The 144,179-nt window shown below is 45.7% G+C and overlaps 1 protein-coding gene and 1 long non-coding RNA gene across 2 annotated transcripts; one reads left to right on the top strand and one right to left on the bottom strand.

Annotated features, from left to right (window-relative positions):
* Positions 1–23,296: 23,296 nt before the first annotated feature.
* Positions 23,297–98,771, bottom strand: LOC147738103 (uncharacterized). Its single transcript, XR_015307460.1, has 3 exons — positions 98,647–98,771; positions 62,462–62,559; positions 23,297–24,966 (listed from the first exon to the last, which is right to left on the bottom strand). It is a non-coding gene; the product is annotated as an uncharacterized LOC147738103 (long non-coding RNA).
* A 32,211-nt stretch (positions 98,772–130,982) lies between these two features.
* On the top strand, positions 130,983–132,968 carry LOC147738102 (uncharacterized). Its single transcript, XM_086952138.1, has one exon. The coding sequence runs from the start codon at positions 130,998–131,000 to the stop codon at positions 132,966–132,968; it is 1,971 nt and encodes a 656-aa protein (XP_086808264.1). The 5' UTR covers positions 130,983–130,997.
* Positions 132,969–144,179: the final 11,211 nt, after the last annotated feature.

Here is a 144,179-nt window from a genome sequence, read left to right as displayed (position 1 = left end):
CTCGGCAAAAGCTGAAGCCGGCGAAGTTGGTGAACTCAGGGCAGACGGTGAACTCAGGCCAAGCGAAGATCTCCTGTCACTATTAATTTTGGCAACTACCTGAAAGATATAGTTGTCCATAGTGTTTTTTGCAGGGGATGACTTTTTGCCGGGCATATTTCACTAACAGACAATGCTTTTCAAAAGCACGGGGTAAACAGGTGCTCCAAGAGGCAACAATTCAATAGATAACCCCCAGCTATAACACAGGCTCACCTCCTTAAATCAGGTTTTCTAGCAGAGTAACGGGCCCAACCCAACCTTGTCCAGCCTCGGACGGCCTCAGACGGCCCGCCCTTTGTCCGGGCTTCGTCCGGGCGTCCCGCTCGCGTCCCGCGACGCGGAGGGAGCAGCGTTTTTCTAGCGCCTCAGGGCACGATGACCCCGCTGGAGTGGATCCGGGTCGCTGGGCAGGCTGGGAGTTGTAGTCTCCCTCCGCTCGGCGGCCGCTAAGGTAACAACAGCGGCGGCGGGAGGGAGACCGGGCACAGCAAAGCAGGAAGAGAGGTCAAGTCAGGAACGACCAGCAGCGAAGAAGTCTCCTCTCGAAGGACAGAACCAAAAACACAAATCAAAAATTAAAATCTTTTTACAGAGGTATATCATGGGACCGGGATTAAGTGGCCCTGTTGTCTATCTTTAGCATCCTTCTAAGGGAAAACTAAGATCTCCCGCATTTCAATCTTCAGCACAAAGGACAACCAGGACAACTCTGCACCGTGGCCTCTTGGGCCAGCTAATATTGAGCTGACTGTTGTGGCTTGGTCCTGACACCCGCATCACCTTCACTCCCCCTGGATTCCGAGTAACACGACCTGCAAATGACCGATTGTCATTAGTGCTTTTTCCCATTGTCCGTAGTGATAATGTTTTACAGACGTGAATTGCAGTGATTTATATTTTTTCTTCTAAAAACCATATCTGCGGTTATATGCATCCAGGATTCAATGACCACCGAATCATAGCAATGGTTTATAATTTTTGATGGATAACTGTGTTTTCAAACAGGCGTATTACAGTGGGTTAGTTGAAGCACATTAGCCATGTTTCAAATTGTAAAATTAAACCTTTTGGATGAAGCATTTTTTCTCTTCTTTATGTCACCCTGCACATGAGCACCTCTATGATCACTTTTTCTATGTACCTTTTTGGAGCAACTGTGATGTGATTTTCTTAAACAAATGTATGCATTCATTAGGGATTTTTTTGAAATGAAAAATATAAATTGAATTGAGTTGAATACTCCTTGTATGGTCTTTTTTTACTTCATTTGCGCCATGACTACATTACGTTATACAATATTGTACACTATCTTGTACATAATTTGCCAGTGGACCATAGTGTTGCGTGTGCCATACGTTACCCAGGTCCTGTGGCTTACCTTGGGTTACTCCATTAGTTTATAATGGCTTAGGCTGTCTAAAGCCTACCCTGGGATGACATATTTATTAAAAAGAAGGTTTGCGCCTTGCAAAAGGTTAATTTTGCCAAGTCAACATGACAGTTTAAAACTGCACACACAAGCTCAACAATGGGAGGTCTGAGACACATTTATGGATCAATTCTGTTTATTGTTTATAGCAAAAGTAAATCAGTTAAGTACACCGACTGTCTGACTACATCCCTGGGGCCAGAAGAGTCATCAAGGCACAATCAGAATCATAACTCAGAAAACATCCGACAGAACTTCCATCCCCAATGCTGCTTCCAGAGGTAACCGTAGTGGCCTACACCTTCGATATGATGGATCGTTATAAGGACCGGAGTAGATGTGTGTTGTTGTATAGTCCTCAAAAGCGGTGCTGTTCCCTCCGACGTCTGCACCGAGGGGAACAGGGCAGCGCAGCATTTTGGTGCCAACAGTGCAGGGCTGGAGCCATATTTCGATTCTATGGTTAAGGATAGCTTTTCCATACCCAAAATATACCATAGTTTACGCAACCAGGCTGTGTAGTTGGGGACCCTGTCAGAACCGAAAGGTATGACCGGGTGAGCTGCCCCTAAGGCCAGGGCCATCTTTCTCCCGCTCAACGAGCACAGAGGGTCTGTGACAGGGTTGGGAAGCGCCTGAATGGATTCCACCGGGATCGTTTTATTGAAGAAAACCATTTCTCAAAGGGCATAAGGGGGCACTCTGCATAGGGTTAGATAGACAGTTGCATCAGTGTTGTATTTGTAAGCACTGGATGCGGTCTGCCTCCACCAGGCCAAAATCTGTCTGTGATCCATGAAATGGGATTATCCCCTGGGTGTCTAACAAACAACCTATGTGCTGACGGCCTCCCTTCCACAATCACCAAAACCTCTCCTAGTGCATCCCTGGCATTGAGTCAGGGTTAGCTAACATAGGAGTCATAGGAGAGTGAAAGGAGGTCAGTACAGCCCGGATCACCACAGCGTCTCAAACCCTGAAGGTGGAGCCGGTCACTGGGGATGACTAGAGACCCCACGCTCTGTCTGTGGAACCCGTCACGGCCTTTAGAAATATATTTTTAAAAGATGATTGCACGATCTACTGAAACCTTGTGTAAATTTCAGGATTATTCTGGAAGTTGATATAAATATTTTTCAGTGATCCGCCCACTGGGTAAACTTTCTTCAAAGCACAGTGGATCACACAGAGATTCACACACTACGGTAGCATGTGTTTTTTGGAACAGTATTTAATTCAAGCCACTTTTAGTGATCCACACACAATCCTAATCGTTTCATTCCACATTTCTGTGTCTTCATCTGATTACAGTTGAGCGGACGGAAAGGAACATAATTCACACACAATAGCTCTAGTGACTCGGAGTGGACACCTCATTAAGAATTGTAAAGTACTTACAAATGTGCTTATTGTCACCTGTAATAACCTACGGTACGAACCTATACATTACTTCCTGTGGCTCTTTACTTGTTTATCATTATTCACAGTGCAAAACATCACACCACTTCCATTCTATATCAACATGCCAGGCGAACTCCCAACATTATGGAGTAAATGGAAAACTGTGTTTGATAATTATTGCACCGTGTGTTGTCCACATGTTAATATTGACAGGAAAATAGCATTATTGGCACACTGCCTTGGAGCGGAGGGGCAGGAGGTTCTAGGAAAACTATCAGATCTGAGCATGAGGCAGGAGTTTAACATTCTTATGAAATGTGTAAAAAACTGGAAAACATTGTTTACCAAGAATTAGCACCACCCTGGAAAGATATTATTTTGGTGAAAGAAGTCAGAAAGAGGGTTTGAGTATAGAAGAATTTGTTTCTGATCTAAGACGACTAGCAGTGAGGTATATGTTTTGGTGTTTCCTCTGATGAACGCACCTGTGACCAGTTTTTGTTCAATTGTATTATAGCTAGTCTACATGAAGAATTACGGCTCAAGGATGACCCCCCCTTTAATGAAGTGTTAATGGTTTCAAAGCAAGTAGAATACATGTTGTCCAGTATAAAAGCAAAAACTGGGAACAAAAGAAGTTCCCTTGAAAATAAGAGGGCGCTAAATGTTGTAAAAGAGAAGAAGGAAATAATTAAAACGAATGACCAGAGCTTCAAAGGGCAGTGCTTCAGGTGTGGTATAAGAGGCCATTTGGCTAACTGGAGAGAATGGCCAGAATGGAAGGCTGTGTCTAAGGGTTGTGGCAAGAAGGGGTATTTTGTTGCATGTCGAAGGTACATAATGAGAAAAGGTATAAAAGCCCCAAAGTATCTGAAATATGTGATTAAATAGTCTAGCAAATGAATGAGTCAGGTGAAGGTAGTCCCAAGGATATTGTAGATGCAATGTTTGATTCTTGCTCCAGACTAACCATTATTTCTGACCAGTATTCAGATACAAGTCCAAAGATAGAGCCCAGTTGAATAACATGGACATACAACCTGGTGGGCTTGGGGGCCAACGCATCATGAAAGGCTACTTTTTGGGGAATATTAGGGACTGTGGAAAGAAAACCCTAAGCAAAGTGTACTTGTCTAAGAAAGATGACAACATTTTACGATGGCCAGTCCAGAAAATCTTAGGTGTAGTTCTTGACCCTAATGCCTCACTACAAATCCAAGTTCAAGCGATCAAGGAAAACTGTTTTGTACACTTGTCCAGAAGTATTTAGCAGAAAATTAGGATGCCTCAAATCATACATCCACAAAATTAAGTTAAAACCTAATGCAATCCCTGTTGTATCCGGGGTCTGTAGACTACCAGTGAACATAAAAAGATATGGTGAGAACTTGAATTGGAGAAATTATGTGAACAGAATGTCATTGAGCCAGCATGAAAGCTGACAGCAAGGTGTGATTGTGCGTATATTTAAGAGCACTGAACAAGGAAGTAGTGTTTGAAAGATTTCTCCGACCCACAATTTATGAAATGTTCACAGCTTTAGTGGGAGCAAATGGGTTTTCAACCCTCAATTTGGTACCATTATCAAATAAGGTTGCACCCTAAGTCACAAGACCTCACTGCCTTAATCACACCCACAGGTTCACAGGCTTAGAGGTTCAAACTTATGCCTTGTGAGCTGGTATACAGTATCAGTGTTCCAGAGAGCCATGTCATCAATGCTCAAACATATTACAGGAGTATCTATTACGAGGAAGATGTATTGGGGCAACCAAAACAGAACACGATGAGAGGGCTATGAAAATTTGAAAGTTTGGGACTCACAGTAAAAGCAGACAAGTGCAAAGTTGCATGTGAATAGGTTAATTATGTGGGGTACAAGATCTCCAGGAAAGGCACTGAACCAAAGGATGATCTGGATGAACTCTAGCATAAACCTAGCCGTTCGAATCAACAAAGATGAACTACACTCATTCCTTGGCATGGCAGAGTTTTACAATAAATTCCTAAGAAATTTCACAAACAGAATATTCCAAATGTGGTAGCTAATTAAATCAACTCACCTTGCCCAACAATTACCAAATCCATCCTGTCTCTCTCATGTTTACAGCGTTTCTTTAGTATGGATTTCAATGGCGTTTTCTCAGGGTTTCCTAAAACTGTTTTTCCAGTGTTTACAAAACATGTTTTTGTAGTGATTGCTATAAAGTACATATTTGATTTAAAGGAGAAATAATGCAGGGTATGTAGAGTCTTTCCATTTTGCAGTGTATTCAATGGATCTATGTAAGACTCTTAAGAGTAGAGAGTCTGTGCATTGCACAGTTACTCACAGGCACAGCTCATTACCCCTCACACTCACTCAGGGCCTGATTACGATCTTGGCAGATGGGTTACTCCGTCACAAACGTAAAGGATCCCGTCCGTCAAATTACAATTCCATTATATCCCATGGAATTGTAATTTGACGGAGGGATATCTGTCACGGTTGTGACAGAGTAACCTTGTCTGCCAAGATAGTAATAAGGCCCTCAGTCTGGTTTATAGGACTGGTTATGGATTAAGACAGAAAGAGTGCTACATGCAAATGTTTTGATAAACAACTTCATGGACACAGTTAGGGGGATACTCATCTACTCCTTACTATTGTGACACTTCAGGAGCGGAACAACGTTGGCAAATAACTGCACGGTACCACCCACAGGCAGGCAGGGGTACTGCTGAAGATTTTCCAGATCTTCTCTGTTGCTGGGGAAAAATCAAAAGGTAAGAAACCTGCATCTAAAATTGTCCGAATTTTAACCTTTGAGGGTTCACTAATAAATACTCAGAAATTACAACCTTCAGGAATTGCTCCCACGATGGCTAAATCAGGCCATGGATCCACAGCTTTTGAGGGTTCACCCATGTATTCTCAAAACTAACACCGTGCTATTCAAGAAGGTGGATGTAGTTCATCGGTTTCTTATGTAGTTCATTCAATAATTCACCTAAATACCTTTTTGTTCCGAAATACAACTTGATTCATGAAGGTCCAATAATGAGTGCAGGTGACGAGAAAAGTTTTTTGTTCAACGCACATCTTGATCTCATATTTCAAGATGCTCTCATATATTATAATAAAAGAAAAGAAGGCAAGGTGAAATAGAAGAATGGCAGAGGATCACATGATTTTGTCAAGTGGGGTAGCTTGTAATGAACCCAGGTTGTCTCGTTTGACATTGTGCTTATCAGCCTCTAAATGGGTAACTATTTCTCTCCCATTTTACATCGAACATTTCTTTGTCTTTAATTCTTAGTGAACGAGGTGTGACCCTCGGTGGCAGGCAGAAGACATACAAAAGCTTGGCTTGTTTTGTGCTCAAGGATAAAAAAAACCTTATGCTGAGCCAGAGCCACGCATACATTCAAGCTTTCTGTGGCTTGTCCACCTCTATCACATTTAGGCAATGAAATGGACAAAAACATGGAAAGCACATGGTTTGACCATGATCAAGCTATGTGGTGAAGTAGGAGTCCTAACTCCACAGCACAAGTCTCCTTGTATCTCAGTCAATAATATTCTCACTACATCATCTTTCAGTGAGTGGACTCTGAGACGGGATGTCCCTTCCCTACGTGTAAAATGAATTGGACTGTTGGGTTACTGTCCTGTTTTTCCATCACATAATTACTTATAGTGTTTAGTTTGATTTAGGTTATTCCAAATACTGTTAAAAAAAGAAGAGACAGATCTTGAGAAAACAATTTGTCACAAGGGGAGGCTGAGAATTATGAAAAACAAGTCTCCTGGTTTAATATATTCCATCTTGTTTGTTTCAGACCTTATCACATCTGGTAGAATGAACAGACTTCTCTTCAGGAGAAACCTGGTATGAGAAGGTCTTAAATAGGATTATCAACGTTCCATTATTTTTAATGCATTTTCTTAGTACATAGATTACTTTCCCTACATCACAGTATTATAAGCAGTGTGCTGTGCTTCAACTACAATGACTTTAGGGGCCAGATGTATGTGCCTAGAATCTTGCGATTCTAAAATAGAGATTTTTACCGAATCACTATTTTGGAATCGCATATTATTTCGTGATTCCGTATTATTACCTAATAGCGATTCGATAAATAACAAATCGCTATTAGATAATATGACTTCATTCATTCCTATGGGCCTACATGCCCATAGGAATGAATGGCATTGCATTTTCTAATTTGCAATTACCAAATTGTTAACTGCAAATTAGCGAATTAAAATACAAGGGTGCCCGGGGGGCCTAAGGCCCCCCTGAAGCATCCCCAAAATGTAAATAGTGCACATCTAAAGGGGACACATCCCTTACGGGCATAGGTGCACAACATTGCACTTTGAAAAATGCATTTATTTAGCATTTTTCAACATTTGCACATGGTTTAGCTTTTCCTAAATGTACAGTTTGCATTTAGGAAAGGCTTCTTATATGTGCAATAGGGATTCGCAAATTGAGATTCCCGATTTGCATTCACAATTTGGGTAGTCACAAACAATTATGATTACCTAACTTGCGAATGCCTAAGCCTTTCATTCATAGGAAAAGGGCGATTTCCGTTTGCAAACGGGCCGATTCTGCGAATTGGCCTGGTTGCGGGTACAAAAAGGCTTGATACATCTGGCCCCTATACCCTTAGCCACATGCCATTCACAGTTCAGCTGAACAGATGCTCGTTTAAATTGGTAGCTCAATATGCAAAGAGACACCTGAAAGTGTCCATGTGATAACAAATGATTATGTATTGAGCGTACCTTAAACCTCATACAGAGTCAAATAAAAAGTAGCATAATCACAAGAGTGTGAATTTTGGGACCACAAATAATGCTTTTCGAGGATTTCCAACTCACAAAAAGGGGTCAGTAATTTGTTGCACAGTGCAATTTGGAGGGTGACCAAAGGAGCACCGCCTGCGTAACTGCGATCTGTGGAGACACATCAAAGTTATTTGACCTCAATGGCGATTGCAAACAATTTATCATATCCCGATATAAGAGTTGAGGTGGTATCTGTTCAGCAAATCTCTTGATGTGGGCAGTTTCCTCTTTGGGAACCATGCTGAATGGCCTTAGAGAAAGGAGAGGATAGACAGTTGGTTCGGTTGGGGGGGCGTGGCTTGGACGCCGATGGCGATGGTCGCCTGAGAGCTCGGCTCCGGGACTGAGCCCGCATTGATCCTGCAGATCGGGGCCCGCGGGGCACCCCGACCCCCACAAACCGAAGATCGGGTCAGAGGGGACCTGCTGGGACACCCGGAGACACTCGAAAACCGGTTGTTCCGACGAAAAAGCGAAGTTGCGAGGAACGCGGAGCGGAGCCCAAGAAGGCGCCCGGACCTTCTCGATGGCTTTGCCGAGACCCCAGACCCGTGGACGCCTAGCAGAGCTCTATGCATCCTCCGCATCCTATCCCCCCGAGAAACGATTGTCCGGTTGATGGTTTGGGAGGATCTGGGCACTGTGGCCATCCCTAGACGGCTTGTTGGTCGAATTTTTCAACGAGAGCAGCTCATGGATGACCGGAGGCCCTGAGTGGAACGACGATGCCACGAGAAACGTCCAGCTGCCCCCCACTGCGTGCCTGAACTCGCCGGAGCCCCAAGCACTTCATGGGTAGCACGGCGACCTGGCGCCATAGAGTTTCCGGCAGCACTGGTGATTCTCATTCGAGGTCTTCCTCGACCCGACGGGCCTACCCGGACTGGCGCCGATCGCCCCCGCCTCCCCCTCGTTGGCCTCCGGTAACACGGCGGTGGCACGGCCCGAAGAGTCGGAGGAGTGGTAGGCCTTGGCGAAGACGATCGACGGCCCTCTGCACAACGGCCACGTACCAGGAGTGCCGTAGTCGACGCCCACACTTGGTAGTGACTCTGCCGAACTTTCCTCCACGAGATTCAGCCGCCATGGGGAAACCAAGGGGGCCCAAAGGGACCACCCCGGCCGCCTCGGACATGGAGGCGCCGGATAAGGACAATCGAGTTGACCCGGAGAGCTCTGGTGGTCCCCACCTACAACAACAATTCGACCGGGTCCTGGAGGCGATCGCAAACACGCGATCAGCTCTACAGCAAGACATTGCCCAGGTTGCGACGAGCTTGGGCCTCCTCAGGGCGGACCACGGCAAGCACTCGGACAGAGTTAAAGAGGTGGAGAGCTCAGTGAAGGTTCTGGAGCCAGCACAGAAGACTCTGGCCGCGACAATGAAGGATGCCCTGTCCCGGATCGATGCCTTGGAAAAACGGGCGGATGACGCTGAAGGGCGTAACAGATGGAACAATATTCGGGTGGTGGGCCTGCCGGAAAAGATCGAAGATGGCGACATGGTGGCCTACTTGGAAGCTTGGCTCCGGGACACAGTAGCTCCAGAGGGTCTGTCCTCCTTCTACACCCTGGAACGGGCACATAGGGTGCCGGCGAGGCCGCCGCAACAGGGTCGCGCCCCACGTCCGGTGGTGGCGCGTTTATTGCATTTTCGGGACAGGGACCTGCTCCTCAACGCCGCCAGGCATAATGGCCCTTATCAGGTGGAGAATAGCCAGGTGAACATTTTCCCGGACTATACGTATGAGACCCAACGAAAACGGACCGCTTTCCTGGCGGTCAAGCGCGAGCTCCGGAGCGAGGGTATCCAGTACTCACTCCTCTTCCCTGCAAGGCTGCGTATTATCATTGACGACAAGACCCAGTTCTTTGATACCCCGGAGGAAGTCTGTAATTGGCTCGAACTATATAGGGCTGGCAAAGATGGTTCCGGCTCGTCATCCCAGTTGGCTATGGAACCTGGACAACAACGTCGTTCCAAGAGACTCCGAAGCCGCGGCGGCAAACCAGGCAAGCCTTCGACTGTGGAGACAATGGCGGAGCGGCGAGGAGTACTGGTGATGGTATCTAATCTGTCTGGTTCACAAAGCGGCCCCATTGTTGAAGAATCGGAACCCAGTGGTGAGGGGGCGCAAACGGACACAGAGGAGTCAGAGACCGATAGTGTTCACTTGCCAGTGGTTACTCCAGACTCAGCTGAGGGCATGCTGGACGGGCAGGGATGACTGGGTGAGCTACTTCCATTTGGGTGGGGGTTTGCAGTGGGGGTTGTAGGGGAGGCGATTGATGCCATGATTTGCTGGGGGGGTTGGGGGGCCCCGATCGGGCTGACGCTTTTTTTGACTTAGGGCTCGAATTAGTCTCGGTAGTCCGAGACTCGAAGGCCCATTACTGGCGCCCGCCCCGCTCCTAGCCCTTAAGGCTTCCCTGCGGTGGCGACCGCAGGATTAGTCGGGGATCGGGGGGTTGTTGGGGACACGGTTTGGATGGGAACTAGATGGAGCTATTTGGGTCCTGTTCTGGGGTGGGTGGGAGGGGGTTTGTTTCAGACGGATGTTGGGTCTTTGTTGGGGAAGATGGCCGCCATCAGTGTTGACTTGACTGTTGCTTGTTTTTTGTTTGAGCTTTGGTGGGAAAGCCCGGGACAGACAATGTGGGACAATGGCTGAAATCGCTAATGTGAAATGCATCACTTGGAATGTACGAGGGCTTCACACTATGTCTAGACGTCACAAGGTTCACGCTTATCTAGTGCGTAGAGGGGTGCAGATAGCGCTGCTGCAGGAGACTCATCTCACCAAGGCGGAAGGGGCGGCGCTGCAGCGTAGATGGAGAGGGCAGGTCTTCTACACTTCATACTCAGCTTACGCGAGGGGGGCGCTAATATGGATCAGGGCTGGGGTTCCCTTTCAGGTTACAAAATCGGTGGTGGATCCGGAGGGTCGCTATGTGGCTATCTCAGGCACACTGGGGGGTAGGGACCTGAATATTTGTTGTATTTATGAACCTAATGTGGACCAGCTTGCCTTCCTCTCCGGGTTATCGGGCTCATTGGCCCACTTTCTCACGGGAACCCTCTTGTTAGGTGGTGATTTTAATTCAGTAGTAGACGAGGAGGCCGACCGCTCCCACCCCCCTCCCGGACTCTCCAGTCCGCCGAGTGGCTAAAGGGAGGAAGGAATGGCAGACGCACTGGGGGCTCACGGACATCTGGAGAGCACAGCACCCCGACTCTAGAGACTATTCCTATTTTTCTGGCCTACATGAATTGCACGTGCGACTGGATGGGTTTCTGGGATCGGCGGAGTTGGTGTCCGCAGCGGTCCGCTCTGAATATTTGACTAGGACCATCTCGGACCACAACCCCCTCCTAGCGGACTTCCGTTGGTTTCCCGGGGTCCCTAGTGTGCCCACCTGGAAATTGCGCCCGGAGATCTTAGAGGACATAGTCTTTAGGGCGGACCTGGAGGACAAAATCTCTGATTATTTTGCGACCAATGGGGGCACCGCTGGATCGAGAGCGTCAGAATGGGACGCGTTTAAGGTAGTGGTCAGGGGCTATTGTATTTCTAAGAAGGTGGGCATGAGACGTGTCATCCTTGATGACCTGACCACGGCTGATCGGAAGCTCCGTGAGATGGAACTTCGCCGCCCCGGTCATCCTGAACTCCAGGAGCGTACGGCGGCGGCGAGGGAGGCGGTGGCGGCGGAAGTCGAAAGACTGCGCTGCTTCGATTATAAGGCCTACACCACTAGGTCGCTCACGGAGGGGGATAAGTCGGGCGCGCTGCTAGCATGGTTGGCCAATCCCACGCACCGGACCTCTCTGACGACGTCCATGCGCACGGCGGAGGGTTTGAGGTGCACACCCAGCCAGAGATATTAGGCTGCTACCAGCGCTACTATGAACGGCTATATCGCAGTAACCCGACCAGAGACCCCGCCCTGATTGATGAGTATTTGCAACCCTTAGAGATGCCAGCGCTGGAGCCCGATGTGGCGAAGGCCCTGGGCTCCGACATCGAACTAGGAGAAATCCGTAGTGCCATTAAAGGGATGGCGAGGAATAAGACCCCAGGCCTGGATGGACTTCCGGTCGAATTCTACTCCACCTACGTTGACCTATTGGCGCCCCGACTGTTGATAGTATACAGAGAGGCGAAGCGTTTGGGTCGTCTCCCCGGCTCGATGTGTGAGGCCTTAGTAGTTCCCCTCCTCAAACCTGGTAGAGAGTCAACTGACCCGGCGTCTTACCGACCGTTATCAATGTTGGCGGTCGATTATAAAATCCTAAGCAGCATATTGGCATCGAGGCTGCTAGGGCACATGCACTCTTTAGTGCACGAGGACCAGGTAGGATTCATTCCCAAGCGCAACACGACCATGAAAATTCGCAGGTTGTTTCGCTTGTTGGGGGAACCGCACACGGAGGCCCCGTGCCCGGTGGTCCTTTCGGTTGATCTGGAAAAGGCCTTCGATAGTTTGGAATGGGATTACCTGCGCAGAGTGTTGCTGCGCTTTGGTCTAGGGGAGGGCTTTGTCAGGTGGACCACGGTGCTTTATGCCTCGGCGTCGGCCAGGGTGAGAGCAGGCCCGCTGATTTCCCAACAATATCCAGTAGAACGAGGCACGAGACAGGGTTGCTCTCTGTCCCCATTACTCTTCGCGCTAGCGGTGGAGCCATTGGCGCTGTTGATCCGGTCCGGGGTCTCTTTCGGCGGTTTGCGGACCTTATCTGGCCTGCATTATATCTCGCTGTATGCTGATGACCTGCTGCTCTTCCTCGAGGACTCGAATGCCGCTTTGAATGGGGCTGCTGCGGCACTGACGTCTTTCGGGGAGGTCTCGGGCCTTCGGGTGAATTGGGCCAAGACTTGTCTGTTCCCGGTTCGCAGGGGAACGCCCAGACCTGAAATCAGCAGAGAAATTAGGTGGGAACCCAGCTGCCTCAAGTACCTGGGGGTATACATATACCACAACCCCACCGACCTCCTGGATGGCAACATAGCCCGCTGTACTCGCGCGTTGCGTGGTAGTATGGAATTTTGGGCTACCCTGCCGCTTTCGGTGGCAGGGCGGATTGCTCTATTGAAAATGGTGGCACTTCCCCGGTTGCTCTACTACTTTCGAGCGCTTCCGATTTGGATCCCGCCGGCCACCTTTCGGCTATTGCGATCCATGGTGGTGGGGTTCCTCTGGGGTTCGGGCCGCCGGAGAGTGGCTCTCAAGACCCTGATGAGACCAACGTCAGAGGGAGGCCTTGCGGTGCCGGATTTTGAGAAATATTACCTGGCGGCGCAATTGCAGACCTTCACCCAGGAGGTCGCGAGGGAGTTTCGTGGCCCGGAGATTGGGAGGGGTATGGGGATGCCTAGGCATGTTATCTCCTTCATCGCACTGCGCCAGCGTTTGGCCCTGCAGGACCTGATGCTCGAAGAAAAGACCATTAGATTATGCTGGAATCGCGCCCACGCCCGGGGACAGCTAAGGCTTCCATATGCACCAGAAATACCGCTGGGGATGCTGACGGCCCTGCCTCATGGGGGAGACTGGTCACGCCTAGGATAGTGGGAAGACGCGGGATTGCAATTGGTGGGGGACCTTTATGAGGACGGGGTGTTACTGCCCTTCCAAGAGATTCTGGACCGTTTCGATGTTCCCCGAGGCGACTTCCTCTTGCACACGGCTCTGGTCCGAGCGATTCAGACGCACTGGAAAAGTGGGCTAGAGGAACCGCCTACGTCTTCGGTGTGCCAGTACGTTATGATGTCCGCGGGGACGGTCAAGGCAGTCACGTGCCTGTATAACAGATTGATTAACGAGGGCTTGCCCCCCCTCACCACTCTGCGGAATCGTTGGGAGGCCGACATAGGGAAAGAGATACCGGAGACGACCTGGTCACAACTCATGCGCCGAGCCTGGAAGGGAGTACGCCATGCCCGATTCCAACTAGTCCATTTTTACATACTCCACAGAGCCTATTTGACCCCGGCGAAGATTCAGCAGTACTTCGCCACGGATTCAGCAGATTGCCCCAGATGCCGAGCGTCTGAGGCGGACCTCCTTCATATGTTGTGGTCCTGCCCGGCGCTGTCCTCATATTGGCTTTTGATAGAGGATACTCTAAATAGGGTAACGGGGAGAACTTTGTCGGTCGACGCGGCGGTGGGGCTCTTACACTGGTTCCCGCATACCCCTAAAAATAAAATTTCGAGTAAATTTATTGATTTGGGGCTTGTCCTCGCTAAACGGGAGATAACCAGGAATTAGAAGGCAAGAGTTGGTCCGACGGGAGCTAAATGGCACAGCGAACTTCTGAAGTGGGCTGCGGGGAGAGCACTCTGCGATACCAACTGGCGAGGCGGCAGCACAACGAGAGAGTGCTACAATCAGCACTGGAATGGGAGACGTTAGTGCAGGCCCTTAGAGATTATTGCGCTTCCAGCGATCCCGAGGGTGAAGATGCAGCACAACCCGAGTCCCGATAAACGTCCACGATACGGATATGAATACAGTCATCTGGGGTTTTTCCCATAGGCTTTTCCTACACATACTACTACACACTGATGGCGGGGTTGGGTGGGGGGAGGGAGTTGAATCATTGGGCTGTTGGGGGGGAGTTTTTTCTGTTAGGTTGATCTAGAAAAGCAGATGAAGCCCGTGGGATTATCCGGATCAGCTTCGACGTTCTACCAGATCCCCACCTGTGTTCTCTATAAGAAGACGCCGCCCGACCCTTGGGTTGTGGGCTGAATGGCTGTGTACCCATGACGTTTTCTCACGGGGGATCGGATGTATCTACTCTTTTATTCCAGCAAATGTATCGCTGATCCGACATGTAATTTTGGCTAATTCCTGCAATAAAAATATATTTAAAAAAAAAAAAATAGACAGTTGGTTCGGTTGGCCAATGCAAAGTTCTGTGATGTCTTCCAAAATGTAAAACTTTTTTTGTCTTTTTAATGAATATGGGATGCCTTTAAAATAAAAAATATATTAATTTGGCAAAGTGAATGCAGAGATGGCGTAGTACTGTCCCTAGTATGACACCTTCTCTGTATTTTCAGCAAATCTTAGATAGTCACAAAAAGCAACCTACCTACTCACCATTTAGCACGTGGTTTTGCAACCGCCAGAAATATGAGCTCTTTGTATATAGGTCTCACTGAAAAGTGCTAACCTGTATGCAATCCAGTCAGTGCGCAACTTGTTCATTCTGGTTTGCAAATGATTATTAATACATTAGACCCCTATCGGCTATATGTTTATTTGTTTTATAACTGCCCAGTAGGCATAATGGCACTAAAATAGAACATAAACCAATTTGTAAGGCTGCTACTCAATTTCGAAATTAAATACGAGGAAAGAGCCAGGTCATTAACCTCATTAGATAAGATTAATTGTGAGTGGGTCTGGGAGCATATTCCAGGTTTGGGCAGCTATGACTGAGAAGGCACTATTACCAATTGGCTAGCGTGCACATTTAGAGATTACATGTTTCAGGCAAAAAGCTGACCTCAAAGTATGGGTAGGGTAAGACAACTTGAAAAGAGGCCTGAGATTGGAATGTTAGTGGACCACTTTATATGCCAAGTACAATGGTTTAAACACAATGTTCTCCTTAAATGGCAGCCAGCACAATATGGAAAAAACTGGGGACATGGCAAAACTACATTGAATACCAGTTGCTAGCCTTGCAGCTGGCGTTTGGACGCGCTGCAGTTTGTTGATAAATCGTCCTGATAATCCTAGGTAAATGATATTACTATAATCCAGATGAGAAGATATGAAGGCATTTAAGGCTGTAATCTTTTCGAATGGTGTAATTAGATAGCATGCTTGCTGAAGGGCGTGTAGTTAAGATACATTGTAGATAGACAATCTGCCCTGACATGCTATTAATCTTGTACTGAAGGATCTTGTCTTCTAACATAGTCACTGATGACTGCATACTGTTTTAACCGCCTGAAAAAGTATGTGCTCATCTTTTCATAATTTTGAGATGTACACTTTAAAATGACCTTCCATTGTAGTGTGGCCTTGGCCTCGTTTGCTCACGTTGCTATGTTAGCATGGCTTATTAGAAGTTAAATGCTATTTTTACCCTTTGTTGCTTTTTGCACACAACACTGTATATAGCTCTTTTTGTAAGTTAGGCTGCACGAATGGCTTCATATGAGATCCCTAGACTTACATTGTGACCCTAGTCTGCACAGTGAGTCCCGAAGCCTTCAAGGTTATCATAACATGGAAGCTGCTGTTCGAACTGCTCAGCTCACTTTATTAGACACAACGCATGGCAGATGCGAGCCAACTGAAATTCTGGCGCCTTTATTATTGCGCTGCAGCCATGATTACACACACTTGGAAGATTTCTGTTTCCAGTGATGCAGAGAGCTTTTGCTGATCCTGATGTGATACGCTCTTGCTGAGCTGAGAGGTAAAGTTTAAATACATTAGCATACAAGTCCTTTATCAACCACGTACAAAGAAAGGAAACCTGAAAACCTTTTGAAGCAAATTAGGACAAGCCAAGTTTAAAACATTAGCATGCAAGTCCTTTAATGGTCATGGAAAACACTCAATAAGGTCAGGTGACTATTATTCGGGGGAAGATGAATTTCAAATACAAAGTCTGTTGTACGGTAACTCAACGTGATTAGAAAAATTAGGAAAGATTAGGAAACACCAAAAAAAAGGATACAGTGTAAACAGGAATGCCGTATGTGCGTCAGAACTCAAGATGTAACAGGGATGAAACATGAATGCAAGGGCTCAAAATCACAATCAACTCCCCCCGACTTAAAACAATGTTATTATTTGGAATGGCTTTTGGAATACTGTAATAAACTGTACTCACAAATACACCCAAAATAAAATATTTGGAAAACACAATAAAATACAGAACTCCAATGCAAATTGGCAAGTTTCTGCTGGGCTCCTACTGTGAAAGGAGGCCCATATTTATACTTTGAAGTATTGTTTAAGATAGATAGGACAGACATGATAGGGAAAAGAGTGAAACACATACAAAAAGACAAAGAAAATAACTTATATTTTGTTGAGAAGAACCCTCACTCACCCTAGTGGTGACATGCTTCATCATGGGGTTCCCACTGGAGCCGAATGTCCCTCCAGTGTGCTTCAACGCCTGATTTACAGCGGAGCAGGTTTGTTGTTGGAAATACTTTTGTTTCATCTCTTCATTACTGTCCCCCAAGGAATGTCATCGTTAAGGCCCGTTTGGTGGCACGATATAAGTGGTCAAGAATATTACCGCTATAAGTATCCAATACACTGTTTTTAACAATATTAGCTGACCGTTAAATAAAGTTGTTTTTGGTACAACTGATATTTTTTAACCTCACTATCACTTGCACAGAACACATACCTAAAATAACTTTTTTTCACAACAAACCTGCCAGCCAGGCGAGGACACCTCATCTGACTGCTGCTGGGACCCCTATTGGCTCAGTGTTGAGCGCTTGGCTAATACAAGAAGGAGGTTGCATTCACAAGCATTTTTGTAGATAGTGCAGGCTTAAAAAAAAAACTGGTAATTTAGAGATTTCTTAAGTAAGTCACCAAATCCTAGAGGGTCTGAATGACTGTGCTTCCTAATATAATCATGCCCTGTGGGCTACATTGGCCCAAACTCTGCCGGTGTCCCTAATAAAAACCATTCGAGATGGACGTGTTGCTGCAAAGTTTGTAATTCGTTGTCGTTGGACATGGTTGACTGCTTGGGTAAGGCGATAGGCACGAGTGTGGCACTTCAGTGCATCAACTGGATGAGGTATATAGGATTCTCTGAAGACATCTAAGCATCTTTAATGGACCTGCCGTTCATGGCTGTCGTCTTTTAAACAAGAAAGAGGACTAAGCACTAGACAGATTTAAAGAAAGCAGAGCCACAGCACATTTCTTGGACCTGTTTTCCTCCGCCAAGCAATTTCATCAAAAATGTTGTCACCTCAGTGGATACAGTAGGGTTTTTCAACTCTGCCAATGCCAGACCCCACTGCAAATCCAACAGGCATCCTAGTTCTTTCATGGACATGGCGCACAAAGACAATGTCCACGACATCAGGGAAAAAACTCCACTGAGTCACCTGCTGCTACAGTGGCGCAGCCGCAAAACCTCTTTATTGTGTCCTTCCTGACACAGAGTCACCCTGTTGTATTCAGAATCTAACATTATGTCCAGCAACTGAGATTGTGCCAGTGACAGACTCCTCTCCTTACTCCACCCAGATTTGACAGTGGTGGCGGATGTATCACGTCTGGGTTGGGAAGGCCATGCAGGAGAGGTGCAGATTAGAAGACCCTTGTCACAGGCAGAAGCCACACTCCACATCAATCTGTTGGGAGTTACAAACATTTCGCTTGGTGCTCATGGCATTCCGGCATACCATCAAAGGAGGGCTGGTGCAGCTTCTCCCGGACAACATAGTCAATTACGAGAATCTCATCAGGACGTATCAGACTCGAACTTGTTTAACAGCAAGCGGAAGATTCAATGGCTTCAGGTGTTTGGTCAAGCGAACGGGGCGCTGGAACAGCTTCATTGAATTTGACTTCCTCCTGGTAATGCTGGCCTGTGATACAGAATATCCCGTACTGAGGAGCAATGAATACAGTGTGAGCAGTATACGGGAGAGTTGGCAATCTACTGTACTGATGAGACCATGATAATTAATTGATTAACTGGAATGGTTGAAACATCAACTATACAGGGACTGTTTCACATGAACTATGACTTCTAAGAATCAGCTTTGCTTAACTTGTATTGTACAAAAGTAATGTTCAGCCCTGTTTCTGTGTATATGTGGATCAGATTGGTCTATCATATCATTTTCACCTTGAGCATCACACCTGCATCACTCACAAATGTATTTATTCTCCTGGGTAGTGCTTATATGTGGCTCCAATCGTCACTTCAGGAGCAGAAGGATGTCGACACTGAGCTGCACAAAGTCATCTACGAAGGTGCCGAAATACTGCTTTCAACTTTCAGGATTCAGTCTGGCTCCTTGCGAATATTCATCAGGTGAGGAATCTGCAGGTAAAGGAGTATCCACCAGAAAGAGCGTTATCAAACGTAATTTGTTTGAATAGCCATTGTCTACAAAAGTACCCTCAGAGTCTCGACGTGCACCCCAGACACCGCCGGCACAGCCGAACACCTACACTTTCAGATCCACACAGACCCCAACACCACCCTCAGAGGAACACTCATCTACAAACCCCGGGCCACAGTTCATCGACGCCATCTCCCACATAGTCAGCACGCACGCCCTCGCGTCCGCAGACTACATCCTCCTCGGTGACCTGAACTTCCACCTCAAGAACGCCGACGACATCAACTCCTCCGCTCTGCTTGACAACCTCGCCAACCTCGGACTCAAACAGCTCGTCATGACCCCTACCCAAACCCCTGGTCACACCCTCGACCCTATCCTCTCAGCCGGCAACCACATCACCTACAGCCACACCACCGAACTCCACTAGACCGACCACCGCTGCATCCACTTCACCTTCAAGAAACCCACACCACCACCCGCCAAGGATCCCCTACCGCAACTGGAACAAAGTCACAGAAGGCCAGCTCATCACCACACTTGCTCGGGACCCACCGACAAACACCACGGACACAGATACAGCCGCCAGCAACCTCAGGAAATGGATCGATGACTGCGCCGAAACTCTCGCCCGATCAAAAAACCCTCCAACAGACACACCAATAAAAAGGCCAGCTGGTTCACCAGCCACCTCCAGGAAACTAAGCGGACTTGCCAAAGACTCAAGAAAAGACACTGGAAAACCACACAGCCCTTTAGAACGCCAGCTGCAAGCACCACCCACTCATCCGAGCCACCAAAAAGACTGCCTTCAAGGAACGAATCGACAACAACGCACACAACAGCAAAGTGCTCTTCAACATCGTGAAGAAGCTCTCCAACCCCAGCTCCAACTCCAACGACATCCCACCATCGCAAGACTTCTGCGACTCCCTAGCCACCTTCTTTCACCGCAAGATAGCAGACATCCACGACAGCTTCAATACCCAGACGTCCCCAACATCCGCCAACACTGCAGAACAAACACCCCCCAGCCTCACCAACCACCTGCTCTCCTGGACCCTCTTCAAAGACAAGGATACCGTCAAGACCATGAACACCATCCACTCCGGCTCCCCTGCCAACCCCTGCCCTCACCACATCTTCAACAAAGCAGGCCGCATCATAGCCCCCAAATTCGGAACATCATCAACAGCTCCTTCGAGACCGCCATCTTCCCCGAAAGCTGGAAGCATGCCGAGATCAACGCCCTACTCAAGAAACCCACAGCGGACCCAAAGGACCTCAAGAACTTCCGGCACATCTCCCTCCTCCCTTTCCCGGCAAAAGTCATCGAAAAGATCGTAAACAAGCAACTGACCCACTTCCTTGAGGAGAAAAACATCCTGGACCAGTCCCAATCTGACTTCCGCAGCAACCACAGCACCAAAACTGCCCTCATCGCTGCCACAGACGACATCAGGACCATATTGGACAACGGAGAAACCGCGGCCCTCATCCTCCTGCACCTCTCGGCTGCCTTCGACACCATCTGCCACCACACCCTATGCGAAACCATACTATGCGACAAAACCCTGGACTGGATGACCTCCTTCCTCACCAACAGAACCCAGAGGGTCCGCCTACCGCCCTTCCGCTCTGAAGCCACCAAGATCATCTGAGCGTACCCCAAGGATCATCCCTCAGCCCCACCCTCTTCAATGTCTACATTGCTCCACTCGCCAACATAATCCGCTCGCACAACCTCAACATTGTCTCTTACGCTGATGACACTCAACTGATCCTCTCTCTCACCAATAACCCTGCCACTGCCAAAACCAACTTCCACGAAGGAATGAAGGCATTCGCCACCTGGATGCAGACCAACCACCGGAAACTTAACTCGGACATGACATAAGTCCACATTGCTGGATCCATCCCCTCTGCCTGGGACGACTCTTGGTGGCCAGCCGCACCCACATCCACCAGCCGCGCAAGCAACCTCTGAGTCATCCTTGACTCATCGATCTCAATGTCCCTGCAAATGAACGCCATCTTCTCCTCCTGCTTCAACACTTTTCACTTGCTCCGCAAGATCTACAGATGGATCCCCACCAAAACCAGGAGGACGGTCACCCAGGCCCTGGTCAGCAGCAAACTTGACTACGGCAACACCCTCTACGCGGAAATCATGGCAAAACTCCAGAAGAGACTCCAACACATACAGAACCCCTCCGCACGCCTCATCCTCGACATACCCCGCCACAACCTCATCACTGCCCACCTGAGAGACCTGCACTTGCTCCCCGTCAACTAGAGGATCACATTCAAGCTCTTCACTAACGCTCACAAAGCACTCCATAACACCGGACCAGCATACCTCACCAAGCGTCTCACCTTCTACAGACACCGAATCGCCAGTTGAACTCCTCCGACCTCCCCCTGGCCGCCGTCCCATGCATTTCACAGGTCCTCCACCGGTAGCAGATCCTTCTCCTACTTTGTGGCCAAGACGTGGAATACCCTCACTATACAGCTGCGACAGACCCAGGACCCGCTGACCTTTAAGAGACTCCTCAAGACCTGGATGTTCGAGCAGTAGCTGCACCCCCACCCACTCAGCGCCTTGAGACCCTCACGGGTGATTAGCGCGCTCTACAAATATTTGATTGATTGATTGAGTGCTGTTGTATCTTATGATGAAAATTCTATATTCAATAATGTTAACAAGTGTACAAAACACTGCACCCAAAATATATATTTTAGTCATATGTTAACAAACAAAGGTGAGCAGAAACCATTGGGGTTAAAAACATTTAATACATTTGTTGATTTTTTTTCAAGCACTAACCTTTCTGAGTTGAGTAGAGACCTTGAGAGAATTGTAACTTTCCGATACTTAAATTACGTATTTTTGTGGCGCTTAGTTGATTTTTTCAAACCCTGATATTTCTCCGGTGGTTGCAAGTGGGCAGCCTAAGTTATCCTGCAAGATTTTTTTGATTAATCCTATTGCAACTACAATTTTCGCTCTTTATGTAAAGTGAGGTTGCGTTAAAAGCTGTTCTGCAACTCAGGATCCGGGTTCCTATTCACCTGGTTTGGATGCATTTTTAGTGAGACTGACTTTCTGACTGAAACTGTTCTGGCATTCAGAGTATGTATAAGGCTTTAGTCCAGAGTAAATTTGCTCACGTGGAATGAGACTGTATTTGAAACTAAACCTTATCTAACATTCAGAACATCCATCAGGCTTTTTCCCTGTGTGAGTTTGTTCATGTCAAGTGAGAAGTAATTTGTAACCACAAGTTTACTTGTATTTCTAGGACTCATAAGGATTATCCCCAGTGTGGATTCGCTCATGTTACATAAGAATGGATTTCAGATAGAAGCTTTTCTTGCATTCGGAGCAATGAAAATGTTTTCCCCACTGTGAAGTCTCTGATAAAGAATGAGATACCTTTTCTGAGTGAATCTTTTCTGGCAGTCCCCGTAATGGAGGCTCTCATGGTTAGAGAGGTAGTTCTGTAATTCACTTTTCCCTGTGTCTGTTTGCTCATGTAGAGTGAGATTGTGTTTAAAATTGAAGCTTTTCTGGCATTCAGAGCACTGAGGATCATTTCGGATCGTGTGCGTTTGCTTATGGTGCTTGTAACAATCTCAACTCTCAATCTTGTCTGTCTTGAGAAAAGCAGTGATAAGGTTTTTCCCCAGTGTGTATTCTCATATGTTCAGTAAGAGACTTATGGCTAAAACGTTTTTGGCATTAAGAGCACTGATAAGGTTTCTCCCCAGTGTGGGTTCTTGTATGTTTAGTGAGACAGCTTTGGTCATTGAAATATTTCTGGCATTCAGACCACTCGTATGGTTTTTCCCCAGGGTCAGATCTTGTATGCTGAGTGAGACTGCTTTTGTCACTGAAGCATTTATGGCAGTCAGAGCACTGATGAGGTTTTTTCCCCAGTTTGGGGTCCTGTAGGCTGAGTGAGACTTCTTTAGACACGGAAACATATCTGGCATTCAGAGCACTTATGGCTTTTTAGCCAGTGTGGGTTCTTGTATGTTGAGTGAAACTTTTTTTTCCACTGAAGCATTTCTGGCATTCAGAGCATTGATAAGGTTTTTTCCGAGCGTGGGTTCTATTGTGCTGACCGAGACTGCTTTGGGTACTGAAATATTTTTGGCATTCAGAGCACTGATAAGGTTTTTCCCCAGTGTGGGTTCTTGTATGCTGAATAAGAGTGCCTTTTTCACTGAAACATTTCTGGCATTCAGAGCACTGGTAAGGTTTTTCCCCGGTGTGGATTCTTGTATGTTTAGTGAGCCTGCTTTTGCCACTGAAACATTTCTGGCATTCAGAGCACTGAAAAGGTTTTTCCCCAGTGTGGGTCCTTGTATGCTGAGTGAGACCACTTTGGTCACGGAAATATTTCTGGCATTCAGAGCACTGATAAGGTTTTTCCCCAGTGTGGGATACTGCATGTCGAGAAAGACTGTTTAGTACGAAACCTTTGCTGGCATTCAGAGCACTGATAAGGTTTTTCCCCAGTATGGATTCTCAGATGTGCAGTTAGAAGAAAATTACGTTTGAAATTCTTTTGGCATTCAGAGCACTGATAAGGTTTTTCCCTGGAGTGGATTATTGCATGCCGGAAAAGACTCTGTTTGATATAAAACCTTAGCTGGCATTCAGAGCACTGATAAGGTTTTTCCCCAGTGTGGATTCTCAAATGCTCAGTGAGATAAGATTTACGGCTGAAACTTTTTGGGCATTCGGAGCACTGAGAGAGTTTTTCCCTAGTGTGCATTCTCACATGTTCAGTGAGGTGAGATTTTCAGCTAAATATTTGTTGCCACTTATATCTTTTTTCCCTAGTTTGGGTTATTGTTTGATGAGCGAAGCTGGTATAAACACTGATTTAGTTCTGGCAGACAATGTTTTTATAATATTTATTTCTAGAGTTAATGCTTCAAGTTTGGTTTTCTCTTGCTTATATGCCATGGTAAGAGTGAACCAGATTCTAGAGTCCGGGCTTTTTTAAATAATGTTCAGCATTAATCTTTAAAAGAAATTGTAGGTAATCGTCTTAACACTTGAATTGAGCAAAATATATCTGGAAGCAGTACTATAACACCAGCCAAAATGTATATTGGGCTTTAGGTTATGGCCTGTCCGGCAGCAACTTATTTTGTAACTGAAGTTTTTCTCACATTAATTTGTTAGGTTCTTAGCAAAGCAGTGATACAGTATTAATCAGATATTTACTGATTCAATGTTAAGTACCTTTTTGCACTGACATAATGGTGGTAACTAAGGACGTTAGAACATGCACAGTAGTATTGTGGATCATAAGTCACAGAACATCAGTTCCTATTAACCTTCCTATGTTTGGTGCCAAGTTTCTAGTTCAGATGATGGGGATCTATTTACATTAGATATAGCACCACGGTGTTCACTTAATTCGTTTTTATATTTAACAGTTTTACACATCACTCCTGCACGACAGATAATGTTGAGGCAATTTACATAGAATTACAGTACAGTACAGAATAAAAATGAAACATACAGTTGAGATGGTCTTGAATAAAATAAAGTGTTGAATTTTTAAGGGTTTTGTTAAAGTGAGGAGAGTTGGTTGAGGTGTTAAATTTAGATGGAGAAAGTCTCAAAATTGTGCCACTAGTTAAAACTGGTTGTTGAGCAAGAGTGATTTTGAATCTCTGTGCTTTTGGCTGTTGGACGTGTAAGCTTCAGAGTCTTCTTTCAGAGTCTTTTCTTTGATGGTCTGCAGAAGAAACCTTTTGTTATAACTTTCTTTTAACCAGAGTGTGCTTCGTCTCAGGAATTGGATGAGTCTTTAGATGAACATTATACTGTCATGCAGAGACAATTTGTCTTTCTGGTAATATTTCAGATGAGGATGCTGAAGTGACTGGTCTTTCCACATTATTTCTAATGCTGTGTGCTCAGATATGGTTCTGCTCTGGGTTAATGAAACACAAAGTTTGAAAATTCATTTACAGGAACAGTACTTTTTTCAGCTAAAGGTTCCTCACCATACCTAGAGTTTGGAAACGGTTTCAAACTCAGAACGCTGGATGTCCTTAATTTTTTCAAAACAATCCTTATGGTATTGACCTTCAGTTGCCTGGTGCTAAATCTTGCTTTCTTTGTTCATAATTTCAATCACCTGTAGTATTAAAATAAAATAGTTAATACGTGTAGATTTGCAAAAATATAATTCACAAGCCAAATCAATGTAGAATTTTGAAAAATGTGAGCTTGTTTTCTGACACAGCAAGGAGTAGAATGGTAACCTGAGAGGCATTTTAGAAATTTCACAAAATATTTTTGATAATCAACTTTATTGGCATTTCGGAAGCAACAAAGAAAGGTCATTGGTGGCAGCTCAGCAATTATTAGACACAGGTAGAAACATTCAGCAGCGTAAATAAACGGGTGAGCAATTTCCCAGTTCGGCAGCACAAACTTGTCGATAGAGCAAAACACAGCAGAGATATCAGTGCTCATGGTGGCAGCAGGTTAAACCATTTCCCCCAAATTCTGGTAAAATGTTCAGGCGCACCCCGGGCTTCGCAGAGGGTCTCCTACTGGACCCCGCACCAGTCTAGCCCCCCTCCTCCAGCCCTTAACCGTTGGTGCAGAGTCTCAGAGCTAATGACGAGCAATATTGCGCTTGGCCACGGCCAACGCCGTCCCCAGCAGGCGCTTGTCCGATCTATTGCCATCAAGGCCATCCAATACCCCTAGGATCAGCCGGAGTGGGTCATGGGGGACCTCCCAACCCAAGGCCCGTGTTAACTCCCTCTCCACTCCCCGCCAGAACCTCTCCAGTCCTGGGCATGTCCAGACCATGGGGAAAAAATCAGCCGGGGAAAATCTGCATTTAGGGCAATCAGGGGTGGGTCTCAGGTGGGCTCGATGGAACCTCTCTGGGGTGAGGTATGACGCGTGCAGGTATTATGTCTGTACAAGCCTTAACTTGGAGGACGTGGTCAGGGTGCGTGGGGCCATCAAGGCGTCTCTCCAATCGGCCTCCTCCAGGGGTCCCACCCATTCCTCCCATCGGGCACGCAAGCGATCAAGGGACGCAGGACTGTTGTTAATTAGGGCACAATAGATTCGGGACTCTCCCTCCCTCCCCAGGTCTCCCATAATCACCTGGGCTTCTAATGGGTTAAATTCTGGGAGGGTAGTTGGTGTAGGGAGGTGCGCGTGGAGTGCATGTCGCAGCTGGAGGTAGCGGTAATGTTGGGTATGTGAGAGGGCGTGACAATGCTGTAATTCGGCAAAGGCTCGGACGTGGTCTCCCACCCATGCCTCTCTGAGCACCGACACTCCAATGAAGTCCCAGAGCCGGAACCCGTCCAGGGACGATACCTCACGGAGCCAGTTCCCATGCCAGAGTGGCATCTGGCGGGTAAGCGTACGGTCCCATCCCGTGTGTCGGAGAGAGGCTCGCCAAGAAAATTTCACAATTTTAATTAGTTCACAAAGGTTACATGTACCTTGTGAAGTTTTAAAGTCATATGCGCTGGCACAAAACAGATATATAGAAATACTATTAATTCATTTGTAATGTAGATTTCTGGGACGGGAATGTCCCCTCCATGGACAACAGGCGTTTTCCCCTGCCCTGAGTTACCGACTACTTGTGTATCTGGTATCCGGGATTTTGATTGATAGCCCCAGCTTCACGCTGATCTACTGTGTGTTCCGAGGCCTATGCCTAGACCTATCCCTCAACTATGGCCCTGATTACGAATCAAGTGCAATGAAATTAAGGCTTACTTTCATGTGTTCATTTCATTCCACCTGATTATCAGTTGTGAGGTTTTTCTGCACCTGGATTTACCGGGTGCAGAAAAACAGGTTACGATTTTTTTGCAGACTGCAAATTAGACGGAAAAGCTGGACAAGACTTTGGCTGCAGCAGAAGCAGCCAAGAATTCGTTTTTTTTTTACTTACTGGGGGGCACAATGCTTCGCCCTTTTAGAACTGCCCAAGTGTCGAAAACCCTGCCTGAGGTTATGCCTGTGGTCCAACTGGCCACAGTGTGGACTCAATTGCTGATATGGGGAGGGTCTACAGGGCCAGCTCTTACCAACAGGCCAGGTGTGACCGCAATACCTTGGGACTGCTGATCTTCAGGCAACTGCAACGAAAAGGGTGATTGGGTGCCCTACTGAATGCAGCCATGCACGCAGGACGAAAGAGCTTGACAAAAACCTGCTGGTGGGCCACTGTTCTCTCGAGTGTGCAGGCGTGTCCTTTGAGTGCTGAGCAGCTGAAAAGGGACCTTGACAGGACTGACTCCTCCTGTGACGGGATAAACATTTAGGACTTAGAGCACATGTGCATTGGGGTGAATGAACCACACCTGTACTGTATTCATGCTACTCCTAAAAGCCACTAGAGAAGAGGGGATCAGAACAGGGAGAAGGAACCTGATAATAAGAGGAGAGGGATAGACATGAGTAAGAAGAGCACCTGCCAACTTAACAGGCCAGAGACATTGACTTGTTTCTGATTAATCTAGTATTGGGTGCAACTGAGTGAGTAAAGTACATTTTCTTAGCAAGATAAGCAGTGTGCTGGACATTCATTCTATTGAGGCTGTTGGTTTGTTGTTGAGCTCTGATTTCAAGCAGTCGACATTACCAAGCTGAGAATTCTGAGACTGCTCGTCCTCACTAACTTGAGAGTCAAGTACAAAAAGGGTTTACTTGGTCCAGTTTGCCGAGTCATTCTACGACAGGTCTTGTGACATCAAAGGAAAATGATCTCAACCCAGTAGCTCCTGCCTACACCGTGGTTCCTGAACTGGATTGAACACAAACCCTAGCAAGGTACTTTTATTACAGCCTTTCCTCAGGCTAAGGCGTTTGGTCCTTGTTTGTTTCTAGATAAAAGGATGTTTTTTTTAACCTCAATTTTTTGTTCTGTATGACATGATTTAACATAACCAGTAACTTGTTCAGCTGAATTTGGAGAAATAAACAAATGCGGCACATAAAGCAATTTTTTTTTAAAATAGTCAGCGTTAAGGTGGGGGACACAGCAGCGTCTTATCATATACAATAAATCACATACAGGCAGCATTCTAATTACCTTTTTCTCTTTTCTCCATACTTCTACTTATGAATTATTAAGACTCTTATGTCCAAAGGGCCGCCAGTCTTGTATAAAGATTTCCGCTGGCTCTGTGGCGATCCGTACCTTCAGCGGATCCACAGCCCTTTGGCCTCCTCTGAAGGCACAAGAAGATTGGTTGGTGGCTGCCATGTTTAAGGTGGCAATCAACCAACTTTTGTGTTTTTCAAAAACAAGCTCCCAAAGCAGGAGATTGTTTTTATAAACAAATAACTAATCACCCTCACACCCTTGGCATTTTCTCCAAGATTCATTTTTTTCCAGGGAGTGGGGTTAATTTTTTCTGTTCAGAACTAACAGGTTTTCCCTGGTGGTCCCAAATGAGAGAAAAATACATCAGATTGCTTGATTTAAAGAGGATCAGCAGTCCGATGTATTTACACTGACAGCACCCAAGTCAGGCTGGACACAAAACAATCCAGCTGACTTGCATTAGGTCAGGCAGAACATCAGTTTATCGGACAGGGTACTCCACTACGTTTGCGAAGGAGTACCCAGTTCACCAAACTCTAAATCAAGACCTATCTTTTCTGTGTTATGCATATATATGTAGGTCTGCTACATTTTGTCCATCATTCTTTGTATGATCTACCTTTTACAGAGGCTTGTGTGTTGAGTACAGGTTTAGTCTATGGGTGTTTGTGTAGGAGTATTGAAACCCTGCATTTTAATCTACACTTGTTGTTCATTCAGTGTGTTCAGGCCCTTGTAATTATAAAAAGTGTGTTACGCACAACCAGATGTCTCTTTGTCATGACTTCTGAGAAATGTTGCATAGTTAACAGCAGCATCATTGCAAAGTATTAAGAGCCTGATTTAGAGTCCGGTGGTTGGGTTACTCTGTCACAAACGCGACGGATATCCTGGTCGTCGTATTACAAGTGCCATTGACTATAATATATCGCAGCCATTTTACTATCGTTCGTCTATTTATTTCTCTTATTTAGTTATCTTAATTTACTTTTTGCTCTTTTCTTATTTTTCTTTGTCTGTTTCTCTCTATTTCTTTCTTCTTACCTTTCTTTGATTCCTTAACTTAAGAGTGCTCAGCCTCGTCAAGCATTTCATTAATTCATTTGTGTTTCATCTTTTCTGTCATTGGGATGACTGCAGAGATATCTTTAATTTTAGATTGCTAAAATTTTTATATCAGAAACAAAGGCGAGGATTCTGTTCATCTTTCTCCACCTTAATTCATACAGCAGCCTTTAACAAACAACTACCTCCTTAAAAAACCATTAAGGAATGAGAAAACATTGTAACCAATCATTAAACACTCCATGTAATATAGTCCATCATCTCAGTTTAGTGTGTTTCATTGTCTCCTCACTTGAATTCATTGTTAAATGCTTAACTGGTGATTTTGCTGGTGTCTACATAGTGATTTTGAGGTTTTTGCTGTTGCGCGCTCAAACGATGCCTTTATTTTTATAGGCAGGCGCTGGAGCGCGTCTCACTGCTCCTCACGCGTCTTTCAAACTTTTAACAGGGCTGTATGTGTGTGGTGCTGTGCACAGGCCACTAAAGGGCGCTCTTGGAGACCAAGGCTCGTTTCAGCGCTCCTTTCAAACTTTGACGGGGCTGCATGAGTAAGATGCTGCACAGTGGCCACTAGAGGGCGCACATAGGGGACCGAGGCGCATCTCAGTGCCCCTCACATGTCTTATAAACTTTGAAGGGGATGTATGTGTGTGGTGCTGTGCACCGACCATGAGAGGACGCTCGTAGGGGACGGAGGCGCTTCTCACGGTCCTTGCTCGGCTTTCAAACTTTGACGGGCCACTTGTGTGCGGTGCTGCACACGGGCCACTAGAGGGCGCTCATAGGTGACCAAGGTGCGTCTCAGCGCTCCTCTCGCGGCTTTCATACTTTGGGCTGCATGTGTGCGGTGCTGTACACCGGCCACAAGAGGGTGCTCGTAAGGGACCGAGGCATGTCTCACTGTTCCTCACGCGTCTTTCAAAATTTGACGGAGCTGAATGTGAGCGGTGCTATGCAATGGCCACTAGAGTGCACTCATTAGGGAGTGAGGCGCTTCTCAGTCTCTGCAAGCATCGCATGATGTTTCTGTGCCCCTTATTCAGCCTGGAAGCCTCTACGCCCTATCTGGGGTCGGTAATACACAGTGTAGTGACCGACACGCCCATGCGGTCAGGTATGTAAAATTAACCCCATAAGTAGAATTACTATGCAGGTGTGCCTGCAGACGTTGGCAGAGCCTGATCACTGTGGTTTGGGGCTTGCTTCTTTAGTGGGGTAGAGATCCCTATTTGCAGTCAGTGTGTTTCCACTCTGGGCACAGAGCCCTTCTCAACCTGCTTTGGGTGTTCTGGCTAACAGACCAGTTAAGGCCTTCCACTCACCTGTCAAGCCTTCCAGCACGGCTGAGACCAGCACAGGCTGTCTACCCTTTGAATACAGTTAGGGTGTAATCCCATTGTCTTGAAAACCTGGCTTTCTTTACTTGCTAGGCTGCCAAGCTCCAAAGAGTTTAGATATTTCACACAGCAGAAGCTGATTATATGGAGGAGGAATCTGTTTACTTCGTGCCTTTGGGCGATGAATTCTGTGAGGTAGTAGACACTTTGATACAGCACGCTGTATCCTTGACAGCCCTAGTAAGAAAGATTGTAAAGCTGGCCGAGAGACACCACACCAAGCATCCTGCAGACGAGGGGGGTCCATAAAGACACTTTTGAGCACCTCAGAAAGGTCATCCTACCGGCCCGGCCACAGATGCCAGCGCCTGACCCCTTTGTTCTGCCTCCCTCCATCTCCCAGCTCTTTAGGGGACAACGATTACCAGGGGATTCCTGCGGTCGAAGTGTCCCCGTCCGTTCCTGGAGGGCACCAACAAGAGATACAGATCCCCTTTCTAGATTTACGATCTCTACCTCATGGTCCTTATCCTCCATCTCTCCCATTATGTGGGTTCTTACCCAATTTCACAGATCAACAATCTGGTAACAATGAAACTCCTCTTGCCCAACAATCATCAAATCCATCCGGTCTTTCTTGTGTTTAGGCTGTCCAGTGTTTATTTATGGTGGATTCCAGTGGTGTTTTACAAACCTTTTGAATGCAGGCTTATCAGTGTTTCTTAGCTGCCTGTCCCCCATATTAGACAAAACCTATTTTTCTCCAGTGTTTACAAAACATGTTTTTGTAGTGATTGTTATAAAACACATATGCAATTTAATGGAGAAGTAATCCATGGTATGTAGTGTCTTTCAATTACAGTGTATTCAATGGATCTCCCACTCACTCAGGGCCTGAATAGGATTTAGACAGACAGGGTTACTCTGTGGATATCCAGTCTGCCAAATTACAGTCCCATTATATTCTATAGAATTGTAATTTGGCGAAAGGGACATCCTTCACGTTTGTGAGAGAGTAACCCTGCCTGCCACAATCTTTATCAGGCCCTCAGTCTGGTTTACCGGTCTACTAATGAATTAAGAATTTAAGAGTAATATATTCAAATGTTTTAATAAACAAATTCCTGGACACAGTTAGGGCCACTCACCTGCTCCTACTATTATGACACCTCGGGAGTAGAACACCATTGGTGCAGAGCTGCACAGTGCCACCTACAGGCACGCAGAGGTACTGCTGAAGATTTTCAAGATGGAGTCTGATGTTGAGGAATATTCTAAAGGTGAGAAATCTGCAGTTGGGTGAATCTATCAGAATTTCAGCTTTTGAGGGTTCAGCAATAGATTATCAGAATTTACAACCTTCAGGAAATGCTCCTAAAACAGCTAAATGAGGCCTGGATCCTCAGCATTTGAGGGTTCACCCATGCACTCTCAAAATGAACAACGTTCTATTCATGAAGGTGGATGTAGTCCATCAGTTCCTTGTGTAATTCATTCCTTAATTCACCAAACGTAGCACAAGCAGGCACAGCAGGCTTACTTCAGGGTCCAGTACAGGGATAGCAACTGAGATGCAGCACAACAGAGCACTGCCAAACCTACGTTTCTTCGAAACAGTAGGGGATTACTTTAGAGGGCAGTATGGTATGCCCTCAAAACCTCCATTGGTCACAGTTCACACAATGCACATGCGTTGTTCCCCTTACTTCCAACCTTATGTATAACTGCCCGACTCTCCCTGCTGATGCCAATGTCACCCCGCAAACCATATTTTTGACCCCTGGGAAAATGTTTGCGAACACCCATACAATAATAAAATGCTGCAGTTGTAAATACATATCATTTTTCATTTTGTACGTTTGAAACATTTTATTGAATAATAAAACCTAATAAATATAAGCTAATTAAGAAAGCATAACTAAACATGAGCTGCCATACATATTATATACAAAAGTGGTACATAAAATTCAACATATTGTAACATAGCATTCTGTAACACAGCATAGTTATGTAGAGCAAAATTCTTAATATCAGGCAACCTGAAAAGTTCAACAATGGAAATGTTCATGAAGAGAAGAAAGGAAAGAAAAGAAAGAAGGTAGGGTACACGGATTTCATTTATGCAATGATTCCTACATATAGAAAAACAAATATTAATAATTTATCTTACGCAATATACTAGAAAAATTAAAATACTAAGAAATATCATAAACAATAAACACTTTATGTTGTAATTAAAATTCAATTAGAATATTCAAGGAGGTTTTTTGACTTCATCAGTGTTATTTGACTTTTGATTACTGTCATGAAACTTTCTGGAGAGAAACTGCCTCATAGGGTTCAACATCATATCTTTTTCTAAACCAGCAATTAAGTTCTAAACTTGAATTCAATCCACTTTGTGATTAGACACTTCCCTTTTCAACAAGCATCACAGGAACACTTATTGTTATTTTCCCAAACAGCGATAAAGTTTCGGATGGCAAAATCAAAAAATATGTTTAAAATGTTACCTCCGAAAGGGAAAACAAGCCATTTCTGAATCATACGGCACAACAATATTTAGGTGTAGATTTTATTAAGGTTTGACCAGACTTGAAACCAGAATTTCTTATCTTTTCGGAGTGTAAATATCCTATTGAAAATATTTCCAACAGACCCAGCACAAGAGTGAATTAGAAGATGAGATAATTGAAATCAAATAATATATGCTGATAAATAATCTATTGATGTAAAATAGAGTGGTCAGGCCATGCTTGTGGATCTAAGGTATTCAGACCGTAACTTCATATTTCGTTCCATAAACTGACTGAGCATAATACTTGAAGGTCCATCTCTCAGATCACTTCATTTACAGTTTTATTTTTGATAATACTAATTGAGATCAATGATGAATAGCTTTTAGAAGGCATGGGCGGAATTGATCCTTGGTGTAAATATAGATTACTGTCTGCAATAGAAACCAGAACTGACAGATAAACTCTAAAAGGATTGAATATGTTAATTATAATGGTTTCGAGAAAACAAAGACATGTATTGTTCCTGCTACTCAGATAATGTATCTAATAAATATGATTACATCCTATATTATGCCTAATCTCCAGAGACAGATTTAGCTACTTTTCTGTATAGAGAGACAACATTTGGAATTATATTTAAGTAACATTAAAGCTTGATGTCAGAAATCCTGTCTTTAAAGAAGTATTGTGTCAGATTTATGTGAGATGGTTTTAATTTGATCTGAAGCAATATTAACATTAAATAGATAGGTGCACAGGTTACGCTCGATTTAGTAATTCACATGGTTTGTAAATGCTAAAACACTTTTTGAAATATAGTAAGCCAATTTAACGATTCAGAATTTTGAAGGGGGGTATAAATTGTGCCACTTCTAAAAACTTTAATACATCCTAATGGTATGTATTAAGTTTTGTAACCCTTTTCAAAACATTATTAGGAGGCGGTAATTCATTTGCAAATGGGAAGGAGTCCCCAAGGGGACCTTTGTGAATGTGAAAGGGAAATGGGTTGCATTTAAAAAAATTAAAGATTCCTTTATCTAAAAGCTATCATAGAAACGGTAGTCTGCTGAACCCAATAGCAACCACTTTTACCAAATGGATTATTACTGATGGAGGTTTGATATATTTTATATTTCTGAGCTTTAGGTCTGAGCGGATGGTTTACTCCATCACACTAGTGACGGATATCCCATCTGCAGAAATATTAATCCCATAGGACAAAAAGGAACTTATATTTCGGCTGACGGGACATCCGTCACTGTTGGGACACAGTTACCTGTACGCGGAGATCTAAATCAGGCACTTAGTCTCCAATAGTTTTGTCTTGTGGTGTAAATATTTGTTTCTGTTATTTTATTTCCCATTTTAATATTTTCATGAAATATAAGTATTTTTTTGTCAAACATATTGAACTATCTTTATCACAATTTTTGGTGAATTCTAAAAAAGTGTTTTCACTCTCTAGCTTGAAGCTTCCTAAGGAAAATACTGACACGCAGTTCCAGATTTCTCCTAGATCATTTAGCTTTCTCACTAAAACAAGCACATTTTTGATATGAGAGAGGTGGTTATTGTAGAGAAACACATTGGGGTTAATTTACAAAAAACTATAATCTTTAAAAAAGTTCTAATTATATCAAACATTTTCATTTCTCTCATATAATGTTCATGTTCATGTGTTCATGTTATGGGTTCTTGTATAGCGCACTATCACTCCGAAGAGTATCTTGGCGCTAGGACTTTCAGAGTCTAACAGTTGAAAAATTAGACTGTACAAAAAGAGGGAAACAAATCAAATTAGGGTTTGGCATACTTTGTCTGGTAATGAATAAATCCATGTTTTTAGTTGTTTTCTGAAACTGACTTCTGTGTTAATAGCACGAAGGGATTGAGGAAGTTTGTTCCATGCTTTAGTACTGATTACATGTAGGGATTTTCCACCTTTCGTTATCAGTCTGAATTTGGGAACAGTCAACAGATTAGATGATGAAGATCTCAGTTCACGGACAGGATGATATTGTTTATAGTATTTTTTTAAGTAGGCATAACCCATTATGTGGGTTCTTACCCAATTTCACAGATCAACAATCTGGTAACAATGAAACTCCTCTTGCCCAACAATCATCAAATCCATCCGGTCTTTCTTGTGTTTAGGCTGTCCAGTGTTTATTTATGGTGGATTCCAGTGGTGTTTTACAAACCTTTTGAATGCAGGCTTATCAGTGTTTCTTAGCTGCCTGTCCCCCATATTAGACAAAACCTATTTTTCTCCAGTGTTTACAAAACATGTTTTTGTAGTGATTGTTATAAAACACATATGCAATTTAATGGAGAAGTAATCCATGGTATGTAGTGTCTTTCAATTACAGTGTATTCAATGGATCTCCCACTCACTCAGGGCCTGAATAGGATTTAGACAGACAGGGTTACTCTGTGGATATCCAGTCTGCCAAATTACAGTCCCATTATATTCTATAGAATTGTAATTTGGCGAAAGGGACATCCTTCACGTTTGTGAGAGAGTAACCCTGCCTGCCACAATCTTTATCATGCCCTCAGTCTGGTTTACCGGTCTACTAATGAATTAAGAATTTAAGAGTAATATATTCAAATGTTTTAATAAACAAATTCCTGGACACAGTTAGGGCCACTCACCTGCTCCTACTATTATGACACCTCGGGAGTAGAACACCATTGGTGCAGAGCTGCACAGTGCCACCTACAGGCACGCAGAGGTACTGCTGAAGATTTTCAAGATGGAGTCTGATGTTGAGGAATATTCTAAAGGTGAGAAATCTGCAGTTGGGTGAATCTATCAGAATTTCAGCTTTTGAGGGTTCAGCAATAGATTATCAGAATTTACAACCTTCAGGAAATGCTCCTAAAACAGCTAAATGAGGCCTGGATCCTCAGCATTTGAGGGTTCACCCATGCACTCTCAAAATGAACAACGTTCTATTCATGAAGGTGGATGTAGTCCATCAGTTCCTTGTGTAATTCATTCCTTAATTCACCAAACGTAGCACAAGCAGGCACAGCAGGCTTACTTCAGGGTCCAGTACAGGGATAGCAACTGAGATGCAGCACAACAGAGCACTGCCAAACCTACGTTTCTTCGAAACAGTAGGGGATTACTTTAGAGGGCAGTATGGTATGCCCTCAAAACCTCCATTGGTCACAGTTCACACAATGCACATGCGTTGTTCCGATTACTTCCAACCTTATGTATAACTGCCCGACTCTCCCTGCTGATGCCAATGTCACCCCGCAAACCATATTTTTGACCCCTGGGAAAATGTTTGCGAACACCCATACAATAATAAAATGCTGCAGTTGTAAATACATATCATTTTTCATTTTGTACGTTTGAAACATTTTATTGAATAATAAAACCTAATAAATATAAGCTAATTAAGAAAGCATAACTAAACATGAGCTGCCATACATATTATATACAAAAGTGGTACATAAAATTCAACATATTGTAACATAGCATTCTGTAACACAGCATAGTTATGTAGAGCAAAATTCTTAATATCAGGCAACCTGAAAAGTTCAACAATGGAAATGTTCATGAAGAGAAGAAAGGAAAGAAAAGAAAGAAGGTAGGGTACACGGATTTCATTTATGCAATGATTCCTACATATAGAAAAACAAATATTAATAATTTATCTTACGCAATATACTAGAAAAATTAAAATACTAAGAAATATCGTAAACAATAAACACTTTATGTTGTAATTAAAATTCAATTCGAATATTCAAGGAGGTTTTTTTTTTTTTTTTTTTTGGAAAACCTTTATTTGTAGAAGAAAAAGTACACCGCTATTCAGCCATACATCCCGGAGGCCAGGCAGCATTGAGGCAGCAGGAAAGGTCGTGTACAATACCATAAGCAGAAGCAATCAGGTTTAATTTTAAATAACATCGAACTCAGAAATAAATAAACCATGAGGTAGGAAGGCCTAAAAGGCCAAGAGAAAGAGGTGTGCAGTAAGCACGAAAGAAAATAGAAGAGAGAGAAGGTAGGCTGAGGACAATACAGATGCAGCGGACTTGTGTAGCGGGAGGAGGTCGAGGGCTGCACACCCAAGGCAGCACACATTAAGAATGACATCAATGAATCACGTGGGAAGTAGCGCAGCAGGATAAGCAATCTGGAACCACAGGTAGGGGGCACTACGGGGAAAGCTGGACCTCGGAATCAAGTTCCACGGGGGGGTCGCAAATGTCACCTCTATGAGAGTTCCAGGCACCCCACACAGACCTCCACATTCTAGGTTTGCCCCTGGCCACATACACCGTCTTCTCACGCAGCATGCACCAGTCCATATTGGTTTCCCATAGGCTGAGCGAGGGAGGAGCAGGCGCACCCCATTTCTGGGCGATGTCTCTTTTGGCCACCATGTTGCCCAAGGTGACCCAACGGGTCTGCGCAACGCTACAATCAGTCGGGCCCCAAATGTTGAGGAGGCATCGCCGGGCCTCAGCCGGCAGGGCCACACCAGTCACTTTTTTCATAACATCATGCACACGTGCCCAATACCGGGCCACACCAGGACATTCCCATATGATGTGTAGGAAGGTCCCAAGCATACCACACCCCCGCCGGCACATGCCATCCGTAGAAAGTCCCATATGTATAAGTCTGGGGCCGGTGACATATACCCTGTGCAATATCTTCAGCTGTACCAGGCGGAGCCGCGCCGATATGGCCACCTCTCTAGGAGAGGAGACCGCCGATTGCCACTCTTCGTCATCCACCTCTATGCCGTCATGCACCCAGAGCTCTCTCAATCGCACCAACAAATCAACTCTCACATTAATAAGTTTTTTATACGTTAGGGAGATAGCGCTGTCCGGCATATGACCGTCCAGCACCCGATCTTCCAGGGGGGATGATTCGGGGATCGCCTCCCCTTCCGATATGTGGGGGGAGAGGGCATGACTAAGCTGGGCGTGTCGGAAGTATTCCGTTGCCGCCAGTTGGAACTCAGATTGCAACACCTCAAACGACTTGACCCTTCCCCTGGCCACCATGTCCCCAACCTTGGATATCCCAATGGTGTCCCACCTGTCGAAGCCCTTAGTATGCCACAGCTTCCCCAGTACGTCCGAATCAAACAGCGGGGTGGCCATGGTAACCCTGTTTTGCCAGCCCAAAGTTTTAGTGACTGCGCGCCATATATGCACCACCGTCTTAGTGGGACCCGTCAGCTTCCGATCCAGAGACCTGGAGTACAACGCTCTATAGTAGTTCCCATCTCCCACGAGCCACCGATCCATAGCGTAGCCCGGGTTGATCGCCGGGCCGTAGAGGCCATGATTAATTGCCGCGAGCTGGGACGCCCAGTAGTAGCGCCTCACATCAGGCAGGGCAATGCCCCCATCGTAACTCGGTATAGTCAGCTTAGCCAGCGAGATTCGTGGCCTACCATCCCACAGCAACGCTCGCTGCAGGGATTCAATATCCGCAAAGTATTTCGCTGGCACGGGATCCTGTGTATTCTGCAGGGCATACAGGAAACGAGGCAACGCCATCATTTTAAACAGGGCAGCTCTACCCATCAGGGAGATCAGCAACTTTCTCCAGCCCTCGACGTCTCGGCGCAGCCGCTCCAGTGGTGGAAGGAGGTTGTGCGAGTATCGGGCTCGGGAGTCCCGCGACACGTAAATGCCCAAATACCGAAAGCCTTGCTGGGCTACCTGTATTGAGCACCCACGGGGAAGGCGCGGCGTGTCTCCAGACAGTACATACAACGAGGACTTAGTCCAGTTGATTACTAGGCCCGAGTGGGCCCCAAAGGTCCCCAAGAGGTCGAAGGCCACTATGAGCGAGTGGCAGGGAGAGGTAAGATACAAAAGGATGTCGTCCGCGTAGAGCGACACCCGGTCTTCGAAACCCGGGGACCACGTTATCCCAGAGATATCGGGGTGCGTTCTGATCCAGGCCGCCAGAGGCTCAAGTGCCAGGGCGAACAGGAGCGGGGAAAGCGGGCAACCTTGTCTAGTGCCCCTGTGCAGTGCAAAGGAGGCCGACAACCGACCATTAACCGCCACATTGGCCAGTGGAGCAGAATACAGTAGTCGGACCCAGCCGATGAAAGCGGGTCCAAACCCCAACTTGGCCAGAACTGCCCACAGGTAGTTCCACTCCAACGAGTCGAAGGCCATAGTGGCGTCGAGAGAGGCGAGGACAGTAGGTTCACGAAGCAGATGTATGCGTGCCATTACTGCGTGAAGCCGTCTCAGATTGAGCGCCGTATTCCGGTGCGGTATGAAGCCGGACTGGTCTGGGTGGACCAGGTCCGAGATCACTCCCACTAACCGGTTAGCCAATAGCTTGGCCAGGATCTTGGGTTCGGCGTTTAAAAGAGAGATGGGTCGGTAGGACCGGCAAAGATCACGCGGCTTCCCCTCCTTGTGTATCACCACAATGGTGGCCAGCCGCTGGTCGGGGGGGAGTTCTTCCGCCTCACGGGCCTCAAGGAACATGTTTAACAAAGGTGCGGCAAGCGCGTCAGCCCTGAGTTTGTAAAGCTCAACCGGGATGCCGTTGGGCCCCGGCGCTTTGCCAGAGCGTAATGATTTAATAGCCAAGGCCATCTCATCTACCGTCAGGTCCCGATCCATGTCATCTCGCTCGAGATCCGAGAGGCAGGGAAGCTCAATGTCCTCCAAAAAGGAAGCCGACGCGGACTCCGGAAGGGGGTCCGCGGAGGCGTAAACCTCTTCGAAGTAGTCTGCGAAGGACCCAACTATAGCCGCCGGGTCTGTTAAGGATAGGCCATCCGCACTCACCAGCTCCGGGACCACCCGAGACGCGAGTTCCCTTCTATCTAGCCACGCCAAGAGCTTGCCAGCCTTGTCTCCTGCGTCATATATCCTGCCTTGTTGCTCCCTGCTCAGGGCTTTCGCCGCATCAGTGGCGGTCGCCCGGAGCTCGGACTGCTTGAGGGAGAGAGCGTGGAGTAGTTCAGGGGATGGGCCCAGCGCCAGTCGGGAGTTTAACTCAGCAAGGTCGGATTCCAGTCTAACTACGTCCTCATCCCGCCGACGGCGGACCTCCGCAATCAGGGAGAAGGCCTCGCCGCGAAGTACGGTTTTGAAGGCCTCCCAAAGGGAGACGGCTGAGTCAACTGAGCCAGCATTCTCGACAAAGTACCGATCCATAGCCTTAGCCAGGAGCGACCTGGTCTTCGGGTCGCGAAAGTACCAAGGGTTAATGGGAGCCACCCGCGTGGACGCGGGGATCTGGAAGTCAAAGGAAACCCAAACTGGGGAATGATCCGAAATGCCCCTAGCCAGAAGACGTGCGGTGGACACAGACTGCCCCTGGGCAGCCGGGGTGAGGACGTAATCTATTCTAGAAAGGCTACCATGTGCGCCGGAGAGAAACGTGTACTGCCTCTGGGAGGGGTGTAACAGACGCCAGCAATCAACCATCCCCATGGAACTCAGAAAATCAGACAGCCAGGACTGGGAAGGACGCAGGTCTCTGGATGGGAAGCGGTCCAGGTTTCCGGAAACGACAGAGTTAAAGTCACCACCCACAAGTAACAGTCCCTCGGGGAGACCTAAAATGGCGCCAGCTAGATCCCTGAAAGTAGTCTCCTGTAGCCCCGGAGGAATATAAACCGAAACCAAAACTAGTGTACGGCCCTCCCATTTGGCCACCACAGCCACATATCTGCCTCTCTCATCCGCAAGCACCGACTCCACCTCCAACGGGAGGGACATGCGCACCATGATGCCCACCCCTCGTGATCCCGAGGAGAACCCCGAGTGTGCCACCATTTTGAACCCACGTCTATTCAAAGCCTTACAAGTGTGCCCCACTAGGTGGGTCTCCTGCAGGAAAACCACATCAGGCGAACAACGTTTAAGCATCTGCAACACAACACCCCTCTTAATGCGGTCCCCCAACCCGTTGACATTCCAGCTCAACAAGTTAAGAGATCTACCCCCCATCGTCAAGGACGTTCCGCCCCCTCCCCCCCACCCGCAATGGCGCCCACAACAGTTACATAGCAGTCCAATGAATCCTCAGCCAGGACAAAGAATAAGACAAGGAAAGAAGTTGAAAAAACACACCCCAACTACCCACCACCCTGCACCCCTGCATTAGACTATAATCCACCCCAACTAGCAGTGTGCCTGTCGCCCCTTAACTAATCTACAAGAAGCCCACAGAGGAGAAAGGAGACATCCTATCACCCCCCGTCATCCCCCATATTATTGACAAAACGAGTCAAACCAATAGCAGCAGTGTCTTAAGTTGAAGTCCCATACGGCTACTCAGCTCACGGAAAGTCAAACAATGAACAATCATTCCTGCGCTTCCTCGCCCCCGGTGGTCTCCTCCGTCTAGTCAGCCGGTTCGTGTCGTTCCTGGGGCAGGGTATCCAGCCAGTGTCCCACCTCATCCGGAAAGTCAAAAAACAAGGTCCGGTGGTCACGTTCGATGCGGAGCTTGGCAGGGTAGAGCATGGAGTACCGCAGGCCCATTTCTCTCAGTCTCCGTTTCACCCCGGCAAAGCTCTGACGTTTTTTCTGCACGGCCTGAGTGAAATCCGGAAAGAAGTTCACATCAGAGTTCTGGAAGCGCAGAGGGCCCGCGGCCCTCGATGCCTGCAGGATAGCGTCTCTGTCCCTAAAGTTAAAGAGCCGTGCGATGATAGGGCGAGGGGAGGCGCCCGACTTCGGCGGTCCCCCCGGTATCCTGTGGGCCCGTTCCACCGAAAAGAACTTACTCAGGCCCCCCGGCGCCAAGTTCTTAAGCACCAGGTCCTCCACGAAAAGTTCTGCCGAGTCCTCCTCGGCCTTCTCCGGTACCCCAGTAATGCGGACGTTCTGGCGCCGCGCACGGCCTTCGAACTCGTCCAGTCGGCGCGCCAGCATTCCGTTAGCCAACTTCAGGTCACGCACCTCCGTCTGGATATCAGACACATCAGTGACCAGGCTAGTCGTCTTGAGATCCAACGATTTCACCCGGTCATTGGTTTTCCCGAGGTCAGTCCTGATGAGGTTCAACTCAATCTTCAGGGAGTCAACCTTGCCGGACAGTTCCTCTCGGAGAGTGTGCATCTCCGTCTGTACTCCCGTGATCGCGCCCATGACGTCCCGAAGCGTTATTTCAGAATCGTCCGGTGATCCATCCCTTTTCGAGTCTTTAGTGCGGCCCGCCTGTACCGGCGAGCCCTTCGACTGGGAAAATCGCTCCGGAATAGTGGATTGGGACTGGGACGGTTTTCTGTTGACCCGCTGGGACTTGCCTTTGTCCAGGTCTCCTCTGCCCGCCATGTTGGCACTCCCAGGCCGGACGATCAACAGGGGCAAAGAAGCCTCGTGGAAGGTGCGCTACGTACACGATGATGTTGCCAGGGTCCGGTACTTAGGCCGAGTAGCAGGGCGTGCAGATACCAGAGTTACTCATCGGGGGGACAAAGCGCAGACAAAGAGGCGCCCGTGTGGAAGCACCGCTGTACCCCTCGGCGGTCGCCAATGACGCGGGCGGAGCCTTCGGGGTCCGTCGAGCTAACTAAGTCCAGGAATGTCCGATTTTCATTCCGAAAGCGGGCGCCGCATCAGGACCCGCTTAGCAGTCGATTCCCACAATCGTGGGACAGGATAGGCAGCAGGATTATTGCAGAGGATCGGGAGGTCTTCGGAGCTCCGAGCTCACGCGGCCATCTTGATCGCCGGCGAAGCTCCTCCTCAAGGAGGTTTTTTGACTTCATCAGTGTTATTTGACTTTTGATTACTGTCATGAAACTTTCTGGAGAGAAACTGCCTCATAGGGTTCAACATCATATCTTTTTCTAAACCAGCAATTAAGTTCTAAACTTGAATTCAATCCACTTTGTGATTAGACACTTCCCTTTTCAACAAGCATCACAGGAACACTTATTGTTATTTTCCCAAACAGCGATAAAGTTTCGGATGGCAAAATCAAAAAATATGTTTAAAATGTTACCTCCGAAAGGGAAAACAAGCCATTTCTGAATCATACGGCACAACAATATTTAGGTGTAGATTTTATTAAGGTTTGACCAGACTTGAAACCAGAATTTCTTATCTTTTCGGAGTGTAAATATTCTATTGAAAATATTTCCAACAGACCCAGCACAAGAGTGAATTAGAAGATGAGATAATTGAAATCAAATAATATATGCTGATAAATAATCTATTGATGTAAAATAGAGTGGTCAGGCCATGCTTGTGGATCTAAGGTATTCAGACCGTAACTTCATATTTCGTTCCATAAACTGACTGAGCATAATACTTGAAGGTCCATCTCTCAGATCAGTTCATTTACAGTTTTATTTTTGATAATACTAATTGAGATCAATGATGAATAGCTTTTAGAAGGCATGGGCGGAATTGATCCTTGGTGTAAATATAGATTACTGTCTGCAATAGAAACCAGAACTGACAGATAAACTCTAAAAGGATTGAATATGTTAATTATAATGGTTTCGAGAAAACAAAGACATGTATTGTTCCTGCTACTCAGATAATGTATCTAATAAATATGATTACATCCTATATTATGCCTAATCTCCAGAGAAAGATTTAGCTACTTTTCTGTATAGAGAGACAACATTTGGAATTATATTTAAGTAACATTAAAGCTTGATGTCAGAAATCCTGTCTTTAAAGAAGTATTGTGTCAGATTTATGTGAGATGGTTTTAATTTGATCTGAAGCAATATTAACATTAAATAGATAGGTGCACAGGTTACGCTCGATTTAGTAATTCACATGGTTTGTAAATGCTAAAACACTTTTTGAAATATAGTAAGCCAATTTAACGATTCAGAATTTTGAAGGGGGGTATAAATTGTGCCACTTCTAAAAACTTTAATACATCCTAATGGTATGCATTAAGTTTTGTAACCCTTTTCAAAACATTATTAGGAGGCGGTAATTCATTTGCAAATGGGAAGGAGTCCCCAAGGGGACCTTTGTGAATGTGAAAGGGAAATGGGTTGCATTTAAAAAAATTAAAGATTCCTTTATCTAAAAGCTATCATAGAAACGGTAGTCTGCTGAACCCAATAGCAACCACTTTTACCAAATGGATTATTACTGATGGAGGTTTGATATATTTTATATTTCTGAGCTTTAGGTCTGAGCGGATGGTTTACTCCATCACACTAGTGACGGATATCCCATCTGCAGAAATATTAATCCCATAGGACAAAAAGGAACTTATATTTCGGCTGACGGGACATCCGTCACTGTTGGGACACAGTTACCTGTACGCGGAGATCTAAATCAGGCACTTAGTCTCCAATAGTTTTGTCTTGTGGTGTAAATATTTGTTTCTGTTATTTTATTTCCCATTTTAATATTTTCATGAAATATAAGTATTTTTTTGTCAAACATATTGAACTATCTTTATCACAATTTTTGGTGAATTCTAAAAAAGTGTTTTCACTCTCTAGCTTGAAGCTTCCTAAGGAAAATACTGACACGCAGTTCCAGATTTCTCCTAGATCATTTAGCTTTCTCACTAAAACAAGCACATTTTTGATATGAGAGAGGTGGTTATTGTAGAGAAACACATTGGGGTTAATTTACAAAAAACTATAATCTTTAAAAAAGTTCTAATTATATCAAACATTTTCATTTCTCTCATATAATGTTCATGTTCATGTGTTCATGTTATGGGTTCTTGTATAGCGCACTATCACTCCGAAGAGTATCTTGGCGCTAGGACTTTCAGAGTCTAACAGTTGAAAAATTACACTGTACAAAAAGAGGGAAACAAATCAGATTAGGGTTTGGCATACTTTGTCTGGTAATGAATAAATCCATGTTTTTAGTTGTTTTCTGAAACTGACTTCTGTGTTAATAGCACGAAGGGATTGAGGAAGTTTGTTCCATGCTTTAGTACTGATTACATGTAGGGATTTTCCACCTTTCGTTATCAGTCTGAATTTGGGAACAGTCAACAGATTAGATGATGAAGATCTCAGTTCACGGACAGGATGATATTGTTTATAGTATTTTTTTAAGTAGGCTGGGCTTTGATGATGGAAGGCTTAAAAGGAAATCGTCAAAACTTTAAACAGAATACGTTTTTGCATTGGAAGCCAATGCAGAGCGTTTAGCGCGGCAGAGGCTGAAGATCTTTTTGTCCAGCCCAGAACAAGTCTGGCTGCGGCGTGTTGTACCATCTGCAGTTTTTGGAGGGCAGCTTTATTTAGCCCAGCATACAGACCATTGCAGTAGTCTAACCGCGATGTAATGAGTGCTACTGCAACAGTCTGTCTGGCATTCAGAGGGAGGAGTTTGACAAATTTTCTCAAACCTCTGATAATATTAAAGCATTTGCCAGCTACTTCTCTAGTTTGTTGGCTAAACGACAAAGTATTGTCAAGTTTAACCCCCAAATGTCTTGCTGCATTTACAGTGTTGGGTGGCGCTTCTGCTTCTTTGGGCCACCAGGATTGAGGGGAAAAACAGTTATTGATGCCAAAAGGTATTATTTCTGTTTGGCAGAATTACATTTAAGATGATTACTAGTCATCCATGCAAATACTGCCGAAAGGCATTCTTTGAGGGTGATTTCTGCATTCGCCACATTTTTATCCAGTGTCAAGATTAACTGGGTATCGTCAGCGTAAGCTATAGAGTCAATACCAAACGAGGAAATGAGATGCATCAGGGGAACCATGTAACGATTGAATAGAGTGGGGCTCAAACTTGAGCCCTGTGGAACCCCTGTGCTCAGCATTTTTTCCTTGGAGCGGAATTGACCCAGCATAATGACCTGCCGTCTGTGTGCCAAAAAGTTTCTGAACCATTCGAGCACGGTTCCTGCTATGCCTGCATTGGCTAGGCGGTGTAAAAGGATAGCATGGGATACCGTGTCGAAGGCTGCAGAGAGATCTAAAAGGATCAGGACCGCCTTCTTGCCCTTATCCAGTGCAGCTCGAATGGTTTCAGTGGTGGACAGTAATGCTTTTTCAGTCGAATGGGGTTTCCTGAAACCCGCTTGGCATGGGTGGAGGACTTCATTCTCCTCTAGAAAAGTCACCAGTTGTTTATTTGCACAGGATTCAGTGAGTTTACATAGGGTTGGGAGGAGTGAGATGGGACGTAGGTTAGAAAGAGTATTAGTGTCTTTTATAGCTTTCTTTTGTAGGGGTCTCATCGCTGCTACTTTCCAGTTAGAGGGAATCTCGCCTGAAGAGAGGGAGGCATTAATAATGAATTTATTCCAGGATAAATTTCATTTACTATTGCTTGCAGCAGGGTGGGAGGGCATGGATCGAAAGGTGACCCAGATTTCATATTTAATATTGCTTTATGAGTGTCTTCCAGACTAATGGGATCAAAGGTAGACCAGCCGGATTTTTGTGAGCTTAGGTTGATCTCATTGTCAAATTTTTGTTGCTGGAAGATTGGGAAATCTTTAGTGATAGTTTCGATTTTCTGGAAGAAATAATCAGCTATCTTATCGCATAAGTCCTGAGACGATGGGATATCTTGCCTTAGTGTCTTCGGATTTCTGAAGCTGTTTACAATATTGAATATTTCTGAATATAAGTAATACATGCAACATTTTATATCCAATAATTTCAGGTAATTTACTGACAAAGGTATCTGGTAAAGATACATACATGTCTTATTCCTTGTGGTATAGTAAATTTGATAGAATTAACAGAGTTCTCTTCTGGAAAAAAACTGGTATGAAAAGGTATTAAATAGGATTTATCAACTTTCAGTTATTTTTACATTTTCTTAGCACACAGTGTTTTCCCTTAAATTGATCCCTACTGTTGCACCCACTGGAGTGGGAATAGTAATTTTACCCCCTACGCTATCCAACGCTTTCCCTACTGTTGCACCCACTGGAGTGGGAATAGTAATTGTAACCCCTACGCTATCCAACGCTTTCCCTACTGTTGCACTCTTTGGAGTGGGAATAGTAATTTTAACTCCTACGCTATCCAACGCTTTCCCTACTGTTGCACCCACTGGAGTGGGAATAGTAATTTTAACCCCTATGCTATCCAACGCTTTCCCTACTTTTGCACCCACTGAAGTGGGAATAGTAATTTTAACCCCTACGCTATCCAACGCTTTCCCTACTGTAGCACCCACTGGAGTGGGAATAGTAATTTTTACCCCTACGCTATCCAACGCTTTCCCTACTGTAGCACCCACTGGAGTGGGAATAGTAATTTTAACCCCTACGCTATCCAACCCTTTCCCTACTGTTGCACCCACTGGAGTGGGAATAGTAATTTTTACCCCTACGCTATCCAGCGCTTTCCCTACTGTTGCACCCACTGGAGTGGGAATAGTAAATTTAACCCCTACGCTATCTAACGCTTTCCCTACTGTTGCACCCACTGGAGTGGGAATTGTAAATTTTACCCCTACGCTATCCAACGCTTTAGCTATTGTAGAATTCACTACAGTTGTTATAATAATTGTTAACTATTTTGTTATGCTACGGTAAAATTATTATATATGTTTATTTAATATAAAAAAATTATATAAATATATATGTATTATTTTTTTAGATTTATTTTTATTTTAAAATAAATAATTATTAATATAACATTATTTTAATAATTTAAAGTAAGTTTAGACTAAACATATTTATTAGTACATTAGTATTAACTTAATTTAAAGACATTTAAAACAAGCATTTACAATGCAACGGTTTCGCCTTTCAAAAAGTTAGAGCTATTGACAATCTCCATGACAATTTTTTTTTTATGTTTGAAAACTGATGAGTAAATATCATTGTTGCCTGTAATTAATTTAAAAACGTGTCTGACACTGAGGTTCTAAAATGCGGTACATTCCCCCAAAAGTAAACGAACAGCAGTTTCGATGAAAACAGCAAGTCTACGAACTGTGATAAAGATGGCGGTTGCCTGTAATTAATTTAAAAACGTGTCCGACACTGATGTTCTAAAATGCGGTACATTCCCCCAAAAGTAAACGAACAGCAGTTTCGATGAAAACAGCAAGTCTTCAATGTAATAAACACTAAACTAATATGTACACAACAGCCAGGCACTACGGGAATAAACATGGCTTACCTCTAAGACGCGTAATGATACCGGGCAAAGGAATACATGCACAACGGGAAACGGAGACGACAGCCAGGCACGACGGGACACAGAAAGCCTAAAAAACATTAAAAGAAGAGTCAAAATAGCTTAACTCTAAAAAAAAAAGTTACTAAAAATAAATTATAAACACGGTTTATAAGACGCGTAATAAACACCAAAACGAAATGCTGTGACGAAAAAAGGGGCGGGTGATGAAAAAAGGGGGCGGGACTTAAAAAAGGCATGGGAACGCCCCCGATTCGCGTCCTGAAGGGGAAAGAGTGACGGACAACAATGTCTTCCAATGGCTAGCCTCCATTTATGGAGCTAGCCAATGGTAGACAAAGGCGGGACATAGCCACATAGTGTAGATCAACAGATTTTGCCTGCGCGAACGCTGCTGCGCAGCGGACGCCAGGCGAAACCTAAAAATGTGTCATTTACAATACCAATAGCTCAAACTTTCTTAATGCGAGACCTATTGCATTGCAAATGCTTGTTTAGATTCTTTTTATGAGGAAATTGATCATATCCACCAACTGTGATGTTTTTTAATCGTTTTTACCTTGCTATGGTCATACAATTGATCGAATAAAATTTTACTTACTTTAACCTTTGTTTTTTTCAATGAATATATGTATATTACATAAATATATATCAGTTGTGTGGTAAAGAACCGCATAGTAATAAAACACGTTGTAAAGGTCAAAGTTGTGTATTACACACAGAAAATGCATTCATGGCAACAACTGATACTCCATGGCACCGGACGCAGCACTGAATGAAATACTGGTGAGAGAGGGAGCTTAAAAAATAGCTGTCTTGCAGGAGTAGATTTTTTGACGTGGGAGCTCCTGACTTAGAAAAAAAACTATGACTAGCTTCCGGAGAGGGGTATATGAAACTGATTGGGGTCACATATTGGCCAATTTATTAGTATAGAAAAGTAACAGGTCCAAGATATCTCAGACCTCTCCGTTTGATTTCAGGAGATGTAATCAAATGTAACTGCAAGCAAGACAAGCGCCTAGGAGGAAAACACTGGCAGAATAAGATGCCACCCAAAGCTAGATGCTGTGTAGGGGAGGGGTGATATATTGGATTGGGAGCGGATTTGTTACTTTGTGTATTTTCATGTTTCTTTTTCTAAGGCTTTTTGTTCTCTTCTCTGTACTATCGCTTTTGTGCTTCAGTAATTTGCAGGTAAACCCTGAAGTACCTCTCGCCTTCCTACGGGTGCAGGCGAGAGTAGGTGCAAACTTAATTTAGTAAAATTTTTAAAAAAAGAGCGACATTTTAACAAAGAAGTGACCCGCTATATATCTGCAGAAAATAGGTTAAGAGGGCCTCTCCATAAACTTGTAACTGACCCCACACATCCAAAATGTCTTTGACAGCCCTGATAAAAGAAGATACCCTCTATACATTAAAACCTACTCTAAGTAGTAAGATACAAGAGACAGAGAGAATAAGAGAAAACAAAGAAACAGCATGTTGTTTTAATTTACAATTTGTTTTGTTCTGATAACAGGTCAGATTTTAAAGGGGCCGCTGCGATAAAATGACCATGCAGGTGTGTACCATTTATCGCTTATGGCTAGAACGTCCGTCATAAGGCCTTGCATGGCACATTTAGTTTTCCCGTTTACTTTAAGTTGTGTTGACACGAGCTAACAAATCCGTTTAAAACCAGCTCGTGTCCATATAAGCTGCCAGGGGTTCCTGAAGCATGAAATGCAATCGAGCAACTGGCGGGACTCAGGAGGCAATCCGCTTTCCAAACATTCGCGGAGATGTGGAAATGATGTTTTGTTTGACAGCTGTTTGCATGCCGGAGAAGTGTGTAGTTGAACTTCCAGTCTTCAAATGACCGCCCTCTGTGGAGTCAAGACCGATTTACATAATTGCTATCTTTAGTGGTTCGGGAAACAGGAGATGGGCTGAAATTGTCTGGGGTGAGTCAACAAAAAGAAAGAAACTTTGTTAACCTTCGTAAAAGTTTATAGTTAGTTAACACATGAGAAATAATTTTCTAAAAAAATCTTTAAAAGAAAGGAAGTGGTGGCAACATGTATGGTTTGCTAGCAAATATATAAAGGGGTACAAACAGAAAAAAATGTCTGTGCACAAACAAACCGGCGTAAGCAAAGACTGAGAGAAAATTCACACGAATTAATTGCAAGTATTTGCAGTGCTACTTCTATTTTTCCATTTCAAGTCCTGAGTATTTGACTAAATTAAGACTGCATCTTTGGCTAGCAGCAAAGAGGCTAGCACTGCTTAAGATGCAACTATTTTGAAATGTAAGTGCGATTCTGTTTAAGTACTTACTTGCTGAAATTGGGGAACTCTGTATTCTGGGAAGCACACAGAACGGAAATGCCAACTATGTGCTTAAATGAGGCAGACATTAAACACGGGACAAGCATCAAAAAATAGAATAATGCGATCAGAAACATCCTAAACGTAGACAGTGCAATAGGACTTACATATCAGTTTTGAGCATACGTTTCTTTCCTATGCTAATTGGCTTTGTGCCTTTGAGCTCCGGAGCACCCGAGTAACACACCAGACCTACAAGACGATTATTTATTTGTTATTTGCAGTTTTAAATAGCGCTAACTCGACCAGACGTTAATGGAGCGCTTTACATGAGCACCAGTTACGTAACACAAGGAAGGACACATTCATTTATTTTGGGGGGCGAAGGGGGGTGGGGATAGGCGCGGGGAGATTAAGTGATTTGCCCAGAATCACAGGCTGCTCAGGCGACGCCGAGACTCGAAACTGTTTCCCCAGCTCCAAAGTCGCTAGAATGTTGTATTTGATGAATTACCTGTATACACGGCTTATCTGTTGATTTCCATTCTAAACAATTGTATGTATTTTTTTAAACGTGTGTTATTGTGTGGCGCTCCGAATGAATAAGTGGCAATATTGCCTGGAGGCTGGAACACGCTTTCATGGACAGTCTCGGGGGGCGGAAGAGCCGAGGGAAATAGAAGTGGAGTGGGTGGGTGTGATGGAGAGAACGGGGCCAGGACGCTGACATTAAAAAGTAAGCATTTATGGTCATCGGAGAGTAGATTTGTACCAACATTTTGGAGCGACCGACTAATGTGATAATATAATTTTTGCACCAGCTGGTTGTTGTAAATGCTATTTTTCACAGAGTGAGCAGTCCAAAAGTTGTTCTTACACATCAGATGTCAGTGCAAAACTGACTCACATCTGTGTAAATGATGCAATCTGGTCCCACATTTCCTGGAACCACGCCTGGGTGTGATCCAGTTCTTAAATTACAATTTATGAGGGCAGTAGACCCGAGTTCTCTTTCTCAGCTTCACCTTTAAACCATCTTGTGTGATCCTGGGCAGATGACTCCATCTTTCTGGGCTTCATTGCTTTCATCAACCTCAGTTATAGTGCTTAGAGTCCGCAATCCAAAGAGCGCTACAGAAAAACTGTTCATTTACGTTTACATCTGTGGGCTGGCAGCTGCTGGGGCGGGGTGGGGTGAACCTCCCCCCCTCCCCCAGAAGAGCAGGGCAGCACAGACAGGTCAGGCCATGTCCTGTGTGTGCCTCGGGCCCCCTGTGGTTAGGCAGACAGCAGGAGACGGATGTAGCCAGAATCGGTATTTATTTTGATAAAAATTACAAGGAAGCCGTGCATGTGAAGTGCTGGTTCAGCTCGGGACAGGGGTGTTTTTTCAACTCCTTAAAGCCACAGTGTTTCTAAAGAAAGCTATCTCCTGTCTCATTGGCCAACTCGACAATTTTATCTTACTGAAAAGGGAGTCCCTTTTCTTTTGCCAACTCACTTTCTGCCTCTAATTGCACCCAATATTTTTTTTTAAAGTGCTTGTGAACAGCACCGGCGCATCAAATGTATTCGAGCTCGAAATAGCGAGCATCGAGCATTGTGAACAAAATAAACAAGTCAGGTCCCGGGCCGCGCTGTGATTGGCTGACGTCACGGGGGTGTCCCGGCCGGCAGCCAATCACAGCGCGGCCCGGGAATGACGTCACGGGGGTGTCCCGGGCCGGCAGCCAATCGCAGCGCGGCCCGGGACAAAGGGGCGGGGCTTAAAAAAAGCACCAGAAACGCCCCCGAATCGCGTTTTCAAGAGAAAGCGCGATTGACAGCCTCTGTCTCCCAATGGCTAGCCTCCATTTATGGAGCTAACCAATGAGAGGCAGAGGCGGGGCCGACGTCCCTACTGAAAACAAAAGTTTTCAAACTGGGAGGGGCTGTGCCCCTCGCCAGGTTCGAAACCTAAAAACGATATTTTTTACAGTCTATATTTTAGTAACTCGATATTTTAGAGTCGATATTTTTGTACTTACCTGTTTAAAGATAGCCAGTCGATATTTTGTCCATCGATATTTGTGAGGTCGATATTATTTCAGTGATCCTAAGTATTTATATCCTAAGCCACTTATCATTCACAGTTCAGCTGTACAGATGCCCGTTTGAACTTCTAGTTCATCATGCGAAGTGTCACCTGAGAAGGCCCGTGTGATTACAGATGATCATGTATTGAGCTTAGCTTAAACCTCGTATAAAGTCAAACAAAAAGTAGCATCAGCTGAAGAGTGTGAATTCCGCAACCACAAATACGTGTTTTTCGAGGTTTTACAACTCACAAAATGGGGTCAGGGATTCACTGCAAAGTGTAATCAGGATGATGAGTGAAAGGAGCCTCGCCTGCTTAACTGCGAGTTGCAAAGACACGAAGGAATTTGACCACAAATGTGGTTGCAAACAATTTATCATATCCAGATACCGAGTTGGGGTGGTATCTGTTTTGGGAGTTGCTAAATTTTTATTACCTGAGGCTGAAAGGGATTTAACTGTGTTGAATAACTCCTTACTTGAGTTTTCAGCTGCTCTGATTTTATCTGTAGTTTTAGTCAACGGAACCAGTTTTTTTATAAGCACATTTTTATTGATTTTAAAACATAAAAACAAGTCAGCCAATGCACGGAAATCACAGATATAAGTTCATTTACACCATCACTTTACCCCCCAATCACGATCCCCATAAAATAACCTGGTTGAAACTCAGGTCCAGTTAATCCAGACCCTCCACAGCCCCCAGCCATTTCCCCCACACTCTACGGTAGTTCTTAACACGCCCCTTAGCTTTATACATGGCTTTTTCTTGGATCGCACACCAGTCCACCCCTCTTCGCCATCTCTCCAGGATAGGAGGATCAGGGCTTATCCAGGCCGCCGCAATGTCCCGCTTGGCCACCATCAGAGCTATGTTGTAGAACCACTTGTCATTCCTGGACCCATCCAGCCCATCAGTGATCTCCAGCAAGGAGTGACATGGATCGTGAGGAACCGCCCAGCTCAATACCTCTGTTAGCTCCACTTCAATGGATCCCCAGAAACTGCTCCAAGCGGGAGCAAGACCAAACCATATGGAGGAAGTCGGCCGGGGCATGCTTGCATCTGGTACACGCCACGTCTGGGCACAAACCTGCTCGCTGTAGTCGCAGGGGAGTGAGATACGCAGCGTGTAACTAATATAACTGAATCAGCTTGAGTTTGGCAGAGACTGTGACTATTCTGGGGGCCATAAGAGCATCGCACCAGTCTACATCATCAAGGGGCCCCACCCAGTCCACCCATTGGCCCCTCAACTTGTCCAGAGATGTGGGAGTGTTATTAACTAGGGTGCAGTAGATTTGGGAGACCACCCCCTACTCAAGTCTCCCAGCAGAGTCAGAGCCTCGGTGGGGCTGTATTCAGGGAGCCTTGTGTCACCCGCAATGGGAACCATAGTTTTATGATCTATTATTATAGTTTTGTATTTAATTTTTTCCTCTAGGCTATGACTCTTCCTCCAAGGTTGTTTTTGGTGCCTACATTTCCTTTTATATTCTCTGAGATCACTGGAGTACCATGGCGCGGACCGATAGTTTTTTCTTTTTTTTTAAAGTTCAAAAGGTTTTATTGACCATTGTACAAATACCACAGCTGTGTGCCTACAACCCGGGGGCCGGCAGCGTATATTAAGAATAACCTTCATGGAACACAGCCCATCAGCTGACATCCCGGGGGACCAGCGGCGGTACAGAACTAGGCGCCCCAAGAGGTCGGAGCACATGGTAGCCAAAAAATGACATATCATTTCCAGGTGAACTTTAGCTTTTTCAGTTAACCAATACAACAAGAACGAAAACAGCGACCCAGGCATGTAAGCTATCAGGCATCAGGACGAACAGCATGTGATCTATCAGACGTCAAATACACTGCACAGCGATCGAGCAACATATCTAGTACAGCAGGCCAGACATAATTAAAGGGAAAAAGGGTCATCCTGCACGGGCCAGCCTCACCGCCACATCTCCCTCCCATAACCAGGGACTTCCTACAGGTGTGAGTCAGCAGCAAGAGTTGTGTTAGGGTCGATATCAGGGGCAACCTCATTTGGGCTACCCCGCTCGGCATCAGCAGCAGCAGCAGTCCCATCTAGTTCATCCGCGTGAACCGCACCCTCCAGCACCGCCGCCCACAAGTTCTTAGGCCTATTATTGGGGGGCAACAGGTCGCTATAGAGCCCAGTTTGAGTACAGCAATAAACCAGCTCTCTCTTCCACGCTCGCACCGTAGGCAGAGGGCCTCTCATCCAGGCCCTGGCAAGGCAGCGCCTGGCCATCAAGAGCGCTAGGTCCACAATACGTCTCTGAGAGGAGCGCAAGGGTTTGGAGTAGCCCAGAAGAACCAGCTAGGGTTCTGGGATCAGTGTCAAGTTCGCCGTCTTGTTAATCTCAACATAGACTGATTGCCAAAAGGAAAAGATCTCTGGACACGACCAAGCAACATGAATGAAATCCGCTAGGGGGGCCCTGCACCTCTCACATTCCGCGGAATCACACAGTCCGTATCTATGAAACCTCTCCGGCGTATAGTATGTTCTGTTCAAACATTTAAAATGCGTGAGCCTGTGACGGCCATTAAGAGAGATCTTGCGGACGCTGGTGCAGCAATAGCTCCAAAGCTCTTCGGTCATTTCGGTGCCCAGGTCATGTTGCCAGGCCAGACGTGGCTTGGTATAATCCGCGTACAGCTCCGTCTGGGCAAGACGATAGAGAGTGAATATCAATCTCTGTGGAGACTTGGCGTAACCACATAATCAAAGGTTGTTACCGTCATTGGCTCTGCCATATCTGGTCCCAAAAGGTCCCGCAAAGTACAGCGTACCCTATGGAACTGGAAGCGCGCCATCAAGGGAAGGTTCTCCATCGCGGAGGACACCTCGTCCCATGTCCGCGCCACTCCGCCCGAAAACAAGTCGCCCATGGTGTGTATACCGATCCGCTTCAGTGCCAGAATCACTCCCTTTTCCCTGCAGGGATTCAGCCAATAGCACCACTCGAGAGCAGCGCTCGGGGAGTAGAGGAGCGAACATGCTTGGGCGTTCGTCATATAGTGCCAGGCGTGGGTGACCGACAATAGAGAATCGACCAGGCCCGTACGCTGGTCCCTAGTCTTCATTAACAGAGCCGGTAGAGGAGTCGGGTCCGCGACTATCCGTTCAATATGGACATAAGGGGCGTCCTGCGGACCGTGGATCCAGGCATAAGCATGGGCAGATTGCGCCGCACAGTAGTAGAGTTCCAAATCTGAGGCATTGAGGCCGCCCGCCGCATACGGCCGAACTAAAATATGCCAAGCAACTCTAGGTTGTTTACCCGCCCAAGCGAGCCGTACCAGAAGCGATTGTAGCCTGTGAAAAAACTGGACAGAAAGGACCATGGGGATCGAGTTGAACAGGTAAAGAAAACGGGGGAGTATCACCATCTTCATTAACACAATGCAACGCAACTTATCTGGTCCCTCCTTGGACGTACATCTGGATGGTGCTAATGATGGTGTCTCTCTTTATGTGGATTGGTTTTGTGACAGTCTTTTTCCTTCTAATAAATGGGCATGACTTACCTGAACGCTCTGCAGCCCATATGGTAGATGCTGTTTTGGCCCCACACACTTCTTCTCATAAAAGGAAACGGAATCAAACATTGGTCAATATTTCAGCATTTCCAGTTAGCAATGGGATTGTTTGGAAAAAAATTCCATTCAAAATATATGGTCCGACTGAGATAATTCAAATTCCATACGTGTTTCGAATTTCTTTAGGTGATGTCATCACACCAGGAATACATTCAGACGACTCGGATGCCAGTGCGTTCTCTGTTTCAGATTTAAAATATTACACAGCTTTTGAGACTTAAGATTTGTATTTAAATTGTGCAAACTGTGCGGATTTATTCTGTTTCCAACATTATCGTCATCATTATTTACACAAAACAAATGCTGTCAGACCTGTGGTGAATTATACAAAATGGGAACAGTGTCCAACAAAGTTTAGAGGGAGTTCACTGACACAGAAAAATAAGTTTGTACATTTTTCGGGATTTAATCTTTCAAACCCGACATCGTTTTATAACAAACTGAATACACAGACACGTTCGAAATTTATGTTAGGGTATGATTACTGGAAATCAATATGTGGTACCAAAGTTTGGCAGGTCCAGGGTACTGAGTCATTACATCGTGCTTCTTTAATTCCATCACAGTTGATATTTTTGAATGACATGGTGCAACAGACTACATGTCTTGGTTTAGTAACTACTAAAAATGTGAATGCTCCCTCACTTCCGCAATTGGCTGCGTAAGGCGCATGGCCACATTACAAAAATTATTCTACGGCCTCCCTATATGACATGGGTCTAAATGGTACTATTAACTCCTCAGACAGTAATCAATTTAGCTAGTGGATGTGGCCAATAAGTAACAATGCGTGTCAATTACGCTTTTCTAATGCTTCCACCAGGTTTACGCTCAGTATACCTGACCCTCGCTTCCCTCAGTCACATATCGGCACTACGTACTCAGTAGGTAAATTATGCCTGCAGTGGTTGGGAAACTCCACATTGTCATCTGTCAAACAATATTTGTCTCTTTTAAATGGGGACACAGATTTGCCCGACTTTCTTTTAGGGCCAAAATCCTCTCGTAAAAAACAATTTATGTATGTTGCATATAATGAATTTAGTAAATTGTCCCAAATGAAAGCTGCTTTCCGCTTACGACAACTTGATCAGGATAGGATTGTGATCAATAATTTTCGAGGCGGAGTACATGGTAGCCGGTTGAACAGTCCTATCGTGTGTACCGTCTGTCTCTAGGCGAGGAAACAACATGAATTAGCCACCATCAGAAGGACAGACCGGGAGATTCGGGGAGAAATTGAGGGAATACGCGCACACAGAGGCGGCGTGTGGGCACCAGCTAAAGAGCTGCACTGGTCATGGAGAGCCGCTGCTAAGATCGCTTACAGGGGGCTCACAAGCGGCTGGGAAAATTACATTTTGTTTTATATGAAGGCCTTCACCCACCAACCTAGTTGGTGGCATGCTTCATCATCGGGAAACACTCAACTCAAAAATAACCACAGAAGAAGTGATTGAGGTGTTGAAAAAACTAAAAAGAGGGAAGGCAGCGGGCCCAGATCCACTACCAAACGAGTTACATATGGTCTTAACCCCTTCCATGCTTATGATGGAACCACACCATCATGAGCCACGGGCGGTGTGTGCTCATGACGGCGTGGTTCTGCCATGCTGCGGCCGCTTCACCCACGTGTCACTGAATCCCCGCCTGTGCGGGTGAATTAGTGAGTGGGCGGAGTCGTGATGGAACCACGCCGTCATGAGCACAACTCGCCCGTGACTCATGACGGCGTGGTTCCGTCACGAGCATGGCAGCGCGCTCTCACCCTCAAACCCTTCAGCACCGCGGCGGAATTAGCGCCACGCGCCAAGGGGTTAAAAGAAATACTGGGCCCCATATTGGTTATTCTGCTAAACAAGATCTTTCTCAAAGGGTTTACTCTTTCAAATTCCTGGAATGATGCCACTATTACTCTAATCCCAAAGCCAGGAAAAGACCCTTTGAAGACCCTTTGAAGTGTGAATCAAACAGACCTATGTCCCTCCTAAACAAGGATTATAAAATGTACCCGCAGATCTTGGCAACAATATTAGGTCATACTACAAGCAATTTGAGCCATGGAGACCAGAAAGGATTCATTAAGGGGAGACAGCTGCATGGCAGTACACACACATTGATTGACACTATTGACATTGCCACTCTAGAGAATATCCCTCTCACAATTCTTACTTTTGACACCGCGAAGGCCTTTGACCGAGTAAACTGGATGTTTCTTTGCAAAGTAATAACACAATTTGGCTTAGGAGAAAAAATTTTAAAAGCAGTAATAAACATATACACATCCCCGGTGGCAAAAATTCTGATAAATGGCAGCCTTACTAAAGAAATAAAAATCAGAAGAGGCACTAACCAAGGTTGTCCACTTTCGCCTTTTTTAATCAACCTATATATTGAGCCCTCGGCTAACGCCATAAGATGTTCACATGGAATAACCCTGTTTAACTTTCAAGGATGGGAAAAGAAAGTGGCATTATATGAAGATGACTTAATGGTGTTTACTTGTGACCTGAAGGTATCCTTACCTAATATTACAAACCTGCAAAATGAATTTAGAGCGGTTTCGGGGTACCAAGTCAACCACCAAAAAATGGAAATCATGGACTGGAATACCCCTCTACCATCTCCCTTAGTAAAGAGTAGAATTAAGTATCTGGGAATAGAGATACTAAAAAACATTGACAAAATTGCGCAAGTAAACTTCGAGATTAAAGTGAAAGAGACAAGTAAGCTGCTAAGAACCTGGAGTGGTTTACCATTGTCTTACATGGGGAGATCCAACGCAATTAAGATGGCTATCCTACCTAAATTCTCTTTTATTTTTAATACTATCCCTCTAGAATTTAAACTGCAGTGGATCAAAAAGATACAAGGTGAACTAAACGGTTTCATATGAGCCTAGAAAAGAGTAAGAATCGCCTGAAAAAACTACGTAGGAGAGAAGATCAAGGAGGTATCGCTAGCCCTGACCTTCTATATTACTACAGGGTTTTCCAGTTCAAGAATATCAGGGTACTACTCCAGGAAAATTCTCTCTATGCCCCGTATTGCAAAGTGATAGTGGAAGGGGACTTCTGTCTATACAAATTTGGCCACCCAAAGTACTTAAAAAAAATCAAGCTGAAAGTTTTAGGTGCAGCCTTTGACTCTGGTACCAGGTTAAGCAAGTAATAAAAATGCCATACTATAGTACCTTTGCACCTATCTGGGAATCCCCAGGTGGCCTAGAATGTCTGAAAGACGTTCTGGCAGTCCCTATAAAGATCGCAGGTATAACAAAGTGGGGAAAGCTGATACAAGCAGGAGCTTTGACAAGCTGGGAGTCTCTACTAACGAGTATCGGTGGGAACTTCAAAGATTCAAGTATTACCAACTGACAAGCTGGGCAAAAGGCATGGAGAAATATCAGGATGAGAATATGGAGCTAGAGGAAGAACTACAAAGTGATCCAGTGCGAAAGGAAGTATCACAAGCATTTACAATGCAATAGGTCTCGCAGCATTAAAGTTTGAGTTATTGGCATTGTGTATGACAATGCGGTGCATAACATTTTAGCAAACTTTGAATTGGTGAGCAGTGAGAGTGTGTGCAAGATTATGCTGTTTTTGAAAGCAGTGTGGTAGAGAGTGCAAGAATTTGGGTGACCTGAGCAATGTGGATGATGCACCTCACGCACGGGGCTGCAGCAGTTATTATTCTCACAGCTCTGATGGTGCACTTCACGCACGGGCTCACAGCTGTTATTATTCACACAGCTCTGATGATGCACCTCACGCACGGGGCTGACGCAGTTATCATTCAAACAGCTCTGATGGTGCACCTTAGGCACCGGCTCACAGCTGTTATTATTCACACAGCTCTGATGATGCACCTCACGCACGAGACTGACGCAGTTATCATTCACACAGCTCTGATGGTGCACCTTAGGCACCGGCTCACAGCTGTTATTATTCACACAGCTCTGATGATGCACCTCACGCACGAGACTGACGCAGTTATCATTCACACAGCTCTGATGATGCACCTTAGGCACGGGCTCACAGCTGTTATTATTCACACAGCTCTGATGATGCACCTCACGCACGGGGCTGACGCAGTTATCATTCACACAGCTCTGATGGTGCACCTTAGACACCGGCTCACAGCTGTTATTATTCACACAGCTCTGATGATGCACCTCACGCACGAGACTGACGCAGTTATTATTTACACAGCTATGATGCACCTTAGGCACGGGCTCACAGCTGTTATTATTCACACAGCTCTGATGATGCACCTCACGCACGGGGCTGACGCAGTTATCATTCACACAGCTCTGATGATGCACCTTAGGCACGGGCTCACAGCTGTTATTATTCACACAGCTCTGATGATGCACCTCACGCACGGGGCTGGTGCAGTTATTATTTACACAGCTCTGATGCACCTTAGGCACAGGCTCACAGCTGTTATTATTCACACAGCTCTGATGATGCACCTCACGCACGGGGCTGACTCAGTTATTATTTACACAGCTCTGATGCACCTTAGGCACGGGCTCACAGCTGTTATTATTCACACAGCTCTGATGATGCACCTTAGGCACGGGCTCACAGCTGTTACGGTGCTTCCTTCTTTTTACTGGGGGCAACCTGGCTGGATAAATGCAGTGAAGTTTCTCAATGTAAAGACTTTGCTGCCTCAGCTGAATGTTTAAGTCTAATCTCGGGACTAAGCTCGGGAGAGGATCCATGCAGTACAGGCCGGACCCCGCTTCACTCTCACGGGCTCTCTTCCACCTGTTGCCCCGCAGCAGGAGTCCTCAGGAAGCATCACACGGGTCGTGAGGAGAGTTCAGCCCACAACGTACAAAGTGTTCAGCAGTCGGAAAAAGATGTCCCCCTATAAGGCTGTTCTGGGGCCAAACAAGTAACAACGAGCAACACCTTCGGGTAAAGTTCGCGCTATACAACTTCGCATTACATAAATAACAATAACAATAAAAAAACGATCGCTATTGTAAAAAAAAGTTAAAACCCATACCAGATATGCGACCCCAGGGCGAGAGAGCGGAATGAGCGGAAGCAGGAATAGACGTGCGCGTGCACTGCCGAAACCTGCTGTGGGGTGGGACTTCCGTTTCTGCTGGAAGCCCGCACCCACTGAGTGCCCGGCCAGAGGAGCAGTGTTGACGCGGGGCTCCCATGCCCGAGGGAGAGCCCCGCGGTGGCGGCTGAAGTCCGGAGTGAGGTGAGTGGGGCTTAGTTGAAGTGGAGGGTGGCGGCTTAGTTGAAGTGGAGGGTGGCGGCGGGGGAGGGGGGTTTCTCTGTGCGCTCGTGTGTGTGTGTGTGCGCTTGTGTGTGTGTGTGCGCGCGCTTTTGTGTGTGTGGGGCGGGGGTGTGTGTGTCTCTGTGCGATCGTGTGTATGCGTGCATGTATGTGCCCTAGTATGTGTGCTTATGTGTATGTCTCTGCGTGTGTGCAAAGAAAATGAAAGCTGGCAACACTGTCGCTCTAACCGCGCACTCCCAGAGCCATCTGGACAGCAGTAAAAACGAGACTTAAACAAAGTGAAAGCACTGTCTCTCTAAGCACGCATTGGAAGGGAACCATAAGCTGCTTAATGGAACGCGCGTTCGCGTGCGCCTGGCCCGCTCAATTCAGACTCTTTCACATGCGCGTGGCCAGTCTTGTCTCCTGGAAAGCAGAGATGCTAACAATAGGTCTCTGGCGAGACCGCGCTTCGCGCGGTTAACGCCACGAGACCTAAAAATGGTATCGACTTATGATCCAAGCAGGAGAAGATCTTACTCTACCACTAGAGTAATGGAAGAAAGCCCTGCCATCACAGGACTTACAACATCTATGCAAGTATCCTTTTCTACATTATGGCGTGTAATAAAATCTGCACCTCTTAGGAAAAAACATCTTTTTACACTACAAAGGGCATACTGGTCACCAGAAAGGCTGACAAAGATAAACAAGTAAGTGGTGAAAAGATGCCCAAAGTGTGGTGAAATAAATGCAAACGTCATCCATATGTTTCGGCAGTGACCTCAACTCCATCTATTATGGTGCAACGTGGGTAATGTTATAAGTGAAGTCTTGGGACAAGACATTGAGGTATGCACAGATATAACTATTTTTGGGACTATGAGTGATAGCGGGCTGTACCTTGTTTAAACAAAAAGCAAAATAAACTATTGTTTGTACTAATTCTTCTCACCAGACGGGAGATATGTATAAAGTAGATACTTGCAACCCACCTCCCCCCCCCCCGGACATTAAAGGACTGGCTGACCTCAGTGTGTAAGATTAAGAAACTGGACTTTAGCAGAGAAGGAAGTAACCGAACGAAATTTCTGGGAGATATGGGACAGGAACTAACTCCAAGACGGAGAGTAGAGGTAGGGTAGGAAGGGATATCCAAGGATTACACATAATGCAGTAAACAAATTCTGGGATTGATACCATGGTGGACTTTACCGGTGAATTTGTAGATCGTAAGACACAAACTTACCTCAAGATGAGAAGCTCTTCCATCTACCAGATGAGGCGAGAAAATTCCCTAGCTGGTAAAGTTCCGAAAAGAGGGATAGCTGTCTTCCTCCATCTCACCTTTTGCACCGAGGACAAAAAAAAAAGAAAAAAATGTGATCAGGATAAGTTATGCAAATTTCTTGATGTGTTTGATTATAGCATTAACACTTTGTCTTCTTGGATTTATACACTGGATAAAATTGTTTCATCTGTGATTGACATCGTTCAAAATGATGTATCTGTGCTATACCATGGTCAAAATCAATTACGGTCGTAATGCAGTTTGGTTGGACATTGCAAATGTTGAAGAATGGAAAAGTTCCATGGGAATATTTGAATGATTCTGCCTTATTTTTACCATTTAATCTGACAGATAAAAAGAAACTTGTGTCTATGAAAAACGCAACATACACTATGCTACACATTGAAAAGTTGGATCAGTTACCTTTCACTATAGCTGAGACCGAATCTTCGGTCTGGTTAATACAAGGGGTTATATCATTACCTTACAGGGGAGGACTGTGATTCTACCGTAGGAAATTCCTTAGTATGTAAACAAGTTAAATTGCATGGCGCTTGCAACGTGTCAGCTCCTAATTTGGCATGTTTTTTAGAAGGGACTCCAGTCCCTACGATAATTCCCACGCTAACTTTACTTTCTAATGGTAGTTATCTTATCCTGAATAACCATAATTGTTGCGGCTTACGGGCAGCCATCCTATATATAGTAACCATTTCCCAATGTGTTACATGTTGCAGCAATGTTCTCTTTCCACCCACACAGGGGAGTTGTTGATACCTCGCTGTGGCCCTCAATTCCAACTTTGAAGACAGACTTCAACAAGTTAAGCAGACTCAAAGCACTATTGTTTCAACAAGAAGTCGCTAGAGACCTTCAAATTGCAGGTGGTTAGAAACTAGAACTTCAAGTGACATTAAGTCACTGCTGAATACAAATCTCCTGCTCCATTTTGGGGAGTTAATACACCAAATATTTAATGCGTCTGACACCGAAGGACTAGCTCATTTTTTCAAACTTGTGGGATCCGGCCTGGTGTCATCATTTCAGACTATATTTGGTGTTATACCTGCTTTTATTCATTCTATTTTTTCCAGTGACTTTGGTGGGTTTCCCCATGTGCTCTTGCTCGTTGGTGGTACATTGCTTCTTTTCTGCCTGCTACTTAACCCCTTCGATGCTCATGAAGGAATGGTTCAGTCATGAGCATCGGTGTCCCTGTGCTCATGACGGAACCATTTCGTCATAAGGCCAGGGGCACAAAATCCCTCTGCTGCAGACAGCAGAGGGATTTATATTATTCCCCTGTGACCTTGGGAGCTGGGGTAGAGCGTCCCCAGCTCCTGAGGCCCCCTCCCTGGTTTCTATGCCATGACGATCAGCATGCATGTCGCGCTGTCGTTATTGCACAGAAACCAAAACTGAAATGAGCCTTTAGGCTCATTTCAGTTTCACTTTCTATGTGCTCAGGGGGCTATCTCAGCCCCCTGTGCATGTAGAAAGACGGGAGATGTATAATTGGAAAGTGGAGAATATCCCCTTTCCAATGGTACCCAGTGGATCCCTGCTTGGGGATCGCCCCAGGAAGGTGATCCCCAAGCAGGGATCCACCCACTAGACACCAGGGAGGGGCCCCTTGGGCAAGGGATTTTGCCCCCCCCCCCCCAATTTTTCGGGTGCCATTTAGTCTATTTACCCCCCTGGGGGGCAAAAAACCCACAAGACGCCAGGGATTTTGTTAGGGCAAATTTGAATTAGGGTGAGGGCTTCCAAAACGGGCATGCCCATGCTCCCACTCCCTCCCCCATGCAAAAAATATAGCCTTCCTGACCCCCAGGGGGGGCAGGTGGTGCAGTAGCCCCCAATCTGCCCCCCCCCCGGGGGCAAAAATCCCAGTAGACGCCAGGGATTTTTTTGGCAAATTTTTATTAGGGTGGGGGCATTGGCAAACTGAGGAGGAAGGCTCTGAAGCGCACGGGTACGACCAGCATACGGGCTGACCCAGGCTCAGCAACCTTAGGCTCACTATACAGGAAACCTTTCTCCCAGTAGATCCAATGTGATCCAGACTGATAACCTGCTGCCTGGTTTGCAGCCTGTTGCCGCAAACCCGCAACAGAAGGGCACTTTTTCTGCTCCTCAAAGAACTCTTCCCTGGAGGGTCCCCCTTCCTGCTGCCAATGGGTCAGCTCAAGCATGTCCCCTAACACCAGCCGGCAACTGACAGCTGTCACACTGGCTCCAGTGTCTCTAAGAGCCTCCACTCTATGGCCATTGATGGTCACCCACTGCCTGAACTTTTTAGTGTTATCAGGCAACTGGGTCCTGGGGACCACCTCACAGTCTCCTACAGAGACTGGGGACATCTCTGTGGCACCCCACCCACCTTGGGCGCCCATCTCCTCACCCAGGGCTATACTAGCCATCTGCCGGGGCGGTGCACCAGTGGGCGCTGTCTTATCTCTCTGTAGGCACTGGGGATCATAGAAACGGTGGCCCTCTTTACCACACTTAAAACATTTCAGGGGTCCCCTATGAACATGTTTACCTGTCAGGCCCCTGACTTCTTCTCAGGGGGAGGCTGAGCACCCATCCCTTGGTTCTCTTGGGTATTACTTTGGGGCCCTTTCTGGAACTTCCTCTGTTTACCCTTGTCCCCCACACTCTTCTGACACCATCTGCCACTGCGCACTACACTAACGCCTCAATGCTGCAGGGATCCGAGACAAGGCTCTGGATTGGACCATCTCCTTCCTCTCCGGGAGAACCCAGAGCGTCCGCCTCCCCCCATTCTGTTCCAAAGCCTCCGAGATCATCTGCGGCGTACCCCAGGGATCCTCCCTCAGCCCGACGCTGTTCAACATTTACGTAGCCTGACCGCAACATAATCTCCTACACCGACGACACTCAACTGAGCTTCTCCCTCACCAAGGACCCCGCCACCGCCAAAGCCAACCTCCAAGAAGGAATGAAGGCCGTCGCCGAGTGGATGAAAAAAAGCCGTCTGAAGCTGAACTCGGACAAGACGGAGGTCCTCTTCCTCGGCTCCAACCCTTCAGCGCGGGACAACTCCTGGTGGCCGACGGCACTGGGGGCTGCCCCGACACCCACCGACCACGCACGCAAACTGGGGATCATCCTCGACTCAAGCTCTCAATGACTAAGCAAGTCAACGACGTCTCCTCCTCCTGCTTCAACACCCTCCGCATGCTCCGCAAGATCTACTGACGGATCCCGACAGATACAAAAAAGACACCCAGGCCCTCGTCAGCAGCAGACTCGACTACGGAAACGTCCTCGACGCGGGAGCCCCGACCAAGCTCATCAAACGACTACAAACAATCCAAAATGCCTCGGCACGACTGATCCTCGACGTACCATGCCACGGCCACATCACCCCCCACCTGAGAAACCTGCACTGGCTCCCCGTCAACAAGAGGATATCCTTCAAGCTCCTTACCCACGCACATAAGGCACTCAACAAGACCGGCCCAGCCTACCTCAACAGACGGCTCTCCTTGTACATCCCCAACCGCCAGCTACGCTCCGCCGACCTCTCACTCGCCAATGTCCCGCGCATCCGAAGAACACCCACCGGTGGGAGATCTATCTCCCACCTCGCTGCCAAGACATGGAACACCCTCCCACTGAGCCTACGACAGACCCAAGACCTGCTGACTTTCAGGAGAATATTCAAGACCTGGCTGTTCGATCAGTAGCAGCCCCCCCCAGCACCTTGAGACCCTCGCGGGTATGTAGTACGCTTTACAAATGATTGATTGATTGATTGATTCTGCTGGGGACCCTGCCCACCTTTGGCGAAGTCTCCCACATAACCCGGGTACTCAACCAGCAGTCCGCTTCCTTAGCAAGCTTCCGAGGGTTAGTCAGCTTGCTATCAATAAGGTGCTGGCGTAGCTCTGGAAAACAATTATTGGACAAGTGCTCCCATGCAATCAAATTATAGAGCGCTTCAAAATCATTCACTTTGCTACCCTTCACGAAACAATCCAATGCTCTGCCAAAGAAGAAACATATTCTACCCAAGTGCTAGACTCAAGTTTCTTACAATTCCTAAACATTTGTCTATAAGCTCTGGGGTCAAACCATACCTGGATATTAAGGCTTCTTTTATGTTCACATAAGAAGTCTGATCTTCAGAAGGCAAATCCAATAAGGTATCCCGCCCATCACTGAGAAACCGCCCCCACAACAACGCTCCCCAATCCTTCTCAGGATGTCATAGCTACCTCATAGGCCTTAACACCTTGGCTGCTAGGGAGATTTTTTTCCTGTGCTGATATTTCATGACTCCCATTGTTTATGACGAGCTCAGCTCGTCATCAGCACAGCTCCACTGTGCCTCATGACGAGCTCAGCTCGTCATGAGCATCGAAGGGGTTAAACCATTGCCCAATTTCTTCATTCTTATGAAACTCCTTAATGACGTCCTTGGGAATAAACACTCGTTTCTACAGGCATGGACGGTGCGCTGCCACCAAAGGGAGACATTTCTAAAGTCTTAACTATCAATTCCAATTACCTCAACATTCTCGCATGCTCCAAATGCATTCTTTGTTCCTCCTCCAAGGCCAATTTCTTACTCTCCAACTCCATCTGCCCGTCTATTTTGAGCTTGACCAGCTCCATCTTATGTACTCTATCTCTCTCCTTGTCCTCCAACTCTCTTGGGGACAGGTCCTTTGAAGAAACACTGCTGCCTGCTCTGGAAGGCACTTTCCTCCCATCCAGGTCCACTGGGCCCTCTAGCTGCCCATCTAAATTCTCTACCTCCTCCCTTGGCTCTTCAGGACGCTCAATGGCATTCCTACATTTTACCCAGGCCTTCAGCGCCTTCTGGTATACCTCTTTCTTGGTGAGGCTTTCATAGAGACTTTAAATTTCCAGCAAGCAGCTTTGAGGTAAGACACGTCTTCAAAATCAATGTCAACAGATGCAATGGATGCTGCTTTGCTCATGGTGAAAAACAGTTGGTAGTTCTCAAAAAGAAGTTCCAAGGAAAATTCTACCAAAAAGTATGGGGTTGTGTTATGGTCTGCACTCACTAGTAGTGTACATCAATCACTGTGTATGAGTCACAAATGCAAGTCCAAATCCTCAGCGCTGACCACCAATGTTAGAAATGGGGATCTCTAGTTGGAAGAGGTAGGTACCTTTGACCAAATAGGGACCCTTGTTTCTAGTCAGGGTAAGCGGCTACACTTCTAAGATTACCTCTGCTCACCCCCTTGGTAGCTTGGCACGAGCAGACAGGTTTATCTCAGAGACAGTGTGTAAAGCATTTGTAAACACATACAGGATATACAGTGAAAACACAACAAATGGACACCACACCAATAAGGAAAAATAAGTAACCTTTAATAGACTTAATAGATTTAAAGACCAAACAACAAAAATCCACAATACTGTAATCAAAAATAGACTTTAAAATGGTAGAAATAGCTTAATTCAATGTAGATGGTAACTGCGACATTTTGCTCTCAAAGTACCTTGGATGCGTCACGCAAAACAAGCAAAAGGATCGCAGGGAAGATGATGCACCATTCCTTACACTCAGGAGGGAGGATGCGTTGGTTCCTTACTTCTGAGCAGGGGAGTTCGCTTCCTTACTATGTGGGGAGTTGATGCGTCGTTTCTTACTGCAGCCCGGTGACGACGCGACGCGACAATCCGGTGCAATAAAATTGCGTCCTTCATGTGATGCGACAACGTTGGATGCGATGCGTGCACGCCCGACGGCGAACTCAGTAACTTCTGACCAGCGACAGGCCCTGCAACACGCTTCTCCAGTGATTCGACGGTGACAAAACGCTTCTCCGGTGATGCGACAACCTTCGTCTGTGATGTGACGGCGAACAGCTGCGGTGGTGGCATGTTTCTTCGGCGACTGCTGTGGGGGCGACACGATTCTCCTTGTTACATCGCGCTTCCAGCTCCAAGCGACATGCAGTCTTCTCAGAGGGCCCAAACAATAGTAGGTACCTCTCGGCAAGTAGAATTCCCAGCAAGTAAATTCAAGGGGAGCTGGTGGTGAAGTCTTTGTGTCCCTGAGACTTCAGAACAGGAGGCAAGCTCAGCTTCAAGCATCGAGCCCTTGGAGATCTTCTTCAAGATAGTAAAAGTACACACAAAGTTCCTTTTCTCCTCTCCTTGGCAATAAAGCAACCACTGCAGGCCAACCCCAACAACACTTCTCCTTCAGCTTCCTTGGTTCTTCTCCTTGGCAAAGGTTTGTCTTGATTCCCAGAAGTGATCCAAAGTTCTGGGGTCTGGGCCCTAATATTTATACTGCACAATCCTGTGTCCTCTGAAGGCAGAGGGTGCCTGTGTCCAACCCAAACCAGTTCTGGGTGCACTCGGCCAGTGCACAACTTCTTCCTTTGTCAGTGCGGGCCAGGGTCATCAGACGCCACACAGGAGGTGGAGCCAGCATTGTGGAAGGCAGGCACAGCCCTATTCAGGCCCAGGTGCTACTCTTCCCACCACTCCAAATGCAGATAGGTCTATTCAGCCTAGTGCTGACTCACCCTGCCTCCTGGAGCCACCCCAGTCCCTGTCACTCACAAACCAGACATGGAATATGTAGGAGAGAAGGGTCTGCTTCCTATGGTTACCCCGACTTTTTGCTGTGCTTCACTGGTTTTTCGACTCTAGGCTGCCTGTGGCCCTGCTAATCAGGACCACAGCCTAGCTGCACTCTCTCTATATTGTTACCATGTACTTTAGGTACATACCAGATTGGGTATTGGGTCACTTTTGTGAGCCCCTGTATAGTGTACCATAGGTACCCAGGGCATAGGTGCATCCAAGTCCTACTAGGGGCTGCAGCATGTATTGTGCCACCCCTGGCCGGCCCTCCAAACTGACACCACAGGTCTGTTCACTCAGCCTGGGTAAGGTGGTGTAATCACCCCTTATTGGGATCTAGTATACCTATACCCACCTTCACATATAGACACATATGCACCTATAAGTCACTCCTATGGCAGGCCTTGACAATTCTGGAGTGAGAAGGAGGAGTCCCAGTAATCAAGAAATGATTTACAATGCAAAAAATATAATAAACCAATCACAAAAGAAGTCTATTCACACTGTTTTAATCACAATGTGAATGCTTATTACAAATATATAACGTATATTGACATGTAAATATAGTTCATGAAGTGCCCCAAAGGTAGTAGAAGAGCAAGGGAGGGGGGAGTGATCCTGTGAGGAGATAGTGGAGGGAGGAAGAAGGAAGTTTGTTGTGACAATTAAATCAGTCAATTGGCGTTATTCGTCCATGTTACACAATATGTGCAGGAATGGGGACCGCAAAGTTCAAATTATTATTTCAAAAGAACAGCATACTCCAAAAAGTTCAATAAATGAAAGGTCAGGGCGTGGAGTTGGTGATAAGGGTGGTTGTCGACGTTTCGACCCTCTATTGCGCAGGTAGATTTGCTATCCTTGCTGTGGGGTCTTCATCAGGACGGGGGAAGGGGGACACACCATAAAGTAGCATAAAATTAGATCGTAGTGCCATGTAATGGCTAAGTCCGAATAGATCGTCGTTAGAATGAAAAAGCACGAGTATGATGAAGACCCCACAGCAAGGATAGCAAATCTACCTGCGCAATAGAGGGTCGAAACGTCGACAACCACCCTTATCACCAACTCCACGCCCTGACCTTTCATTTATTGAACTTTTTGGAGTATGCTGTTCTTTTGAAATAATAATTTGAACTTTGCGGTCCCCATTCCTGCACATATTGTGTAACATGGACGAATAACGCCAATTGACTGATTTAATTGTCACAACAAACTTCCTTCTTCCTCCCTCCACTATCTCCTCACAGGATCACTCCCCCCTCCCTTGCTCTTCTACTACCTTTGGGGCACTTCATGAACTATATTTACATGTCAATATACGTTATATATTTGTAATAAGCATTCACATTGTGATTAAAACAGTGTGAATAGACTTCTTTTGTGATTGGTTTATTATATTTTTTGCATTGTAAATCATTTCTTGATTACTGGGACTCCTCCTTCTCACTACATTGATCACCCAGGTCCCAGTGACACTAGTTGGGTATAACCCCCTACATATATTCCTTGACAATTCTGGAGGCAGAGTGCTTGGTTTTATGTGAGAGGGTGCTCTAGCATGAGCTGAGCCCCTCTGCAGCTTTCGGAACCATCTCCTTATAGCTGTTCTATGATATAGCCATACCATATGCTCTTAAGTGCATTATAATCCTCACGGTTAATGCTAACTTTGGTTTGGCTTTATTAAAACATGTTGTGTAAGGTGCCCCCCCCCCCCACTCCTGGCGGCGGGGGTAGCATTCCACCCTTCTAGAGGGAGAAGACATGTAGTTACTGGTTTACCTGGTTAAAGTTAAACAGAGCCCTGGCATCACAAAATGGATGCTGCTGCCACAGACACAAGTCTGCCCTCCTGCTGCTGGACGAAACTCCGGCAGGGGAGGCCTGGACAATAGGTTTCCTGTCAGGGGAGGTGCTAGCACCTCTCCAGACAGCCTGTAGTGTATCGGGGCAGGTAGGGTTGCATTCAGGGAATGCTTTTCCAGACACTGCCTGGGGCACACAAGGTGCTCGATGCATAGTCCAGTTCAAACCGGTTGCTGGGGCGTACAGCCCCAGCTCTGGCGCGAAACTGGACAAAGGAAAGGGGGTGTAACCACCTCCTCCCCATTTCCACCCATAGGAGGGACCTAGCAGGTAGTCCAGCCCCCTAACTCAGTATAAGTATAGGAGCTGTGTCCCTAGGATTTTAGATTCACCTGGACGACACTTTGATGCTGAAATCCCGGAACTTCGACATTCCATTCTAACTGGAAGACTGAGGACATCTCCCTTGTGGTCAAGGAGTGACCACCCTGTTCAAACAGGCACCACAAGCAACTTTGCCGGTCTGCAGTTTCGAGGCTCCCGACGGATCCTAAAGAGACTGTGACACAGGACACAGACTTCCAGACTTCTCTGACCCCGACTTTCGATCCCAGCAAAGCTGAGACCCGTGATGGACACGAGAGACGTGGGACCGGAACTCCTGGACATCCTGCATTTTGCTCACTGCATCGACTCCTGAGGTAACTCGAGGTTGTGCATTGGGGTACTTGAAGCCCCAGCCCTGAGTGCCATTTGCACCGAAGTTCAAACCCGCACACTCCACGAGTGTCCCGTGGGCCCCGCTTTGCATTTCTGCTCGATGCGTCCTTCCGGTTCCTAGTCCGTTGGCTAGTGAGTCCCTGGAAGACTTCCTTTAACAACCAATGTGCTTTCCTGGTTGCTCCAGGCTTGCTCCTGCTTCCCTACTAAGGAGAAGCGCCCCAGACCTTGCTGGTCTTCAACAGAGCTCATCTCACCTTCCTGCGTGGGTTGCGGTTACCAAGGCTTGTTGGGTCCAATCCAGATACCGACACCGCAGTCAACTAGATCCTTCGTGGGACAGCTCGAATCCAGCACCTGGTCATCGTCGATGCCTCCTGGAACATGTGGCTGAAGAAACAAGCTCACCTTCTTCACTTCGAAAGCACCCGACATCACCTGGTTCCTTCCTGGTACCTTCCTGGTCACTGGCTAGTGACCCAGACTCTGTCCCCTCTGCTTTCAGGTTCTACAGATCTTTCATCCACCCTTGGATCCACCCGGACACTTTTCCTTTGGTCGACTGCAGCACTTCTTTACAGGTCTCCATAGAAAACGACGACGAAACCCGACACGAAAAGGTACCTATGCACCGACTTCCCTGGGTGAGGTAACATGAGTACTCCGGTACTCCCGTGGGTCTTGACTCTCGAAGAGTCCTAGTTTAAAAGGGTTCCATCCAAGTGAATCCGGAAGTGTCCTTAAATTTTATATTTGAAACTTCTTTGTTTCCCATAGAAAGTCAATGGTAACCCGCGGCTGTGTTTAGACACTGCACGCGTCTCCCGTGGGCCTCCTACTTCCTAACCTTTGGTTGTTTTGAGTAGCCCCAGCGATTCCACAGGCCCCAGGCCTGCTTTCTAATCCTCACGTGATTCTTATACCACTATTTTAGTATATGGTTAGTGAGGTCCCTAGGGCATAACTGTATTTGTGCAACTTATCGTATGCTGATTGAGATTCTTGTAATGTACTTTGACCTCTGACCTCATAAAGAGTGCAGAGGGGTTGTGTTTAGAATAAATACATATATATTTGATATATACCTTGTGTGGTGTGCTTTCATTTGGTACTCAAGAGATTATAAATTGTAAAACAACTTGTTTAACTCGCCTACAGAAGTCTTAGGCTGATGACTGCTGGTCCATGCTACCACTAGGATAGCTTTCTATAAGGTTGACTTTACAACCATTATCAATAAGTGTTGATTAGACTGATGCAAGGTGCCCGCTAGAACTAGTGGACATCATATGCCAGGCTAACTTCTCACAGAATACACAAACTAGCAGAGGCAGGCTGGATGGTTAGGCAAGAAAATACCTACTTTCTAAAAGTGGTACTTTCAAACAAAGAATGTTAAAACCACTTTCACTAAAAGATGTATTTTATCATTCTGAGTTCAGGCATACTAAACACGAATTTCTAGTTCCCTGGGTCAGTTAGGATTATAAAATGTTATAACAAAACTACCCATTCTGGCCTATGGGAGCAGATAGCCTTGCAACATGAAAAACGAAATTGGCTGTAATTCACTATCAGGACATGCCACACCTATTAGGGCATGTCCTTCCTTTTACATACAATCCACCCTGCCCATGGGGGTACCCTGGACCTACCTTAGGGGTGACTAATATGAGGAAAGGGAAGGTTTAGAGACTGGCAAGTGGGTTCACTTGCCAAGTCAACATGGCAGCCCCAGTCTGCACACAGGCTCTGCAATGGCAGGCCTGAGTCACATTTTACAAGCTGCTTCTGTGGGTGGCACAACCAGTGCTGCAAGCCCACCAGCAGCATTTGATTTACAGGCCCTGGGCACACATGGTGCACTGTACTAGGGTCTGACAAGTAAATCAAACGAAGCCAATCATGGAGTCACTAATCCATTGCAACAATTTACAAGAGGGAGCACTTGCACTTTGGCACTGAATAGCAGTGGCAAAGTGCCCAAAGCATCTAGACCAGCAAAAACATAGCAAAAATACAGGAGGCAACAGCTAAAAATGGAAGGGAGACCCATGCCAATGGCGCCAGGTCTAACAGAGCACTTGTGTATGAGGTTGAATGAACTGCACCTGTACTATATTCATGCCTCTAGGGAGGAGAGGGATAGCCATGAGGGACAGCAGCACCTGCCAACTTAGAGGCTAGAGATATTGACTTGTTTTTGATTATGTAGTATGTAGTATTGGGTGCAATTGAGAGAGTAAAGTACTTTTTTTGGCAAGATAAGCAGTGTGCTGGTCAATCTTTCTATTGCGACTCTTGGTTTATTGCTCAGCGCTGAGTTCAAGCAGCCGACATTACCAAGCTGAGAATTCTGTAACTGCTCGCCCTCGTTACCTTGAGAGTCAAGTACAAAAAGGATTTACTCAGCCCAGTTTGCACAGTCATTCTGGGATAGGTCTCGGGACATCAAAGGAAAATGACCTCAACCCAGTAGCCCCTGCTTACACCGTGCCACCTGAACTGGACTGAACATAGAGGCTGGAAAGAAAACCCCTTGCTTGGGTTTGTAAAGCTGTGGCAAGAGACACAGCAGTGTCTTGTCATTTACTTATTCCTATGCAGTAAATCACATACAGACAGCTTTCTTATTATCTTTTTCTTTTCTCTACTCTTCTATTTGCCAGAGATCAATACTCTGAACCTGATTTTAGGTCCAACGGGCCGCCTGTCTTGTGTAGAGATTTCCGCTGGCCCTGGGGGAACTCCGTCCATTCAGAGGAGCCACTGTGGTTTCTCTGAAGGCATGGAAAGATTGGTGAGCGGCTGCCATGTTTCAGGTGGCCACTCACCAAGGCTGCTATTTTTTTATTGTGGAAAAGAAACAGGAGTAAAAACCCATCAACCTTGTTGGGATTGGGGTGAACAATTGTGTACAATGGACAATATCCCAACTGGTATTATTTGTAGACAAATATAAAGGATATCTATACAGTATTATCCATGAAGGAACAAGGAGACTCAGTTTGATTTTCATATGTGCTCAAGGCATCATTTTTATCAGCATTTCACGGAATGTAGGGCAAAGATAATTACAGTTAGTATCAGCACTGCAATTTATAAATAACAAGTGACAGCCCAAAGTTGTACAAGGTGCACGAGTGCAAAAAGTGAGTGGCACTACGGCGACACAAGTGACAGAGAGCAGCGTGGACGGCGCAAAGTGTATTGGTGACTTATTATATACAGTGAGTAAAAGCAAAGTGGTTGACAAACAATTCAATTTATGTTTTCCATTTTTTCGAAAACCACTGAGAGAAGGGCGCCTAATATCTTGCTGGGAAGTCTTGAAATGCTGATAAAAATGATGCCTTGAGCACATATGAAAATCAAACTGAGTCTCCTTGTTCCTTCCTTGTCCATTGTACACAGGTATTTTTTTTAAACACGCTCCCAAAGTGGGTGTTTGTTTTTAAAAACAAATAACTACTGACCCTCCCACCCCTGGGAGTGGCGTTCATTTTAGAGTTTTTCTGTTCATGACCGCCACGTTTTCCCTGGTGGTCCTGAATAAGAGAAAAATACAGGCAGCCTGATCTAGAGAGGAAGGGCCGTCTGATGTATTTACAGTGACGGCACTCAAGTCAGGCTGGATGTAAAACAATCCACCTGACTTGCACTAGGTCAGGCAGACCATCCATTTGTTGGACAGGATACTCGACCACGCTTGTGAAGGAGTACCCTGCTCACCAAACTTTAAATCAAGACCTTCATCTTGTCCGTGCTATGCATGTATCTTTAGGTCTGCTTAATTATGCCCATCAGTCTTTGTATTATCTACCTGTTATTGAGGATTGTGTGTTTAGTACAGGTTAAAACTTGGTGTGTGTGTGTAGGTGTATTTATACCCTGCGGTTTAATCTACACTTTGTTTATGCTGTGTTTACTCCCTTATTATTATAAAAAGTGTTACTTGTAACCAGATGTCACCTGTTTGTGACTTCTGAGGAACCCACAGGTTCCTAATAGAGTTACAAAGGCTTAGGGGCCCTACAGGTAAACCTTTCCTAACCCTGTCCCACAACTGCTATGTACTTACTGCAGCAGGACTGGGCGCTCTAGGGCAGAAATTAAGTTGCTTGGCATTTATCTACCCTTAGCGAAGCCACATAATATAGGCAGTAGATTAGGATGATTCTCTTCGATCTGATTCTCTTCGATCAGAAGTAGCTCTAACTATTGAAAAGGTGGAGACCCTGGTATAACACACATGCAGACATGCAGTTAGGCTCTACCAGGACATTTAGTAAACTATTAATTTATGTATATGAAGGATTAGAGTGCATTGCAAGTTAATTCTTATTTCACTATTTCATAGCTGTCAAGGTTTCAGATTGCAATGTGTGACATTTTGGCCATTTTGGACATTTGTAGCCTGGTTGGGCCAGGCTACAAATCAGTCAGCCCCTACCAAAGAACGATCCAGAAATAGATCTAAACCAACTGCCCCCCTGGTATAATGAAAAACTAAGGGCACAAAAGCAAACCAATCGTAATAAGGAAAGACTATGGAGAAAAGATTATGACACAGCCAGTAAAGCAGCCTATAAGGAAGCCCTGGCACTCTACAAAGCCATGATTGCTAAAGCCAAAAAAGACTATTACACTGACCAAATCCAGAAAGCCAAAAATTCTAGCAGATTATTGTTTCAAATCACCAAAGCACTATCAGGCAACTCCCCCGACCTCACTCCTCCCCCATCGCAACTTTTATGTGATTCTCTAGCTTCCTTTTTCTTCACTAAAGTGGATGATATTTACCAGGCTTTTTCCGCTAACTCACTTTTGAGGACAGTCAACCCCCCCACTCTACCCCCAGTTAACATGTTCCCCAGCTTCCAACCAGTCACCTCCGACCAAATAAAAATTACACTGTCCACCATCAAATCAGGATCACCCCTGGACCCCTGCCCACTCTCAGTACTCCTGCCGGTAATGGACTCTATCATACCACTACTCACTCAGGTTTGCAATTCCATTCTCCTATCAGGTAATTACCCAGACCCCCTTAAAAATACTCTACTAAAACCCCTGTTAAAAAAACGTCCCTAGATAAAAGCGAGCTAAAAAACTACCGTCCCATCGCGAGCCTCCCTTTCATGGCGAAGGTGATTGAAAAAACCATGAATACTCAGATTTCCGAATTCATTGAAGAACATCATCTCCTGGACAACACGCAATTTGGATTCAGGAAATACCATGGGACAGAGACAGCCTTGATTAAGGCTGCTGATGACATCAGGGTAATCAGGGACCAAGGGGGCACAGCCATTCTAGTAATGCTGGACTTATCAGCAGCTTTCGACACGGTCGACCACACCATCTTGGTCGACCGTGTCGAGGGATTTGGCATCTGCCACACTGCCAAAGACTTAATTGCGTCCTTCCTTGCCAAAAGAACGCAGGCTGTTATCTTAGGACCCTTCCAATCGGCCCAACTCTCCTCTCCATGTGGAGTACCTCAAGGCTCATCCCTGAGTCCGACACTCTTTAATATCTACGTGTCGGACCTTGCTAAAACCATCAAAGCACACGGGATGAGCCTAACCTCGTACGCCGACGATACACAAAAATACGTCCTTTTCTTCCTGACTTAGCCATCAAAACACTGGTCACCTCTCTTGTCCTTTCTTCTTTGGACTATTGTAATGGTCTCTTCCTCAATGCTCAATCCAGAGTAATCACTAAACTGCAGACTATTCAAAATGCAGCAGCACGTCTGCTCTCTGGCAAAACAAAATATGAATCAATTTCCAACAACATAAAGGACTTCCACTGGCTTACCGTGCGAAAAAGAATCCACTTCAAGTCCCTCTGTATTGTGTTTAAAGCACTTAACAATCAAGGACCTCACTTTTTGAAAGAACAGCTACAACAACACAAACCTAATAGAGTCTTACGATCAGCGACTCTCAATCAACTGGTCATCCCTCGCACTAAAACTGTCACCTGGGGCGACCGGCGTTTTTTGGTGGCCGCCCCTAAGCTCTGGAACACGCTACCCCTAAACATCAGGCAAAGTTCCTCTCTCCTCCAATTCCGTAAACTTTTGAAAACCTGGCTGTTCACCCAATGATCACTTCCTTCTCATGTAGACTGTCACAAATAACTGGTTTATTAGCGCCAAGACGCCCAAGGGTAAATGCTGCGCTCTACAAATATTAAAAATAAATAAATAAATAAGTTCATTGTAATTATGAGTGACATTTGAACATCTATGAGTGACACTTTACCATGAGCAAAATCATGCGATAAAGATGAGGGAAACGTCTAAAAATCAGAAATGACACTCATTTGAGTAATAGGAACCTCTAAAAAGATCTTAAAACTACTACAAAGCACCAGAAATGGAAGGGCACTAACCAGAGACAGACTGCGTGACTGCAGCTCTCCGTAACATAAGGCAAGCAGGCACTGCAGCTGCTCAGAAGATCTAATTGATGTGATCATTCATGACAGCACGCTAGGCTAAAAAACAAAGTTCATAGCATAGCAAGTGCAATTTGGAGATTATACCATAAATCAGGCCTCTCCGAGACCAGCCAAACTGAATGACAAACTAACTTTGGTTTTCATTTCTGTTCGAGGTCTGGCTAAAGAACATGCTGAACATTTAACACAGCAGAAACCATCCAACATGCATACATTTGACACAGCAGACACGATCCCACATGCATACATTTAACCAAGAAGACACCATCCCAATGCATACATTTAACGCAGCAGACGTCATCACAATGCATACAGTTAACACAGCAGACACCATCCCACATGCATACATTTGACACAGCACACACCATCCCACATGCATACATTTAACACAGCAGACACCATCCCAATGCATACATTTGACACAGCAGACACCATCCTACATGCATACATTTAACACAGCAGACACCATCCCACATGCATACATTTAACACAGCAGACACCATCCCACATGCATACATTTGATACAGCAGACACCATCCCACATGCATACATTTAACACAGCAGAAACCATCCCACATGCATACATTTGACACAGCAGACACCATCCCACATGCATACATTTGATACAGTAGACACCATCCCACATGCATACATTTGACACAGCAGACACCATCCCACATGCATACATTTACACAGCAGACACCATCCCACATGCATACATTTCACACAGCAGACACCATCCACATGCATACATTGACACAGCAGACACCATCCCACATGCATACATTTACACAGCAGACACCATCCCACATGCATAAATTTACACAGCAGACACCATCCCACATGCATACATTTGCTACGGTGGCACTTTCAGGGCTGGGACCCACGGGGCCCATTCCACTTTGTTGGTAGGGAGGGTGTTGTTATACCCTTGCCAAATCCTAAATAGTCCCTGGTTATTTGTGCTCATTCTTATGGTGGCCTCTCTTACACTCTGTGGGCGGGGAGGGTGTTGGTATAGTCCCTGGTTATTTGTGCTCATTCTTATGGTGGCCTCTCTTACACTCTGTGGTCGGGGAGGTGCTGTTATAGTCCCTGGTTATTTGTGCTCATTCTTATGGCCGCCTCTCTTACACTCTGTCGGTAGGGAGGGTGCTGTTATAGTCCCTAGTTATTTGTGCTCATTCTTATGGTCGCCTCTCTTACACTCTGTGAGTAGGGAGGGCGTTGTTATAGTCCCTGGTTATTTTTGCTCATTCTTATGGTGGCCTCTCTTACACTCTGTGGGCGGGGAGGGTGTTGTTATAGTCCCAGGTTATTTGTGCACATTTCGACGGTCGCCTCTTACACTCTGTGGGTGGGGAGGTGCTGTTATAGTCCCTGGTTATTTGTGCTCATTCTTATGGCCGCCTCTCTTACACTCTGTGGTCGGGGAGGTGCTGTTATAGTCCCTGGTTATTTGTGCTCATTCTTATGGTCGCCTCTCTTACACTCTGTGGGAGGGGAGGGTGCTGTAATAGTCCCTGGTTATTTGTGCTCATTCTTATGGCCGCCTCTCTTACACTCTGTGGTCGGGGAGGTGCTGTTATAGTCCCTGGTTATTTGTGCTCATTCTTATGGCCGCCTCTCTTACACTCTGTGGGTAGGGAGGTGCTGTTATAGTCCCTGGTTATTTGTGCTCATTCTTATGGTGGCCTCTCTTCCACTCTGTGGTCGGGGAGGTGCTGTTATAGTCCCTGGTTATTTGTGCTCATTCTTATGGCCGCCTCTCTTACACTCTGTGGGTGGGGAGTCGCCTCTCTTACACTCTGTGGTGGGGGAGGTGCTGTTATAGTCCCTGGTTATTTATGCTCATTCTTATGGTGGCCTCTCTTACACTCTGTGGGCGGGGAGGGTGTTGTTATAGTCCCAGGTTATTTGTGCTCATTCTTATGGCCGCCTCTCTTACACTCTGTGGGTAGGGAGGTGCTGTTATAGTCCCTGGTTATTTGTGCTCATTCTTATGGTGGCCTCTCTTCCACTCTGTGGTCGGGGAGGTGCTGTTATAGTCCCTGGTTATTTGTGCTCATTATTATGGCCGCCTCTCTTACACTCTGTGGTCGGGGAGGTGCTGTTATAGTCCCTGGTTATTTGTGCTCATTCTTATGGCCGCCTCTCTTACACTCTGTGGTCGGGGAGGTGCTGTTATAGTCCCTGGTTATTTGTGCTCATTCTTATGGTGGCCTCTCTTACACTCTGTGGTCGGGGAGGTGCTGTTATAGTCCCTGGTTATTTGTGCTCATTCTTATGGTCGCCTCTCTTACACTCTGTGGGTGGGGAGTCGCCTCTCTTACACTCTGTGGTCGGGGAGGTGCTGTTATAGTCCCTGGTTATTTGTGCTCATTCTTATGGTGGCCTCTCTTACACTCTGTGGGCGGGGAGGGTGTTGTTATAGTCCCAGGTTATTTGTGCACATTTCTGTGGCCACCTCTCTTCCACTCTGTGGGTGGGGAGTCGCCTCTCTTGCACTCTGTGGTCGGGGAGGTGCTGTTATAGTCCCTGGTTATTTGTGCTCATTCTTATGGCCGCCTCTCTTCCACTCTGTGGGTGGGGAGTCGCCTCTCTTACACTCTGTGGTCGGGGAGGTGCTGTTATAGTCCCTGGTTATTTGTGCTCATTCTTATGGCCGCCTCTCTTACACTCTGTGGTCGGGGAGGTGCTGTTATAGTCCCTGGTTATTTGTGCTCATTCTTATGGTGGCCTCTCTTACACTCTGTGGGTGGGAGGGTGCTGTTATAGTCCCTGGTTATTTGTGCTCATTCTTATGGCCGCCTCTCTTACACTCTGTGGTCGGGGAGGTGCTGTTATAGTCCCTGGTTATTTGTGCTCATTCTTATGGCCGCCTCTCTTACACTCTGTGGTCGGGGAGGTGCTGTTATAGTCCCTGGTTATTTGTGCTCATTCTTATGGTCGCCTCTTACACTCTGTGGGTGGGAGGGTGCTGTTATAGTCCCTGGTTATTTGTGCTCATTCTTATGGCCGCCTCTCTTACACTCTGTGGTCGGGGAGGTGCTGTTATAGTCCCTGGTTATTTGTGCTCATTCTTATGGTGGCCTCTCTTACACTCTGTGGGTGGGAGGGTGCTGTTATAGTCCCTGGTTATTTGTGCTCATTCTTATGGCCGCCTCTCTTACACTCTGTGGTCGGGGAGGTGCTGTTATAGTCCCTGGTTATTTGTGCTCATTCTTATGGCCGCCTCTCTTACACTCTGGGGTCGGGGAGGTGCTGTTATAGTCCCTGGTTATTTGTGCTCATTCTTATGGTCGCCTCTCTTACACTCTGTGGGTAGGGAGGGTGCTGTTATAGTCCCTGGTTATTTGTGCTCATTCTTATGGCCGCCTCTCTTACACTCTGTGGGTGGGGAGGGTGCTGTTATAGTCCCTGGTTATTTGTGCTCATTCTTATGGTGGCCTCTCTTACACTCTGTGGTCGGGGAGGTGCTGTTATAGTCCCTGGTTATTTGTGCTCATTCTTATGGTGGCCTCTCTTACACTCTGTGGTCGGGGAGGTGCTGTTATAGTCCCTGGTTATTTGTGCTCATTCTTATGGCCGCCTCTCTTACACTCTGTGGGTAGGGAGGGTGCTGTTATAGTCCCTGGTTATTTGTGCTCATTCTTATGGTGGCCTCTCTTACACTCTGTGGGTGGGGAGGGTGCTGTTATAGTCCCTGGTTATTTGTGCTCATTCTTATGGTGGCCTCTCTTACACTCTGTGGTCGGGGAGGTGCTGTTATAGTCCCTGGTTATTTGTGCTCATTCTTATGGCCGCCTCTCTTACACTCTGTGGTCGGGGAGGTGCTGTTATAGTCCCTGGTTATTTGTGCTCATTCTTATGGTGGCCTCTCTTACACTCTGTGGTCGGGGAGGTGCTGTTATAGTCCCTGGTTATTTGTGCTCATTCTTATGGCCGCCTCTCCTACACTCTGTGGTCGGGGAGGTGCTGTTATAGTCCCTGGTTATTTGTGCTCATTCTTATGGCCGCCTCTCTTACACTCTGTGGGTAGGGAGGGTGCTGTTATAGTCCCTGGTTATTTGTGCTCATTCTTATGGGCGCCTCTCTTACACTCTGTGGTCGGGGAGGTGCTGTTATAGTCCCTGGTTATTTGTGCTCATTCTTATGGCCGCCTCTCTTACACTCTGTGGGTGGGGAGGGTGCTGTTATAGTCCCTGGTTATTTGTGCTCATTCTTATGGTGGCCTCTCTTACACTCTGTGGTCGGGGAGGTGCTGTTATAGTCCCTGGTTATTTGTGCTCATTCTTATGGCCGCCTCTCTTACACTCTGTGGGTAGGGAGGGTGCTGTTATAGTCCCTGGTTATTTGTGCTCATTCTTATGGTGGCCTCTCTTACACTCTGTGGGTGGGGAGGGTGCTGTTATAGTCCCTGGTTATTTGTGCTCATTCTTATGGTGGCCTCTCTTACACTCTGTGGTCGGGGAGGTGCTGTTATAGTCCCTGGTTATTTGTGCTCATTCTTATGGTCGCCTCTTACACTCTGTGAGTAGGGAGGGTGTTGTTATACCCTTGCCAAATCCTAACTAGTCCCTGGTTATTTGTGCTCATTCTTATGGTCGCCTCTCTTACACTCTGTGGTCGGGGAGGTGCTGTTATAGTCCCTGGTTATTTGTGCTCATTCTTATGGCCGCCTCTCTTACACTCTGTGGTCGGGGAGGTGCTGTTATAGTCCCTGGTTTTTTGTGCTCATTCTTATGGCCGCCTCTCTTACACTCTGTGGGTAGGGAGGTGCTGTTATAGTCCCTGGTTATTTGTGCTCATTCTTATGGTGGCCTCTCTTACACTCTGTGGTCGGGGAGGTGCTGTTATAGTCCCTGGTTATTTGTGCTCATTCTTATGGCCGCCTCTCTTACACTCTGTGGGTGGGGAGGGTGCTGTTATAGTCCCTGGTTATTTGTGCTCATTCTTATGGTGGCCTCTCTTATACTCTGTGGTCGGGGAGGTGCTGTTATAGTCCCTGGTTATTTGTGCTCATTCTTATGGTCGCCTCTTACACTCTGTGAGTAGGGAGGGCGTTGTTATACCCTTGCCAAATCCTAAATAGTCCCTGGTTATTTGTGCACATTTCTGTGGCCGCCTCTCTTCCACTCTGTGGGTGGGGGGTCGCCTCTCTTGCACTATGTGGTCGGGGAAGTGCTGTTATAGTCCCTGGTTTTTTGTGCTCATTCTTATGGTGGCCTCTCTTACACTCTGTGGTCGGGGAGGTGCTGTTATAGTCCCTGGTTATTTGTGCTCATTCTTATGGCCGCCTCTTACACTCTGTGGGTAGGGAGGGTGCTGTTATAGTCCCTGGTTATTTGTGCTCATTCTTATGGCCGCCTCTCTTACACTCTGTGGTCGGGGAGGTGCTGTTATAGTCCCTGGTTATTTGTGCTCATTCTTATGGCCGCCTCTCTTACACTCTGTGGTCGGGGAGGTGCTGTTATAGTCCCTGGTTATTTGTGCTCATTCTTATGGTGGCCTCTCTTACACTCTGTGGTCGGGGAGGTGCTGTTATAGTCCCTGGTTATTTGTGCTCATTCTTATGGCCGCCTCTCTTACACTCTGTGGGTGGGGAGGGTGCTGTTATAGTCCCTGGTTATTTGTGCTCATTCTTATGGCCGCCTCTCTTACACTCTGTGGGTAGGGAGGGTGCTGTTATAGTCCCTGGTTATTTGTGCTCATTCTTATGGCCGCCTCTCTTACACTCTGTGGTCGGGGAGGTGCTGTTATAGTCCCTGGTTATTTGTGCTCATTCTTATGGCCGCCTCTCTTACACTCTGTGGGTAGGGAGGGTGCTGTTATAGTCCCTGGTTATTTGTGCTCATTCTTATGGCCGCCTCTCTTACACTCTGTGGGTAGGGAGGGTGCTGTTATAGTCCCTGGTTATTTGTGCTCATTATTATGGCCGCCTCTCTTACACTCTGTGGTCGGGGAGGTGCTGTTATAGTCCCTGGTTATTTGTGCTCATTCTTATGGCCGCCTCTCTTACACTCTGTGGTCGGGGAGGTGCTGTTATAGTCCCTGGTTATTTGTGCTCATTCTTATGGTGGCCTCTCTTCCACTCTGTGGTCGGGGAGGTGCTGTTATAGTCCCTGGTTATTTGTGCTCATTCTTATGGTGGCCTCTCTTACACTCTGTGGTCGGGGAGGTGCTGTTATAGTCCCTGGTTATTTGTGCTCATTCTTATGGTGGCCTCTCTTACACTCTGTGGTCGGGGAGGTGCTGTTATAGTCCCTGGTTATTTGTGCTCATTCTTATGGTCGCCTCTTACACTCTGTGAGTAGGGAGGGCGTTGTTATACCCTTGCCAAATCCTAAATAGTCCCTGGTTATTTGTGCTCATTCTTATGGCCGCCTCTCTTCCACTCTGTGGGTGGGGGGTCGCCTCTCTTGCACTCTGTGGTCGGGGAAGTGCTGTTATAGTCCCTGGTTATTTGTGCTCATTCTTATGGCCGCCTCTCTTACACTCTGTGGGTAGGGAGGGTGCTGTTATAGTCCCTGGTTATTTGTGCTCATTCTTATGGCCGCCTCTCTTACACTCTGTGGTCGGGGAGGTGCTGTTATAGTCCCTGGTTATTTGTGCTCATTCTTATGGCCGCCTCTCTTACACTCTGTGGTCGGGGAGGTGCTGTTATAGTCCCTGGTTATTTGTGCTCATTCTTATGGTCGCCTCTCTTACACTCTGTGGTCGGGGAGGGTGCTGTTATAGTCCCTGGTTATTTGTGCTCATTCTTATGGCCGCCTCTCTTACACTCTGTGGTCGGGGAGGTGCTGTTATAGTCCCTGGTTATTTGTGCTCATTCTTATGGTGGCCTCTCTTACACTCTGTGGTCGGGGAGGTGCTGTTATAGTCCCTGGTTATTTGTGCTCATTCTTATGGCCGCCTCTCTTACACTCTGTGGTCGGGGAGGTGCTGTTATAGTCCCTGGTTATTTGTGCTCATTCTTATGGCCGCCTCTCTTACACTCTGTGGGTAGGGAGGGTGCTGTTATAGTCCCTGGTTATTTGTGCTCATTCTTATGGCCGCCTCTCTTACACTCTGTGGTCGGGGAGGTGCTGTTATAGTCCCTGGTTATTTGTGCTCATTCTTATGGCCGCCTCTCTTACACTCTGTGGTCGGGGAGGTGCTGTTATAGTCCCTGGTTATTTGTGCTCATTCTTATGGTGGCCTCTCTTACACTCTGTGGTCGGGGAGGTGCTGTTATAGTCCCTGGTTATTTGTGCTCATTCTTATGGTGGCCTCTCTTACACTCTGTGGTTGGGGAGGTGCTGTTATAGTCCCTGGTTATTTGTGCTCATTCTTATGGCCGCCTCTCTTACACTCTGTGGTCGGGGAGGTGCTGTTATAGTCCCTGGTTATTTGTGCTCATTCTTATGGCCGCCTCTCTTACACTCTGTGGTCGGGGAGGTGCTGTTATAGTCCCTGGTTATTTGTGCTCATTCTTATGGTCGCCTCTTACACTCTGTGGGTAGGGAGGGTGCTGTTATAGTCCCTGGTTATTTGTGCTCATTCTTATGGCCGCCTCTCTTACACTCTGTGGTCGGGGAGGTGCTGTTATAGTCCCTGGTTATTTGTGCTCATTCTTATGGTGGCCTCTCTTACACTCTGTGGTCGGGGAGGTGCTGTTATAGTCCCTGGTTATTTGTGCTCATTCTTATGGCCGCCTCTCTTACACTCTGTGGTCGGGGAGGTGCTGTTATAGTCCCTGGTTATTTGTGCTCATTCTTATGGCCGCCTCTCTTACACTCTGTGGGTAGGGAGGGTGCTGTTATAGTCCCTGGTTATTTGTGCTCATTCTTATGGCCGCCTCTCTTACACTCTGTGGTCGGGGAGGTGCTGTTATAGTCCCTGGTTATTTGTGCTCATTCTTATGGCCGCCTCTCTTACACTCTGTGGTCGGGGAGGTGCTGTTATAGTCCCTGGTTATTTGTGCTCATTCTTATGGTGGCCTCTCTTACACTCTGTGGTCGGGGAGGTGCTGTTATAGTCCCTGGTTATTTGTGCTCATTCTTATGGTGGCCTCTCTTACACTCTGTGGTCGGGGAGGTGCTGTTATAGTCCCTGGTTATTTGTGCTCATTCTTATGGTCGCCTCTTACACTCTGTGAGTAGGGAGGGCGTTGTTATACCCTTGCCAAATCCTAAATAGTCCCTGGTTATTTGTGCACATTTCTGTGGCCGCCTCTCGTACACTCTGTGGGTAGGGGAGGGTGTTGTTATAGTCCCTGGTTATTTGTGCTCATTCTTATGGTGGCCTCTCTTACACTCTGTGGGTGGGGAGGGTGCTGTTATAGTCCCTGGTTATTTGTGCACATTTCTGTGGCCGCCTCTCTTCCACTCTGTGGTTGGGAGGGTGCTGTTATAGTCCCTGGTTATTTGTGCTCATTCTTATGGCCGCCTCTCTTACACTCTGTGGGTGGGGAGGTGCTGTTATAGTCCCTGGTTATTTGTGCTCATTCTAATGGCCGCCTCTCTTACACTCTGTGGGTAGGGAGGGTGCTGTTATAGTCCCTGGTTATTTGTGCACATTTCTACGGTCGCCTCTTACACTCTGTGGGTGGGGAGGGTGCTGTTATAGTCCCTGGTTATTTGTGCTCATTCTTATGGTGGCCTCTCTTACACTCTGTGGGTGGGAGGGTGTTGTTATAGTCCCTGGTTATTTGTGCACATTTCTACGGTCGCCTCTTACACTCTGTGGGTGGGGAGGGTGCTGTTATAGTCCCTGGTTATTTGTGCTCATTCTTATGGTGGCCTCTCTTACACTCTGTGGGTGGGGAGGGTGCTGTTATAGTCCCTGGTTATTTGTGCTCATTCTTATGATGGCCTCTCTTACACTCTGTGGTCGGGGAGGTGCTGTTATAGTCCCTGGTTATTTGTGCTCATTCTTATGGTCGCCTCTTACACTCTGTGAGTAGGGAGGGCGTTGTTATACCCTTGCCAAATCCTAACTAGTCCCTGGTTATTTGTGCTCATTCTTATGGTCGCCTCTCTTACACTCTGTGGTCGGGGAGGTGCTGTTATAGTCCCTGGTTATTTGTGCTCATTCTTATGGCCGCCTCTCTTACACTCTGTGGTCGGGGAGGTGCTGTTATAGTCCCTGGTTATTTGTGCTCATTCTTATGGCCGCCTCTCTTACACTCTGTGTGTAGGGAGGTGCTGTTATAGTCCCTGGTTATTTGTGCTCATTCTTATGGTGGCCTCTCTTACACTCTGTGGTCGGGGAGGTGCTGTTATAGTCCCTGGTTATTTGTGCTCATTCTTATGGCCGCCTCTCTTACACTCTGTGGGTGGGGAGGGTGCTGTTATAGTCCCTGGTTATTTGTGCTCATTCTTATGGTGGCCTCTCTTACACTCTGTGGTCGGGGAGGTGCTGTTATAGTCCCTGGTTATTTGTGCTCATTCTTATGGTCGCCTCTTACACTCTGTGAGTAGGGAGGGCGTTGTTATACCCTTGCCAAATCCTAAATAGTCCCTGGTTATTTGTGCACATTTCTGTGGCCGCCTCTCTTCCACTCTGTGGGTGGGGGGTCGCCTCTCTTGCACTCTGTGGTCGGGGAAGTGCTGTTATAGTCCCTGGTTATTTGTGCTCATTCTTATGGTGGCCTCTCTTACACTCTGTGGTCGGGGAGGTGCTGTTATAGTCCCTGGTTATTTGTGCTCATTCTTATGGCCGCCTCTTACACTCTGTGGGTAGGGAGGGTGCTGTTATAGTCCCTGGTTATTTGTGCTCATTCTTATGGCCGCCTCTCTTACACTCTGTGGTCGGGGAGGTGCTGTTATAGTCCCTGGTTATTTGTGCTCATTCTTATGGCCGCCTCTCTTACACTCTGTGGTCGGGGAGGTGCTGTTATAGTCCCTGGTTATTTGTGCTCATTCTTATGGTGGCCTCTCTTACACTCTGTGGTCGGGGAGGTGCTGTTATAGTCCCTGGTTATTTGTGCTCATTCTTATGGCCGCCTCTCTTACACTCTGTGGGTGGGGAGGTGCTGTTATAGTCCCTGGTTATTTGTGCTCATTCTTATGGTGGCCTCTCTTACACTCTGTGGTCGGGGAGGTGCTGTTATAGTCCCTGGTTATTTGTGCTCATTCTTATGGCCGCCTCTCTTACACTCTGTGGTCGGGGAGGTGCTGTTATAGTCCCTGGTTATTTGTGCTCATTCTTATGGCCGCCTCTCTTACACTCTGTGGTCGGGGAGGTGCTGTTATAGTCCCTGGTTATTTGTGCTCATTCTTATGGCCGCCTCTCTTACACTCTGTGGGTAGGGAGGGTGCTGTTATAGTCCCTGGTTATTTGTGCTCATTCTTATGGCCGCCTCTCTTACACTCTGTGGGTAGGGAGGGTGCTGTTATAGTCCCTGGTTATTTGTGCTCATTATTATGGCCGCCTCTCTTACACTCTGTGGTCGGGGAGGTGCTGTTATAGTCCCTGGTTATTTGTGCTCATTCTTATGGCCGCCTCTCTTACACTCTGTGGTCGGGGAGGTGCTGTTATAGTCCCTGGTTATTTGTGCTCATTCTTATGGTGGCCTCTCTTCCACTCTGTGGTCGGGGAGGTGCTGTTATAGTCCCTGGTTATTTGTGCTCATTCTTATGGTGGCCTCTCTTACACCATGTGGTCGGGGAGGTGCTGTTATAGTCCCTGGTTATTTGTGCTCATTCTTATGGTGGCCTCTCTTACACTCTGTGGTCGGGGAGGTGCTGTTATAGTCCCTGGTTATTTGTGCTCATTCTTATGGTCGCCTCTTACACTCTGTGAGTAGGGAGGGCGTTGTTATACCCTTGCCAAATCCTAAAACGTCCCTGGTTATTTGTGCTCATTCTTATGGCCGCCTCTCTTCCACTCTGTGGGTGGGGGGTCGCCTCTCTTGCACTCTGTTGTCGGGGAAGTGCTGTTATAGTCCCTGGTTATTTGTGCTCATTCTTATGGTGGCCTCTCTTACACTCTGTGGTCGGGGAGGTGCTGTTATAGTCCCTGGTTATTTGTGCTCATTCTTATGGCCGCCTCTCTTACACTCTGTGGGTAGGGAGGGTGCTGTTATAGTCCCTGGTTATTTGTGCTCATTCTTATGGCCGCCTCTCTTACACTCTGTGGTCGGGGAGGTGCTGTTATAGTCCCTGGTTATTTGTGCTCATTCTTATGGCCGCCTCTCTTACACTCTGTGGTCGGGGAGGTGCTGTTATAGTCCCTGGTTATTTGTGCTCATTCTTATGGTCGCCTCTCTTACACTCTGTGGTCGGGGAGGGTGCTGTTATAGTCCCTGGTTATTTGTGCTCATTCTTATGGCCGCCTCTCTTACACTCTGTGGTCGGGGAGGTGCTGTTATAGTCCCTGGTTATTTGTGCTCATTCTTATGGTGGCCTCTCTTACACTCTGTGGTCGGGGAGGTGCTGTTATAGTCCCTGGTTATTTGTGCTCATTCTTATGGCCGCCTCTCTTACACTCTGTGGTCGGGGAGGTGCTGTTATAGTCCCTGGTTATTTGTGCTCATTCTTATGGCCGCCTCTCTTACACTCTGTGGGTAGGGAGGGTGCTGTTATAGTCCCTGGTTATTTGTGCTCATTCTTATGGCCGCCTCTCTTACACTCTGTGGTCGGGGAGGTGCTGTTATAGTCCCTGGTTATTTGTGCTCATTCTTATGGCCGCCTCTCTTACACTCTGTGGTCGGGGAGGTGCTGTTATAGTCCCTGGTTATTTGTGCTCATTCTTATGGTGGCCTCTCTTACACTCTGTGGTCGGGGAGGTGCTGTTATAGTCCCTGGTTATTTGTGCTCATTCTTATGGCCGCCTCTCTTACACTCTGTGGTCGGGGAGGTGCTGTTATAGTCCCTGGTTATTTGTGCTCATTCTTATGGCCGCCTCTCTTACACTCTGTGGTCGGGGAGGTGCTGTTATAGTCCCTGGTTATTTGTGCTCATTCTTATGGTCGCCTCTTACACTCTGTGGGTAGGGAGGGTGCTGTTATAGTCCCTGGTTATTTGTGCTCATTCTTATGGCCGCCTCTCTTACACTCTGTGGTCGGGGAGGTGCTGTTATAGTCCCTGGTTATTTGTGCTCATTCTTATGGTGGCCTCTCTTACACTCTGTGGTCGGGGAGGTGCTGTTATAGTCCCTGGTTATTTGTGCTCATTCTTATGGCCGCCTCTCTTACACTCTGTGGTCGGGGAGGTGCTGTTATAGTCCCTGGTTATTTGTGCTCATTCTTATGGCCGCCTCTCTTACACTCTGTGGGTAGGGAGGGTGCTGTTATAGTCCCTGGTTATTTGTGCTCATTCTTATGGCCGCCTCTCTTACACTCTGTGGTCGGGGAGGTGCTGTTATAGTCCCTGGTTATTTGTGCTCATTCTGATGGCCGCCTCTCTTACACTCTGTGGTCGGGGAGGTGCTGTTATAGTCCCTGGTTATTTGTGCTCATTCTTATGGTGGCCTCTCTTACACTCTGTGGTCGGGGAGGTGCTGTTATAGTCCCTGGTTATTTGTGCTCATTCTTATGGTGGCCTCTCTTACACTCTGTGGTCGGGGAGGTGCTGTTATAGTCCCTGGTTATTTGTGCTCATTCTTATGGTCGCCTCTTACACTCTGTGAGTAGGGAGGGCGTTGTTATACCCTTGCCAAATCCTAAATAGTCCCTGGTTATTTGTGCACATTTCTGTGGCCGCCTCTCGTACACTCTGTGGGTAGGGGAGGGTGTTGTTATAGTCCCTGGTTATTTGTGCTCATTCTTATGGTGGCCTCTCTTACACTCTGTGGGTGGGGAGGGTGCTGTTATAGTCCCTGGTTATTTGTGCACATTTCTGTGGCTGCCTCTCTTCCACTCTGTGGTTGGGAGGGTGCTGTTATAGTCCCTGGTTATTTGTGCTCATTCTTATGGCCGCCTCTCTTACACTCTGTGGGTGGGGAGGTGCTGTTATAGTCCCTGGTTATTTGTGCTCATTCTTACGGCCGCCTCTCTTACACTCTGTGGGTAGGGAGGGTGCTGTTATAGTCCCTGGTTATTTGTGCACATTTCTACGGTCGCCTCTTACACTCTGTGGGTGGGGAGGGTGCTGTTATAGTCCCTGGTTATTTGTGCTCATTCTTATGGTGGCCTCTCTTACACTCTGTGAGTGGGAGGGTGTTGTTATAGTCCCTGGTTATTTGTGCACATTTCTACGGTCGCCTCTTACACTCTGTGGGTGGGGAGGGTGCTGTTATAGTCCCTGGTTATTTGTGCTCATTCTTATGGTGGCCTCTCTTACACTCTGTGGGTGGGGAGGGTGCTGTTATAGTCCCTGGTTATTTGTGCTCATTCTTATGGTCGCCTCTCTTCCACTCTGTGGGTGGGAGGGTGTTGTTATAGTCCCTGGTTATTTGTGCACATTTCTACGGTCGCCTCTTACACTCTGTGGGTGGGGAGGGTGCTGTTATAGTCCCTGGTTATTTTTGCTCATTCTTATGGTGGCCTCTCTTACACTCTGTGGTCGGGGAAGTGCTGTAATAGTCCCTGGTTATTTGTGCTCATTCTTATGGCCGCCTCTCTTACACTCTGTGGTCGGGGAGGTGCTGTTATAGTCCCTGGTTATTTGTGCTCATTCTTATGGCCGCCTCTCTTACACTCCGTGGGTAGGGAGGGTGCTGTTATAGTCCCTGGTTATTTGTGCTCATTCTTATGGCCGCCTCTCTTCCACTCTGTGGTCGGGGAGGTGCTGTTATAGTCCCTGGTTATTTGTGCTCATTCTTATGGTCGCCTCTTACACTCTGTGGGTAGGGAGGGTGCTGTTATAGTCCCTGGTTATTTGTGCTCATTCTTATGGCCGCCTCTCTTGCACTCTGTGGTTGGGAGGGTGCTGTTATAGTCCCTGGTTATTTGTGCTCATTCTTATGGCCGCCTCTCTTACACTCTGTGGTCGGGGAGGTGCTGTTATAGTCCCTGGTTATTTGTGCTCATTCTTATGGTCGCCTCTCTTACACTCTGTGGTCGGGGAGGTGCTGTTATAGTCCCTGGTTATTTGTGCTCATTCTTATGGTGGCCTCTCTTACACTCTGTGGTCGGGGAGGTGCTGTTATAGTCCCTGGTTATTTGTGCTCATTCTTATGGCCGCCTCTCTTACACTCTGTGGTCGGGGAGGTGCTGTTATAGTCCCTGGCTATTTGTGCTCATTCTTATGGTGGCCTCTCTTCCACTCTGTGGTCGGGGAGGTGCTGTTATAGTCCCTGGTTATTTGTGCTCATTCTTATGGTGGCCTCTCTTACACTCTGTGGTCGGGGAGGTGCTGTTATAGTCCCTGGTTATTTGTGCTCATTCTTATGGCCGCCTCTCTTACACTCTGTGGGTAGGGAGGGTGCTGTTATAGTCCCTGGTTATTTGTGCTCATTCTTATGGTGGCCTCTCTTACACTCTGTGGTCGGGGAGGTGCTGTTATAGTCCCTGGTTATTTGTGCTCATTCTTATGGCCGCCTCTCTTACACTCTGTGGTCGGGGAGGTGCTGTTATAGTCCCTGGTTATTTGTGCTCATTCTTATGGTGGCCTCTCTTCCACTCTGTGGTCGGGGAGGTGGTGTTATAGTCCCTGGTTATTTGTGCTCATTCTTATGGCCGCCTCTCTTACACTCTGTGGGTAGGGAGGGTGCTGTTATAGTCCCTGGTTATTTGTGCTCATTCTTATGGTGGCCTCTCTTCCACTCTGTGGTCGGGGAGGTGCTGTTATAGTCCCTGGTTATTTGTGCTCATTTCTACGGCCGCCTCTCTTACACTCTGTGAGTAGGGAGGGTGTTGTTATAGTCCCTGGTTATTTGTGCTCATTCTTATGGTGGCCTCTCTTACACTCTGTGGTCGGGGAGGTGCTGTTATAGTCCCTGGTTATTTGTGCTCATTCTTATGGTGGCCTCTCTTACACTCTGTGGTCGGGGAGGTGCTGTTATAGTCCCTGGTTATTTGTGCTCATTCTTTTGGTGGCCTCTCTTACACTCTGTGGTCGGGGAGGTGCTGTTATAGTCCCTGGTTATTTGTGCTCATTCTTATGGTCGCCTCTTACACTCTGTGGTCGGGGAGGGTGTTGTTATAGTCCCTGGTTATTTGTGCTCATTCTTATGGTCGCCTCTTACACTCTGTGGTCGGGGAGGGTGTTGTTATAGTCCCTGGTTATTTGTGCTCATTCTTATGGTGGCCTCTCTTACACTCTGTGGTCGGGGAGGGTGTTGTTATAGTCCCTGGTTATTTGTGCTCATTGTTACAGTCGCCTCTCTTACACTCTGTGGTTGGGAGGGTGCTGTAATAGTCCCTGGTTATTTGTGCTCATTCTTATGGCCGCCTCTCTTCCACTCTGTGGTCGGGGAGGTGCTGTTATAGTCCCTGGTTATTTGTGCTCATTCTTATGGTCGCCTCTTACACTCTGTGGTCGGGGAGGTGCTGTTATAGTCCCTGGTTATTTGTGCTCATTCTTATGGCCGCCTCTCTTCCACTCTGTGGTCGGGGAGGGTGTTGTTATAGTCCCTGGTTATTTGTGCTCATTCTTATGGTCGCCTCTCTTACACTCTGTGGGTAGGGAGGGTGCTGTAATAGTCCCTGGTTATTTGTGCTCATTCTTATGGCCGCCTCTCTTCCACTCTGTGGTCGGGGAGGGTGTTGTTATAGTCCCTGGTTATTTGTGCTCATTCTTATGGTGGCCTCTCTTACACTCTGTGGGTAGGGAGGGTGCTGTTATAGTCCCTGGTTATTTGTGCTCATTCTTATGGTGGCCTCTCTTACACTCTGTGGTCGGGGAGGTGCTGTTATAGTCCCTGGTTATTTGTGCTCATTCTTATGGTGGCCTCTCTTCCACTCTGTGGTCGGGGAGGTGCTGTTATAGTCCCTGGTTATTTGTGCTCATTTCTACGGCCGCCTCTCTTGCACTCTGTGGGCGGAGAGGGTGACGTAATAATCCCTGGTTATTTGTGCTCATTCTTATGGTGGCCTCTCTTACACTCTGTGGGTGGGGAGGGTGCTGTTATAGTCCCTGGTTATTTGTGCTCTTTCTTATGGTCGCCTCTTACACTCTGTGGTCGGGGAGGGTGTTGTTATAGTCCCTGGTTATTTGTGCTCATTCTTATGGTCGCCTCTTACACTCTGTGGTCGGGGAGGGTGTTGTTATAGTCCCTGGTTATTTGTGCTCATTCTTATGGTGGCCTCTCTTACACTCTGTGGTCGGGGAGGGTGTTGTTATAGTCCCTGGTTATTTGTGCTCATTCTTATGGTCGCCTCTCTTACACTCTGTGGTCGGGGAGGTGCTGTAATAGTCCCTGGTTATTTGTGCTCTTTCTTATGGCCGCCTCTTTTACACTCTGTGGGTAGGGAGGGTGCTGTTATAGTCCCTGGTTATTTGTGCTCATTCTTATGGTCGCCTCTTACACTCTGTGGTCGGGGAGGTGCTGTTATAGTCCCTGGTTATTTGTGCTCATTCTTATGGCCGCCTCTCTTCCACTCTGTGGTCGGGGAGGGTGTTGTTATAGTCCCTGGTTATTTGTGCTCATTCTTATGGTCGCCTCTCTTACACTCTGTGGGTAGGGAGGGTGCTGTTATAGTCCCTGGTTATTTGTGCTCATTCTTATGGCCGCCTCTCTTCCACTCTGTGGTCGGGGAGGGTGTTGTTATAGTCCCTGGTTATTTGTGCTCATTCTTATGGTCGCCTCTCTTACACTCTGTGGGTAGGGAGGGTGCCGTTATAGTCCCTGGTTATTTGTGCTCATTCTTATGGCCGCCTCTCTTACACTCTGTGGGTAGGGAGGGTGCTGTTATAGTCCCTGGTTATTTGTGCTCATTCTTATGGTCGCCTCTTACACTCTGTGGTCGGGGAGGTGCTGTTATAGTCCCTGGTTATTTGTGCTCATTCTTATGGCCGCCTCTCTTACACTCTGTGGGTAGGGAGGTGCTGTTATAGTCCCTGGTTATTTGTGCTCATTCTTATGGTGGCCTCTCTTACACTCTGTGGTCGGGGAGGTGCTGTTATAGTCCCTGGTTATTTGTGCTCATTCTTATGGTCGCCTCTTACACTCTGTGGTCGGGGAAGTGCTGTTATAGTCCCTGGTTATTTGTGCTCATTCTTATGGCCGCCTCTCTTACACTCTGTGGTCGGGGAGGTGCTGTTATAGTCCCTGGTTATTTGTGCTCATTCTTATGGCCGCCTCTCTTACACTCTGTGGGTAGGGAGGGTGCTGTTATAGTCCCTGGTTATTTGTGCTCATTATTATGGCCGCCTCTCTTACACTCTGTGGTCGGGGAGGTGCTGTTATAGTCCCTGGTTATTTGTGCTCATTCTTATGGCCGCCTCTCTTACACTCTGTGGTCGGGGAGGTGCTGTTATAGTCCCTGGTTATTTGTGCTCATTCTTATGGTCGCCTCTTACACTCTGTGGTCGGGGAAGTGCTGTTATAGTCCCTGGTTATTTGTGCTCATTCTTATGGTCGCCTCTTACACTCTGTGGTCGGGGAGGTGCTGTTATAGTCCCTGGTTATTTGTGCTCATTCTTATGGCCGCCTCTCTTACACTCTGTGGTCGGGGAGGTGCTGTTATAGTCCCTGGTTATTTGTGCTCATTCTTATGGTCGCCTCTTCCACTCTGTGGTCGGGGAGGTGCTGTTATAGTCCCTGGTTATTTGTGCTCATTCTTATGGCCTCTCTTACACTCTGTGGGTGGGGAGGGTGCTGTTATAGTCCCTGGTTATTTGTGCTCATTCTTATGGCCGCCTCTCTTCCACTCTGTGGTCGGGGAGGTGCTGTTATAGTCCCTGGTTATTTGTGCTCATTCTTATGGTCGCCTCTCTTACACTCTGTGGGTAGGGAGGGTGCTGTTATAGTCCCTGGTTATTTGTGCTCATTCTTATGGCCGCCTCTCTTACACTCTGTGGGTGGGGAGGGTGTTGTTATAGTCCCTGGTTATTTGTGCTCATTCTTATGGTCGCCTCTCTTACACTCTGTGGTCGGGGAGGTGCTGTTATAGTCCCTGGTTATTTGTGCTCATTCTTATGGTGGCCTCTCTTACACTCTGTGGTCGGGGAGGTGCTGTTATAGTCCCTGGTTATTTGTGCTCATTCTTATGGTGGCCTCTCTTACACTCTGTGGGTGGGGAGGGTGCTGTTATAGTCCCTGGTTATTTGTGCTCATTCTTATGGTCGCCTCTCTTACACTCTGTGGTCGGGGAGGGTGTTGTTATAGTCCCTGGTTATTTGTGCTCATTCTTATGGCCGCCTCTCTTACACTCTGTGGTCGGGGAGGTGCTGTTATAGTCCCTGGTTATTTGTGCTCATTCTTATGGCCGCCTCTCTTACACTCTGTGGGTAGGGAGGGTGCTGTTATAGTCCCTGGTTATTTGTGCTCATTATTATGGCCGCCTCTCTTACACTCTGTGGTCGGGGAGGTGCTGTTATAGTCCCTGGTTATTTGTGCTCATTCTTATGGCCGCCTCTCTTACACTCTGTGGTCGGGGAGGTGCTGTTATAGTCCCTGGTTATTTGTGCTCATTCTTATGGTCGCCTCTTACACTCTGTGGTCGGGGAAGTGCTGTTATAGTCCCTGGTTATTTGTGCTCATTCTTATGGTCGCCTCTTACACTCTGTGGTCGGGGAGGTGCTGTTATAGTCCCTGGTTATTTGTGCTCATTCTTATGGCCTCTCTTACACTCTGTGGGTGGGGAGGGTGCTGTTATAGTCCCTGGTTATTTGTGCTCATTCTTATGGCCGCCTCTCTTCCACTCTGTGGTCGGGGAGGTGCTGTTATAGTCCCTGGTTATTTGTGCTCATTCTTATGGTCACCTCTCTTACACTCTGTGGGTAGGGAGGGTGCTGTTATAGTCCCTGGTTATTTGTGCTCATTCTTATGGCCGCCTCTCTTCCACTCTGTGGTCGGGGAGGGTGTTGTTATAGTCCCTGGTTATTTGTGCTCATTGTTACAGTCGCCTCTCTTACACTCTGTGGTTGGGAGGGTGCTGTAATAGTCCCTGGTTATTTGTGCTCATTTTTATGGCCGCCTCTCTTACACTCTGTGGGTGGGGAGGGTGCTGTTATAGTCCCTGGTTATTTGTGCTCATTCTTATGGTGGCCTCTCTTACACTCTGTGGTTGGGAGGGTGCTGTAATAGTCCCTGGTTATTTGTGCTCATTCTTATGGTGGCCTCTCTTACACTCTGTGGGTGGGGAGGGTGCTGTTATAGTCCCTGGTTATTTGTGCTCATTCTTATGGTCGCCTCTCTTACACTCTGTGGTCGGGGAGGTGCTGTTATAGTCCCTGGTTATTTGTGCTCATTCTTATGGTGGCCTCTCTTGCACTCTGTGTGATACTATTTGAAATAGTGCCATGCATGCTCATAGTGCTGCAGAGGCCAGGGCTTCACAGCACTTCAATCCATGCTCCTGGTCTCCAATGCATCCTCGAGGTCACACCCAGACCCTACAGGGATCCCCTTCAGCTTCCACCGCCCTCAGTGCAGCTCCCCCTGCTGGTGCAGCTGCATTGATGCTCTTCATTCAACGTCTGGACATTGGATGTGACATGCAGCGCGCGGGGTGAGAGGCCTCCCTCACCTTTATTTATGCATTTTTATATAGCGCAGACTTTACCCGAGGGCGTCAGAGCGCTTCACATTAGGAACAGAAATGAAACATAATGAGAAACATTATAAAAGAGCAGATTACAAAAGCATACGTTACGTTACATAAGGTAATAGTGACAATTGTGAGCAAACAAAAACATGAGGTAGTAAAAATTGTGAGCAACCAAAAATACATGAGGTAGTAAAGGTAATAATGACAATCGTGAGTAAACAAAATACTTGAGGTAGTAAAAATTGTGAGCAACCAAAAATACATGAGGTAGTAAAGGTAATAGTGACAATTGTGAGCAAACAAAATACTTGAGGTAGTAAAAATTGTGAACAACAAAAAAATACATGAGGTAGTCAAAAGTGCATAAGAGGAAAAGTGACAAGTGTGCAGTTAAAAGAGAAAACAGAGTATAATTTGAGGTATAATACTGCAATAAGTGCTAGGCACAAGAACAGGCGTTACGTAGGCAAGGTGGCACTTGTGCAAGTATCAAAGGTAAAAACATGTGAGAGGTAGCAACCGTGTGTTATAAGGGCAAAGTGTTGTGTGCACGTTACAAAAGGGCACCAAACACAAGTACATGGAGAATACTGCAAAAAGGCAGACACTCCCACCACAGGAAAACACTGGGAAGGCACTCCCATGGTCATGGAAAGTAGAAAATATCAGTAGTGGGAAGTCTTCCTCCGAATAGCAAGAGGACGTGAATTACTTTTGGAGGTGTCTCTGGAGGAGGAGAACTTTGAGGTCCCTTTTGAAGGCCTGGGAGGAGGCGGTGGTCCGGAGCTCAGGCGGAAACGAGTTCCAGATTCTCACTGCGTTGCCTGAAAAGGATTGGGCCATTGTTCTTTCCTTCTTGAAAGTGGGAGGTTCAAGCAGTAGATTCTCGGCATTCTGCTTGAGCACCGGCCCGTGGGGGCTGCAGGCCCTGGGGGAGAGGGGGGCAGCCTGCCTGAGTCCGGCACCGGGGGCCCGAATGCCTGTGAGGAGTGTGTGGGGCCCGGTGTGTTATTCCCCACGAGCCACCATCGCACGCGCGAAGTAAACATCCATCACACCAGGACCGCGCGCCACAGCTGCGCATGTGCGAAGCGAAGATACTACTTCCGGGCGCCGAGTTAGGTCCTTGCACGGGGAACAGACTGTGGCCAGCCCTGGACAGAGGATACTCAGTGTCACTGCGCCTGCGCAGAGGAGAGACACTTCCCCCCACATAGAGGAGTCGAACCGAGGAGCTTTGCACTGAAATACATCTCAGCGCGTGCTGTGGCGCGAGGCGCCTCGTGCTCCGTGGCCGGAAGCAGTTGTCTCTCATTCATTGTGCCCCCGCGTGGACCTGTGCTGGCGCTGAGCTGTCGCCCTTTACTGTGCTGTGAACGAAAGAAAGAAATCTTTCTTACATTCTATCCGTTCTTGGCGCATGCGCAGTTAATCCAAGGTCTCTTTAATCTGCACTCTGGGAAGCAGTGTCTATCCCCAGCGCATGCGCAGGTGTCTATGATCAGGCCCCCTTTTATTATTTATTTTATTTATGCATTTTTATATAGCGCGGACTTTACCCGAAGGTGTCAGAGCGCTTCACATAAGGAACAGAAATGAAACATAATGAGAAACATTACAAAACAGATTTCAAACGCATACGTTACAGTACATAAGGTAATAGTGACATTTGTGAGCAAACAAAATACATGAGGTAGTAAAAATTGTGAGCAGTCAAAAATACATGAGGTAGTAAAGGTAATAGTGACAATTGTGAGCAAACAAAATACATGAGGTAGTAAAAATTGTGCGCATCCAAAAATACATGAGGTAGTAAAAAGTGCACAGGAAAAAAAGTGACAAGTGTGCAGTTACAAGAGAAGACAAAGTATAATTTGAGGTATAATACTGCAAAAGGTGCTAGACACTCCGGCACAAGAACAAGTGTTATGTAGGCAGAGGTGGCACTTGTGCCAGTATCAAAGGTAAAAACATGTGAAAGGTCGCAAATCGTGTGTTACAAGGGCAAAGTGGTGTGTGCATGTTACAAAAGGGCACAAAACACAGGTACATGGAAAATACTCCAAAGAGGCAGACACTCCAACCCCAGGGATACACTGGGAAGGCACATCCATGGTCGTGGAAATTATCAGTAGTGGGAAGCCTTCCTCCAAATAACAAGAGGACGTGAATTACTTTTGGAGGTGTCTCTGGAGGAGGAGAACTTTGAGGTCCCTTTTGAAGGCCTGGGAGGAGGCGGTGGTCCGGAGCTGAGGCGGAAGGGAGTTCCAGATTCTCACTGCGTTGCCTGAAAACGATTGGGCCATTGTTCTCTCCTTCTTGAAAGTGGGAGGTTCAAGTAGTAGATTCTCCGCATTGCGTGAAGGTCTAGAGCCTCCAGAGAGTTTCAGTTTATTCGCCAGGTAGCGAGGAGAGGAGGAGTGCAAGGCTTTGTGGGTGATACAAGCGGTCTTGTAGATAGCTCTAGCCTCGAAGGGAAGCCAGCGGAGGGTGGATAACATTGGTGTGATGTGATCGCTTCTTTTGGCCCCATAAATGAAGCGAGCTGCAGAATGGAAAACAGACTTAAGTGGGGACAGGTGAGATTTGGGGAGGCCAGTAAGAAGAGAATTGCAGTAGTCAAGTCTGGAGAGGACCAGCGATTGCACCAGGGTGATGAGGTCCTGCTCCGGGAAGAAGCGTCGGATTCCCCAAAGAAGGCGCAGTTGGTAACGAGCAGATTTAGCAAAAGAATTGATGTGGGGAGTTAGGTTGAGTTTTTTGTCTCGACAATGCTGGGTTTATTGTTTAGTAGATTCATCTGATCCATCCATGATTGGACCGGGGGAGGAGAGAGTGAGGAGGAGAAGAGGAGGAATTCAGTTTTGGAGGGATTCAGAATCAGTTGATGAGTTGACATCCAGTTTTGGATGGAGTCCAGAGTAGAGCTTAGGAAGGAGAGATCATGAGTGGAGGGCAACCTTGAGGTAGAGTTGAGTATCGTCTGCATAGAGATGATAGTGAATCCCGGATTTGCTTAGGAGGTTTCCCAGTGGTTCTAAGTAGAGATTGAACAAAGTGGGTGCAAGTATAGAACCTTGAGGAACACCCTGACCTACCGCCACAGGAGGAGAAAGACTGTTCGCTATTTTGATCATTTGGGATCTGTCAGAGAGGAAGGATGCAAACCATTTAAGCACAGTGCCCTCCATGCCCATTCTCTGTTGAAGGATATTGAGGAGGGTTTTGTGATTGACAGTGTCAAAGGCTGCGGAGAGGTCAAGGAGAATTAGAAGACAGGACCCCCCCGAATCGAGTATCCTCAGTGCGTCATCAACCACTTGCAGTAGGGCCGTTTCAGTGCTGCAGTTTTGGATGAAGCCAGACTGGCAATTGTCAAGAAGATCATTGTCCTTGATATGACGAGAGAGTTGTTTTGCTACACATCTTTCTGTGATCTTCGCAAGGAAAGGAAGGTTAGTGATTGGGCGGAAGTTGTTGAGGTCCTTCGCATCAGCAGTGGACTTTTAAGCAGAGGGGTGACCTGCCCAGTTTTGAAGGAGACAGGAAGGGAGCCTTGCCAGAGGGAGAGGTTGATCAGAGTGGTCCAATAGGAAAGGGAATGGGTATAGAAGTCCAAGGCAATGGCACTGGGGATAGGGTCAAGAGAATGGTTGGAGGGCTTTGTTTCGCGTATGCACTTGAGAAGGGCATCTTCAGAGATGGGGTCAAAGCTCTGCCAAATGGCTAAGGATTTGCGCTCCTCTGGAGGTGTAGGATGAGCGACCTGATCCACAAGTGATTTCACTTTTTCATCGAAGAAAATAGCGAAGTCCGCTGCTCTTTTAGTAGAATCCTCCACCTCGGAGGATGGGGGAGAGCAGCTCATGGTTCAGTCCTGGCCTCAGTCTCAGCAGGGAGCACAACAGGCCCCACATTGAACCCCAGGTGAGGTCAAGACCCACAGCAGGGAGCACAACAGGCCCCATATGAAACCCCAGGTGAGGTCAAGACCCACAGCAGGGAGCACAGCAGGCCCCACATTGAACCCCAGGTGAGGTCAAGACCCACAGCAGGGAGCACAGCAGGCCCCACATTGAACCCCAGGTGAGGTCAAGACCCACAGCAGGGAGCACAACAGGCCCCACATTGAACCCCAGGTGAGGTCAAGACCCACAGCAGGGAGCACAACAGGCCCCACAGGAAACCCCAGGTGAGGTCAAGACCCACAGCATAGAGCACAACAGGCCCCACATTGAACCCCAGGTGAGGTCAAGACCCACAGCAGGGAGCACAACAGGCCCCACATTGAACCCCAGGTGAGGTCAAGACCCACAGCAGGGAGCACAACAGGCCCCACATTGAACCCCAGGTGAGGTCAAGACCCACAGCAGGGAGCACAACAGGCCCCACAGGAAACCCCAGGTGAGGTCAAGACCCACAGCAGGGAGCACAGCAGGCCCCACATTGAACCCCAGGTGAGGTCAAGACCCACAGCACGGAGCACAACATGCCCCCACATTGAACCCCAGGTGAGGTCAAGACCCACAGCAGGGAGCACAACAGGCCCCACATTGAACCCCAGGTGAGGTCAAGACCCACAGCAGGCCCCACATTGAACCCCAGGTGAGGTCAAGACCCACAGCAGGGAGCACAACAGGCCCCACATTGAACCCCAGGTGAGGTCAAGACCCACAGCAGGGAGCACAACAGGCCCCACAGGAAACCCCAGGTGAGATCAAGACCCACAGCAGGGAGCACAGCAGGCCCCACATTGAACCCCAGGTGAGGTCAAGACCCACAGCACAGAGCACAACAGGCCCCACATTGAACCCCAGGTGCGGTCAAGACCCACAGCAGGGAGCACAACAGGCCCCACATTGAACCCCAGGTGAGGTCAAGACCCACAGCAGGGAGCACAACAGGCCCCACATTGAACCCCAGGTGAGGTCAAGGCCCCAGCAGGGAGCACAGCAGCCACAGGAAACCCCAGGTGAGGTCAAGACCCACAACAGGGAGCACAACAGGCCCCACATTGAACCCCAGGTGAGGTCAAGACCCACAGCAGGGAGCACAACAGGCCCCACATTGAACCCCAGGTGAGGTCAAGATCCACAGCAGGGAGCACAACAGGCCCCACATTGAACCCCAGGTGAGGTCAAGACCCACAGCACGGAGCACAACAGGCCCCACATTGAACCCCAGGTGAGGTCAAGACCCACAGCAGGGAGCACAACAGGCCCCACATTGAACCCCAGGTGAGGTCAAGACCCACAGCAGGGAGCACAACAGGCCCCACATTGAACCCCAGGTGAGGTCAAGACCCACAGCAGGGAGCACAACAGGCCCCACATTGAACCCCAGGTGAGGTCAAGACCCACAGCAGGGAGCACAGCAGCCACAGGAAACCCCAGGTGAGGTCAAGACCCACAACAGGGAGCACAACAGGCCCCACATTGAACCCCAGGTGAGGTCAAGACCCACAGCAGGGAGCACAACAGGCCCCACATTGAACCCCAGGTGAGGTCAAGACCCACAGCAGGGAGCACAACAGGCCCCACATTGAACCCCAGGTGAGGTCCAGACCCACAGCAGGGAGCACAACAGGCCCCACATTGAACCCCAGGTGAGGTCCAGACCCACAGCAGGGAGCACAACAGGCCCCACATTGAACCCCAGGTGAGGTCAAGACCCACAGCAGGGAGCACAACAGGCCCCACATGGGAGGTCCAGACCCACAGCAGGGAGCACAACAGGCCCCACATTGAACCCCAGGTGAGGTCAAGACCCACAGCAGGGAGCACAACAGGCCCCACATTGAACCCCAGGTGAGGTCAAGAGATACAAAGATTGTCTGGGGCTGGGAGGGTCTCGAGCCTGCTGTCCGGGATTCATCTGTTGTTGTTGTTGCATCGATCGATGATTATTTTGTATCAACAATGCTCATTGGCCCTCATTGCTGGAGTTGGGTCACTCTTTTGAAGGCCTCAGCAAACATTGACATTTTTTTTGCCTGAAAAGCCTGTGATGAGAAGCATAGCTGCCAAGGTTTCAGATTGCTATGTGTGACATTTTCATAATTTCAGGATAAATATGAGTGACATTTCAACAACTATGAGTGACTCTTTCTTGCGAGCAAAAAAATCAAGCAATTAGGACGAGGGAAACGTATAAATATCAGAAATTAGACCTATTTGAGCAATGAGAAAGAAAGGCCTGCGTGGGTAACTCATAATTATAATGACATTATCAAAATGTCACACATAAGCTTGGCTGCTATGAAAGAGGGCGGGCATCACTTCACATGACATAGCATTGAAGACCGTGACCATTTTCCTGTTCTTGACACCGAGTCTTCTTTACTTACATATTTCATAAAAGTGATAGGAAGTATGTGTTTTATTGTATTGTTATTTAATTGCTTCTCTTGTACAATGCTGATCATATAATAAACTTGTGAATTTTGGATGGCACATAAGGCGAATAAGGATAAAAAGGCGGAAAAAATGCCAAAATAAAAGATAAGGAGCATGGTGAAACAAGGAGTATAAAACAAAACACCTTTATCGGGTGGTGATTGTTGTACATGACAGGTCACTTGGAGTGGGGTGAACAACAGTCAGTCAGTCAGTCAAAGAACTTTATTCGGTTAATTAAAACCATAAAAGCACAATATAATTCATGAAACAAAGTTAAAATACAATTAAACAAGTATAAAAGTGATTTCTACTCCTGAATAAAAAAACATATTTAAAAAGACTTTCCAAAAACAAGTTTTTTAAAAAAAATAGATAGATATATGGAGTACCCGTTTCAGTATATGTAGAACATTTCCACCGAATTTTTTACAAATGTCAGGTTTGGTGGTTGATTATTGGGTCAATTCTTGATTTATTTTGTCTAGCGGCTGCTACCAAAAAACAAGCTACACCATATGTGACTTGAACCGAATTCAGCATCTGTAGGTATAATAGAGCTGGCCGTACCTGAACGAAGTTTAAGTCTGTCAGGATAGGGACAAGAAATTTTTTACGGGCCACCGAATAATGTTCACAGAGCATGACTAGGTGCAGAGTGTCCTGTGTGGAAAAACAATCGCAAGTGCAGGGTGGGGAGTTTTCTGGAATGCCCCACTTTGTATACGAGCCGAGAACAAGATGTATCAGGTTGAACCTGAACCTTATAAGTAGGAAACGATGATAAGGTTTGGTTACGTATTTTAGATAAGGTTCCATAGCCATGGACGACGAAAGTTGGAAAAGTGTTCTTACCATTGGCTTACAAAGTTCAACCGTTTCCCTTTCACACTCCAACAAATTTCGAAAATGCTGCTTGACCCACCTTACATCCTCTTTTTTAAGGTTTTGTGGAAGAGAGTACATATCCGGGCGCCCTAGCTTCACGCATGCCGCTCTAACATACGCCAGCCACGGTATTTTATCTGATTTGTCCAGAGACATACAGTCTTTGAGGATGCAATAATTCAATGTGATCTCCTCATTTGTCCAGGTTTTAATCCAGCATAACAGTGGGGACATTTTTAGGTGATCAGTGACGTATCCCAAGCCTATTTCGTTATGGATTGAGTATGTAGGAGATGATTTCGGGAGTGATAACAAGGCTCGTATAAAATTGTTTTCTGCAATTTGGATGCCTGGGGCTGAAACGTATCCCCAAATGTCTGCCCCGTAGGATGCAATTGCCACACATTTGGCTCTATTAATACGAGCCATAGCTTCCATAGGTCTCGAGCCCAATCTTTTAGAGAAATGCAAAAGGGCTGTAGTGGATCTGGTGACTCCGTTCTCCTTTAGTTTCAATTGGGCACCCCAAGTTCCTTTCTCGTCAAAAGTGACGCCCAAATAGCAGAAGAAGGGTACCCTCGAAAGCGGAGAGCTGTTACAGCTAAAGGACCTGATCTTCATATTTTTCTTTCATGAGCCAGTGACCATAACATGAGATTTGGCAGTGTTAATCTTTAGGTCCAAGGCTTCCATAAAACCACCGAAGTGGTCTAATAGTCTTTGCAGGCCCGTACCAGTCCGAGCTATGAGGACAGCATTGTCCGCGTATAGGAGGACCGGAATAGGTAGCCCACCCATACGCGGCATGTCCAGGGTGGCTGAGTTCAGAGATTTCCCCAAAGAGTTGATGTACAGTGTGAAGAGGAGAGGGGCCAGAATGCAGCCTTGTCTGACCCCTCTCCCTGACCTGAACTTCGCCGTGCATCTTCCTTCCCTTGTTACCCTAACAGAGGCTGACAAATTTTGATGGAGGTCGTGCAGAAAATTAACCAAAGTAGTGTCCAAACCCAGATCGCGCAAAATAATCCACAGTTTTGAACGGTTGACCAAATCAAAAGCAGAAGATAAGTCCATAAATCCCAAATAAAGAAGCCCCCCCTTCACCACGGTGTATTTACTAATGATGAGGTGAAGGTTTAGACATTGGTCCATAGTCCCTCTATGTGCTCTGAAACCATATTGTAAATCCGAGAGGATCCCGCTCTCCTCGAGCCAATCCCCCAGTCTTTGCAGAATGACTCTGCCCAAGATCTTAACAGCAGAGTCCAGCAGGGAGATTGGCCTGTAGCAGGCAGGGTCCCCCCTGTTCCCTTTCTTAAAAATGGGCACAATAATAGAGGTGGACCAGGAGGAAGGAAAGCCAGCTGCAGGTATCGCATTAAAAACGTTGGTTAATATTTTTGACCAAAATTGCGGATACTGGATGTAGAGATCTGCAGGGACCCCGTCAGGTCCCAGGACCTTGTGTTTGCTTGTGTCTTTATTCGCCCTTTCGACCTCAGTGGGGTTAAACTCCATAACCAGGTTGGATGAGTCATAGGTACTGGCTGATGAAGTTGGTGCTGTGGATTCATAAATTTGTTTGAAGTGTCCTAACCATCTTTCATCTTCAATCACACAGTCCATGGCAGTTTTTCCATCCTCAGAAAAAAAGGGCTGGTTCACGGTGGCCCAAAACTTTTTGCTGTCTCTCAATACATCAATGGATAGTAAACTATCCCAAGCCTCCTCCTTAATTTGGGTTTTGCGATTAATAACTGCAATTTTGTATTCCTTCCTTAATTTAGCCACTAAGGGCCTGTCTCTGGGTTTATGTTTTAATGCTTTCAGCAGGGCACTGTGTTTTTGCGAACATTCCTTATTGAACCATTTGTAAATCTTCTTATTCATTTGTGCGCCTGACCTTAGCTCCAAGTTCTTAGAGATCCTTACACAAATCTCCTCATATGCAGCCACTACATCGGAACCCAGGGCGGTTGCGTCTAAGCACACTGCCATGTTAGCCTCGGACTCTTGGGCTACTAATTGAAAGAATTGATCAGGGACAATCCTCTCCCATTTTAGTCACCTTCCCTGGTCCTTAGTCGTCAAATCCTTTGAAGCTACCACACCTGTCAATCTACGGGTCCGGAAACAGTCTAGGTCCAGCGTTAGGAGGACAGGATGATGATCACTGAAACTAGAAGTAACAACCCTGTACTCCCGCGCCTTTACCAGGACCCCGGTTGATACAAAAATATGATCTATGACGGTGTTGGCGTCCTTCCCAACAAAAGTTGGGGCTCTAGACTCGTTTTTGCCTTGGTCGAGTTCAAATAGGTTTAGGCTCGCGAGGAAAGTCTCAAGACACTCACCCTCATTTGTGTGTTCAAAATGGGGAATGCCCTCAGTCGGTAAACCCCCATATCTATCGTTATAGCAATCTCCCTCACAGGGATGAATGTTAAAATCACCCAGGATTACCATCTCTGGGACAGAAATGCAATCAAGTCTATAGACTGACAGAAAGTCTAACAAGGAGGTCAAATGCTCATTCGCGCAGGAAACCTTCTTGGAATTATAGAAATTAATAAGCAAATAAATTTTTGAGTCAGGTAGGGTCCACTCCACGACTAACGTGTTCATGGGTGCAGAAACTAGTTTTTTGAAAACCCCCACCAAGTCCAGAGAACACAATGTGAGTAGGCCACCCTTTGCTCTCCCTCTTGCTCCTGGTACTGCTGGAGTAGTAAAACTGCAAAAACCATCCAATGAAAAACTTGTGGTGGTGTCCCATGTTTCTTGGATTCCCAGAATGTCATGTTGTTTTACGAACCCTTGCCATATGGGGTCTAGGGCCTTTGAGTTTAAACCCACCACATTCCAGGTAAGAAGTTTGCATAGTGGTGAAGCTGCGTTAGGGGGGGTAAGCGCTCCCCGGCACTCGCCCTCCACCGAGCCTTTATCAGCTGTAGGAGATAGATTTACATTGGTCAAGTCCTCCGTTGCGACATCCTTGCAAAGTTGAATGGAAATAGTCTGATGACTCCGTCCAATTGGGGAGCCCTGTGTATGTCAGTCAACCCAGTCTGTGGTTGACAGGCAATCGAAGCGATTTGCTATCGGGAAGTGCAAGGGGTTGTCTAGACCATTTGCAGGCTGGTGATACTGATACGGTTGGATGAGGTGTGGACCAAAAACAGGACCGCCTTGACGCGGTCTACCTCTTCTGGTCCTTGCCAAATTCCATCCCGCGTCCCACCCCTCCGCCCAGCCAAGGGGTTGTGTGTCCCAGGGGGGGTTAAATCTCTGTCTGGGTTTGCGGTCATGTGGTCCTTTTAACCAGCTCCAACGGTTATCGACTTGATTTTGTGGGAGATAAAAATAGGAAAGAGGTCTAGCAGTCACCGTGCTCGCCTGGTATCTAGGGGCTCCACTACTACAGATGAATTCTACAACCTCCGTATTCTCAAAAGTGACCACGACGCAGTCCCCTGGAAGGTTTTTTCTGTTGCCTCCTACCCACGGAGCTCTCTCTATCATTAGGATATTGCTCTGTATGTTTGGCGGGAGAGGATAATTTCTGGATAGCCAGTGACATACTTTGTTTTTAAGGGCCTGGTACGATTCTACTTCTGATGTAGGGATTTCAGTGACACCAGTGAGAATGACCACATAGGGACAGGCATCAGGGGGAAGGTGGATATTTCTACGGGCCATGCCCTTAGCTCTGTCGGTTGCGTCAAGAGTTGGAGGCTGAGATAAGCAATCGCTCGTTGCAGCCTGAGGGGTTGAATTATTTTTAGTTGTTTTCTGGGTTGGATCTATTTTCTTAGTTTGATCAGCTACAGAGGGCTTTGTCTTGGTGCCAGCCTGGTTTGGGGTGTTACTAAGTTTCTTGGGCGCCACATTTTTGGTCTCCAGCGTTTTGTTAACACCCACCGAAGGCTTGTTGGCCGTTTTAGGTGGGTTGGTGGCCTGGGCGGTTTTGTTGTTTAAGGTGAAACTGGGAGCACTTATATCTTTATGTATGTTTTTTAGAACAGTTTCCAGGCAGCGTAATCTAGCCTCTATGGGTTCCAGCAATTCTTTTAGCATATTAAAAATGGTGGTGTTATTCATGCTTGAACCGTTCCCCTCCTGTGATGGTGATTTTACTAAATTACCTACTTCCCCACTCAGCTCCAAGATTTCTTCTAGACTTTGGTCAATAATAGTGTCGTCTGGAAGGCTCAAGGGTAAACCAACCTTGGTGGAATGCGGTACCTCTATGGGACTGGGTAAGACTGCTGGCAATCTATCCGTATTAGGGAGGTTAGGGGGGATTTGAACGTTCTTTCCTTTAGGAATGCGCGGTTTATTGACCTTACGTTTCTGCTTAGGGATTGCCCCTTCTATCCGGCCCCTTTCATTTGTAGCGGATATGATGTTAGAGGTATTTGATTCACTTTGTTGCGCTCCACTCTCTGTTAAGATATTGAGGTTAGGTGAAGCCTCCAAATCCTGTACAGTGTTTGAAGCGTCAAGATCCCCAGTCTCTCCTGAACTATGTACTAGGGCCTGTATATCTGACCGAGAATCAGTGTTAGGTGCAATAAGGCCCAGGGAGGAGCGCTTGGCCATGGCCAGGTCTTGGGAGACTCTCCTATCCATTAGTATTATTCCCTCGTCGATTAACGCATGTGTGCGAGTGATGAAATCGTCCAAAGTTCCAGTAAGTTTTTTAACTCCTGCAGCGGCCATACTTCTGGTTTCACGGCAGGACATAACCCGTGTATCCTAGCAGTAATAGCAACGAGGAGCTATGTATAACCGACCAGGGTTCGTGGCCCAGCCCAGCCTCTTCTGGCCTCAGAGGGCCTGCCCTTTGCCCGGGCTTCGCTCGGCGTCCCGCTGAGCGACTTGTCGTTGAATTTGTAAGGGGGGTTGCGGCCGGGGGGCGTGTCTTGCTGGGGGCGCGGCCTGTGCAGCGCAGGGACTCCTGGTCTTGAGAGTCCCTGCAGCTCGCGCCCTCAGTTGGCTCTGGTGTTACCTCCTCCTCCTCCTTCCGCAGCAGTCCGCCGGCCTCTACCCCACACCTCACGCCGCGCAGCGGCACCCGCTGTAACTACGCGGCGGGGCGGTCAATCCCTCCTGGGATACGGGGAGACCAGCTGGCTAGCAGGGGCAAAATGGCGATATGGCGTTTTTTGACAACAGCAACAGCACCCGGTAAGTTCCTCCGTCCAAGGGTTCCCGCTAACTGTTGCGAGGCTTCCTTCTTTTGTTGGCTGGTCGGCCGGGGGGCGTGTCTTGCTGGGGGCGCGGCCGTGCACACCTGTGCAGCGCAGGGACTCCTGGTCTTGAGAGTCCCTGCAGCTCGCGCCCTCAGTTGGCTCTGGTGTTACCTCCTCCTCCTTCCGCAGCAGTCCGCCGGCCTCTACCCCACACCTCACGCCGCGCAGCGGCACCCGCGAAGCGGGTGCTGCAAGCTGTAACTACGCGGCGGGGCGGTCAATCCCTCCTGGGATACGGGGAGGCCAGCTGGCTAGCAGGGGCAAAATGGCGATATGGCGTTTTTTGACAACAGCAACAGCACCCGGTAAGTTCCTCCGTCCAAGGGTGAACAACAGAGTTAGTAAGGCTGCCACTGCAGGGGCAACCTTATTCATAGGCGAATGCTGTAAGCAGGATTAATGTAAGGCTTGTGAAGTAACTACTAATACCAGCCTCAGACATCACCACTAGAAAACAATAAAATGCGGACATCTAGAAAGCAGGACTCACATGGCTCCGCTAAGAATTACCAGCAAACAAGAGCAAGGACTTGTGTTTAGACAGCAGAATCACAGGACTATACAACAGGATGTGAGAGGCCTTAACACAGAGCTCAGCTGCGTCGGGCCTCTACCATAAATTAATTAGTCAGCTGACTTTAGGACTCTGGCCGACGCAGTCAGTAGTGGCATGGAAGCCTGATTTCTGGGCAAGCCTCATGAGAGGCTGCGACACACACACAGCGATCACAGCACGGCAGGCAGTATTACTTTAAAATGTCACACCAGTAAAGTGAGCAGCCACAGTGTAATGGTCCGGCTCACCGAAGCTACACAGTTAACTTATTTGCGACCGCCAGTAGGAGATAGATATACACACAATCATACATACACACCTGTGGGTAAACTCTTAAAGCTAAATTCGTAATCATATATATTAGAGCAAGTGTGCGTCACAGATGAAAAACGTCTTAAACACTACTTTACAGTTAAGGTATTTGGGTGCAGTGTGTTTATTTTCTAAGCAGCCACGTTGAACAGCTGTGGTGGTTGACCAAAGCCAGAGCTTGGGTCAACAACTACCGCTGTGAATGTGGCAGCAAATGAGCCACAACTGCTCCCTCTCCCATCTAGAGCCGGGTGATGATCATTAGTTCCGAGAAGAGGAAGAATGCAACAAAAAAAACGGGGATCTTTCAACCTAACTGATAGACGTGTAAGTGCGATTAAATATGGTCAAAGCCTATTAGGTAAACGCAGCGAATCTGCTTTTTTTAACTGCTCTCTGTGAGACACTACCAACAACGTGCAACCGATCACAACGCCGTAACATACAAATATAAAAAGCAACAATACTTTCTACACCTGCAAAAAAACGCACAATAACTGCCATGCTTGGCCCTAATGCAGTTTGCAAAAAACGTACGAGACCATGCACTGCGTTCACTTACAAGCTGTCAGAACAAGTCAACCTTATTTTGAACGTAATACAGCCACCGGCCCAAAAAAACGGTACATTCCTCCTCAGGCTCTACGGTCACCTACCATTGAAAACAAATATGCGCAGACCCTGCAGGATTCACTCGCCTCAGATTCAAGTCCATTCCTCTTCAGGCTCTACGGTCCCCTACCATTGCAAACAAATATGCGCAGACCCTGCAGGATTCACTCGCCTCAGATTCGAGTCCATTCCTCCTCAGGCTCTACGGTCACCTACCATTGCAAACAAATATGCGCAGACGCTGCAGGATTCACTCGCCTCAGATTCGAGTCCATTCCTCCTCAGGCTCTACGGTCACCTACCATTGAAAACAAATATGCGCAGACCCTGCAGGATTCACTCGCCTCAGATTCGAGTCCCCGACCACTTCTGACCAACCTCACTTCCTTCCTCCTGTGTCCCAGGACGTGAGGGAGCCGAGGCAGAAAGCATGTCACATCTGGATATTCCACAGCAGGAGCAACCACAGGGTCTACGGCTGACACATCTGGATAATTATCTCGCCCCCCTCCCCCTCCACAGTGCCGCAGTGTGAGTGACAGCCAGGAGCAACGACTGCTGAGGGTAGGCCCTGCCCCCTGTAATTGGCAGCGCACTGTGTGTCAATTTAGCTGCGGGCGCTACAGGAGATAATTACAATGCAGCCTGCCTGGAGCCAGGCACGAGACTGCACAAGCTGCCTGGGCAGATACATTGTTATTAAGCAGGGGTGCCCCACAAGCACGAGTATGTGCTTCCAAAAAGAACCGACTGGGCGCACCCGCACACTGACATTCTAATGTGCCGCAAGTGCACGCACGCACTACTTGCATCTTCAAATGGCACTTGCTTTAACAAATCTCATCAAAGATCGCTCCTTCCACTGATGCACGCACATCTACGGGGAGAATATTTGAATGTGCTTTACTTAAACAAAATCTGTTCATTCAACGATGGGTCCGTGGATGCGCAAGCATCAGCCAGAGCTCGCTTTGAGTACACTTTTGAATAGTTAACAAAATCCCACTTAAGGACAGCCACCGCAGATACGCATGCATACATGAATATCTAGGACAACAACAAGCACCTGTAAAGAAAATAGTTTTTGCAAGCTTGTTTTATACTCAGACTTTTGAAGATGACTGTCGGGAGTTCAGGTATTGTTGCAAGATTTGCTTCCGCTTCCGAGTAAACAACCAGAGAAGTCTCGTCCGTGGCAGAGATTCATTTTCAGAGTCTCAGAGTCCTCCAGTACAATCTCTTTATTAGTTTAAAATGAGCAATAAACAGCTAGTGTGGACTCGTACTAGGGTTCGCCTGCAACACGAGTCAGAATAGAATAATATCATATCTCCTCAGAATTACAAACCTGCATAGATGGTGCCTTCAGCATGGCAATGCACAACATTGATGCGATTTTTACACCCACTATTAGAGGGCATTATTCACTGTATTTTTCCACTGCCGCTCTGATCCTTGACTCAAAAACATTTTTTAATAATTAGAACGGAAACACCATAGCAACACTACCAAAACAGTAGGAAACGATCTTGCACAGGCAACGTTTATTTGATTATATGTATTAACCCTATTTTAAATTACGGTGTATAGCACTGTACCAATGGAAACAACAGTGCAACACTAAACAAGCATTGGCATAGCCAATAGGTCTCACTTTTGGAACCTTATAAGTATTTAGTTATGAAGCACAATATCCTTGGTGCAACAGCATCAATTTGTGCATGGCTAAACACTTATAAGGTCCCAAAGGCGAGACCTATTGATTACGCCAATGCTTGTTTCAAATGACCCTAAGCTAAAAGTAGGGAGCCCTATACCAATGCCATGGTCGGATCATTATTTCATCCTGTTTACACTGGAAAATCCACAGGCTTGACACACCAGTCACAAAGTAACCTGGATTAAGATTAAATGGCCAAAATCCCTAGCTGACAACGTAAGGATTGAATTAGAGGACCAAGCCTGACAGATGACGTAGAAGAGGACAACAAGATTTGGGCTGACTGGCCCAACAAAGTTGCAGCCCAACACCCACAGAAAACCAGACAAAGTAAACTTGATGTTAGCATTAAAGCCCCATGGGTCAATGAGCAATTCATTTTGACAAAAAAATCATGTAAAAGAATGGAAAGGTTGTGGAGAAAAAACTATGATCCCGCCATCAAAAGTCAATATAAAGCAGCTATTAGACAATATCATAGGGAGATGATTCAAGCACAGACCAAATTCTTTGAAGAAAAAATTCAAGGCCTTCCTTAACTCGCGCTCCGCCGCGGGAGGCAGTGTCTGTCCTCAGCACATGCATAGTTAATCTAAGGCCTCTTTAACCCGCGTTGTGGGAAGCAGTGTCTATCCCCAGCGCATGCGCAGTTATCCATGAACAGGCCCTCTTTTAACCCACGCTCATAGTTCAGTCCTGGCCTCAGGCTCCGCAGGGCCAGCGGAGGAGGCCCGACCCACAGCAGGGACCACAGCACCCGTATTAAACCCCAGGTGAGGTCATTTATTTATTTATTTATTTTATTTGATGCTTTTTTATGAAAGCGCGGATTTTACCCGAAGGTGTCAGAGCGCTGTACAATAGAACTAATTACGTTACATGAGAGAACTGTTACAGGGAAGGAACAAACAAAGGTAGCAGGCCATAGAATCAAAACAATGCAGGCAAAAGGAACACAATAACAAACACATCCACCACAGAATGTACAGACAAAAATATACATATATATGACAAATTACAATGAGTAAAGAACTTCCTGGCGGGGTCTGAAGGAGAGAATTAGTTCTGAAAGTGTCTTTGGAATAGAAGAGATTTGAGGTTCGCTTTGAAGATCTGAATGGAGGTGATGGCACGGGGCAAAGGAGGAAGCGAGTTCCAGATTCTCACCGCATTACCTGAGAACGATTGTCTGGTGCTGGCTTGGTCTCAAGCGTGCTGTCACGGCATTCATTTTTTTATTTTTTGTTGTCTGCATCGATCATTAGACATTATTATTTTGTATCAAAAATGTTCATTGACTCTCATTGGTGTATTTGGGTAACTATTTTGAAGGGCCTCAGCAAACGTTGTCATTTTTTACACCTGAAAAGTCTGTGTGATGAGAAGATCACAATTCCGTTTTTGGCTTTCACCAGAGTAAACGGGGGCATCCCCGTCAATTGAAAGTAGCACAGTTTTTTTTTTGGTTTAAAACATTTTTTTTGCAGAGTTTTATATAGCGCAAATTTGACCCAAATCGGGTATCAGATCGCTTTACATAGCACCAGTTACGTTACATGTGGACACACATTCATTTTTGTTAGGCACGGGGAGATTAGGTGATTTGCCCAGAATCACAGGATGTTTGGCATCGTTACCAAGACTCGAACCAAGATCCCCAGGTCTGAGGTCGAGCGCCCTAGCCGTTAGGCCAACTCCTCTCCCCACAGTGAAAGAACACACTCATAGTCAGCACTACCAACTGCGCTTCATTGCTACCTAGGCTTGGGGATGCACAGTAGAATCTGATTTGGCTAAAACTCCCCCAAATATGTCTCAACCTCACTAGGGCCTCAGTAACCAGGTAGCGGTCAGCCAATGCCCATCAGGTAAGCAAGCATTGGCATAGTCACTAGGTCATACCTTTGGGACCTTATAAGTGTTTAGTTATCCAGCACAATATCCTTGGTGCAACAACATCAACTGTTGCATGGCTAAACACGTATAAGGTCCCAAAGGCGCGACCTATTGGCTATGCCAAGGCTTGTTTTCATTGGTTCCTGTTTGTGCCTTTTAGAGATGCATGCTTCTGTTTAGTCCTCGTGTCTAACTACGACTGCCTTTTGGTGATCTAGATCACAGGTACTCACATTTTCCCGGGGGCAGCAAAGTTTGGGCTATGCACTTTACAAATACATAAACATCTTATCACAATGCATTTAAGAATAAACAGACTCACTGAAGAAATGTTGCAAAAATGTAACTGAATCACTCAGTAACCAAGAATGACTCCACTAGCCTGTCTGCTCCGACACTTCTGGAAAGTTAGGGAAGGATTAGCAGAACAAGCTGCTTTTACCCAGAGCAGTGAATGAAAGTATGCGCATAAAAAGCAAGTTACATTGCTATATTATTTAGACAGAGAAGGTTTAGAACAATATTGCACTTTGCCATGATCAGAATGTGAAGCATGATAATACAAAACGATATGCAATTCCAGGTTACAATATGAATACTTGACATCCTTCATTTAATTCATTCTGGCCTGAGAGGTCCTGACAGTCTGGGGGAAGGAAGGCGTCCATGTTTTTTGCAGGGGGGGGAGTGGGGGTGAGGGCTCACGTTTTGTTACACCACTGACCTGCACATAAACTTAATACACAAAAAGTTGTGAGCCTTCTCTTGTCACTGTGCCTCTCAGAGAGCTCCCAACCCTGGAAATTAATTATCTGCTAGCTGCAGGAACATGAGTTATCCACAGACCGCTGTCAGGGAAAGCCATAAGCAGCAGCTAACTTAAATAAACCCTTCTAATCCCATTCAAGAATGAGAGAACTGAAAGTAGCTAATCCAATCCCAATCCAAAAGACTTTATTTGGATAGCAACATATCCATAAAAGTAACAAACGTACAGGATAAAAACCATTAGAAAAATAAATAGATAGCAATCTCCAATCCATTCGGATATACATTTTGCAAAAGTTTGATTATTCAATTCCCTTTCTAGTCGTTCCACGCTATAAAGTGCGTACAATGCTGTCTTTAAAACTTTTTTGTCCATTGATACAGCTGTGTTCGAATTAGCAAACAGTCTACCAAGGTTATCGCTTTCCAGACTCTTGACTACCCCAGGAAGCCATGGAATATCTATCCCTTTCTCACAGCAAAGACTACCATCTATTATGTCCCTTGTGAGAGAAGCCTCGGGATTCTTCATTATGGATAGCCAAAATAGTGCAGGGCGGGCCCTTATGATGTCTTCAATGTATCCTAATTTCAGTTCACCTTGACATATGTACAAAGGGGTGGAGATTGGAGCGCCCAAGAGTTTTCTACAAAATCTATTTTCCTCTGATTGGACGCAAGAGCATTTGGCAACACCCCATACCTCTGCCTCATAGGTAGCTATTGGTACTCACAGGATCTTAAAAATCTTTAAAAGGGCTGGAATTGTTCCCCATCTTTTAGGGCGGAGGAGACTGAGGATTGAGTTAAAAGCCCTCGAGAACTTACTTTTACAATATGCCAAGTGTTCCCACCAGGTGCCGTTCGCAGCGAAGACCATTCCCAGATAAGGGAAAGTAGCAGTGCAAGTTACTTTTTGGGAGCCCACAGAGATCAAATTTAAAGGACATTTCCTTGGCCCACAAGGCATTATAAAAGATTTATTACATTTTGTGCATAAATCTAGGCCGGACATAAAATCTGTGAAACCTCGAACTAAAGTGCGTAGTGCATTTGGTGTGCGACCAATTAAAACCGCATCATCTGTGTATAAAAGCACTGGGAGAGGTTTGCCTTGAATTCTGGGAACATCATTAGTTAGTGTGATCAGTGATTTATATAAATTTATTATATATATGATAAATAGAAAAGGGGCCAGAACACGCCCCTGTGTGACCACTCTGTCTACACTGATGTCATTGGAAACTTCTCCCCCACCGCCAATCCTGACCCTTGCTTTCAGGTCCGTATGGAGATAGGCCAAAAAATGAACAAGGGTCTCATCCAGTCCATATTCTAAAAGGATGGACCATAGACGGGACATATTGACAAAATCGAAAGCTGAGGACAGGTCCATAAGAGCTAAGTAAAGTGGCGAGTGCTGTGCAATAGTGTACTTCCCTATGATCAAATTAAGATTAAGACTTTGCTTGTTTGTGCCAACTTTACCCCTGAAACCTAGTTGGCGTTACAGTTCATATCTCATTCCCCTTATTGGATTTTGTCATTTTAGTGTCATTTTGTTCAATACACTTTACTTTATTTTTCTATTTCGGTTTGGGTTTTTTATTGTTTTGCATTTTGACTTTTACTTTTTTGGTTTTTGCATAAATATTTTACATATTACCTTAAGTTAAGCCTGCCTGTTCCGTGCTTAGGTACCAGGGGGTTGATCCTAGGTTAATTGAATGGCTTTGAAAGTTCACTCTGACAACGGTTCTGATTGTGCCTCATCTACCGCAAATAATAATTCAGTTTCTTACAGAAACTATCTAAAATTATCTGCAAAATAGGCAGTTGATAACCTACCAGGGTTGAAGTGCCATGTGGACAAATTGGAATATAGTATTGTATGGCAATAGAACCTCTAAAAAACTTCAGCTTGCAGACGAACCAAGAATCACTCTTGAATGTAACAACTTTTTAAACTAAGGTAGTCAGGAAAGTGTGGCGAATATATTGCAGCTCTTTGCATTTTGACAGCCCCAAGCAAATTTGAGAACAGAGTGGATGTATGTAGCAGAGACGAGTCTGTTCACCCCATGTGAATGGTGATTTCCGCTTTGCTGATCTGCCTGAAGTTATGATGCTGCTGACAGTAGCGTGTCTGCTAAAAGCGATGGCGTGACTGGTGGAAATATAAAGCCAAATAAGAGAAAGTTATCTTCCGACACCACAGTCTTCGGGACTGAGACCAGTAACACTGAAGACTCTGAGACTCACAGCAGTATTTTCTCCTCTCAGAGCGTTATTGCTGCAGATGGAGTGAAGCCCAGAAGTAAGCACATTACTAAGGTACCAACAAAGTTTAATATTGTTCATTTGTATTAACTGTTTCTCTTTTGCAGCATTTGGAAATGCATTTTCTAGTTTTGTTGCTTTTTGTTTAGTTTTTTATTGTAGGCTATTATTTTCGGTTTAAAGGGAAACATGTTGTATTGTGTGACCTTAATGCTGCAGTTTGCATTTCATTACCATCATTTGCTTATCCTGGAGAATCTCCAGGGTGTAGGAGGTTTGCTTTTCCAGAGTTCTTTCTTCAGCTTCTGGGCAGTTGTTGCTCTGTGGCAAACTGTGGTCCTGTTTCTCTGCTCTTCTTGTAGTAGCTCTTATCAGAGCTTCATCCTCCCGCCAACGATAATAAGATGCAAGGCATCACCCAGCACACAACACAGACTATGTTGGGTTAAGTTCATCTGCTTGGTGTAGTTAGAGCGAGGATAAAGTTCTTCAGACCTATCAGGCTGTGAATGTAACCTAAGGGCTTAAGATGAAATGTAGAGCTTACCTCCTTCCTGAGTGGCTCCAGACTGCTGTCTGCAGACCCGATATCTGGCAGCACCCTGGAGTATGTATGTATACATAAGATTATGTTGGAAGTAACCTGCAATATAGTGGCAGGCAGCACCCTGCCATAGAGTAGGATTTCTCATAGTATTTTATTTCCTGACACATTAATGGAGATTGTCTTTTAACTGGCAGAAGAACAACACTGACCATACATTTTCCTGTGTTTGTCTTTAAAATGACGTACACATTAGGAATGGCATTTCGTTCTGCTGGATTAATAACCCAAGTTATCTTACACTCTATGTTGTTGCATGGATTTCTGGCTGAAATGCATTCCATGTTTCATTCAAACATGCTTTCTACAGGGCACATACATGATTTGCTGCTGTAGAGAAATAATGCTCCTGTGTACTGTGGCAGACTCAGAAATATTGAAAAACTTCATGATTTCTCTTTCAGCGCTTCATAGTAAAACCTTTAAATTTTTGACTGAATCATTTGGCAGAACCATAACTTAGTACCATTAAAATAGTTGTGATGGGAAATATTCATGTGGAGTTAGGACTGGCTCGACCAGAGTGCTTGCTGACTTTGAGGAGCATGGAGTTGACCACCTTGCCTGGTCCGGTGTGGAACCAAGCCAGCGATGCTTAGCTGCAGGCTCATTTGCCCTGATACCTGGTCAACAGTTTGAAGAGGAGGAGGCGAAGAGCTGGCTAAGTGTGCCATGAGGCTGGCAGTTCAGTACATCCCTGAGAAGTGAGCTTTGAGTTGATGTAGTGTTCCTCTTATACCACGTGCAATTCATCCTCTCCAGAGCCACAAGAATTCCTGGGTTGAAGGGCGGCTGATTCTGATTGGGTGCTTGATAGTTTTACAGAAACTCATGTTCTTGGTTCTTCATGTTTGTCAGTAGTTAATGAAACACGCCCAGGGGTTTTATCTCTTCAGTGACACAAACTGCAATAAAAGTTTCTTTGTCATTGCAAAAAAATATGAATCGCCAAAGAGCCTCTGTAGGTCAAAGAATGGAAGGGCTGGTTAACTGTCAGTCATCTCACTGCTAAGCAGAGCCATGTCATGCTTCTCCCTCACTCAGGCCTCTGATTTTGACCAACATCACTTAGAACACTGGGACTTTAGAGCCCATCCTTTTAATGAGGAAAACAAAACTACAAGTCCCATAAGCAATAGTGGTAGAACACAACATCCTCTGTCCTGCTATGCTCATCCGGCATAACAACCTGGGACAACAACCGATTCAGCACACCCAGTTCAATTTTTTAAGTATTTGACACAATATTGAATTTATAACCTTTTGTTTTTAATGAGGAAAACAAAACTACAAGTCCCATAAGCAATAGTGGTAAAACACAACATCCTCTGTCCTGCTATGCTCATCCGGCATAACAACCTGGGACAACAACCGATTCAGCACACCCAGTTCAATTTTTTAAGTATTTGACACAATATTGAATTAATAACCTTTTGTTTTTTATGGTCCTGAGTCACCAGAATACTAAAAATGTGTCTTTTATTTTCAGGGTCAATTAAGTAATGGTCACCAGCTTGGAAGCTCTGTTAAATCTTCAGTATTTGTCATTGATCTCCACATGTGGCTGGTTTGGGTCTGCCCCTGCATCGTTCCAGATAACTCGCACAGGTAAGGAGCTTGTAGCAGCAACATAAAACAGTCAAATCACTGTATACTGTTTTCGGAGTTTCAGTCCCAGCGACATTATCTGTAACTGAACGCAGATACCCTAGGAAGCATGTGTTTTAAGACAAGTTGCGTTCACTCACCTGAAGGTGACCTGCTTCATCATTGGGTTATACTCCTCACCAGGCCGGCGCTACAATGCTTGGCGGGCACCACTAGAGGGCACTTTGTCGCACATCTTTTATTAAGTATGCCGGATGAGCATAGCAGGACAGAGGATGTTGTGTCATAAGATGTGAGATTGGTGAAGTCTGAATATAAAATCAACTATCGACCAGTTGCCACAATATAGTTAACCCCTTCGCTGCGGCGGCTATTCGGCCGCATTGCTAAGGGGGCGGCGCAGCGCTCACACGCTGGTGACGGCAGCGCTCCGTCACCAGCCTCGGGTGAGCTGTGCTGATGACGCAGCAGTTCCGTCATGGCCCCGCCTGCTCAATAGAACGCGCCGCGCAGGCGCGAAATCAGCTCCGCGCAGGCGCGTCGGACGGGCCATGATGGAACCGTTCCATCATCAGCACAGCGACACCGCGGCTGATGACGGAGCGGTTCCGTCATCAGCATTGATGCGGTTAATGTGATCTTCCTGGTCCATGTTGAGATTAAAAACAGTGGCAGAGAAATTGAGGAACTAATGGCTCCTATCACTGTGTGAAAGTGTCGATCACCTATGGGCCTGCTGGTAAGCTGGGGTCTATACTTCAGGTCAACGTTTTCCACGCCTTGTGTAGTCATGGAGCAATCTGTTGTCATTTCATCAGGACCAATTATGTGAAAATGGGTAAATGTGACCTAATCTTCTCCACAGCGTAAGGAGCTCTGTAGCTCAAAGCCCTGCACCGTGCATAGGTGATAAGGTGCCTATTACCATCTTACTACCACAGGTGAGCGCTGTCTAAAAGAGTGCACTAGATACGGTAACCCTCCTAAAATTCAGGACATATTGACTTATCCAATAGCGAAGACGCCGCATCAGACGGCACCTGGTTTGAAAAGCACATGCTTCCTAGGGTGCCAGCGTTCAGTTAGAGATAATGTCTGTGGGACTGAACCTTCAGAACAGTATTCTGTGAGTTGATTAAATGAAAAATGTGTATTCTGGACTGCCATTTTCCTCGTCATCTCTTATGATATGTAAAATAAAACACAACACACCTGGAGGCCAACACATCTATCATACATTTAATGCAAAAATAGCAAAAGGCCAATCAAACTAACAAGTGACAATTGTCTTTGCAATGGACGAGAGCATCCACCCTATAGCAAGTTGGAGTATATAATGCTTAATGTTGTGGGTAGTAAGAAGAGAGTTTATTCCTACAGAAACGAGCCACCGCACCATATATTGGCACAGGGAAACTCCAACTGACCATAAGCAGAATTAGAATTTAAGCAGCACCATGACAACTTCATAAGTTCCATGAAAGAAACAGAGCACTCCAACAGCACTCCAACAGCACTCCAACAGCGTCTCAACGGTGAAAATAAAATTGTCCCACCCTACAACCTCCTCACCTTGAGAAATGTCTGAAGAGACTGCTGCTGGGGAAAATCAATTCCCTTTAAACTTATAGCCGTTGGAGAAGGAAGTAGGGTCATAAGGTTAAATAGCAAAAGGAAAGGAGAGATTTAAACACGATCAAGGTCGCAGAAATTCATCTTTCATTTCATATTTTTTATAAAAACTCGAAGCAGTGGCTCGCTTTCTTGTTGATCACAAGTCCTCGTCGCCAAAATAATGTTGTGGGTCATAAGAAGATGCAGGAAACCTGAGAGAAGTTGGTTGGAGAGTTTATTCCCAGAGAAAAGAGCCATCGCACCATACACTGGCACAGGGAAACTCCAACTGACCATAAGCAGAATTAGAATTCAAGCAGCACCCTGACAACTTCATAAGTTCCATGAAAGAAACATAAAAGCACAAGCAAATACAACATTAATGTTACACAATGTATTTTATACACTTTTCTCCTAATACAAGTCAATAAAACATGAAAATGTGATAGAAACAGTTACTGAAACGACACTAATGAGTAGGAGGAAGGATCTTCTCTCGAGAGGAATGTGAGGAGTCTGTGAGGTGCAGAGTCCTTGAGGTGCAGATAAAAGATACACAGACAAGTTGCAGAATTCACTGTTTCTGGAAATAACACTTCTGTTTGTCAATGTTCAATTTACTACAAGATGCAGGAAAGTGTGCAGATGGACATCACTAAATAAAATGGTTCTGAGCCCTAATATAATCATATAACTTTGCAGGCATATTAAGGCGAACAGACACATCAAATTATATAAGAATATTGTAATTTGGTTATGTAATATATCAATGCACGTTGTGGCATTCATGTGTAACCAATTATCGGTATTAAAGAAACCAGTATATCCTGTTATGCTTTCTCAATTCCTTCTTCCTAGAGGCCACCACTGCTGCTAGCCAGCCATATTCAGCAGTGCCTCCTGTGACCTGTAATCCTGCATTTAATCAATACCAAAGGTCGTCAATGCTTCTAGCCAACTCCGGTCACTGGTGCCACTTGCACCACACCACCCTTGGGCCTGTTATTCTTTTAGCCAGCTCCAGTCAGTAGTGGCCCCTTGGACCTGTATGTAAGCCTACTAGTTAACTCCTGGTAGTACTGGCCCCTGGGACCTGTTACCATTCTAGCCAACTTGAGTCATTAGTAGCACCTTGGGACTAGTGATCATACTAACCAGCTTCAGTCAAGGTTGGCTCCCTGAGACCTATTATCCTGCTAAGTAACTCCAGTCAGTAGTGACCCCTGTACCTTAAATCCTGCAAATATTCAAATCCAGAGGTCAACTCTACTGCCAACCAGTTCCAGCCAATATTGACATGTATTGTTACCCTGCCTGTAATGAATACCAGAGGCTAGCGTTGTTGCTAGCCAGCTACAGTCACCAGTGGCCCGTCACATATTATCCTCAATAGGTTCAATACCCAAGGCCTGTGCAGCTGCTAACCTGCTCTAGTCAGTAGTGACCTCACAGACCTGGTATTCTGCATATAATCAGCAAGGCTTCGACCCTAATAACACTCACCCCACATCCTTATGGTATATTAGCAATGTAATTAATTTACATCATACGGTAGGTACCGCACTATATCACACGATCCCAAAAACAAAGAAAATCAAAAGTTGCCTGACGGTTCAGCACTCCACCTTGTCAAAAATGACCAAATCACACCAAGCATTATAGCCCGCCACATCACATGGCACACTCAGACACAACATGACAAGATACCACGGCAGGGATTTGGGGCCATTAATCCTCTGTTCGAGGCTTGTGTGCTGTAGATGCACATGCTTTTCATACTCCTGCCATCTTGTGTTGGGTCCGGATGTTTGCAAGTTGTTTAAATATTACCCCATGATTTATATTCCGGCGTAAAAATTACCTGCACCACTCCTTCTTTTTGATCTGGGTTATTTAATTTAATTTGTTGCAGGCTATTTTCACCTTGAGCATGCTCAATTAACCTTCCATTATGATTACTAACAGTTTGAGACCATGATTGTCGATGTTTATGTAACTGCTTCGTTTCGGTTCCCAGATCTTCCAGGTTTTTAACAAATCTCTATTTGTTTCATCCCCTCTGATACTCTCACTCTTTGCTCTATTTGTTTCCAATTGTGATGGCTTATTTTCCACCTGTTTATTATATTCCTCCACTTGCACCAATTCTAAGGACTGTATTTTCCCATTCTCTATAATTTTTATACTATCAGCTTGATTGTTTAGGCATTTATTTTTCATAACTGCTTGTACCTCCAGTAGATCCTTATTAAATAGAGGGTAAAAGGGTTTTGTTGGAGACATATGTTTACCCTCACCTTCACAATATGATATTTGGTCATGGTTGTTTCCAGTGTTCAATCTCACTATATCTGATGCATTTGTACTTTTTTATACCTTTATGAGCATTATTTCTTGCTTTACGTTGTTTTTTTCCTCTGTCTTTTTGATAGATGAACTTCCGGAGATGCGTCTGTCATTGTTGATTGTGTCGAGCATAGATTTATCACTTCTTGATCTTTTGTTTTATCATCTATTTTTTCTTTATCAACAACAGTATTGTCTTTACATTTTATTGTACCTTTAGAGGGGCAGTCGGTCTTGATGGTTTGAAATCCCACATTAGGAAAATTCCCTTTTACATCGTCAAATATTGTTTTTAAAATATCCGGAATGGTAGCTAGTTTGTTAATTAGTGGGGCACAACTACACTCTGCATACGTAGATATTGGCTGGGATTGTGCCCTTACTATTAGATTATTTTGCGCTGCTATCTTCTGCTCAATTCCGGTAACAGAGGATGCCATAGGGCTCGAGATCTATTTGGACCTCCTTTTTGTTGGACTGATATGTTAAAGCTTCCAGAGTTAATTGCAAGGTTTTGAAGAATAAATCCCAAATTGCTCCAGCATTCCCACTTCCTGGTGCCTGAGTAACTGGGCTATGGTGTTGCCCATTTATGAATGATAGGTCCTTATACTCCTCTTTTTGTGGTTCTTGAAAATGATGTCCCTCGTCACAAGAATTAATGAATTGTGGACTACTATTCACAACGTCTTTTTGATACGGAGTACTCCAGCGCTGCAGAGTTTCTGGGTTGATGTTGTATTCGTCCTTATTAATTTGAGATCTGTTATTTTGATTAAATTTAGGCTGGTCCTGTTTCTTAACTGAATTTATTTTACACAGAGTAAGGTCCGATTTCAGTGGGGTATTGGCTTCCCTTATGATTTTCACCCCACTATTTAGTTCAATTGGAGCTTCTTGCTATGGTTGATTTATTTGGCCCAAATTAGATGGTTCCCCTATCCCGTTACCTTTTCTGATTTTTACTTTCACTTCTATTGGCATTGGCTGCCTAGTTGGTAGTAATTGCTGAGTATCTCCCATTGTTAGATTTGTGCATTTTGCGTCCTCTTGTTGTGAACGACCAGTAAGTGTAATAGTTAACATCTCTCGGTCCGTTATTTCACCCCAATGGTTGACTTGGTCCTTAGTTGAATTTGACATTCGACTTCAGCTTCAGACGCAGGGTGGCCTGGTTCACTTACTCCTTGCTTAGGGGATATAATATTTGTTCTACTCAGTGGTTTAATTGGAGTTTGAAGATCACATGAGTTAGTTAGCAATGTTAGCATAGCACCAGTTGGATCTTTCATTAAATCAAACTTTGACGGCGACTTTCCCAGTTTCCCAAATGTATGGACCTTAGATGATTTAAAGGACTATATGTCACCTGCCTGTTTTATTTTAAACATATCTAATATTAGTGTTTGTTGTATTTATCTATTCCTTTTGATAGGAGGGAAAGGTGGCCGCTCCTTTCCTGACCTCATAATACACCCTCTAAGGTGAAGAAGTCTTGCTTCTTTCAGAGAATCAAAAGGGCCAGTGACAAGACCAAACGGTGCTTTGATAGGAGAAAATCACCTCCAAACGAAAACACCCCAAAGCACACCTCAGTACAGAATCCGCCTGTGCTGCTGGTTACTTATTTAAATAACTAATTAATTAATCGATTGATTAATATCTGGCTCCGGGTATGGCTGTAGTCTAGGCATGCAGAGTAATTCATGGGTCAAGGAGTGCTTCAACAGGGTCAAAGTCTATTGTCACTTTCCCCTTTGCATAATTTCGCAGATTTTGTATTACAGAGTTATTACAGACTCCAATGGCTCAGCGACTTAAGGACTGATCAACCTTAACTACTCGCCACACGCCACACACCTCTTGCCACTTGTCACTCACCACTCACTGTTCATTGCTTGCTCGTTGCTATTCATCGCTGTCACGAGTACAAGGGAGAATGCTGGCAATCGTTCATGAGCAAGAGCGGGATCCAGAGCCAGTCCACCTACAGACGGCAGATGTAGGCACTTCACTCCACTCCTCGGCTCAGCTCTCCTCAGCTCTGCTCTGCTCAATGCTCTGTGTATACGTAAAATCAGGCGGCAGTTCCCTGAGTTCTGAGGAATGATTGAAGCGTGCGATGTCGTACCATAGATGCGTCCATTCCTCATCGGAAATAGGACAGTGAATTAAGTCTTCCCACATAGACATATACCGGGGGCGCGGGGAAAGCACTGTTTTAAGGAGGAAGCTATAGATAAATGAGATCACCCCTTTCATGTTAGCAGTCTTGGTGAGAAAGGCCTCACATTTTGTGAGAGGTCGAGTAGCAGCCTCCCGTATCTGACGTGTGAGGGCCCAGTGCATCAATTGGATATACTGATATCTTTCCGTGTTCTTCAATTCAAAGACCCTTTGACATTGATCAAAAGTAAGGGGATCAAAATTGTGGAAGAAATGTATTAGAGCTAAGCCGCCTCCCCTTCTCCAGGCCTCAAAGGGTCCCTCATGTTGGGCCGGGGGAAGCTGGATTGAAATGGATTGGAGTGAATGGGGATGGAAAAGAAGTCCACCTGTCGTCGCCCGAAATTGAGTCCCATACTTTAATAGTGGTGCCTGTGGGGCAGCTAAGGTCACCCTGGCAGCCGCCTGGAAGAGAAGGGAGGCTCCAGCTATTTCCCTATGGCACTCTCGTCCTTGGAGACTGCTTAGCCTAGAAAGTATGGCTGATATTTTCAGGGATAATTATAAGAATTTCGAATTTAAATGGGGCCCCCTTGTCTCCTTCCTCTCCCAGGGCCGTCCGTCTGCGGTGTGTCCCTCCACCATCAGAGCCCGCCATCTCTTCCAGTTTTGATCACAATCCCAATGGGTGACCATCAATGGGTGACCATCCCCCCATCGGTCTGGCCAGACGTGTTTGGGGAAATTCCCACCCCGAAACAAGAAATTAAGACTCTAGGAGTCTGGCTTGAACCCGAGCTTTCAATGAAAACGCAAGCGGCCAAAACAGCAGGAACCTGTTTTGGGCTTATGCGCACCACCCGCAGGATTCTCCCCTTACTCCCGCCCGCATCCAGAAAACTCCTAGTCCAAGGGCTAATATTGTCACGGTTGGACTACAGCAACATGGTTTATCTGGGAGCCCCAGAGGCCACCATGGCTAAACTGCAACGAACACAGAATGCAGCAGCCCGACTTCTTATGAACCTTCCCTCCAGAGTGTCAGCTAAACCAGCCATCAAGGCCCTGCACTGGTTACCAGTGCGCCAAAGGGTGGAATTCAAAGCCATGTGCACTGCATACAAACTGATCAATGGAGCTGGCCCTTCGATTTTTAGGGACCTGGTAACTCCATACAAAGCCCCCAGATCCCTTAGGTCTGAGAATGAACATCTGGCCAACATCCCCAAATATAAAAAGACACGTACTGGAGGCCGACGCTTCTCCGTGAAGGCTTCCACCGGATGGAACTCCCTCCCCCGCACCCTCAGATTGGAACCCAGCTACCTCATCTTTAGAAAAAAATTGAAAACACTCCTATTCCCTAAATAAATTCCCCTCCCCTCTCTTCCCTCTCCTCTGGATAAACACAATCATTACAGCGCGGGGATGCCTTCGGGTCACCAGGTGCTCTACAAATCGTTAAAATAAATAAACCTCTCGTTAGTATGAACACACCGCCACCACGGGGTGGGGTTGGGGGGTGGGATTTTTTGTGGTTTTTTTTCTTTGTTCCTTGTTAGATTCATAATTACTTATCCCATGTTAGGATGAGTTTGTCCACGCTTTTTGGCTATTCCGGATACAACACCTCGGTGGAGCAACCTGGAGAAATTACCGTTACAGAAGGCCGTTGAGTTTTCTTTAGAACTATCTGCTTGCTCAGCAAAGTTGCATGATCTTTTTTTTCTTTTTTATCTCTCTCTCTCTCTCAGATCCGGGGCACTTAGAAGCTGTATCTTTCATTTGGCTTATCTAATAAGAGGAGGAGCTGGTTTATATTGATCAATGCACTTTGTCCACCTGTTATAATTCTGTTGAGGCTTTCTGATGCCTGTGAACTGTGGAAAAATAAATTAATAAACACATTTTTGACATAAATCAGGTGGCAGGCCAAGGCTCCTCTGTGCTCCTCTGTGCCACCGCACAAGCTGCACCAGCAGTGCCTTAGCACTGCGGTGCCGGCAGCGGACGTTCCTGCCCCCACAGCAGATCCGTAGAACTTAAAGCGCCCGTATAACAGGACGCGGGTGAAGTGAAAACCGGTCACAAAACAAACCCTGGCAGTCGTCCCAGGCTCCGCTCCCCTTGCTCGTCAACTCCTCCTCGGCTCGACCCCTCGGCTCTAATCGATACGCTCTGCACTCACCGCCGAATCACAGGCCGACAACAACTGTGAACACCAACAGAGGGAAGAATTGTGTGTTTCCCCCAGTTAGTGAAAAAAACAGCATAAGTCTTCGCTGCTTCTGCTGCACCCAGAGTCTTATGCGTCTTTTCAGTCTAATTTTTCTGTCTGGAAAAAGATTGTGTCCCAGTAAATCCAGGTGCAGAAAAACCTAACAACTAATGATCAGGTGGAATAAAATGAACACATGAAAGTACGGCTTCATTTCATTGCCCTTGATTCACACTCTGGACCATAGTTGAGGGATAGGTCTAGGCATAGTCTTCGCAGCACACAATAGATTTGCTTGAGGCAGAGGCCAAAACTCAAAAGTCAGGAAACCAGATACAAGTAGGTGGTAACTCAGGGCAGGGGAAAACGCCTGTTGCCCGTGGAGGAGTCATTCCCTTCCCAGAAATCTGCATTACAAATGAATTAATAGTATATATTTTTTTAATATCTGTTTGGGGCCAGTCCATATGACTTTAATATCTGCCTTTGGGATTCTATGTTACAACTCCATTGGGTACATGTATCCTTTGTGAGCTTAATAAAATGTTGAAAATTCTACAAATCCTCACTCCTACATCCAAGTACTCTCTTGCTACCATTCTACACTCTGCTCTGTCTGAAACACAGCTCAGCATATTCAAACTTCTGCATTGATTTGGCTTGTAAATTATATTTTTGGAAATGTACATGTATTAACTATTTAATTTTAATACTATAGGTGATTGAAATTACGGACGAAGAAAGCAAGATTTAGCACTAAGCAACTGAATGTCGGTGCCATAAGAAGGATTATTTTGAAAAACTGAAGGACATCCAGCATTTTACGTTTAAACAATTTCAAGAAATCTAAGTGTGGCGAGGAAATTACTGTACCTGTAAGTGAAGTCTCTAATTTTGAATTCCATTAACCCAGAGCAAAGCCATATCTGTGCACACAGCATCAGAAATATTGTAGAAAGATCACTTCAGCATCCTCATCTGAAAGATTATCAGAAAAACAAATTGCCTCAGCATGACAGAATAACGTTCATCTAAAGCATCATGTAATTCTAGAGAGTAAGCACACACTGCATAAAAAGTTACAACTAAAGGTTTCTCCTGCAAACCATCAAAGAAAAGACACTGAAAAAAGACTTCGAAGCTGACACGTTAGCAACCAAAAGATTGGAAAATCACCTTTGTTCAACAACCATTTTAACCAGTTATGCAGGTTTGAGACTATCTGCCTCTGGATAGAACACCACGACCCACTCTGCTCACTCTTGGGAAAACCTTAAAAATTCATCACTTTATTGTGTTCATGACCATCCCAGATTGTTTCCTTTTTATTGTGTACTGTTCTGTAATTCTATGCAAATCGCCTCAAAATTATCTGTTGTGCAGGAGTGATATGTAAAACTGTTAAATATAAAAATGGATTAAAGGAGCACCGTTGCGCTATATCTAATGTAAATAAATCCTCATCCTCAGAACTACAAACCTTAACCTTACCCCAAACATAGAAAGGGTAAAAGGAACTGATGTTCTGCGACTAATGATCCACAATAGTACTGTGCACGTTCTAACGCCCTCAGTTACTGCCATTACATCAGTGCAAAAAGGTACATATCAGTTTAATCATTAAATATCAGACTAACACCTTATTACTACATTACTAAGAACCTATACAAATAGATTTGAGAAAAACTTCAGTCACAAATTAAGTTGCTGCCAGAGAGGCTATTACCTAAAGACTATTATCTGCTAGAAACATTTCAACAGGTGTTACAGGGCTGGTTCCAGACATATTTTGCTCAATTCAAGTGTTAAGAAGATTACACTCAAACATTATCTAAACAAGCCCGACTCTAAAATCAGGTTCACTCTTACCGTGGCATATAAGCAAGAGAAACCTAAATGTAGAGGTATTAAGTCTAGGAATACACCTTATAAAAACACGGACTGTGAGAACAAATTCATTGTTCAAACCCGCCTCGATCGAGGGAAATTAATCGAAGTCGGGAGAAAAAGTTACTTGTGCCAAAAAAGATACAGCCATAAATCTCATCTCACTGAATTTGAGAGAATGCACACTGGGGGAAACCACTCTCAGTGCAAAGTATGCCAAAAAAGTTTCAGGCGTAAATCTTATCTCACTGAGCATATGAGAATCCACACTGGGGAAAACCACTCTCCGTGCAAAGTATGCCAAAAAAGTTTCAGGCGTAAATCTTATCTCACTGAGCATATGAGAATCCACACTGGGGAAAAACCTTATCAGTGCTCTGAATGCCAGAAAAGGTTTAGTATCAAACCGAGTCTATATCGACATGCATTAACCCACTCTGTGGAAAAGCCTTACCAGTGCGCTGATTGCCAAAAAAGTTTCAGCCGTAAATCTTATTTCACTGAACATATGAAAGTCCACTCTGGGGAAAAACCTTATCAGTGCTCTGAAGGCCAGGAAAGTTTTTGTAACAAAAGCGCACTCACGCGCCATACAAGAAGAACCCACACTGGGGAAAAACCTTATCAGTGCACTGATTGCCAAAAATGTTTCATTGACAAAAACAGTCTCACTCAGCATAGAAGAACCCACACTGGGGATAAACCTTATCAGTGCACTGATTGCCAAAAATGTTTCATTTACAAAAACAGTCTCACTCAGCATAGAGGAGCCCACACTGGGGATAAACCTTTTCAGTGCTCTGAATGCCAGAAATGTTTCAGTTTCAAAAGCAGACTCACTGAACATACAAGAATCCACTCTGGGGAAAACCCTTATCAGTGTTCTGAATGTCCAAAAAATTTCCACCGTAAATCCCTTTTAACTGCACATTTGAGATTCCACACTGGGGAAAAACCTTATCAGTGCTCTGAATGCCAGAAATGTTTCAGTGAAAAAAGACATCTCACGCTCCATATACAAACCCACACTGGGGAAAAACCTTATCAGTGCTCTGAATGCCAGAAATGTTTCAGTGAAAAAAGACATCTCACGCTGCATATACTAACCCACACTGGGGAAAAACCTTATCAGTGCTCTGAATGCCAGAAATGTTTCAGTATAAAAAGTCATCTCACAGTGCATATAAAAACCCACACTGGGGAAAAACCTTATCAGTGCTCTGAATGCCAGAAATGTTTCAGTATAAAAAGTAGTCTCACTCGGCATACAAGAACCCACACTGGGGAAAAACCTTATCAGTGCTCTGAATGCCAGAAATGTTTCATTGACAAAAAAAGTCTCACTCAGCATAGAAGAACCCACACTGGGGATAAACCTTATCAGTGCACTGATTGCCAAAAATGTTTCATTTACAAAAACAGTCTCACTCAGCATAGAAGAGCCCACACTGGGGAAAAACATTATCAGTGCTCTGAATGCCAAAAATATTTCCGAGACAAAAGAAGTCTTTCTCAACATATAATAACCCACACTGGGGAAGAACCTTATCAGTGCCCTGAATGCCTAAAAGATTTCAAACTTAAATCACTTCTAACTGCACATGTCAGATTCCACACTAGGGTAACACGTTATCAGTGCTCTGAATGTGACAAATGTTTCAGTGTAAAAAGCAGTTTCATTCATCATATAAGAACCCACACTGGGGAAAAACCTTATCAGTGCTCTGAATGCCACAAATGTTTCAGTACAAAACACAGTCTCATTCATCATATAAGAACCCACACGGGGGAAAAACCTTATCAGTGCTCTGAATGCCAGATATGTTTCATTGAAAAAAGCCGTCTCACTCATCATATAAGAACCCACACTGGGGAAAAACCTTATCAGTGCTCTGAATGCCAGAAATGTTTCAGAGAAAGAAAGACTCTCGTTCGGCATATAAGAACCCACACTGGGGAAAAACCTTATCAGTGCTCTGAATGCCACAAATTTTTCACTGGAAAAAACAGTCTCACCCATCATATAAGAATCCACACTGGGGAAAAACCTTATCAGTGCTCCGAATGTCAAAAATGTTTCAGCCGTAAATCTCATCTCACTGAACATGTGAGAATCCACACTGGAGAATTTCTTTTATCAGTGCTCTAAATGTCAGAAAAGATTCAGAGGTAGAGATGGTTACAAGCACCATAAGAAAACACACCATCAAAATAATCAGTTCTCCGAATGCCAGAAAAGCATACATTTTAAACTCAATCTCATTCTACATGAGCAGACGCAGAGAGGGGAAAAACATTACCAATGCTGTGATTGCCAGAAATTCCTATTTGATAGGCACAGCCTCACTAACCATAAGCGACTCCATACTGATGAAAAACCTTATGAGTGCTCTGAATGCCAGAAAAGCTGCAGAAAAAAATGCTATTTCACCATGAGAAACTCCACACTAGAGAAAATCCTTATGCCATAAAAGGTTGAATCTGAAAGACAGTGTTATGCTTTATGTGCGATCTCACTCTGGGGAAAAACCTTATGAGTGCTCGAAATGCAAGCAATGTTTTGGGTACAAATTACTTCTCACTTGACATGAGCGAACTCACACGGGGGAAAAAAGCCTTATGTGTGTTCTGAATGTCAGATAAGGTTTAGTCTTGAATACAATGTCATTTCACATGAAAGAATTCACACTGGACTAAAGCCATATACAGGAGGGGAAAGCCAGAAACGTTATACTCAGAAAGGAGATATCACTAAACATGAGAAATGCATCCACACCAGGTGAAAAGTAAGGCGTATCTTGAGTTGCAGAAAAGCTTCTAACAACCTGACTTTACATGAGAGAGCACATATTGTAGTTGCAATAGAATTCATCAAGAAACTCTTGCAGGATAACTTAGGCTGCCCGCATGCAACCTCCAAAGAAATTTCAGGCCTGGAAATATTTTTCATTGAAACAGAATCCACAATTTGAGTATCTGAAAGTTACAAAACTCTCAAGGTCTTTACTTTACACAGAGGAGTGTTAGTGCTTGCAAAAATCAACTAATTGCCCAAAAAATTACAATAATAATGTCTTAAATTTTACTCCACCCAAAAGGTTTCTACTCACCCTTGTTTCTTAACATATGACTGATATCTATTTTTTCATGATAAGATTAAGCTTATGCGGAGTTCCTCAGTGAGGAACTCCGCAAAGTGACAAAAAAACTCTGGCGGTCTACGCGGAGTTCCGTAAGCAGCGGAGTGCGTAAGGGTCATGCAGTTTGTGGTGATTTCATCCCATGTCGGAGGATCATTTGGCCCTTCTCTTCCAGGAAGTTATGGATCTCTTTGTCAAACTCGTCCCTGTGCCAGAAGTAGGTCGGGGTTGCTACTCCCACTACTTCTTGGTACCCAAGAAAGACAAAGGCCTGCATTCTAGCTTAGTCCTCAGGGACATCAACCGCTTTCTCTGAAAGGAGAAGTTCAAGTTGTTAACCTTGACTCAGGTCTTATCTGCCTTCGACCCTGGAGATTTGATGGTAGCGTTGGACTTGCAGGACACTTACTTTCACATCCCCGTCTTGCCTGCCCACCGGCATTACCTACGGTTCACGGTAGGCCACGCGCATTTTCAGTTTACCACGCTCCCCCTTGGACCTTACCAGCCCACCCCCTCCCCCGGGTGTTCACGAAAGTGATGGCGGTGGTCGCAGCTCATCTGCGCAGATCAGGGGTTCCAGTCTTCCCCTATCTCGACGACTGGCTGTTGAAGGCTCCCACCTCCAGACTACGACGGATTTCCTGCATTTGCTGGGTTTCTCAGTTAACGTGCTGAGGTCGCACCTGATTCCATCCGATATGCTCCTCTTCATCGGAGCAGTTCTGGACACAGCACAGTTTTGGGTCTATCCTCCCTAGCAGCAAGTCCAGTATATTGGGGCTATGAAACCGATGTTTCAGCCTCCATCCCGGTGTTCTGTGAGAATGACCCTGATGCTGCTGGGCCTCATGGCCTCCTGCATCCTGCTGGTGCATCATGCCAGATGGCATATACGTGCTCTGCAGTGGGCCTTGAAGTTTCAGTGGGCGCAGCACCAGGGGAATCTTTCCGATGACGTTCAGATTTCAGAGGGGACTGCAAGTCAGTTGCAGTGGTGGTTCACGAACCAGGATTGGGTCAACAGCAGATCCCTCTACCTTCCCTAACCTGAGTTCACAGTAGTGAAGGATGCTTCACTCCTGGGTTGGGGCAGCCATATGGGAATGGTGGAGATCAAAGACCTCTGGTCTCTGGCGGAGTCCAGGCACCACATCAACCCTCTGGAGATCCAGGCGATTCGTCTTGCACTGAAGGCATTCCTTCTATCTGTCAAAGGAAGAGTGGTGCAGGTGTTCACGGACAACACCACCCTCATGTGGTACTGCAACAAACAGGGCAGGGTGGGGTTATGGTCTGTATGTCAAGAGGCTCTTCGCCTTTGGACATGGCTGGAACATCAGGGCATATCTCTGGTGGTTCAACACTTAACAGGTTCACTGAACGCAAGGACGGACAAACTCAGCCGCCAGTGCATGATGGATCAAAATGGCATCTTCACTCGAAGGTCGTGCTAGGTCTCTTTCAGTAGTGGGGAGAGCCTTGGTTAGATCTATTCGCCACCGAAGAGAACGCTCAATGTCAGCAGTTCTGCGTGTTAGAGTTTCCAAAGAGGCTCTCGCTCGGCGACCCTTTTCGTTGCGAGTGGAGTTGCGGCCTCCTGTACCACTTCTGCCAAGATTGCTGAAGAAGATCAAACACGATCAGACCCAAGTCTGGTACCCCGAGCTCTTGGATTTCTGAAGTGCTTTACTCATCTCTTTCCTCCTTCTTCTTTCGCAATACCCTAGTGGGAGTTGACCTCACTTATCTTATGTGTGCTCCCTTTGAGCGCCTACATAATTGTCCTCTTCGCCTCCTTAGAAGACTGCTTTTTTGCTTGCCATCACCTCTGCTTGCAGGATGAGTGAGCTTCAGGCTTATCTTCCAGACCTCCCTTTCTTGCTGTCCATCCTAACAAAGTAGTCCTCCGTGTAAGCCCTCTTTTCTGCCCAAAGTGATTGCCTCTTTCCACATAGGTCTGACCATCAGATTACCTACCTTCTTCCCACCTCTGCTGTGTTTTTCTCTGCCAGGCGCACAACATATAGACTGTTCATACACTTTCTGTAGTATGCTTCGTTCTTGGCAGATAAACTCTAATCCCCACTCTACTTCTATCCTTGTGTTACTGCAGCCTGATGTAAACAGTAATTGTAATGTATTTAGATTTACATAACACTTACTACCCCATACGAACTTTGAAGCGCTTTTTCGGCGAGTAGCACACTACTCTAGGATCCAAAAATGATTAGTGGTGCATTAGTATAGGGAAATATAAAATGTATAAGAGAGCTGGACATATTGGTCTGTTAGTTGGATTAAGAAAGATTGTGGGGGATAGAAGAGGGAAGGTTTTGCATTTATATGGCGCTTCCTACCCCTGATGAAGTGTTGAAGTGCTTTTCGGCGAGTAGCATGCTACTCCAGATCCCAAAAAGATGAACAGACAGATCAATTATGGTGGGGAGGTTGTTTTATTGTATACACACAACTGTACACAAATTAATAAAATTCCGTTGTAAAGTTGTATCCAAGAGGCAAGTATAGTCTCTGATAATAATGTATACAATACTGATAAGTTTTAAGTTGGCTTGCCATCAAGACTGATGCCCCGTAATGTTGATGCAAAATCATCTGTGCTAGAGTATCTTAGACTCTTGTTGAATTGTACCATCCACCTTGTAGGTACTGCTATTTGTATCAGGTCCACGTTGTAGGCAGACACAAACGCCTAAATTGTGCACTATTTATATTAAGCATAATAAGCATAATGTAAGTGAGCAGATGACAGTAAGCACTGTACAAGCTGTATTAGGTGCTTAGAAGTAGAGTGACATAGAGGGCAATAAACACTCACTAATCTTTTTTATTATTATTAACAGTCCTCATAAGAACATACAATTCAATACTATATACAAATAGCCCATTGGGGACAGTTCAGGCATCATCTGGGGATTACACATCCGAGAAACACAAGTGTCTTTCATGAATACAAATTGACTACTCCTCCAAGGATTGCACTGTATTATTAACTCGGGCGAAAAGGCAAACAAGCAGTCAGGAGGCGCACTGATTGTATACACCCCACCTGACAGGATGGTGACAGACCCCAACCACCTGCAGGGGAAACGTGCCACCTAACTTAATAGCTGCTAGACGCTTTACTATGTAAGCAGACTGGTGGTTTACAACTGCGCCTACGTTGGAGCACCACATGTTTTTTCCGCATAATCTGGTGTGCTCCCCCCTGTGTGGGATGAGAGCACCCACTGAAAACTGCACCGTTGTGTAGTCTGGGACAGTGCACCTTCCATGTAATTCTGAACTGGGACTTTAAATATGGTACTATTTTGTGTGCCTATTTAATTCAGGTATACAAAGAATGTGGTACTACTTGTATACTAGGGGAGGACAAGGAAGATTGAATTTCTATGGTGGCAGAAATGTTTTTGTCGAAGTGCTTTATGCACTAAATACTCTCCCGTACCCTGAACATAATGACATTACGTAGAATACACCTCTGCGTGCCTAATGCTGCCATTTGCATTTCAAGACCAGTGATTAATGTGGCTTTATCAAGTTCAAAGCCATTAGGCGTTTCCGACCTGTCTGATACGTGCATATAGAAAAGATGGGTCATTTGAACCTAAAGATAGATAAACATATTCATAGGTCACGATTTATGTCTGCATCTAATATAAAACTGTAAATTAGGAGAGGTGAGAAGTTAAAGGCAGCCGCTAATCGAGCTGCATTTGTACATAGGCCTTCCTATATTATGATATCTATTCCTACTTAATTCTTTAATTGTAATGAATACTTTAATACCCAGGCATGAAGTCATTGTCGAGCTGTTTAGATAATCCACCTGTCTCGCCACTTCTTCCCCACTGCATCCTTAACCAGTGGCCTAGGCAGTGTGCCTTGGGCCCCAATGCAAGAAAGGAAATGTGACCTCTGCCGTTTATTTGGACTGTGGAAAACAGCAATAATCATTGTTCTGTGGGCCCCTCAGGCCTCTGTTTGAACTGTGACAAACAGCAGTTATCAGGAGAACCGAAACAGCCAAGTACTGATCTGGCCATATATGCAGGCATGCAACCGCCTCTTCCTCTGAAGGGATTTAAGTCGCATGAAAGCAGCATGCGGGAAACAACCATTTTCTGAGGTAAAGTCAACCAACACCTCTTCTGTTCCAACCTGAATCCATTTAAAACCAGGGACGAAAAAACGGTTCATCGTCATCCCTTGCTTATCAGAAGGGTAAAACAGATTCATCTAATATTACAGTGTACCACAAAACAAATTGTGATTCTGTTTACAAATTAAAACTAGCAGGCATATAGAAAGGACAGCCTTTGGCCAAAATAGCCATTTTCCCTACCCATACTTTTAACACATCTTATACAAAAGATGCTAATTACATTGTCATCCGGAAATAGTCATTAGCGCCTACTCATAACCAAATGCCACTTAGAATTGTCTTTCACTTCAAGTTTTCTAAGGTATATTAATATAAAAGCAGTATTGAATTTTTTGACGTTGTGTACTCTCACCAAAATTTAAAGCATCAACTTTATATGACACACCATAGAAAAAAAGGAGTTGTTTATATATACTAAACCTCCAGAAACGTTTGATTAACCAGTTATAAAGTCACGTCTAGCTTAGTTACTTTATAGTCTTCTTTTTTTAATAGTAATTATTTCACATTGTTACTGAATATGCATGGCTAAACACTTATAAGGACCCAAAGGCGAGACCTATTGGCTATGACGATGCTTGTTATTGATTGAGTACATTGAGCGGCAGAACTTTTGATTAAGTCCTGAAGAATGCCGCAAACACCTATTTGGAGGGTTAATAGGCTGAAACATGTTGACCTCTTATTGACTCTAACAGTGCATATATATTTCTCCCACAGTGTCCTATTTTTAATCCTGGCCCAGGGTTGTACAAATAATGGAAACCACATACCCTTTAGCAAGTTTTAACTTTCACTCTGCTGCTCCCACTACCCTGAGCTCATTATTGTTGTATTTAGTATACCTTTCTCTATAACAAAATATGCCTGAACTCCTCCCTCTCAGTGAGGGGGTTGTTTCATGGTTCAAGGAGATTCCCAATAAGGAAGCATGCCAACTATGGTGGGTGAGGGAAATTGTCCTTTTAAAGGGATATTTCATCTTAGCTAGGTCTTCATTTGCAACAGTAATCCTCAGAGACCCAAGGGTTTCTTGATTGTGGTAGAAATGCATTTTTACCCCTTCATTGTATGTTCAAGCACAGACCATTGCATGAAATGTGATCTATGTAGGGAAAATACTCTGTGCACTGACAAAATGTGGTAAAATAATAGAAAGTTGATAATCGCAAATATAACTAGAATGTTAATTCTAGCATATTTTTGATACCACAAGGTATAAGAAATTTGGGGATCTTTATCTGATATCTTTATCAGTAAGTTATCTGAAATTATTGAACATAAACCTTTCCAAGTATTATTTCGAAAGATTAAGGAATTGGCCTTTTCTAAACTAACGCCTGTGCGTATGACTACAATAATCACCTCTCTCAAATCAATATTGTGCTTCTTTTAGTGAGAAAGCTAAATGATCTAGGAGAAACCAGGAACTGGCGTCAGTATTTTTCTTGGGAAGCTTCAAGTTAGAGAGTGAAAACACTTTTTAGAATGTCCCAATAAATGTGATAAAGATATTTCAATATGTTTGACAAAAAGAATAGGTACATTTCATGACAATATTGAAATTCTGAACTAGCAGGAACAAATATTTACACAACATTACAAAAATATTAGAGACTAAATTTCAGCAATATAGGAAATACCGAGGTTCATGTACTAATAATCCATTTGGTAAAAAGTGGTTGCTTGTAGAGTCAGCACACTACTTTGTCTGTGATAGCTTTTAAATAAAGGCATTTATTAATGCACCCCATTTTTCTTTCAGATTCACAAATGTCCCCTTGGGTTACTACCTCCTGTTACTGTTTTTCAGTCCACATATGGTTTCAAAGCTCAATACATACCTTAACAATGTATTAAATATTCAGAAGGGAAAATATTAACATTCCCCTTCCAAATTCTGAATTGTTAAATGGGCTTAGTACATTTCAAAAAGGGGTTTAGCATTTGCAAAATCTGTGAATTACTGAACCAGTAGATTTTTTTAACAATAAAACATGAGGCAATTTTTCTCAATTCCCTCCAAATTAATGTTGCTAATATTGTTAGTTGAATGATAACCGGTGCATGTACCTATTTAGTGTTAGTGCTGCTTCAGATCAAATAAAAACCATCACACATAACCCTTACACAATACTTAAAGACAGAATTTCTGACATCCAGCCTTAATGTTTTGGGAAATATATTTGCAAATGTTGTCACTTAAACAGGAAAGCAGCTAAAGCAGTCTCTGGACATCATATAGGATGTAATCATAATCTTTAGATACATTTTCTGAGTTTCAGGAACAATGTGTGTCTTCTGGGTTTACTCTAAACCACTATAATAAACATATTCAGTGATTTTAGATTTGATCTGTTTGTACTGGTTTCCATTGCAGACAATAATCTAGATTTAGACCAAGGATCAATTCCACCCATGGCTTTTAAAATCTATTTATCAATGATCTGTATTAGTGTTATCGCAACTAAAACTGTAATAGAACTGATCTGAGAGATGGACCTTCAAGTATTATGCTCAGTCAATTTATTGAACAAACTATGGAGTTAAAATCTGAATAGATTAGATCCTCAAGAATTACCTGACCACTGTATTTTACATCAATAGATTACTTATCAGCACATTTTCTCTAAGTACAATTCAGTCATCTTCTATTTTTCACGGAGCTCGTGCTGGGTCTGTTAGAACTCTTTCAAAAATATGAAATTTAATTGTCCAAAAAATCAGGAATTCTAGTTTCAAGCCTGGTCAAACCTTAATGAATGCTACACCAAAAGATGCCCTTCTGTCCCTAAATTTTATTGTGCACCATGATTCAGAAATGTCATGTTTTTGCTTTCGGAGGTAAAATTCTAAACATATTTATTGTTATTGCCAGCCGAAAAATTATCACTAATTGGGAAGATAACAACAAGTGGTCTTGTGATGCTTGCTGGAATGGGAACTGTTTAATCAAAAAGTGGATGGAATTCAAGTTTAGGAGACAATTTTACAAACGTATATGGATTTTGTATATATTTTAAATCGTTGATCCCCAAAATGGCCTAAATAAATAAATTGAATTGGAATTCAAGTTTATCATTTGAATCTTATTGTTGGAAAAGATGTGATTTTGAACCCCATGAGGTGGTTCCTTTCCAGAAAGCATTCAGGTTGTAATCATGAGTTAAATACTGCTGAGGAGGTTAAAATATTCAAATTGAATTCTAATTACATATGAAATGTTCATTGTTCAATATATTTATCTTAGTATTTTAATGTGAGGACTTGATTGCTTGAGCTAAATAATTAGTATTTGTTTTTCTATATGTAGGAAGCATTACATTAATGAAATCACTGTATCCTACCTTCTATTTTTCCTTTCCTGTTCAATATGAACGTTTCTATTGTTAAACTTTAAAGATTGCCCGAAATTAGGAATTGTGCTCTACATGACTTTGCTGTGTTACAGTATGTTGATTTTTTTGTACTACTTTTGTCTCTTATGTGTATGGCGACTGATGTTTTGTTTTGCTTTAATAATCAGCTTATGTTTATTAGCTTTCATTATTCAATAAAATGTTTCAAACACAACAAATGGTAGTTGATATGTATTTACAACTGCAGCATTTTTATTGTATGGGCAGTTTCAAAGCGGCCAAAAATATGGTCTGTGGGATGACGGAGGACCACATAGGCAACAGCAGGGAGAGGTTTGGGCAGGTGATTAGGGGTACATGTAAGGTTGGAAGTAGGGGGAACAAAGCATGTCCATTGTGTGGACTGTGACTCCTGGAGTTAGTGTGAGGGATACCATGCTACCCTGTAAATGAAACCCCTAGTGATTATTAGCAACAAACTTTATTCGGTTTTATAAAAGAAAAACCTCTTCCAAGTTACAGATTGACAAATATAATATGTCCAAGTTAATCAGAACACAAGATAAAAATTCATGAATTACAGCAGTAGCATTTTGCGTCTGTGAGATCTCAATGAATGCTGTCATCAGAATCGGTAGCCGCTGGGGACAACACAGTGCATGGGCCGTTACTGGTTCAAGCAAAGTATCAACATCCGTTGGCATGACTGATGGGAGTGTGAGACATGTGTCTAACACTTATTCTTCTCCGCATAGCAGGCAGCGTAGAACAGGTAGGATGCAATCTTGCCAAATTGGTCTGAATGACAGAAACCATGTGGTATTTAATTCTCTTAGACAAGGTAGTCCCAAAATTTGGACGATGCGCTCACGACACTTCATCGCCAGTAGACTTGTCTCCATGGAGAACTAGGTGTCGTTTGGTAAATGACTTGCCATGTTGCAGCAATAGAAGCAAAAATAGTATTCCTGCAACGAGTCCCAAAATGAGAGGCAATCCGCCAAACACAGAGTGCACAAAGTTTGGAAATATTACTAGGACTGCTTCAAAAGGTGCTAACAGTCCAGAAAATACGGTCTTAAATACATGTAGAATACCACTCGTATCAGATATGTTTAAGATACGACTTAACATTTCTGAGAAATGTATAGGGCAATTTGTAGTTAAGAGGGCATGTAACTCTGCAGAAGTCCTTGCGACTTGCAGATCATAGGTTTCTTTGGCCGAGGTCAGTGCCACTGTTTTTTGCAAAAGAATGGCTTTTATTCTGCTTAAAGTATCAATTTGTATAGAAGAGAGGTTCAGTGAAGGCCAAAGTGGCGACTCCCGGCATTCTTGGTTTTAGGAAACAATACTTGCATACAGCAAGTGAATCTGGCTGACACAGTTACTAGATATGGTATTCCTAGCAACATGCGACAGCAGCTGCGATCATTCAATGTAAGGTAACTCCCATTCGAGAGTTGTCCAAAAACCTTGCAGGTGGCAGGATAAGTGTTGAAATAAACACAGCATGCAATAGTTGAGGAAGAGCTGGTTTAATCGTCTTGGTCTCTGCACTCCGCCGCCTCACACCAACGTTCTATCACAAACGCCTTGCTAACATTCCAGAGCTCTGATAACACGGAAAGGGGAGGGGTGTTGGGACATACCATTATAGGCAACCAGTAAAACGGAGATTACAACACATCTCCCTCTGTACGGAAATAACAACAGTTTACAACCATTCCTCTTTGTAAGAGAAACTACTACGCAGCTTTAAGTTACATAGTCTTTTTGCCAACTCGGTGGCTGGCGCACCCTGGTTCCTCTGGTCTCTTGACTATCCAGCCATATGCCATCCTGGTTTTCCTCACCAGTGGCCATTGGAACACAAACATCGGGGCAGGCACTTACATTGTCTATGCTCCATGTGCTTCCGTCTTCCAGCACCAGAGAGTTATTGTTCACTCTCTGTATTCTTGCAGGTTTGTAGAAAGATGACACTTTTGCACGTCCAATCACTGGCCTTTTGACTACCACCCATTGTCCAACCTGGAACTTCCTGCTAGTGGTGCCCCATTTCTGGTCATACCTGGTTTTGTAATCCACTTGATGTCGTTCCACCTTGTCACTCACCGACTTTCTGTCCACCCACACCGGATTACCTCCATTCAACAAGTTGGGGTTAAGCTTAGACCCCGGATTCCTCCCTTTGAGGGATACGAACGGGGATACTCCTGTCACAGCATTTGGAGAGGAATGATATGACCATAGTGTTTTCCTAATAGCCTCCTCTACCGGTTCATGCATAGAAACAGCCATTTGAATAGAGTTCTTCAACATCCTGTTTGCCCTTTCCACCATGCCATTTGCTTTGGGACAGTAGAAAGGTGTTCTTATATGTGAGATGGCTAACTCAGACAAGAACTCATTCATTGTATCTGACGTAAATTGAACGCCATTATCTGTCACTAGAGTGCTCGGAATACCTTCAGTAGCAAACACTTCCTTCAAAAACTCTACCAAGTCTTGTGTAGTTATAGTTGGGACAAACTTGGTACAGATCCAATGTGAGTGGTAGTCTATAATTACAAACATAAATCTCTGGTTGGTTTTTAGTAAGTTCATGGGACCTATTATGTCAATTCCTAACTTGTCCCATGGTTTACTCGGCACTTCTACTGGAATGAGTG

The sequence above is a fragment of the Lissotriton vulgaris genome, chromosome 1_1 (assembly GCF_964263255.1).
Source record: "Lissotriton vulgaris chromosome 1_1, aLisVul1.2, whole genome shotgun sequence".
Classification (NCBI taxonomy): Eukaryota; Metazoa; Chordata; class Amphibia; order Caudata; family Salamandridae; genus Lissotriton; species Lissotriton vulgaris.
This window is presented reverse-complemented; position numbering and strand designations above follow the sequence as displayed.

Bases quoted from the DNA above. Each gene is read 5' to 3' on its own strand.
- LOC147738102 (XM_086952138.1), top strand. From the start codon at position 130,998: ATGCACACTGGGGGAAACCACTCTCAGTGCAAAGTATGCCAAAAAAGT.